Below are 144179 nucleotides of genomic sequence, written 5' to 3'. Positions count from 1 at the left end.
CATTAGAACTGTAGTGTCGGATATTACTAAATAATATCATTAATGTTATTTTCATTCCTTCAAGTATTATAGTTATAAGTTATAACTTATAAACAAGGTTGTACCCAGAATACATTAATTATTAATAGATCATGTTGTTTTATTTTGTTATTTAGACATTATCATAAAAGACAAATAATTCTTTAAATAATATGAACAAATTTCATCGGAAAAGTGAACTTTTAGAGGTACAGCCTTGTTTATTAATATTTAGATTATTGAAACCTATGGTTAGTGCCTAGAATATATTGTTAGGTAATTAAATTGTTTTTAAACATTTTATTTGCATATGTCCTATTATTATATTACATCATATATTATAATAGGGTATCATTTTGTAGTTGATTTCATAATTTAAATATACTTAAATGGATAATGATAAAACAAATACCTAAATCTTTCTCATTTTATTGATCTTATAGTTTTAATTTTACTTTTATTTTACTACTGTACCATTACTTAGTACTGTTAATTATTAATTACTATCAAGTATGAATATCTTCTTGTTGTTTAAACATTTAATATTAATTCTTTAAATTTTAATAAACCATATTTAAGAAATAAACACTTAATTTCAAAATATTATTACTAACTATAATTACTGTAATATATTATAATTATAATATTATATTAATTGTAATTATAAATAAAAACATCTTTATCACGATAAATCACATAACGCTTACAACATAAACCGACACTACAGAACATACTTTATGTTTTGCTTACGCACAAAATGTAATATCTATTTAGGTATCTAACTAACCAAAACTGTTGTTATGTTATTATGTTAAACTATTTTTATGTTAAACTATTTGTATGCTAGAATATTTAGATTTTGTTTGTGTATTGGCTTGTCTTTTTAAATCAATACACAATATTATGGAATAAAAATAAATGTTTTCTTTATTTTATAAATTACCACAATATTTGTGTTGTATCATAGTCAATATTATTGTTGAAAATATTTCCTTTTTCACGGATACAGCTTTTGATCATTTTTTCAAAGATTTTAACAACTTGACAGTAAAATCTTATAATAACATAATATGTTATCATAGCTGAATCATACTATACAATTTGAAACAAATTCAATGAATACTTTATTCATGTACCACAATCCAAAGAACAATATAAACATTATGGTATCTACATTTGGTTCATTAAGAAAAATTTTTAAATAATTCATAAATACTTGTACAATGTAATACTTGATAAATTATTAGTTAAAATAAGATGACTGTTTGAGTAATAAATTAATAATACATTTGAATAATTCTTTCAGTTAATCTCAACAGACTGAAATTACATTTCACTATTATCATTTATCAAATAAATTGAGACAGCAACATTTTTACTTATAAATTAATAGCATATAGAATTAATAATCAGTAGCATACGCAGGATTTTAGTTCGGTTAGGGTTTTACCTGAGTAAATAATTTATATTATTTTTTTCTAAACAGTTTTTATTCAACAAATTCTAGTTTGTCTACATTTACTGTATTTAACCTGATCATCTATAGTGCCTCTCCGGGCCCTAATAAACATAGTAATAATCGATGAGCGATGCGATGATACACCATCGATTGTGGCAGATGTTTAGCAATATTCTAAAACAGCAAAAAAAAAAAAACCGAAACTATGATTATTGACGTTGTTGTCATATTCAACAATTTATTTTATATTTATTAAAAATTACCAACAATTGATCTGTGTGTACTAAAATGGTGGTAAGTAATTTTTTTTTTGGGGGGGGGGGTCAGAACCCTAGAACCCAACCACTGTGTATGCCACTGAATGTATTTATATAACTGTATTTCTAATTAATATGTATGCAAGACTTATTTTATTGAATATAGATTTATTAATAAGACTCAGAACTTCTAGTTATGGCATATTTGTGATTAATAATCGTATAAAACTAAAACAACTACATGTTTCTAGTATCTTTGATTGCATAAATTATTTAATACTGTTTTGCAACTGATATATTGTATAGATGTTTAAAAAATAAACTTAAATTTCTTTCTTTCTTTGCAATTAACATAAAGTTACAGTCAACAGTTTTGTTATAGATTTGTTATCAAACAATTAATATATTTCTAGTTTATCCATTCTGTTTTTTAGTTAGATTTAACACTTCAGATCAAAAACAAAAAAACTATGCAAAAGAAAAATGAATGTATACAAATCATGAAATGTTTGCAAAGGATTTGAATTTTGCATTTATATTTTTATACATTGTATTATGGCCTACAGTCTAGATTATTGTGAAAATAGTATGCCTGATGTGAAATATCTAGAGGAGAATATTAAGTTACATACTGTTTTAAACAAGTCATGTGAATCAACATAAAGGTTTTAATGACTTTAAACTCTGAGCCTTAATTTCAATGCTTGCAAATAACATACTACCATTGATTATAAATAATAGTACTTATAACGTGTGATACTATATACAGTTAATCAATTTTAAATAACGAAGTTACAAACAATTTTTACCTTTATTGTTATTACTATCTCTTAAATTAATAGAGTACCTACTTGACCTTAATTATAATCCGACTTTAAATCACTAGCAAAACTCTTAATAAAAGTATACCTACCTAATATGCGTTATAAATTATAATACATGGAAATATGGAAATAATTAAATATGCACATTTGGGCATTAATATAAACTAAAAATAAAAAAAAGTTATTTGGGTACAGATTATTATTTATTACTTATTAGAATTAGATAAGTAGGTATACAAATATTAAATTTAAGTTTTAAATTGTTATAAAGATAAAAATTAATTAATTAATGATGTTGAAGTAAATTGATCTTTGAAGCAACACTATTCAAAATTATCTAGAGAAATAAACACTGATAAATCTTTTATCTGTTTACTTTTTTTTTACGCTACTTCAAATAAAATAAATCCCATTCTAAACACAAATAAGCATAAATTGCACCAAAACTGGAAAATTAACAGTATATAATTTTTTATTGGGAATCTATGATACAGTTAATTTGCTATTTTCATCTGTATATATAATAATTAGGTAGACAATTTTATACAATCCGAGCCCTGACGATGACTTTACATCTATGATAAACTTATAAGTCGTCATTAATTTTAATCATTATAAAAAATTAAACATTCATAATAATGACAATTGTATTTGGTACATACTATATAATATATAATATTAATGTACCTATAAAATGTCTGTTAAAATAAATAGTATTTAGAAGTTTTAAAAATAATCTATCAATACAAATTTTTTTAGGTTTTTCCTATTAAATATCAGTAATATAATAATATTTAAAAAAGGATACGTATCAAACACCTTTCCCATTTTTCTACTAAATATAATTCAGTGACCAGTAAGTAACGCATATACCAATAGGATATGAAGCTGAAAATCTTCAACATTTTAGGTGAAGCACAGGAATATTCAGTGAAAAATCTGAAACAGATCATGGTTTTTTTTTAATCACTAAAATAAAATAATTGTTTAATGGAATACCAGAGTAAAACTATAATATATTAATTTAATACATACTACAAAGACACAATAATGACTGTGTGGCATATGTTCTCGTTCCGATGTCAAACAAGGTACAAGACGAGTCAAATAATTATAATTCGTTGTTATTCATATATGCACATGTCGATTGTGCTGTTCAATGCAAAGTTATTATAATTTTGTTTGCAAGCAGAAACTATATACACATTGTCGCATATCAGTGGCTTCTTCGATTCTAAAATTTGAACAATGTATATTAGCATAACATCGACGACAAATATAAATATATTATAATGAACGTATGAGAATGAATAATAACCATTAGGTAACTATAACTATACAACTAGTACCTACCTACTAATTATGCGTAAATTCGTATGTGGGTAGTATGCAACTATGAACTATGACGTACAAAATATGTATACAACACTACAACTATAGTATGATTGTCCGTGTAGATAATGTATTAATATTATATTGTTATTATATATTTAGATGTATCCGATATTTTGTTTATTGTCATTTTGTCGGTCGTCTGATATTCAGTAGTCGGTACCGTGTAACCATATAGTGAAATGGCTAAAACGACAAATACAGTCAACAGTTGATTCACACATCACAGAATAGATTATAATATATTATAATGGGTACCTTCCTAATAATTGATAATAAAATTATATATTATTTGTATAATATTATATTGTTATGATATTAGACCGTGTAGTGTGTATGTTTGGTTGTCTAACTTGAGGCAGTTGAGGGACAAACTCGAGTTAAGCTTAATACTACCTCACTACAAGTAGTAGTATAGACGTCAGACTGTGTAGTCTACAGTAGACAGTAGTGCTAACTATAATAGCCAATAGAGATTTTACGCAAACATTTTAGATTTAAGAATAACTAATAAGTTCCCTACTTCAATACTTGCATATTATCATAAACATATTTCTACGAAACATGTATAGACTAACACAATACGTCACGTTCACAAATTGTAACTAGATTTTAAAACTGAATTATTAATATTTTACAGTGTAAAAAATCAGACGACTTCAAAATGTTATTTAAACTACAAACATGGGGAAAAAGGAGAAGTAGGTAACCACAAATTTCAAAATATTTTCATTTGTTTTGAACTGTTTACGGACACTTACAGTTTCCAATATTATTAGTTTTTTTTTTCTATGAATGTCAATACAATTTTATTTGTCGGGTAAAAAGCTTGAAAATTTAATACAAGGCTCCTACTATATTGTTACAATGACAATTGAAAAATATTAAATTATATAGATAAAATATTATTAATATATTAAAAATAATTATTTCTAGTTAGAAATTCATAAAAATTTTTCTTTTTAAATCTAAGATTTGAAAATGTAATACAAGATTCCTCATAAGTTTATTTACCTTAATCAAAAATAAAATGTATGTAAGAAAGTCAAATTAAATTTTTATGAGCGATTGAAGTTCGTATTTTTACAAGATTGGATATTCACTTGATTTTTCATGTAGCAATGTTGTTATTTTGTTGTAATCCAAAACGAAAAACCGCAGACGCTTTAAATTTATATCATATGTTTATTTTATCAATTCCTATACTCGATAAAATTTTGAAAATGTTTTAACTAGTTTTGAGCTTTTTACGGAAATTTTCAATTTTTTTAGTTTTTTTTTCTATAAATGTCAATAAAATGTTATTTGTTGGGTCTAAAAGCTTGAAAATTTAATACAAGGCGTCTGATATATTGTTACTTTAACAGTTGAAAAATATTAAAAATACATAGCAACATTTTATTTTTATAAGCATTTAAAGTTCAAATTTTGACAAAATGTATAAAATTTAAAATTGAATAATTATTTTGCAGTTAAAAATGTATAAAAATTCAACTTGTATAGGATTGAAAATTTAAATCAAAGTTACATGTAGATAAGTTATAATTTATAAATTACTTTATTCACAATTATATTATTAAATATACTTAGTAATATCATAGGCTAACTTCGCTCAGGTCTTAGCTCAGGTCTAGGTCTTCGAACAAAATGAAATATTATATCACTGAATTCAAATTGAACACCATCCATTACAGTGACTCATTTGTACTGCACAGAACAGCCACTTGCCCACCAATTTTTTTTGCTTGAATATCGTAATTTTTCCAAATTTAAAATAAAATGTTTATAAACAAAAAAATAAGCTTATAATTTTTAGATTTTTTGCTTCCTGTATGAAATAAGTACCTAGTTATAAGAAACCATGTAGGTATTAAAATTTCAAGCCTTAGTTATAAATATTGAACACTGTACATTTTTAACTACAAAATAATTGGCAAATTATTATGATGTAATTTATTTTGTCAACATTTAAACTACAAATGCTTATAAAAAAAATAGTGCGTTAGTGTCTTTAGTATTTTTAATTGGCTAGTATAAAACTTATCAGGAACCTTGTATTAAATTTTATAACTTTTTGACTAAGCGAAAATGTTTTGTCGTTACAAAAAAAAAAATAAAAGATGTTAAATGTCTATAAATAGCTTAGAAAGAGTGATTTAAAAATTATACCACGCATAGAAAATTCTAATATAAACATTCTATGAAAATTTAAAATATTTGCGGCTATTTGTTTTTGAATTTGTGGAATTATGCTCAACGTTTACGAAGAACTTTGGATATCGTTTATCAATAATTTGATGATACATAATATAATGATAAACAATAAACATACAAAATACAAATAGTGAAAAAATGAATTACAATTTACACAATATAACATTATTCAAATAAAATTAAAACACATTTAACTACATATAGGTATATTTCAGTTTTAGATTTTAAATACAATTATAGTCATAATATAAAAATTTAAAGTAGTACAATATCTAAAATAACCAATAATTTAGTTTCTTAGGATTTATAAAATATTAATTGCAATTCGATTTATCATCGATTGCCATTGGAACTATTTTTATTAGATTTACAAACTTAATTAGACTATTGCAACACCAATAGTAATTAGTTAATTATTACAACTACTAAAGTATATTATATTATTATACATATTATTATGTTAAATATGTACCTACATGAAAACAATGTAATCATAGCCTAGCGCCCTAGCCAATGACCACATTTCCGATACAAATAGTTGTTATGTGACATCATTGGACAGAAAATTATAGGTTTTTATGTTAATAACTACTAACTACCTAGGAAGTCATTTACTCAATTCATATAGGCAATAACGGCATTTTCGAGCTTCATTAGCCAATATTGATTCATACATTGGCATTTATAAATACTAGCACTGTATATTATAATGAAATAACGAAAATTTGAAAACAACAGTTCGAATGGAATATGACTACCTATACGAGAACATTTTTTTATTGCTTTATAACTTATAAGTAATAACTAATAACTAATAACAGTCTCCCCAATAAATTATATAGTGCCTGATTTCCGTCCATGCCCTATGGCAAAGTATCCCTTTGCATTACCGAACAAATACGACTTAATATAGGTATACCGAATACCGGCGTACCGCACAAAATTTATTTTCCAATACCGCATATAAATATTGCTCAGTAAATTACAGTACGCGTATTCATCAAATTTCGTAACCCGCGTACATTCAGTTTACTGCGTGCAATTCACAAATATGTATATACATTTAAAGATTATTTTGTTTAAATTATAATAAATTTAATTTATATTATGATAAATATTATTTTTTAAATCATATAGTTAATAATAGTTAGGTAGGTAAACAAAAAACAATATAATATAGTTAAATAAATTGTGTTAAGTTTTTACTTTTATACGTTTCAAGTAGACAGTTGAAAATCATCTATAATTCATAGATATTTTATACTCTGGTTTGTTGATAAGTCATAATTAGACGAGTTGTATAAATAACCGATACCTGGAGTCTAGATCAGGATTGATTATCTACAGTGTTTGGAAAAAACGATTAAAATGGAACAAATTCCTTTTTAAAAAACGGCACGTTAAACAAATTCTTTTTTATAAAAAAAAAAACTCGTTAATTTTCTCGTTCTTTTTTTTTAATGAAAAATAACTACATTTTTCGTTCCTTTCTAGTTCGTTCCAATAATTTACACAGATATGTAAATAATTAAAATTAAGATGTATTTTTTTTATAAGTATAATGTATATTGCCAATTAGTGATCGTTTTTTTTATGCGATACTGGGCGTATTCGGCCATTAAAAGTATTAAGCGGAGTTTGTAAATCCAATAACAAATATAAGTATACCTACTTGTAAAGTTGTAAAAAGTCAATCGTAATTCTAAGTGTCATTTTAATAGCTTCTATTAAACTTGCTTTTTCGTATCTCACTTATCAAGTACTTCAGCCTATCCAATATTATTTTTAAAAGTTTGTTTGAGAGTTAATGATGGTATACTTGTTTTACTGATCAGACAATAATTTATTGTAAATATATTTAAATTCAAGTCTAGTTATAATTTTCTATTCAGAGGCAACATAATTATTAATTACTTTCTATAGCTAGCCGTAATATTATGTAACATGTACCAGCTAATATACAAAAAATTCCTTTGAAATGGGCTGACTTAGTCCTGTGAATTTGAGACATTAGAAACTTAAAATAATAGTATTTTACAACATTTTTTATAGGTACAATGTTTAATAACATTATCATAAATCATAATTCATATGTAGATATAACTAAAAAAGTAAAAATAAAATAATATTTTAATAATAATTGATAACAGCACCCTTACACGGAAAAAATAAAAATATAACGTTTTAAATAATATAAAAATATATTTAATTATAATTGTGAGCTATTCAATAATAATAAAAAAAAGTTAAATATTTACGTACTGGCTAAACATAATATTATGTATAACCTAGCATATGTCTAAGCTTGTTTAAATTAACTAATAGCGTAGGTATTATAACATTTTAGCAGGTAAAATATTAAACTGTTTATTAAATCTAAATTAAATACTTGTACATTTCTTTTTAAATATAAATTTGAAGAGAAAATAATTAACAGACTTAAAAATGTCGGGCAAGCAAGGAGAAGAAAAGAAAGAAGAAAAGAAAGTTACAGAAATGGGTTTTACGTAATTATACTTAATTTTTGTTTATGCGACACCTCAATACATCATTTATCTCCTTTTAGGCCAACTCCACGACCCGGTGGTTTCTTGAAAATCAAATTAGATGTAAAAGAGAAGAAGAATAAAGTACTCCAATTCGATCAATACCAAAATATCATAAGCAGAGTAGAGGATATGGAAAAGAATAAATTTAAAACTGAAAAGTCCGTCGTTAAAAATCCAGTGGCACCAACAATAACACCGATAAGAAGTTTAAATTTGCCAAAAATTTCTCAGGAATCGCTATTTGACAAATGTCTAATTGAGAATGAAGATGGTATAAATACATATAATTTATAATAACAGACATGTATAGAATATGCGTACATATACTAATTATGAACTATTTAGGTACCTATCAAATAAGCTTGTAATGTTAAAAAATATTTTGTAATTCAAAGTTTTGTACATTGCTAATAATTTTGTATGACATGCGTGAAGTTCAAATGGGCAATTATTGTAAATTTCGCCCACAGTGAACAGGTAGTAACATAATTAGTATAGTAAATTGCACTCGGCATTTTTTGGTTTCTTAAATGATTATAGTAAATTGCGCTCTCAATTCATCGATATCTATTTTAAACACTGTTGTACATATACCTATTTATTGTTGAAAACAATTTATTTTTATTAATATTTACTGCTATATATAAAATTGAACTAAAAAATGTTACAACTTAATATTCCAACCCATGTTTTTCCATTTTTTTATTAAATTATTTATTTCAACCAAACCAAAAAAAATTTAGAAGGACAGTAATAGCCACCTTAAAGCCACCTTAGTACTAATGCTAAAAGGCTATCATACAAATAATATTACTTATTAATATTAGTCTCTGCTGGGCACAATTTACTACATAGCAATTTATGCCTGAAATGTATTGGTCGCAATTTACGGTTGTCCGTTAAAATTGAGGGTTAAGGACTATGCGATTACTCTGCAGGAACATTACTCGTTACATTTTGAGTTTTAAAAAATAAAACATCATAAACTATGAAATAATAACAAATACATATACTATTGCAGATAAATATTTCCATATTGGTTTTCAACTTATATACCTATAATGTTTTATCTAGATTTTTTTTTATATCTTATAATTGAAATTAAATTTACAAAATAGGTAAAAATTTAAATTTTATGTGCAAAATAATAAATTATTTATCAATTATCATTATTATCTTTCTATTTAACTATTTTTTTAAACTTGAAACATTTTATAATCAATATTTATATCTTGATGTAGGACAAGCGCAAAATGATTACGAAAAATGGTTGGACGAAACTGCCCCAGCTAATGACACCAATCTCATGGATAATCTTGAAGAAGCGATCAATTTTATTGTACTATTGGCATCAAAACCAGAGGCAGACTCCAGCGATTTCGATGAAATGCAAGCTATTTCAGTAGTACAATTTTTACGCACTATTAAATCACCTAATGGTCAATATGAGCCTAACAATCTACGATTGATGGAGTATATCGACAAAAAAGGAGAAGAATTTCACAAAAAATAACCTAATTGTAAATATACGACAACATTTACACAACAAAATTAAAATTTAGTATGTGAGCTTACAAATATGAGTCATGATTTGCCTGTCTCCTGACTTCCTGGGTAATAGATAGGTATAGGTATTATAATGTACATAATATAGGTACAGTAACCAGGATATTTTAAAGGAGGTGATTTAATATAATGTTTAAATAAAACTTGGAGGGATGATACGGTCAAGGGGGGATTTTTAAACACCCAAAACACCCCTTCTGGTTATTCGCTTGTACCAACAAAACTAAAATAATAACTAAATTAATTTAGACCTTTTAACGATTGCTCTATTATAATACCAAAATTGACAAATCATCATTCGTTTTACGATACTTTTTTTGGACCTTGCATGTATTCCTTTGCCCACATTTACTCATTGCGCCAATAAATACAGTCTTACAGATAGTAATTTTTTTTAAAAAATAAAAAGACCATGTATATCAATATTACCAATTACAAAATGATATAGATGATAATATTTTTAAGTGATTATTATAAATATGGGCTTTATAATTTTAAATAAATATACCTATGTATACCTTTTTTTTTCAATATTTATACAAAATAAACATATTATTTTACACTAGAATATAATATTATCCTCTATATTTTTAAATAGGTGGTTTTACAGATAAATCATAAAAAAGAATCGTAGTTTTATAATTTTATTTAAAGTGGTGATCGTATGACATAAACGTAGCACGTTACTCGATATATCCATTTCGAAGAAAATATATGAATCATAAATATGTATTAATAAGTTACTATTAATTGTATATTTGTGTATAATATGTAATACCTAGAGGGAATTAGGTAATTTTTACATTTTATTCGTTTCTATGGTGATACGCAAAGCGTTAGAAAAAATCGTTTAGAAAAAGGTGGATAAGTGGATGTCGCTCTGGTGTACAGTAGGTTACAAGTGGGTCACTGTAATGGATAGTGTTAAATTTGAATTCAATGATATAATATCATTGTATAAGAAAAACGATTCTGAGCGAAAACGGTCAGTCAGCCTATGATATTGCCAAGTATATTTGATGATATTATTGTGAATAAAGTAATTTATATATAACCTATTTACATGGAGCCTTGTTTTAAATTTTCAATCCTTAGCCATAAAAGTTAAACATTTTATACATTTTTAACTACAAAATAATTAATAAATTATAAATTTGATAAATGTTGTCAAAATTTGAACTTTAAATGCTTGTAAATAAAAACTGTGACTAAGGATTTTTAATTTTTTTCATCTGCCTTTGAAACAATAACCTAGGAGCCTTATTAAATTTTCAAGCTTTTTACTCAACAGATAAAATTTTATTGATATTTATAGAAAAAAAAACTAAAAAAATTGAAAACTGACAATGTCCGTATACAGCTCAAAAAGAGTAAACATATTTTCAAAATTTTATGGTGTATAGTAAATGCTAATATAAACATTCAGTCAAAATGTCATGTCCCTACGGTCATTTGTTTTAGAGTTACACCAAAAACCAAAATCGATTTTCTCGAAAACAGATTTTGCGTAAAAATTCCCGTTTTTCCTTAATTTTTCTTTTGTTTTTCACGTCGCTTTCGAAAACTACTTGGAAATTTGTACTTTTGACCCCCCCCCCCCCCCAAAGTACCAACTAGATTCACTTTCCTATCAGAAAAGTTACTGTTAAAGAAAATCCAAGCACTTTTACTGTCCTAAAAGGTGATGACAGACACAAAAAAAAAAAAAAAATAAAAAAAAAAAACACACATCATTGTAAAATCAATACATTTATCGCTTCGCTCAGAATCTAAAATAAAATATCTGTAACCAGCCCAAAAACATAATTATGTTAAAAATGTTATTCCGTGAATGTGTGCTGTGTGCCAGATTCAGCCAGAGAGAGAATAGAAATAGCAGTGCACCGTCATGCATTCATGCATGATCCATGGCTCTTAAATTTTCACAACCTACCTATATTCGTCGTCAGATTATACTCAGTGTCTCAGTATCAACACTCTTATTGTTTTCTACATTTTGTGTTACCTATATCATGAACTAAGATACCATACTATCTTAGTTCATGCCTATATTATGTATTACCATAATACCATTGAGCATATATTGTATAGGTACCTACATTGTAAACATTGTATACATATAGGTGCTGATATAATCAACGGTATTACATTTAAATCTATACAATACACAATTAAAGTTAAAAGCTACACGCATTCGCGATTCGAATCGAACACCCAACGCTCTCATTGGCGTAATGAAACTCAGCAATACATTAGGTAATTTACAAGATATATTTCGCCGATCATTTTTGTACCAACAGACTTTGGCGGACGTTAAAACTCATAGCAGAAAATCAGTTTGGTTAACACTTTACAACTAATAACAATGGTCACTGACTTTCAGCTGAGTTATCCGATGACAACAATATTATTTATATCGGAGCAGGAAACTAAGTTATGAATCCGCTCGTCGACCTCGACGGCCTCAATTATTATATTAAATGTATTCCTTAAGGAATTAGACCTTAATTATAGACTATACTCACCATAGTAATAATAACTTAAACTACAAGTTACAACGACCACGCAGAACGTCACGTAGGTATAGGTAATAAATAATAATAATAATAATATTAAAGTAGATAGGTACTAAGTATAGGTACATTAACATTCAACAATGCGATATACGAAAAAGAACGACAATCCACACGTCCACACTAACTTCTAAGAATTTAATATTTTTCTCAATTGCGCAAAGTGAGTAGTGACGGAAAAACATTGCCGCATTCCCCGCACGTACACATCCATCATACAATAATATGTCATCAATTATTGTAGTCGATCACTATAGTAAAGAGTAGGTTTGTATACTAACACTTTTTGCCAATTGTATAATATTTTTTTTAGATTATTTAAGGAATTACTAAGGATAAACACCAGTTTTTGACAAAATCGATTTTGTTTTTTTTTGTTGTAATTCAAAACAAATTTAGGTACTTACTTGAAATTTTAATATTTTGTTTATATTAGTATTATGTTAGTATTTTCTATAAATAATAAGTTATAATTTTAAAAATGTTTTGACGCTTTTTGAGAGATATTGCTTTTATAGGAAGTAAATATTTTACATTTTCAATCTTTTTAGTTTTTTTTTTCGATTATTATGTAAGCGTGATACAATTTTTATTCTTGGGTAAAAATCTTGAAAATCTAATACAAGGTTTCGTATCAAGGTTTAGATTGATACCAATTAAAATTATCGAAAATACGGTTACAATATTGAAGTTTGCATTTTAACAAAATTGGATATTTTTGGGTAATTACTTCACGTACCTAGATATTTCTCATCAAACGATATACGTTTTTTTGTTGGAACTTAAAAAGCTTTAATTGTAGAAACTTAAAACATTACTGTGTTATTTTAATTATCATTTTTTATAGTCATATGCTATAATATATAAATAGAATATAGTAGGTATTTTCGTGGCAGCTAGTAAAATATAAATACAATACAAACATTGTGTTTTAGGCAAAAGTTATAGCCAATCTACCGAACTATAGGTAGTAGGTAGCTGGTAGGTACTAACCTACAATAGTAAAATAAATTACTAATTTAACAATATAAATATTTCATAAAATATACTTAGTAATATACGTAGGTAGTGCATAGGTTGACAGACCATCTTCGTCCAGAATTTTTTTCCTACGTAATGATTCATTATTATATTTAAACTTAACACATCCATTACACTCATTAAGGTAACTTAAAAATGACGAGATAGTAATCATCAAGAATCAGTGTCGCTACTTGCCAGAAGTGTTATATGAAAAAAAAAAACCTAAAGCTGATATAAAAATAACCAGATAAATTTAGATTTATTAAAAAAAAAAACCCATATTTATAACTAAAGATTCTGTATGTTATTTTATGCTTTTAGATCATGTTACTTTCATGCTTTTACATCAAAATCAAAATTCTATAATATAATATTATTTATTTTGCAAATTATCAAACTAAATTTAAAACAAATTGTTATATACATACATACTAAAACCATTGTTAGGCATTTAAGAAAATATTAAATAGCACTAAACTATAACAAATAAACTTTTATACCAAAAACATAGGTACCTACTTAGTTAATTAAGAAAATATTAACTAATAAACAATTTATAAAATAGTTAAGCACTAGACTCTAACCCTAAACTTTTATACTTTTTATCACATGGGTACCTATACTTAGATAATTAAGAAAATATTAGATATCACTAGACAAACAAATTTATAAGAGTCTATCAAACTATCACTAGCACTATTTAAACTATCATCCTGAGATTTTGTATAAATACTATTATACTATTAGTTCCAATATGTCTTACAACTTTAGAGGGTAACCGAAAATGATGACAACATTTATTATGTTTTTTTAGTCCAGATCTTATTTGTAATAATGATGTTAGTAAAAAAATACCCATTTTGTTCCTTGCTTTATTTTTAATAATGTTCATTGAACTGGAACACCCTCCACTTCAGCATTAGACAAAGAACAACATAAAATGGTTAAAGCGAAATCAGATAGCTCCTTAAAAGGATTAGTACCAGAGGCATCTTGAAAGTTATTAACTTCTACCCAAAAAGAAGTGGCAGTGGTATTTGAATCATTCCAACTTAATAGGTACTAATTTTTTTTCCTTTTGGATCTATTTTTTCAATTACATTTTGTTGTTACCTAATAATTCACATAAAGGACTAATTTCATCTTTATGCTGTTTCATTTTTTTTTAAATTTCTATATTGTCAGGTAATTTTTGTTGTAGTTCTTTAATCAAGAGTATATTAAATTTAATACATCTATCTCTAAGAATATTTTCATGATCATTTGTTAATTTATTAGCTTTTATTAATTTAGATATTTTATTTTCAAAAGAGTATCCCAGGTGGGGTTTAGGATGTAAATGGTCAAAAAAATCAGATCTTGTGATGGGATTAAAACTTAAAGATAGAACAACTATAAACTTTGCTATAAATTTAGTTAATGTACATACCTCATTAGCTAATTTAGTTAGATCTATGTTATTACTTTCAAATAACTTGTTTATTCGTAGAATATCACATAAAATTGGTCTAAGAAAATTTAAGAATAAATGCTAAATTTTGTTTATTGTTATACATTCTATAGACTATAGTATAGAGCTTTTCAGCAGTATAACATTTTTCGTTGGATCTGGTAATACTAAAATGTAATTTTAATTCACTACATTGATCAATAATACAAGAAACTGCCATTTTTATAGAGAGCCACCGTGTGTTCAAGCTCTAACAATATTAAAAGGCATCTGATTGTCATTTAAAACTTTAAAAAGATTTTGGTTGTTACCAAAGCCTATTTTAAGACAATAATCTTTTATTGTCTTAAAGTAGGCTTTGAAAACCAATTATATGTTTGACTTACAAGGAAATCAAGATATCTGGGTAATGTTTCTGAACAAGCATGAAAAGTGGCTAATTGAATCGAATCAACACATCGTAAGAACCAAAATTATATATGGGTTATAATGTTTAAATAGTTTATGAACACCTTTATTTACTCCAACCATAAGACTTGCATTATCAGTTCCCAATCCCATTAAGTTTTTAATAATCAAATAATATTTCTTTAATGATAGTTGAATAGACTTATGCCATTCGGGTCTGAACTTCTGTACATATTGAGGCTTACCCAATTTATAATCTTTAAAACATAGGCGGCATTTGACAGGACATGAGAGGGTAGTTGCCTCCCCCCCACTGAAAAAATAATGAGGGAGCAAACTTATTATTTTTCCCCCATTCTAAGTTAAATATTATTTAAACTATTTTTAATTTATTAAAAAAAATGTATGTTAAAATTATATTTGTACAATTATATAAGAAAATTATTCCCCATGTTAAGTCAGATTAATATTATCAATATTATCAATATTACCATACATTAATATAAAACATATTTAAGAGTAAGTATGGATCAAGAATGCTTAAGCAATTTAGCAATGCTGTATATGCATAAAGAATATCCAATTGATTTTCATCTTATAATTGATAGATTTGATTCAGAATCAAAAATAAGGGGTCGACGTTTATCAATGAAATAACTAACTGGCTTATAAATTAGTTTCATTATAAAAGATTGATTATATACTTTTTATATACTTTAAAATTTAAATATATGTATCTGTTTTCACCAAAATATAAATATACCCTGTATCTATATTTAGTTATTTAATTTTTTTTTTTTTTTTTTTAGATATGCACAATCTGTACTATTTAGCACAATAAATGTATATGGTGACAGAACAAAAATACAAAGAAAATAGGAATAAGAAGCGACCCATTAATGGGACTTGACTGGAAAATTATTAGTAATATAAAATATAAAAGTGTGAAATGTTATCTGTTCTTATTTAGATAGTGAGTAAGTAAAAATTTAGGTGGAATGTTATATATATAAGTTGAATGTGAGAAGATTTTTAAATGGGTCAGTAAATTGTGATTAATTTTTGGTATGTTTGGTAAAAAAACACGTCTAAAAAAGTATGTCGCGCATGTGTTAGACAAAAACAGAAAATCACGGTATGGAATCCCCTTAAAATATAAATACATACCCAAAATTACATAACTTTCACATATACATTTTAACCAAATAAGTTCGTACCATGACTAAATAAATAGATAGGTATGATTACAAAAAACCAGGTTTGCGCATTTCCCCACTATTTTACACACGAAACCATTGATCGCCGTTCTCCGCATTCCATTAGTCGTCAATGTCAATAGGATATTATAGAAGCTGAGGACTACGCGATAGACGTGGCAAGGGTGGAATGCGTATCAGAAGTTGTGATCATATCTATTTATTAGTCATGCTTAAAACCAAATATGTATACATACCTAAATAATGGACGTACAGTATGGAGTACAGTAAGAAAATACTTGAAAATCCACTATATTTTTAAAGAACCAAAACAAACTGAAGCAAACAAAAAAAAAATATAAAAAACCGGAAAAAAGACCATCTACTAGATTGAAAATGTACCCAACAATGAGAAACACAAAAAAACTATACTCTGTCCAGAGAGAGAACTGGCTGATTCTGCGCATGTCTGATCCCGCGTCACCATTCTATCGAAACCGGTTCCCCTGTGGCAGGGTTTTGCGGGGGGACCAGTTTTGATCGGTGCGGGCGCGTTCTCTCGTTGGACAGACCATAGATCTAAACTTTAAGAAACTAAGTTGGCAACACTAAATTGATTTATCATGACCATGATCACCAAAAAACCAATATTTCCTATCACTGCGCATTTTCCCCAGACTTGACATTTGGCTGAAACATTAAAATTCCTATGTAGTAGTGGGAATAACATTTTTTCCCATGATATTAGTTTTTCTTCTAAGTCTGGGGAAGTATAAAAATGTATGCGTGCAGTAAATATCTAGTGACCATATGCCTGTTTATTTAGTCATGATTGTAATAAAAGTAAATGCTATTTATAATATTTGTTGATATATTATATTATTATGTATATTAATAATTATTAAATGATAAATTGCAATTTGTTATTAAATAAATTTGAATTGAAATAAATGAATATGTGATTTTAATATTTTATTAATTATTTAGTAAAATCTATCGTATACCGGTTTGCACAAAACATTTAATGAATCAATAGTGAGCTAATGGTCCTTTAAACAAGATTTAGTGGCCCGTGATTGGTTCATTAAATTTTTAGTGAACCATTCAATTTAATAAATTGTTTATGCAACCCATAATTGTATGTACGAGTTTATGTATTTTTTTTTAAAATATGGAACATAGAACTACTTAAATTCAAAATTCAAAATTATGACCATGGATGTTGATACAATCACTGAGTAAATATACTCAATGGAACAATTTAAAATTTACATGGAATATGCAGTGTCAAAATTTACTAAATTAAGTTTACTAGTCATTACTTATTCATGGAAATTTCTAGGATATAATAATCTAATATATAATATTCTAGGAAACAAATTCATAATCCATTATCCAATCATTATGTTTAACATCTGAACATTCATAAGAAAAATAAACATTTAGTTTTAATAACTAAGAACATATTAACAAATAAATAGTGTTTAAAATTTAGACATGATATAACAATTATAATTAATAAGTTATTTTACTATTCAAAATATACGATAACTATATTTATTAGTAGTCAGTAGGGTTTAGGATTTATATAACATTTATTATAATATGGGTTTATTGTTTATATAATAGTAAAAAAAAAAAGTTGCATTTTTATAAAATTGGATTAAATACAAATTGACAATAAAAATTAAAGGTGCAGAACTAAATTCTTGTATATTATAGTTTTATAAAAAATAATCTGATTGTTGTTTTTGACATTTTTAAACTTGAATAAATATGTAAAAGAAAAAAGAAAATGCACATACACTCAAAAACCTGAAGACAATCGAAAAGTAACTATCCTATAATGTTTATTATAGTATAATACAATACGTTTCATGGCAATGATAAAAATGCCAAAAATTAGAATATTTTTATTATTGCCTAGTTATAGTACCAAAAGGCTACATTTTATTTATACATGCGTGAGAGCATGTTTGTGACTACTCAATGAAGTAACCAGCAACTGAGCAATAAATACGTATATTATTTTCTTATAGTACATGATATGTATGTAATATGATTCAACATTATTCATTATTTTCTTAAACTTAAATAATTTAATTTGTGATAATTATTAATTACTAATTGGTTATCAAACTTTATTTTAATAAATACAATACATAGGTAGTAATATAATATGTAAAAATAGGTATAAATAAGCAAATTACAATTTCATATTTGAACTCACTGTAATATTTTGAAACATTTTACATTTATACTTTGCTATGTTTTGCTAAATTCAGTATAGATATGCACATTTCATAAGTTCAAAATCCTGTTTATGAGACATTTTCAACTTGACTTGCAATATCATTATGAAACTGTGGTGTAGCCACAAATTGACGTACAACCTTATCCTTAAAATAATGTAAACCTAATGATGATAGAGTCCAAGCTACAGCAAAATAGATTCTATAACGCCAAGGTTCACGTACATTATACTCAGCTTTGGGTTGGACTGCCCATAGTGCATCATCCATTTGACAATATATTTTATTAGTGCTTGGAATGGTTGTTTCTGGAGGACTAATGTATACATCAATATTACCCAAATAATTTTGATAGGCAAACATAAAAGCACCATAATAAGCTAATTGCTCCTTATTCATATTATTGCACATTTCTTTATAATCAATCATTCTTTGTTGACCATTCATAATGGAGGAATGAAGATAAAACGATCCTTAAATTAAACAATTATTGCATTAACTTTTGTTTATTTCATCATAAATTATTGTACTGTTACCTGGTGAAAATGTGATCATTTTTATGCCATGAATATCAAGTTCAACTCTTGTTCCAAGTGTCCATGCACGCACTGCTGCTTTTGTAGCACCATAAATAGATACTCCGGGAAGTGGGAGATATGCACAATGACTAATTACATTTATCACACGACCTGTAGTTTAATTTATTCATGTTTATTCTAAAAGTTGCTATTTTGATTAAAACAAGTATAGAATAAAAAATATACAATAGTCATAACATTATTAATTATTTAGAAATTTTTACTTTTATCTTTGCGAAATGTAGGCAATAACATAGCAGTTAACTTAATTGGACCTAAAATATTAACTTCAAATTGCTCTTTTATCATCTTTGAAGTTTGCCATTCATATTCCGCCATCACCATTCGTGCTGCGTTGTTGACCAATGCATGTAGTTCTAAAATTGATTTGATTATTAAATTAGTTTATTTAACCTTTTATATTTTGCACATACCATATTTTAAAACAACTGTTTCATTGTGTTGGCCAATTGTATCAACATTTTGTTGAAGTAGATCAGTAACAAAAGTGACACCAGTCTTAATAGAATCATTATCAGTTAAATTTAATTGTCTAACGAACAGTTGAATATTATTATTTTCAAGTGAAAGTTGAACTAAGCATTTAGCACCTGGGCTATTAGGATTCAAACAAAATGCAATTATTGCAATCTTATTTGGGACTAATAGTGCTTTGTTATTGGAAAATAGCATATTATATATTTTACTGTTATTTTGATTTTTATTCAAATGTTCGCCTTTTAAATACCTCGTAACAATTGAATATCCAAGACCTGTGTCACAGCCTGTTATAATAACCAATGGAATTGAAATTTTTTTTTTGTTGACACATTGTTGAGCATTGTAACTTATTTTTTTTTTTTTTTCTTAGAACTGTTGTTATCCAAATTGTTACAGTAATAAAAGATATTACCAAACAACTTTGTATTACATAATGATTTCTCACATTGATAAACTGAAATATTTTCATGATTGACATAACTGTTACAACACATTGACACTTTTTAGATCTGTCAACAAAGAAAAATGTATTTAACATATTAAATTGATACCAATACAATACACATGTTTTAAAAAATATTTTTACACAAATAGCATTCCAATACTTTACATTTTTTTTTTATAATCCCAGTTTATACATTTTCAAACATTACTAGAGTTAAGTCTAAAGTATAGTTGTATAAAAAAATATAAACATTGGTTCCATCTTTCATTAAATGACAAACAAATCATATAATGTACTAGTTATTATCACTTTTTTTCAATAAGTAAATTGATTCTTGAACAAATGGTTAAATTAGAAGATGAATTTAAAATAACAACTTTACTAGTTTAGAAATAAAACCTACAGCCATTAGGGTTAATTATAGAAGATTCTATATCAGATACTTCTTCTGATTCATTACCAAATAGAATCTACTATTTTTATTAGTAAGGATCGGATGTTGATGCCTTAAAACCTATAAAAATACATGACATCAAAAATACTGTACATGTTAATGACATTTAAACAACGCTCATAGAACTTATTAAGTTAGTAAAATTATTTATTAATTTTAAGATTAAAAATTACAATTTGTAATCATACATGATTTAAATTTAAATTTAAAACTGGTTTTAATCTAGAAAATAATTAAAAATTTGTTTTAAGTAATTTTGTATTTGGTTAAATTAAGTTGTCTGATTGGTGGAAAATATAAAAATAAAATAACACAAATAATTAACTACCTAGTATTTTTCTATCAATTGCAAAAAATGCGCTAAAATTAAAGTTAGTTATATAGATTTGTATGTTATTGAAACATAATTAAATTAGGAAAACATCATCTATGATGTTCCAAAACACATTTTATCATCAACATCCTGGGTCCTGGTAAGTTAATAGTAATGTATGTATAAAAACTATCAAACATTTTTTTTAAATTACCATATTATGTTTCATGCTTTCACTACAAAAACATGTTGTCATTAAACGTTAGTCTTACAATAAACCTTAATTATGTACATATCAAAAAATACATCAAAATCTATGTGACACCTTTTAAATACTGAGCAGAGCAATGGATTTAGAATGTATTGATATTTGATTTTATAATTATGTTTTTTTTTATATTTTCACTTTTACAATTAATATTACATTTTTTTTCATCAAGTATGACTAAAGCTAGACATAGTTATGTAGTTATAAAGTTTACCTTTTTTATTTATCATTATTATTAGTTAAACACATCCACATTTTTGACTTTGAACACAATAATATTTAATATAGAAGAAACTTTAACCCATAATTTTATAACTTACTATTTTCTCATTATTATTATTAGTTTAAACACATCCACATTTTTGACTTTGAACTATTAATTAGGTATTAAATAATTAAATAAATAATGAAATAATTAATACTATATTATCATTAATACGATTCATTATACGATTTATATATTTATAATAATTTAGTTTAACTTACAATATAATAATATGACCTATTTACCTAATTTTATTTAACCGTAAAATCATTGGTAATATGGTTATATGCTCTATTTATTATTTTGATAAAGTTGTCGACATGAATAAAAGCGTAAATGTTTATCACTGATAAGTGATAACTGATTACTGATTATGATTTGCGATCAGGGGATGCCATGACGACATGACGTAGCTGCTGGCGCTGTGCGGTTGCTGACACCTGCTGGCACGTTCACCATGGTGACCACTGTTAATGTAGTCCGTGTTGCCCGACGGAGGCACTCCCCTCGTGTTATCGAAACCTAAATATTTTCGAACCGTGCACGGTGAATTGTAAGATCTGTTGTACTTTTTACATTTATTTCGTTGTGTAATTTTTTTTTTCGTTCGTTTGTGTGCGTTATTACAAACGTTTTTGTATTATATTTTCCTGTTTCTCGCACACGGTCGCCTGCGCGCGCGCACTCACTCACACAAATACGCAAACACAAACACACGCACACACACAGACACACACACACACGCGCACACATACACAGTCTTTCTGCCCTCGCACAAACCGCCAGTTTTTCGTTTACCCGACCCGTTGGACGCGACCCTCACATGTTCGACATCAGGTCGGTGCGATACCGTCGTCGTTTCATTTCGTTGGCTACATGTAAACGGGCTTAGACTGCTTGGAGAGATGCTGGAATCGTAAGAAATGAGTAAGTAGGTAAGTACCCGCACTTGTAGAAATATCGCGATCATCACTCAAATAATGCACTTTGGTTCGTACTCGTGTCACGTGATGGACAGTGTGTTTATTTGTATTTTTACCTTTTTAGTACAGCGATAAAACTATTGTGTTGTAACAAAACTAGGTAATGTCCTTTTTTTACGTCACAGTAACGTGCCTGCTGCCTAGCGACAAAGTCCGTTGTATCATGAGAGTTATTATACTATTTATTTGATTTTTACTGTTTTTATGATAACATTTAGTTTCAATCATGATTAGGTTATTTAATGTTATTTACAATTTGTACACTCTATGTATGTACCTACAGTAAATATGAAATTGTGTTAACATTCTAATGATTAGCTAGAAAAATAATTTGCAATTAACGTTCTTATTCATAAGAAAAAATAAATAATATGTCTTACTAAACTCAATACCTGTCAAAAATACAAGACGTTCAACTGTAATCATACTTAATTAAGGGGGTACAAACAAATACATATAGATAAATGTGCAATTATCATATAAATAAATTATTTTCAGATAGATAAACATAATATGTCTATAAATTATAATGAAAATTAATTAACAATTTTTAATTAATTAAACAGTGAAACAAATAAATTATTAGGTAATGAAATTTGATAAACTGAAAATTTCTTTAAATGGAAGTTAGACTGTACAATTATTTAATAACTCAAAAGGTTAAAATGATTATTTTATCAAGTTCCTATTTTTTTTTTATATACTTTGAGCTTTGTTCAAAAATGTTTTCTGTTATGTAGATAATTATTATGTACCACTGAACTCCGGGATACAACTACACATTATTTGTTGAAGAATTGCTCTATAAATGCTATGATTATAAATCATAATTATCTTAAAAAATAGAATGTTTTTATGATCAAATGAAACAATATATAATTAAATACCATGAATATGGATAACATGCAAGATAAGCTTCAACATCCTATGAATAACGGTAAGCAAACAATTTTTTTTTTTCTATAAGTATAAAAATATCTTAAAAACTACAATTTTTTTAATTTAAATTTGTTTGTTACAAATGCTTGTAGTAAAATATTGTGTTATCAACCTAATTGTTTATTTTACAATAAGGAAATATATAATTAATTTTATTTGGTTATGATGATGTAAATACAGTTTTAGATCCACAGATGCCTACTTATATTTTTACTAGTAAATAAAATAATTCTTAACTATCAGTAAAAAAGCCGAGACTAAATCTAAGAATTTAAAACTGATTTAGCGTCACCAATAAATATAGAAATATATAAATATAATTTTTGAATGTTACTATTTGATATGTAATAAATGGCAGTAAACATTTGTTGAATAAAAAAAGACAGTTACATACCTATGAGCAGTTCACTAGGTTATATGGATTATGTTAACAAATAATGGAATATTTATTTTATTTGACTAAATATGCTTGTATAGTTTAGAAATGCAAACAAGTTGTCATTGTTTTCAGATAAGGATTTTTTGAGTATATATTATTTTTCTTTAATATCACCTAATAAAATTTAAATTGTTATGTATTTGACTAGAGTTCTACTATAATAATTGAACTGATCAGTTATATTGTCTTAACCTATTTACTGAATTGTACTGTAGTTTTTTATTTGATCATAAACAATAAATTCGCCTAACCTATTTCTTATGTTTTTATTTAAACTTGTATTTGTTTCAGAAGAATACTTAAACGGGCCTAGTACCAAAAATAATGCATATAATCATTCAAGAGACTCAACATTGTCGGATACTTTAGATTTAGGGCCACTCCCTCCAAAATGGGAAAAAGCCTATACCAAAAATGGCGAAGTTTATTTTATTGAGTGAGTATTTTTTGTATACTTAAATTAATGTTAAATGTACAACAAAGATAGATATCATGTACTTTTTTGAAATATTTTTCAATCTGGATATCATTTAAATTGTTCTTGTTTCATAAATGAATAGAGTAAGTTATTTCAACTGCTAAATACATTTTTACACAAAAATTAAAAGCTCGTAAATTTCACATTTTTATCATTAAATCATTAGTACATAGTTATACAATTATGTAAACATAGAAGTTAACAATTATAAATGATTACCTTTTAAGTATAACGTTTCAGTTAAACAACATACTTATTTAACAATAATTATATTTTATATACCTTCATTATTAATAACAAATTATCAACAAGAATAAGATTCTAGATTTTTATAAATTAAAAAATGTATATTTCTATACATGGAGTATTTTGTTTTTGTTGTATTAATAGTGGGTTTTAATATTTATTATAGTCATAATTCTAGTACATCACACTGGTTAGATCCGAGGTTATCAAAGTTTCAAAAGAAACAGTTAGAAGACTGTTCTGATGATGAACTACCCTATGGTTGGGAAAGGATTGATGATCCACTTTATGGTACATACTACATTGATCATGTGAATAGACAAACACAATATGAAAATCCTGTGCTTCAAGCTAAAAATGCTATACAGGGTAACATTTTTAATTCATTAATTTTATTAACGATCAATAATTATTTTGTATTTATTTAAGGAGATCAAATTGATGAGCAACAAGATAATATTCCAAATTATACTTCAAATAGTTTTGAAAACATTAACTCAATAAAACAAGGTTTGTTTTTTTTCTTTTTAATCTGAAGTTTTAAAGATTAATATTACGATGGTTTTTTCTATTAGATTCTGGTATCAGTAGTAATATATTTACTACCAATCCACACAAACTAGTTGGAGAACGGATTCGTTCAACTCTTGTAAAATCAATCCGTGGATTAGGATTTACTATTGTTGGAGGAGACGATTCTAAAGAAGAATTTCTTCAAATTAAATCTGTTGTGCCAAATGGACCGGCATGGTTAGAAGGAAAATTACAAACAGGTAAAGAAAAAAGTATTACAATATTATTTTATTCAATATTTGTCATTATTTTATCAAGTTTATAATCGATACACAAATATTATTTTTAAATATTAGTAAAAAAAAAATATTAAGTACCTACTAGGAAGTCAGTTTTCTACCATTATAATCAATCTTAAATTTGTTTTTTATTTGGGAATTTTTATTTAACCCTTTTTAAATTAAAAATATTTTTTCTAATCAAGACTTAATAATTATTATGCATTTTTTAAATGAAATACACCATAGTTTAAATTACAATTATTTAAGTTACTTTTTTCCAGATAAAAACTAATTATATTTTTTTTTTTAAGTTACTTTCCCAAAATCTTTTAACTATCTTATGTATTACCATATATTTTATATCATATAATTTAAAACTTTGTATTTTTAGGAGATGTGCTGGTATATGTCAATGATAAATGTGTACTTGGATACACACATCATGATATGGTTAGCGTATTTCAAGGCATCATCCCAGGTGAAACTGTATGTTTAGATGTATGTAGAGGTTATCCTTTACCATTTGATCCAAATGATCCAAATACAGAAGTTGTTACAACTGTTGCAGTTGGAAATTCGGGTAAAAAAAATAATTAAATAATTAAATATTATGATACAGAGATTTTAAAATACATTAATATTGTGATACTGTATTTTCTACATGCAACAATCTATTAAGTATTTCATTTACGTTTTCTTTGAATGTCATTGTGTTTTTTTATTTTTCAATTAACAGACCGGCAATTAGATGATCTATCATATGTTGATAGAGAACTATACATGATGAAAGTTGATAATAGATCTACATCTAATGAATTATGTAATCAGTCTGTCAAGTCTATGCCTGATTTGTATGCTTCTGAAGAAATTATGAGTATTGCCAGACCAAATAGTACAGATCTTATCTTAGAAGAGCATATGCCTGCCCCATTATACCTAACAATGGCAATAGTAAAAGGTGCAATGGGTTTTGGATTTACTATAGCAGACAGTGCTCATGGACAAAAGGTTAATTATCTATTTAAAAGTTTTTATTGCATCTAATATATTTGAATATTTATTGTATTATAGGTTAAAAAAATACTGGATAAACAAAGATGTCAAGAGTTAATGGAAGGTGATATTCTTATCGATATAAACAATATAATTGTGCGTAACATGTCTCATAATAAAGTAGTTCAAGTATTAAAAGACTGTCAAACCAATGAATCCGCTGCTATTACTATACAACGGTGCATTCTAAATTCACCAGATAAATTCCGTGTCAAAAATAAAAAAGGAGATATAAAAAATATGTATAGAAGTAAAACTCCAACGATTGATTCATATGGTGATCGAACACATGAAATCAACAGACCCAAAACGCCAATCATTGATAATAGAACACAAGTTTCTAACATTCAAAATAACATACATGAAAATGGATCATCTGATCCTTATGTAATGAATAGTATGCCACTTGATGAATATTGTCATAGAGGTGATTCATGGATGCATGTAAGTTCACCATCAACCCAAATGTTTCTTCCTCCATCAATATATAATGGAGTGATTGATCCTTCTACTGGACATTATATTAACCTACAGCCTAATCATTCTAATGGACTTTATATGAATTCACAATCTGATCATTATTCTAATCATTTATCTAAATCAATTCAAAGTATGAGCTTTGAACATTATGAGATGAATGCGTCCAAAAATGAAGTGAGGTAAATATTCATTGATAGAATTAGGATTTTATTAAAAATATCAATTATTGACTTTTTTACTCTTGTTAGGTATTTACATAACAACAATGAAATAAATGAAATTGATCAACTTAATAATGAAAATTTAAAACAAAATATCAGTTATGTTACTCTACAAAGACAAGAATCTGGTTTTGGATTTCGAATTGTCGGTGGAAAAGAAGAAGGCTCGCAGGTAGTTTTTTAAAAATTTAAATTATAAGTGATAAAAACTTGACTATAAATATTTTTGGACATTTTGAAATATCTGTAGTCTAAAGTAAATAATAAAATATAAATATCATTCAAATTATATTTTATATTAATATAATTAATGTAAAAAAAAAAATGTTTTGGAATTTTTATCTTTAAAATATAAATTAATAGTTCTTTGTTTTGAATAAAAATACAAGTTTTATTTATATACCTTATATTAAAATATATTTTTCTTATAATTAATATTTAGTACAGTATGCAGTAAAGTATAAATTAATTTAAACAATCTTTTATTGAATTGAATTTTTTTTTTTTATTTAGTTTAGTTTTTCATTTATTAATTCATGCACATGCATTTAATGCATTTAAATCTTTAAGGTATCAGTTGGTCATATTGTTCCTGAAGGATCTGCTGACTTAGACAGAAGAATAATGACTGGAGATGAAATAATAAGTATTGATGCTCAATCTACTATAAATACATCTCATGATTATGTTATTAATTTGATGGGACAAGCCGCTCGTAGTGGTCGAGTAACTTTGGGTATTCGGCATAAATCCAATTTAAAGCCCAATTGTAAGTAAAATTAATATAATTTCACTATACAGATTAGGTTGAAAAAGGTACATTCAGGCTATAATATAGATATTTCACTCAAAGAAAATGTATGTATGGAAATTTAAAAATAATAGAATTTTGACTAGCTGAAATGTAACAGTTAATAATTAAAAAACATTTTGTTTAAAATAGTTTAATTACATTACATTATTAAAATAATTGTGATTACAATTTCACTTGTTTCTTCTGCCCCCCTCCCCCCACGATTGTTTATCTTTTCCTGAATTTTTTATATTCAATAGTATAATAGTTATATAATTGTATGTATTATGTAAACTAAGTAGATAAGTCAACTTTACATTGAATTTATTTTAGAATATGTCAGATATTTTATATACATTGTATAATTATATAATAGTTCAATGGGTCATTGTTTTGTATTTTGTTCCTAATATTTATTGTAATTACTAAGTTGTTATTATAATAGTTAAAAACTAAAAATAAATGATAATTTACACATGCATTTTTCAAATTATAGATATATCAAATTCTACAAAACAACATCTTGATATTGAATATCCTTACGATGTAACATTAACTAAAAAAGATAAAGAAGGATTTGGATTTGTAGTAATTTCATCATTAAACAAAGGACCCACTATTGGTAAATGGTTATTTTTAGATCTTATTATTTAAATAGTAAACATAGTAGTAAAAACTTTGTATTTTTACATAATCTATATCATAGGTCGAATTATTGAAGGCAGTCCTGCCTTTAGAGATGGCCAAATTCATTTAGGAGATCATGTCCTTGCTGTCAACAATACGAATATAACTAACTTGTCGCATGGAGACATAGTAAACATGATTAAAGATTCTGGTTCAACAGTTACATTAACCATTGGAACGCCTAATGGTAAGCTACCAGCAAACATACAATATTATTAAAATGTTTTTATTGAAGTTAATAATTCTCATGTACATATTTTTTTTCAGATGATACTGCTAGCACAGTTTCTCTACCAATGTCAAACAAAGTATTAATATTTATTCTAATTTAAATATATATAGATATAATTAATATATTTAATTAATGTGTAGGACCAAGATTTAGAAGAAGAACAATATCATGCGGTTGAATTAACGAGAGGGCCTCAAGGATTTGGTTTCAGTATAAGAGGTGGTCGTGAATTTCAAAATATGTCTCTATTTGTGTTACAAATTGCAGAGAATGGACCTGCAGCTATCGATGGGCGTTTAAGGGTATATAGAAAATATTTATCTTTAGTGTGTACTACTGAATAATGTGAATGAAAAAAAATGATATGGTTATGTTACTTCAAAAGTTTTGGAAAATACCAATTGCCTTGTAATCTTTTATTTTATTTTTTTTGTACGCTTAACTTTTTGATTCTGGAACACTTCTGACTGTTTCATAATTGATGTGGAGTTTCTTCGCATTAAATTTAATAATCTAATAAATTTCACATTTTTTGTATCCGGCATAACAAATTAAATAAGTATAATCACAGTTGTACTAGTTTTGCGAAGTATTCGCAACTCTGGCCTGTGTCGTAGTTTTCGAATTTTGATTATTGTTATATATATGCCATGTATCTTGACTATGGCCTGTGGCCAGCTCGACTATATTCCTAATACAATTTATTTGTTATATTAATTATAGGTAGGAGATCATATTATAGAAATCAATGGAGTCAATACTAAGAACATGACACACGCTGAAGCCATAGAAATTATCCACAGTGGAGGATCGTGTGTACGACTTCTTATTCGTCGTGGAACCCGGGTGCCACAACTACCTTCTGAAGGTAATTTTTATGGCGCATTCAATATTAAGGCGCAATAAAATTCAACTTTGATGTATTTAAATTTTATAGAAGAAATGTTTACATCTGCTAATATGAATCAATCTGTGATTAATTTAGATAATAAAATGAATATGTCTCATTCTATATCCTCACTACAGTCCAATTCGAGAGCCTACTGGGATACAAAGTATATGTGCTCAAACTGATTATCAGGAACTGTTCAAATTGATAATTATATTTTTAATTGTAAAAGTTATTATAAATAACAACTATTTTTATTATTATTTATTTATTTTTATACTTTTAAAAAGTAAAATTAATATTATGTCATTATATAATTGCATTCCATAATGTTTTAGATACTATAACTTCTTATTTTAAGAAAAAAAACTGTATTAACACATGTATCTTATGTTATCAATTTTTTTAAACATGGTAACTTTCCTTAAAAATACATTTCATAATATTTTTTATTATTTAGCACCCATTTGTTAAATTTTCACCTACTATACCTAACATCACTACTTAACTCAATTATTGAATCTCATTTTTTCAACCAGTATTTTTTTCTTGAGTAGTGATGTAAAATGCCATAGAGATGAATTCAAAATTAAACATTTTTTAAACTTTATAATATTTGGTGCTAAATTTAAATATCAGTTTCACGTGCCTGAATCAAATGCCATAATTTTTTCAATATTTATTTTATAGAACAGAACTGAGTAATTTGTACATAACATCTAAAAGATCTATCAATAATTTGTTATATTTTCTAAAACCACAAAAACAATCGGATAGGTAATTATATAGTTTAATTGCGATTAATGTCCATATAATATTTACTTGTTCCGTGTTATTTATAGTTTATTAAGAAAACTACACCAAATATTTTATCATAGTAACAAAACTCATGACATGTTATGAACAATAATTATGTAATTTTTTTTTATCTTTAATGTATGTAAATCAGTATATTTTTTTTAATTTATCATTTTAATCTCAAGTATTTATTTAGCAACTATCAATTTATTATTTGATACTATTATATTACATTTTTTTTTTTTACTATAATTTTTATTGTCAAGCATGCCCTCATAGAATGTAATTTTTGCAAATAATAAAGATATGTATACTTGGTTTTTAATTTATTAAAACCAAAGTTAATTATGAATAAATTATTAATTAATTGTTTTAAAGTTAAACCTTATAGGTATAAATATAGATAGCGACTGATTAGTGAATTTAAAAAAGTTAAAACACTGATAAATGAAGAATTTTATAAACGGAATTACATTCTATTAAGTTTGTTTTAAATATGATAAGTGTCTCAGTTATAAATTGTATAAAATAGTCTCAATTATTTTATTTTATATTATGAAAGATCTATAATGAATCATTCTTAATACTAGTATTATGAATGAATTCTTTGAGACTTTAATTATTATTATGTATTTAAGATTAATTTAATTGTTGACTTATTTTTAAGTCAAAGTATTAAACTATAACTTATCTCTGGGACCAATGAAACAGCATAATTTTGTTGCTAAATGTTTACTTTAAATTATATAATATTACTTTTAGAGCAATAAGCAGAACATTTTTTTAACACCAATAAATTAATAATATAAATGTTTTATTCATAGTGTGTTTGTAATATGAAATAATAAATACAAATTTTTCATAGAATATAATTGTGTAAACTGTATATACTTAAATAAATAAGCTTATCTATTCTTGAAACAATATTAAAATACTAGGACAAAATTAAATTTTCAAATATTTATTTCCTTAATAATTTTATTTCTTCATAGTTCAAGTTTATTTTACTTTATAATAATAAATATGCTAAATAGTTTTTAGTTTCTACTACACGGTTGTAATACATAATATTTTCTAGTGCAGGATATTTTAGTTTTACATTTAATTTTTTTATTTAAATAAGAATTTAGTTATGCCCACATATATATATATCTATACATATATCCATGTTTATACATATACACTGACCCACTTGTAACCTACTATTTAGCAGAGTGGACATCCACAGATCCACTTACCCACCTTTTTTTGAATTTAATTTGTGAACTTAGAACGGGTTTTTTTTTTGTTTGGCGCGCAATCAATATTTCCTTCTAGGTATAATACGCAGTAACTAGGGAAGAGTGTGGTAAGTCAACGAGACAGGTAAGATCACGAATCGATTATATTTCTAAACAAATTATGATATCAATGGATATTAGCGTAGACCTATAAACTAAATTTTAAAAGTTCTTATTTTCCGGGATTCAAGATCAATCAAATACCTAGTGTATTATATTATTAAAATATACTACCCTAGTAGGTACGTTCATAAACCTATACGGCTATACTATACCTAAACGGACTAAACGAGTACCTACCTATACTATAATGATTAATTAATTTGAAATTCTATTTGTAGCCTTGGAAAAATGTAAAGATTACCAAATTATTGAATATAAAATTAATTTAAATTTTTTAGAAATTGTAGGAAGTTTTGTCTAAAATTGTGTTCCATACCCGTACTTTCCTGAATCCACTGTGTGGTCCATAACATAATAAAAAACATCTTAATTCAAATATCTCAAAATAATTGCTTAAGTTACTATAGTACTATACAACAGTTGAACACTTGAACGGCAACAGCCAGCAAGTCCAACAGTCCTATCGAGTTACTACCCGCCATAGCCCATAGACCTTTAAACTAAACCTTAGTTTATAGGTCATGCCACCGTCCTGCGACCTGCCCACTTTAAAAGTTGCAGTCACCCCCATGGCCTCATCCGATGTCTGAATAACCACCAGTCACCACCAACCTAAACCTAATAAATGACGCCACTAACTGACGTTCGATTATACTCCACTAACAAATCGATTTTCTCGACGTTAATATATTTTAACCTTCGTAAATAATTGTTGATGATCAGTTAAACCAAAATTAGAAAATTTTTATGGTCGTGTACTTGTGTTTGAGACGTTTGAGTAGTCATTATTTGTGTCTTGTTGTATTCGACAAAATAATAACAGTGACAAACCAGGATATAACTATCGAATAATTCGATTGTACTGACCACAACCAACCAATCACGTCATCATATTTATTTGATACAAGCTTATCAGCGTCCAGCGATCACTTAAAAAATATCATTACGATCGTGTGTACCGTCGCTGTCGGCTGCCGGCTTCTCAATTTCGCCTCGTGTTCAATATAATATTAAATATTTTACACTTTCAAAATTAACTTTTGCAATAATTGTTATTTGTTTGTGGTACGATTTCACGAAAATTATGTCACAGAACGGTGCTCCAGTTTTAGTGTTAAACACCAACACCAAAAGAAGATTTGGACGTAAAGTTCAAAAAGAAAATATAGCTGCAGGTAAAAATGTATTTTATGTCTTGTCTTTTACATATTACATTATTTTATCATCGGTTTTTAGCGTTCAAATTTAATAATAAAATTAATAAGTATTTAAATATCTAATATTCATATTAATTCTGTAGAAGTGTGAATAATGTACGTTTACTTATATTTATATTAATAATCAATATATCAATGCCCAACGATATTAGATTTTTTCGTTGATAATTTTAAATGTATTAAGTAATTATTGTATTAAATATTAACTGCTATTGGTATCATAGTGAGCGACACTCAACTGTTATTACCTATATTGATTTATGAGATTCATTGGCTTAAATATTATATGATTCTTGTAAAGTAAGGAATCAATTAACTTAGACAAGTACCCAAATATAATTTTGTAAATAAAAGAATTTTATAAATATTTCTTGATAACTTTTTAAGTTCCAAAATCGTTAGTATTCTTAAGATGTGTGTCACTTCATATACATGCATATTGTGTAGCAATGAGCAAAAAATACAAGACCGGTCAAACCAAGATGAATGATTTTGTAACATGTCCCAGACAGCATTTTGTAATGATAATAATTACAATAACGTTATACTAATATTATTCGTTATTACTGTAACGAACCCAATAATATACATACCATATTATTGTGATCGTTTCGCCTTAAGGGATAGCATATAGTAATTTAGATATATAAATCAATGTCATACATTCTTTTTAAATACACTGTAGGAAAATAATGAGAGGGCGTTGGGATCTTGGAAACCGCATTCCAATAGGTCCTACAATCTCACCTGAACAGGTTAAAGAAATTGTAACCACAGGGCGAAATACTCAGAGTTAATATTTAAATACAGTAATCAAAACGTAATACATATTTCTGATTTTCGAACAACCATAAAAAAAAGCCTACAGAAGAAATATAATCGTAATTATATGAATATGATATGATATATGGTTATTACTTATAACATATGTATATACATAAATAATGCACGGTATCTAAATATTAACGGGTGGCTTATAGCATATATTGAAAATATGATAATGGGATGCAATTCTTGGAATAACCAGGCATGGGAATGTATCGATAATAAATTAAACAACATCCTGTGAAGTCCGCGGATATATCGATAGACTAGGGGGAAGTAGGAGAGCAGGAGGCCCTATAAAACCAGACCCGAAACGGCCTGTAGATTGGACGTGTTTCACCAGAGTACATACGAGCACCTTCACAATAGACAAAAACAATTTTGTCAATTTGGACTTAGAGTATTTTATGAAGAAGATTTTTAATATACAACTTAACTTTTCAACAAAGTATTATTATTTTGTCAAACCTACCTAAGAAATCCTTTACCAACGGTCTTGCTACCTGCAAACTATAAGCTAAGCAGTTAACCCAATTGCTAGTTTATAACATTACAATGTTATAATAATATTATTAATCAAACAATTGCTGTCTGGGGTATACCTATACTCGGGGACCTAATAATCAAAGTTAAAGTAAAGCAGGAAAAAAATGAAAAACTATAGAAAATAATATTTTATTTGTATTTTAGTAGATAAACCTTTTTATGATGTGGTTTTTAATTTGTATAATTTAAATGTATTATTTTTTAAAAAATTATAATTTCTTTTGTAAGATGTTAAAAAATAAATATTTTGGTATGGGTTTAAATATTATAGGTTTATGAGTAGTTAATAACCATGAAAAAATAATGAGTCAAGGGCGACTCTCACTTAATACCAATGGTGGAATATAGCGATACCAACACGGGTTAAATACATTTGAATTTAAATTGTTCACAAAAATATATAAAAGTGGAAATCTTTTCAATGTGTACCTAATTCATTTTTATTTTTTACCTAAAATTATTTTTGTATATAATATATAAGATTTAAATTTAAGGTAATAATTATGAGTAATTAAATGTTTTAGATTTTATTGTTATTAGAAATTTTTTAAGTATCTGAATAGATTTTAGATTCTTAGCGAATGCTTGTATTATAATTACAATGATGTGTGTTTTTTTTCTGTCATCAACATTTAGGGTAAAAAAAAATTTACCGGACAGCATCATTTTTTATGACTGATTTTAAATGTTTTATGACATGTTTTTAAATATTAAATTTGATTATTTGTACAATATACATGTATGCTAAGCGGACACACCTTCTCCATTCAGAATTATTTTTTTTATGCAATAATTTATCATTGAATTCAAATCTAACACATCCATTACAATAACATACTTGACAACTACTGTACAGGATAGCAGTACCCACTTACCCACCTTTTTAAGAACTACATTTGTAATAAACAACATAATTTTACAAAATACAAGAAAATAATTAAATCACATTTTAGCTTTATTTCTTTATTTTTGGATAATATTTATTTATGCATTCTTTTAGGTAAAGCAATTGCAGATGTGGTGCGTACCTGTATCGGACCCAGAGCTATGCTTAAAATGTTAATGGATCCAATGGGTGGAATTGTAATGACAAATGATGGAAATGCAATTCTAAGAGAAATCACTGTCCAACATCCAGCAGCCAAATCATTTATTGAGATTGCTCGTACACAGGATGAAGAAGTTGGTGATGGTACTACTTCAGTAGTAGTACTTGCAGGTGAAATTTTGGGTGTTGCTGAACAATTTTTGGATCAAAAAATTCATCCAACTGTTATCATTAAGGCATACCGCCAAGTTCTTGAAGACATGTTAAATATTTTAGATAAAGAATTTAGTATCCCTTTACCTATGGATGATGAAAATAAACTGATAGAAGTAATTCAATCATGTATAGGTACCAAATTTATTGGGACTTGGTCAGACTTAGCATGCGGCATTGCTTTGAATGCTGTCAAAACAGTGAAAATTAAAGAGGAAGGCCGTACTGAAATAGATATAAAAAGGTATGCCAAGGTAGAGAAAGTGCCAGGCGGTGCAATTGAAGATTCTGAATTATTAAATGGCATTATGTTAAATAAAGATATCACACATCCTAAAATGAGAAGATTAATCAAAAACCCTAGAATTATTCTTTTAGATTGTTCCTTGGAGTTCAAAAAAGGTGAAAGTCAAACAGATGTGGAAATTGTTAAAGAAACTGATTTCACTAGGCTATTACAGATTGAAGAAGAGTTTATAGAACAAATTTGCAATGATATTATTGCATTGAAACCAGATTTAGTATGTACTGAAAAAGGAGTATCTGACTTGGCACAACATTACTTAATGAAAGCAAATATATCCGTGCTTAGACGTTTAAGAAAATCTGATAACAATCGTATTGCAAGAGCTTGTAATGCTACAATAGTGACACGAACAGATGAACTTCGTGAAATCCATGTTGGTACTGAAGCTGGTCGTTTTGAAATTAAAAAAATTGGTGACGAATATTTCACATTTATTACTGAATGCATCAACCCAAAAGCCTGTACAATATTACTTAGGGGACCAAGCAAAGATATATTGAATGAGGTTGAGAGAAATTTACAAGATGCTTTGCATGTGGCTAAAAACATTATGTTGAACCCAAGATTGGTTACAGGTGGTGGTTCCATTGAAATGGCCATATCGCAGGCATTGGTGAAAAAAAGCTCAAATATAGCAGGTGTTGTCCAGTGGCCATATAAAGCTGTTGCACAAGCATTAGAAGTGATACCACGTACTCTTTTGCAAAATTGTGGAGTTAGCACTATAAGGACAATGACATCATTAAGAGCCAAACATGCAATCAGAGGCAATGAGTATTGGGGTATTAATGGTGAAACTGGAGAAATGTCCAACATGAAGGATCTAAAGGTATGGGAACCAATTGTAGTTAAATCTCAAGTATATAAAACTGCAATTGAGACTGCCATATTATTGGTGCGAATTGATGATATTGTATCGGGAACTAAGAAGATTGGTGGAGATGATGGACAGCCAAAACCATCTGCACAGCCAACTGAAGAATCTATGAAAGAATAGTTCATGTTTCTATTGATCACTTAATTAATTATAAAAACATTTCTATACTTGCTCATTTATACTAAATTCTTTGTCTAATGCTTGATCTTGTTATGAAAATAAGTTTTTTGTGCCTTAACATTAATATTAAGAGGATATCAATGCAGTATTTGTTTTCTCTCAGACCCACGCGCAACATGGATAAAACACTTTCACTTAAAAATTGTTTTTTATGATTTTCAAAATAAACAAAAAAATTTTTCAGATAAATTGATGTCACCATCAAAAATATTGTTCTCTATCGTTTTTTTAATGGGTGATTTTACTCTTAAGATTACTTGATAACATAAAAGCAATGATTTTGCGTAAATGTGTTTTGTTTATGTTGTGCATGGAACAGAAAGAGAAAACAAATTGACATCCCCTTAAAAAAAAAATCATCTCTATCAAATTAAATTAATTTTGATAATTATTTAAATAAATGTCTTAGCGTTTTAATTTAATGAAATTTATTAAAAAATATATTTTAACTGCTTAAAATTTGAAAAATTGTGAAAACCATTATTTATTTTTTCTTTACTACAAAATAATTTACTAATTGATTATTTTAACTATAATATGAAAAAACATCTTAATAATACAATTGGGAACATAACTATCAGATCAGTTTAATACAGCTTTTAATTTTCAATACAAGTAGTTATAACCCTAGGTCAAGGGCTGAAAGCATTAACACACACAATTACAGGTAACATGCTTGCATGAGACAAGTTCCAACCCTCCCCCCTTGTAGATCATTGTTAACCAAGATACTTAAGTCTTTCAATCAGTCAAAGATTACATAGCACATAAATATTGCAGTTGCCAAAATGAAAAATCAATATTTGAAATTAAATATTATTTATTATTTATATGATATATTAAATTGCTAGAATCACGTTTAGCAAACTTTTCTGTTATTTTTATAAATACATTTTCATATTACCACAGAATAGATTAAATTCTGTGATATTACTTTGTAATAAAATACAGTATTCACGTGTGGTAACCAAATTGTGACAAACGATGAGTCCACTGCATAGTAAGGATATCCAAAAAGTACCTATATAAATATTTTTGGGGATTTTCCTTGATGCAGATATGACACGGTTTATTTATGATACTTATTAATTGTGTATTTATTTAAGATACACTATCTTGAGCATATTCAATGTGTGCATACATTATGATGCCGGCACTTAAAATAAATTATCTTATCATTGTCAAAAGAAATAATTAATGATTATTAATTATCATAAAAAAAGTACATAAGTAGTTAAATACATAAAATGAAGCGTTTACCATGCTTTTTTATTTTTCATAAATAATATAATACAAATTGTTCACACTTAAATCATAAGGTGATTACACTCACATAAAAAAAAAAACAATTTTGATATAAAAAATATGCGCTACATAATAACTTGATTATGTAAGAAATAGTTTAAATTAAGTAGCTATAAATGAGTTAAGTCATAAATAGGTTTACAATAATATTATCTATGAGTGTACCTAAATCATATAACAGTAATAAAATGAGATTCAGTTCGAAAATGTCCACTTAATAGAAAAAAGAACAAGCATCGAATCAATATAAAATTGTAAATGAATATTAGTAATTTGATACTTGTTTGATAGATTGTTGTTGTTCACTTATCTTTTGCTAATTTCTGATTTTACGCCTGAAAATTAGATAAATCGTAAAATTAGAAAAATTATTACAATTGTCCGAGTGTTCACTCGGGTAAAAATATTTCATTAGGATTCATGCAAACAGTGCCATTCATTCTTAGAATAACAGCACTGGATTTAAACCATGAAATATAATGAGCAAAAATATAATAAATAAATAAAGATGTATGTACTTTCAATGATATCCAATTTCATTAGGTTCAATTCTTTGCGTATTTCACGTAGTATATCTTGTCTTAATGTCTGTAACTCTAATGATATATTTGATATACAATTTTCTCCAAATGACTTAGATGCTATCAAGTCTTCAGTGGAAGTGGCAGACAATTGTTTTCGGCCAAGTTTAGGACTTTCACAACCATTTAATGAGCTTTTTTGACTATCGTTACGATTCCAATTTTTTTTGTCGCCAGGTGATACACTTTCATCCTTTAGAGAAAAATAAAAATAATTATGGTACGGAAAAAGTTTTTTAATATTTATGCACAATGCATTGAAAATTAATTGAGCATTGATGTATTTTAACAGGACATCATATTTTGACACACTACAACAATTTGGAAGCTAAGAACATCATTTTGGGTAGTTAATTAGTCGTGCTTTTAAAAATATAGACCCATGTAAAATAATATTATTTAAACTTTTATAAGGGAAAGTACCAAACCCAACACTTACTTGAGGACAATCAATTGGTTCTTTCTTTTCAACAGCAGCTCGACGTCTTGCTAATGTACGTGCCATTTCATCCATCATTGATGCCATACCAGTTTGGCCACCATTAGCATTTCTACCAAGGGTCCCGTAATTTCCACTTCCACCACTGCTAGCACTACTCGTAGACGAGCCACTATTTTCAGCTGGATGCTGCTTTAGTGTTGATAAAATTAAAGGACATAAAATTAAATCTCAGACAGGGTTTTATAATTATAATAACATACCTTATTGGTACGTTTTAAACGAGCTGCCTGTAACTGTATAGCTAAAGATGATGTCTGGTCAGCAACTGATTCGCTGTGATCAGCTTCTCCATTACTACTAGGTCTTGGTAGACTGCCAGGCATTGGAGGTGGTTGAGGAGGCAATGGGCTGGACATGCCTGGTGGAGGAGGGGGAGGAACTGGTGCTGGCGGAGCCGACGATGTGCGATGGTGACCTGAAGAAGGCAACTGAGGAGGTGCAGGTGGAATGGTTGGTAAACCGTTAGTTGTACTAACGACTAAAATTATACAAAATTATTTTTTTTTAAATATAATAATATAGTCTGATTATAAATATAATTAACAATACTATTTTCAAAAAAAAATATTAAATTCATAACTTCAACTTACTTTGATTTTGCTGAGACATTCTCCTCTCTTGGATAATTGCAGCATCATCTTTCGTCATGCTTCTGAAATGATTAGGTACATTATTTGTACACCAATCTCTGAGTTAAATAAGCAATTAGATAACAGTAATTTATTTGATGTATAAAATACATTTATGATAATAATACCTGTATCCCATATCCTCATCATACTGTCCATTTGCTTGTTGATATATAGGAGGCGCTGGAGGTGGTATATGGTTATGAGGATTATTAATATTATTTCTGGATACAGAATCTAGCACCTAAATTTAAAAAATGCTCAGTAAACCTTAATTTAACTTTTATCCAATAAATAAACACAGTTATACGTAAATTACAATAACTTAATGTTAAATACCTCAAGAGCATACACCATAGCTCGTGCAAAAGAATCAGCATCTTCTTTGCTACTAAAATTCAAACCATATACATGTTTATTATCCCTCCATTGGTGGAATGTTGTTGTTGCTTGATTATATTTTAGAGTCTTTAAAATGACACAGTTAATAACAACCTGTACAAAACATTTTAACACAGATATATAGTATTAAAACATTGAACATAAGAAAATCGGTTATAACTTATAACGAAGGAGCAAACTTTAGGAAATTTAATTTGATGCATAGTAAAAGAGAAATTCTAATAAGTAATTTTAATAAAAGTTTGTAATATAAGGAAAAAATATCAAAAATGGAATTGTAAAAAAACTAAACCTAAAATGAGTATAAGCCATAGGCGCAATTAGTGTGAGATTTGGGATGGGGAGCTCAGATGACGCTTTAAAGGTACCACAAACCCCCTAAAAATGTTTTTAATGTGTAAAAATCTTTGTTTTTTTTTTTTTTGGCAGGGGTGGCTATATTTAACTGTTAGGTAGCCTCCTTCTATTTGCGCCTATGGTGTTCACATATTATACCAAAGAAAAAGTAACTTTTGTATTTTAAATAATAACCATAACATTTTTAATTAAAAAAAATACCTCATGGTCTTGTAGTTTTCTTCCAACTACACGGAATGTATTATTGATCACATGTTTAAAAATGTGTACTTTACTAAGGCCTGACGATGTTCCACTTGGAACCCATTTTTTGCTGTTATCATCATAAATCATCACAGATGCTCTGGCTGATGTAATACTTGTTTCACTAAAATAATTAATAAAAAAAAATAATTTAAATAGTAGGTAGAAATGTTTACCTATATTGGTTATCAGTGGTCAAAGTGGATCAAAAAAGTGGTGGGATGGGGATTGGGGAGGGAGAGGAATTTTAACTCCTTACCTATACCTATTTTTATAATACAATTTTATTCATAGTACCTACCTATATATTTTTGTTATTAGTTTGGTGTCTTATTTTTGCATATACTATAAAAGTACCTACAATTTTTTTATTATATTTGTTAACTTTTGTAAAATTATTCAAAAAATATTTAACTCAGAAATCTAAAATCAAAAAATTAATATTATATAGGACTTAGGACCTTAAAAAATGCATATAATATGGCTTATGCGTGTATCCTAAATATTTACCATGTGTGCTCAATTAATATGTAAAAATGCTGAAATAGGTATGCTTTTAAAAATATTTTATTTCGTCATTAAAAAACAAAAAATTAAAATTAACATGTATTTATCTTTTTTTCTTAATATTTCTAATTTCTAGAAGTTTGCCTTTGAATGAAATAAAAATGTCAATTATAAATGCATACTATGTCTATGATTTCTAATAATTACCTATTAAACTGTTGCTCAAATAAGCAATACATTGTGTGACTAAAATGTTTAGAATATTTTTGAAGCTAAATGAATGATGATTATTAATACCATACATTTTGTGATAAATTATCAAACAATATTTAATCATTTTACATGATTTTTTTTTCCAATTTATTGAAAATTCATATTCAATATTGTACAGGTAATATGTGAAAAATGCACTTTAAATAAAAATATAACAAAATATACACTTTTATGGAATAATAGAGCTACATAAAGCAAAGTAAAAATATTACCTTAAACTCACTCCTATACTCGTATTATTATATGAAATAAATTTATATATTATTTATCTATCGTTGTTGACACAATAAAACTGCACATATGTACCAAAAACACAATTTTTCATGAGATGAAAAAACGTTTTAAATAAAAAAATCACATAGAAGTTATATCATATACAATTTATAGTTGGTAGGACATAGGATTTTTCTATGATGGAAATAGCACATTATTCTATTCCGTGGAAATAGCACAGATTATATCCATAAATAGCCATTTTTTTTTTTTTTAATCCAGAAATAACAAAACCTCAAAATTATTAATTTGGCACAAAAGAGGTTTTTCATGTCAACGATGTTTTGAATGATTATTTTAAATATGCAAATTCCTAATATTCCTAGATCTAAACTAATATAATATTATCTTATAAACTTAAAATTATAAGAAATTATATTTAGATTTATTAGATCTAGTTTTTACATTAGGGCCCAATTTAAACGAGCAAACAAATAGGTACCTGGTACTTGTTTCTTATCAAAAAAGTAATAATACTCAGGGCAGGATTGGCCCGGCGAGTTACCGAGAAAAACTCGGAGGGCCGCGACAATTTTGAGCCATTCAATTCATGAGAGGCCGCTTACTGAAGATATGTTAAGAGTCAAAAGTTGAAGAAATGGAGACTATAAAAAAACTATGCACGGAATAAGAACATACCCAAGGGCCGCTAGTTTGTAAGGGGGCCAATTTTGTCTATTCTGGCCCTGAAAATACTTATTTATGATATTAATAAAAATCATTATTTATTGTATTATAGTTAAACTAATAGTGTAATTTGTATTCAAATTTAAACTTCACTAGCTGATTTAACCCTTTTTTAATTAGCCTAAATTCTTCCCAAAGGTCTAATCTGCACACAAACATTCATTTTTATATATATATACTAGCTGATTCAGTGCACTTTGTTGCCCGTTAAATGTACTAACTCTATATGACTCAAACCTTGTTCAATTCGTTATTTAATATTCAGTGTATGGTGTTCAAAATTAATTTTAACTTTTCTGTTGCCTGGAATAAAAATTCTGATTTGCAGCAGTATATTATCAAGTAAGCAATCTACCTGCGGTAGATCGCGGACCCAGTGCTGTTTGTACGTAAGTGTATGATTTAACTCTAAAGTATCAAAGTTATTTTGATATAATACGGTGGATTTATATAATAAATTAATAAATAATCCTAACCTAACCTAACCGTACTAAAATCCTATGAATAAAATACCAAATTTAACCCTTTTTAAATTAGCCCATCTTCTTCCCTGATATCTTCACACAAACATTCAATTATTTAATTTATATATAAAATGGCTAATCCTGCACACTTCGTGGCCCATAAAAAATGACAAAAAAATTGTGATTGTTTAACTCCTTCTTGGTGTAACTCATTGCAGTAAGTGCAACTCAGCCACCCTGGTAATGTGCAAAAATTTGATTTGATGCATGCTTGTACCTGATCTGCCCGATTAACCAATAGCAACCAATAATAAATAAATACTATTTCTATTAATTATTTCTCCCATAACCAATAGCAACCATTTATAAACAAATATTTCAATCGTAAATCTCAAAATCCCTGTTTGAGCACTTCTATTAATTGGTCGTAGCATGATGTTATATAGCCTATAGCCTTCCTCGATGAATGGACTATCCAACAAAAAAATATTTTCAATTCGAACCAGTAGTTCCTAAGATTAGCGTGTTCAAATACACAAACTCTACAGCTTTATATATTAGTATAGATTGTTAATTATATTTTATCTATTATATTTATGAAAATAAAAAATGTTTATATATTTTATATTTTATTTAAAAAAAAAAATAATATTGTATTATTAAATTCAATATTATTATTAGTCAATAATGAACTTAAAAAAATTGGAGGGGAGAAATGTCCTTTTAGACGGAAAACAGTCGAGAGAAAATGTACATTTACCCATTCCACTATATCCCACTCCCCTTACTTCAACCACTGTTGATAGTATAATTTATGTTACATAGCATAACCTTATAAGTCGATCTTATAAACTTTTACAACTGCAATATTATGAATCAATATTTTTTATTTATAAATCCGTGGTCCTTTTCTCCAACCACAGTTCGTATAGACCATTGGGTCTATTAATTTTTTATTATTATTAGTCATTAATTTGCTGCATTCGCTCGAACAATTTAAGTTGAATACATCCCACGACTTATATGTTCAACCATCTTGGATAATTCTTGAGGTAAGGTTAGATTAAGTTAGGTTACTCTGAGACCTACTCAAGGTGGTTTTACATCATACCAAATCAAGGGATGCTTTTAAATGGTCCGAGCGTACACAGTGGGCGAGTGATGCAACCGAGTCTAAAATGTACCTATTATGGTTGGGAGTCGCGATAACAGAAAAGTACCCATTTATTTTTCTTTTAAATATATAACACACAAGGAACCACTTGATTACTTTATTTAATATAAAGTGGCCTAACCATTAGGTAGATGATAATCAAAAAATTTCAAATTTTGACTTAACAAGACTTTGCTACATGTATTAATATTTTAATATTAACCGGGATATTAACAATGAGACATGTACTTGAATTTAATCATGTAATACAAGACCTTCCACAAATAACAAAAGATTAAAAAAACATATATGTACCCACCAATATAAATTGCCAAGTTAGATGTAAGTTAGACCTTCCAAGTTACAATTTAATCTGCTATTTAATATATTTTTTACTACCTAAGCATACAGATTTTCTGAAAAAAAATATAATTACGAGATAATTATGATAGAGATGTATAAGAATATAAGAGTAATAAATATGATAACAAAAATAAAAGAATACTATAAACACAGTGAAAAATGTGTTAACATCATATAAACATTTTTTTGTTGGACAATAATATTAAGAGATAGTGTAGTATAGTTATGTTATTATGTTTTATGTACCTAATAAAAAAACAAAAATATTTCTCATAATAAGTGAACAACATTTTAAAACAATAAAGTTTGTATCAAAAACCTACATAAATTACATTTTTTTTCATTAATTATTTTAACAAAATTATTTAATTCAAAATATTATGTTAGGTAGCTTATAATAGGCATAAGCTGAAATTAATATGTTCATAGTATAAAAACTAAACATTCATAAAATAGACTTGAATGAAACATTATCTACTAATTATTATAATATGTGGGTGGAAACTTTTTATAAAGATAACAAACATAAAAAATTATATTGGCTGTCAATTTTTTTTATGTGACATTTTATTTTGATTTGTGAATTCTATTATCAACTTCCTGTTTTAATTGTTGGGTTTGACTTAAATGTTTACAGTTATATGTTTTAGGTTCAATTAAATAGCCTACATAAATAACAATAAACAAAAAACAAATGACACAGTAGATGATACTCGGTAAATATTTTATAGGTGAAATGTGTTATGTACTCAATGAGCATGAAATATTCTTGGAAGTAAATTTTTGTGTAATAAATAGGTAATGTTTAATAATTTTATTACGGGCACAACTGGTTAACTGGTAGGTACAAATAGGTACGTTAAGTATTGGAAAATAAAAGATAATATAGTATTTTACAATCAATAATTAAAATTCGTAAATTACTTGACATTAGAACATAAAATAATTAAATATATTATATTGTACTGAATTATTGTCATTAGTCATTATTATTATATTAGTTAATCGCCAAGATAACAAATGCTTTAGACATTTGTCAGCTAATTGGAATTCGAAGTTTTCGAAATGACTCATAGATAAATTTGTAATTTCATTAATCGGTTTGGAAATGGTAAAACTGTCATGTTATTCCGCGAACGCCTAACACTATAATGACACAGACGGTCATTAGAGGCTATCTACGTAATTGTCTACTATTTCGTTAAAAATAATCACGGAAAAAAGTAAAGAAAAGAACGAACGCATTTAATAATGATCTGAAAAAAAAAAAGAACATTATTTTCGCATTAATATATCTGACATTCTTGTTCAGTAGTATAGATAAGATAAAAGTGACGTGTTTTTTCTTTTTGGGCCGAGTACAAATAAGGGAACCGTTCCCGGTTGATGGCGGTGTCGGGGGGAGGTCAGGGGATCGTGAGTAAAACACCGAGTAAAAGTCCGTAGATACCTAGGTACGCTTACCTGGTTACCTAAGACTGGTGTCTTTTGAAAATAAAACCAGAAAAGACAAGAAGGAAAACGACGCTTACCGAATGTCGGCCGAAGTCGGAGACGCGACAGACATCATGTTGTCGGGATGTTTGACCACCGTCGTCGCAACTGTCGTAACACACCAACGACTACCTGGGGGACAGGACCTGGTCGACTGCGGACAGATTTTACGGGGCGGCTACCGGACACGAACACGTCTCGAAATCGAATTAAGAACACGTCTGTGATTCCGGGTGGTCGCGGCGACGGGTTAGGAATGGACGACGACGACGAATCGCCGTACGAAAAAAAGGGTAATCGCACCGGAGCCGCGACTCTACCCAGAGATTGTACGAACACGTCGTCGCCGTACCCGCACAATACGGCACTGATATCCACCCGCGGGGGTGGGAGGGGTGTGCGAGCTAGCCGCCAGTCGTGGTGGCGGCGAGACGTGGTTCGGATACGCGCGGGGCGGGAAAAACATGTAATCAAGAGGAAAACATTCCGCGATTAAAGTAATACATAGAGGTAGGTGGTACCTGCAGCCTACCGAACGCGGTACACGCCGGTCGGAGAAAACGGGGCGGGTAGGATGACTACGCGACCGACGTCGTATCGTAATAACAATAACATCTTAACACAATACCACCCAAGTGTCGGTAGGTAGGTACCTACCCATAACAATAACAATACAAACACAACGAGACTCACCTCATGATTGATAAGGCGGCGGCGGTGGTGGTCGCGTCCAAAGATTCCGCCGCCGTCGTGGTCGCGGTCGTGGCCGTGGCCGTGGTTCAGGAGTAGAAGAGACAGTCGTCGTCGGCGGCGGCGGACGGACAACCGCTCGGCATCACCGACGTCGTCGTCTTGTGTCGTGACTCGTGAACGAGTGCAACGGCCGGCGGCGACGCAAAAAACGGGGCGCACACGCAGTACACTTAACCGGACTGACGGCCGTACGTCGGTGGTTCGTCTGCCGATGAGCTACGAACACAACTGCTGATGTTCATCACACACGATACACACGGTGTGAATTTACCTAGTGTTATTATAATATATATATATATAGACGAGCGACGCACACACGCACACACAAACACTCGGGACGTGCTCAACGCCACCCGTTCGCGATGAATGCGTTTTGTTACTGACACTGTCGTCGACCGTCGTCTGCTTGCGCGTGTGTGTGCGCCGAATGGATTGGGTACTGCCACCGCCGACGCTACCGTGCCCACCGTACAGTGGTATAGGTACACGTACGGCGCGCGCACGAACGGCAGTCGGTGGGTCGGCAGTGTGGAGAGGTGTCCGTGGTGCGCCGTGTAGCGGTGGGTGCTGCCGTCCGGCGGTGGGGTGGGCGGACGAGAGCGGACGAAAAAAAAATACTTTTTTTTTTATAACAACAATAATAATAATAAAAACACGGGCCGACGGTCTACGACGACGTGTTCGGCAATCGCGGTCCGCACCGCAACGCTACGCACCGCCCGAGGTGCGTTACCCCAGCACCCGTACTGGCCGCGCCGTACTTCAAAAATCATAAATTATAATCAATCAGTATATTATATATACTTTATTTTGTACAATTTTGTGCAACCAAAATTAAATTTTGTACATCCCAGATATTACCAAGTATATTAGATGATATTATTGTGAATAAAGTAATTTATATATTATAAGCTATTTACGTGGAGCATTGTTTTCAATTTTCAATCCTTAGCTATAAAAGATGAACATTTTTAACATTTTTAACTACAAAAAAATTATTAAATTATATAAATTTGATAAATTTTGTCAAAATTTAACTTTAAATGCTTATAAAAAAAAATTGTGCCTATGTATTTTTAATACTTTTCAAATGCTATTGTAACAATATATCAGGAGCCTTCTATTCAATTTCCAAGATTTTTTACCCAACAAATAAAATTTTATTGATATTAAAAGAAAAAAAAACTAAAAAAAATGGACCGTAAAATGTCCGTTAACAGCTCAAAATAAGTCAAAATGTTATGGTGTATAGAAAATGCTAATATAAACATTCAGTCAAAATTGCGTGTACCTACGGTCATTTGTTTTAGAGTTGCACCAAAAACCAAAATCGATTTTCTCAAAAACAGATTTTGCGTACAAATTCCCGTTTTTCCTTAATTTTTCTTTTGTTTTTCACGTCGCGTTTGAAAACTACTAGGAAATTTTTACTTTTGACCCCCCAAAGTACCAACTAGATTCACTTTCCTATCAGAAAAGTTACTGTTGAAGAAAATCCAAGCACTTTTACTGTCCTAAAAAGTGATGACAGACACAAAAAAAAATTTAAAATTATAAAACAACACACATCATTGTAAAATCAATACATTCATCGCTTCGCTCAAAATTTTATGAATTCTCAACTCAAAATAATTTGCTAATTTTCGTGATTTATCCGTATTTTGTCAAATAGAACTTTAAATGCTTATAAAGAAAAACTGTGACTAAGGATTTTTATTATTTTTCAAATATCATTGTAAAAATATAGTAGGAGCCTTGTATTAAACTGTCGAGCTTTTTTACCCAACAAATAAAGTGTTATTGATATTCGTAGAAAAAAAAACTAATAAAATTGGAAACAGAAAATGTTCCTAAACTGTTAAAAACAAATCAGAATATTTTGAAAATTGTATTGTGTATAGAAAATGCAAATATAAACGACCAATGAAAATGTCATGAATATACATTAGTTCATTTGTTTTAGAGTTACACCTGCAAAAACCAAAATCGATTTTGTGGAAAACCAATTTTGCGTAAAAATTCCCGTTTTTCCTTAATTTTTATGTTGTTTTCCCCGGTGCTTATGAAAACTTTTGGGAATTTTAAATTTTGACCTTCTATATCTTGACATACTGAAGTTGAAAATCGAAGGATTATTTCGACTACTTATTGTGTGCACAGAAACAAAAAAAATTAAAAAATTAAAAAAACACACACATCATTGTAAAATCAATACATTCATCGTTCCACTCAGAATCTAAAAAATATGAAAAGAAACTAAAAGATTTTCTAATTAATGATTAATAATAAAAAAATTGGCTGAATATTCCGACATAAAAAATGCTTTTTAACATAACCTATTGTTTATTAATAGTAATTTTTATTGTTTAAATAAGTTCAACTTTCAAAAATATAGGTGGTAAAAATATATGGGAGGAATTGACCTACACAGAAAATATTCTGGAGGGTATTTGTGGGGTCACGTCCGAAGCGGAAATTCTACCTGATCCGATTTATTGTACCTAGTACGGGTACCCGTATTTTTCTTTTTCCATTTTAAACCGACAACAACGGAAGAGCTGATGGGATATCTGTATTTTTTCCATACTCGGCATACTCTACTCTGACATACATACTCGCTACAACGAGTAGTACCTTGTACCATTGATTTTATGTTATAAAATCAATGCTTGTAGTGCCTCGCAGTACAACGTACTACTTATGTGCGCAAAAAAATATGACGATGACGGTCCCCCCTCTGCGTGTGGCTCTGTGATAATAACCCACGCCAGGATTACGCTTACGGTTTCTTTATTTACAAAAAGTAACGGAATTATAAAAAAACAAAATAACATTCGTCACTCGGATGTCTGAATGACCAATAGTATGGAAAAAACTGTTTCAACAATAAAGACCTATAACGTTTTCGGTTTGACAAAAATAATAAAACATTTTATAACTCAAGAAATATAATATTATAATATAATATTCTTAAATTTTGACTAGAGCTAGACCTAGACAGACGATTATAATCTATTATAGTCTATTGCTTATATACTTTTACAATTTTAAAAACTACCTACTGGTTATTACCTATAGCCTTAAGTATAAATAATTGGTACCTCATATAATCATATTTATCCCAACTATATCACAAGATGCACTCATGAAGAGGAAGTATATTGAACATAATCTGTTAGATTATTGCAAAAATATTAGCCAACATAGACTCGCATCACCATAGGCGCAAATCAAAGGTGTTTTGGGGCTTAAAAAATGCAATAACCACCTAAACATTTCCTATATTTTTTTAAGCTTATTCAATATTATAGTAATTATTAGGGCCCAAGCTCCCCCCAAATGTCAAAGGCTATTTCAGCCTATTCCCTATATCACTCATATAATAGCCATACAGATTACAGACACGTAATTTCAATATTATTCAGTTATTGGTGTCAACATATTTGTGAGATATTTTTAAATTATTACCCAGACGGCTAGACCTGTTACCTACCTATATAGTTATAAGTTATACCTAACTAATAGTCTATAGATGTCATATACATTATGTCCCAGAAGTCCCGTATCATCCTTAGTATCTCTATGGAAAATCAATATATTTAAATGCAGTTTTTTTACAGTAACAAGTATGGAAATTTTGATTTAATATCATAATATTCGAGTTTTTTTCAAAAATTTAAAAATTATCAATCATTTTTTTAAGCAAATCCCTACCTAAGTTTTTTAAATTTCCAAGTAAGCCATTTTGTTTATCATATTTTTTAAAACAGTTAAAAAAAAAATAAAATATTAAAATTTAATGAAAATTGCCCAAGTTGGAGCTAATTATTATTTTGAATTTCTAAAAATAATAATTTTGTTACTTATGCATACGGTATTAGCAAAATACGATTTGCATGATTTAATCAGAAATTGGACCGCTGATATTTTTCATGACAATCTTATCTAATTATTAATGAAAGCTTTCAGTTATAAGATGAAAAACTTAAATTTTTAATAACTGATATTTTGTATACCAAAATTCATAAAAATTCCAAAAAAATATAATTGTTTTTTTTTCATTTTAATAATAAAATATCTAAGATAAAATCATAGACCATTTGTAATTTTAGGTTCACTTCATGATAATTAAAATACTTAAAAATAGATAACCAGTTTCACTATTCACTGTTCAGTAAATGATAAGACACAACTATTGATATTTTATTATTAAAATTAAAATTAAAACTTTAATTAGGTATGTATTAGTTTTGTTAGATTTAAATAGATATTTTATTATTAAAATGAAAAAAACCATTATTTTTTTGAATTATTATGAATTTTGACATACAAAATATCAGTTATTAAATTTAAGTTTTAGATTGAGTGGAACGATGAATGGATTGATTTTACAATAATATGTGTTTTTTATTTTTTGTTTATTTTTTTTTTGTGTCTGTCATCACGGTTCGGGGCAGTAAAACTGCTTCGATTTTCAACTTCAGTATCTTGTTTGATGGGAAAGTGAATATCGTTGGTGCATTGCGGAGATCAAAATTCCCAATAGTTTTCATAAGCGCCGGGAAAAACAACATAAAAATATAGGAAAAACGGGAATTTTTACGCAAAATTGGTTTTCCACAAAATCGATTTTGGTTTTTGGTGTAACTCTAAAACAAATGAACTTTCATTACATTTTCATTGGTCGTATAAACTTGCATTTTCTATACACAATACAATTTAAAAAAGCTTGAAAATTTTATGCAATGACATCAATTTATGTAAAATTGTAAAACAATATTAAAAAAAGATAAAAGTTTTAAAATTCATGAGGCTACAGTCCACATACTTAAATGAATTACCTTGTATAATGGATGAATTTCAATCATCTATGCATGAAAGTCTATACATATATTTTTTAAGAATAAAAAATTTAACACTTCATTTAGGTAATTTTAATTTTTTTGATTCTATATAAGTATCTACATAGAACAAATATTTGTTATATATGAATTATATGTATATAATTTTAACAAAATAATCTATGAATTTATTTCTAGTGTTGTAATTTAAATATAATTATAACTGTTAATAGTTCCAATATATGATTATTTGTATCTACTAATTTTTCTTCGGTATTAGGTTGTGTTTGTGCAGAAATGGAAAACATCAGACAATTTATACACAACTTTCAAATTTAATAGGTAAAGCTAGACAATTTAATACATGGTTTCTCAAAAGTTGAAAGTACATATTTATAGCACAATTTTTTTTGTATACATTTCAAGTTAAAATTTTTTCAACGTTAATTATTCAATCAAAGTAATTTTAGGTATAATTATATAATAAAATATCCTTAGAAATGATATAATATATATTGACAGGCAGTATCAGCTTAGAATCGTTATTCGTATATATGAATATATACAATGATCTATCGGATTCAAATTTAACTCTTCCATTACACTATTACAGTGACTTACTCAATAACGAGTAGATACACTTGACAACTGATGTACAGCCAATGCCGGATCTATGTTATTTGTCACCGAAAAACACAATTTTAGCATCCCTTAACAAAAACCCGAATTTAATACTCAATAAATTTAATTTATACTTTTGTGTGTAATTTTATAAAATTTTATTAGTTGGGTAAAAAAGCTTGAAAATTTAATACAAGGCTCCTACTATATTGTTACAATGAAATTTGAAAAATATCAAAAATCCTTAGTCACAGTTTTTATTTAGGTATAAGCATTTAAAATTCAAATCTTGACAAAATACGAAAAAATCACGAAAACTAGTAAATTATTTTGAGTTGAGAATTCATAAAAATTTTTCTTTTTAATCTAAGATTTGAAAATATTATACAAGATTATCCATAATTTTATCTACCTTTATCAAAAAAAAAATTATCTACAAGAAAGTCAAATTAAATTTTTATGAGCGTTTGAAATTCATATTTTTACAACATTTGATATTCACTCGATTTCTTGTGTAACGATTTTCTTATTTTGTCGTAATTAAAAAACGTATGACTGTAGATACTTGAAAATTGCACTGAATGTTTATATTAGCATTTTCTATACACGATAAAATTTTGAAAATAATTTGACTCTTTATGAGCAGTTTACGGACATTGTCAGTTCTCAATTTTTTAGTGTTTTTTTTTATAAATATCAATAAAATTTTATTTGTTTGGTAGAAAAGCGTGAAAATTTTATGCAAGGCTCCTGATATACTGTTACAATAGCAGTTGAAAAATATTGAAAATACATAGGCACAATTTTTTTATATAAGCATTTAAAGTTCAAATGTTGACAAAATGTATCAAATTTAAAATGTAATAATTATTTTGTAGTTAAAAATTTATAAAATATTCAACTTTTGTAGCTAAGGAATGAAAATTTAAAACAAGGTTTATAGGTTATATAAATTACTTTATTCAAAATAATATCATCAAATATACTTGCTAATATCATATAGGCTATAATTAAATCATTCTAACCTTATGTAACTACTTTTGTTTATTAATTTTAAAAAATACAATCAACCCTTCTCGGCACAACTTAAAAAAATGTTGATCTCTTTTAAAATTAATGTAAGGTCCTTTTAATTTTAAATACTTAAATAATATACATTTATTCGGTATAGAGTAATAATGCAACAATGACCTGGTTTAATTTTTTTATTCATCTCATCATGAACCTAGAACAATAAATTTTACATTTTTTGAATTCAATCCATTTATCATATTTTTGCAAGATTTTTGTTAAATATTTGAAATCTCAATGTTCGGCAGTTGATAGTAAAACGTATCAAAGGATTAATGATAAACATAATATAATAAAATGTGAAAATGGATGTGTGAAGTGCTTAAAGAGGACTGATGAATAAGAAATCAATTAATTTTGGGTAGTGCAGTAGTGTATCTACGGTCATTTGTTTAAGAGTTACACCAAAAACTAAAATTGATTTCGTCGAAAACTTGTTTTACATACAAATACCTGAAGAATGAAGAATGGGTTGTAATAGCTTTGTAAAGTTATGAGGAGAAATATTTTTTGTATTGTCCGAAGTAATTGTTGAAGTGAATGAATTTTGTAAGCTATGTTTTAAAGTATCAATTATTTATTAACTGACTTCCCAATATATATTGCTTCAGAAATGTGTGTAACATATAAAAGTATCAGGATACTCTGATGAGCATATTGAATAATTTTTCATTGGTATCAGACTATTAATAACTTTATTACATATTTGTTTACCTACCAAATCAGTCAAAAATCATGTATTTGTTAGTCCATTATAACCCTATTGGCCATTAAACACATTGTTTGAAAAGAAGTATATTTTGGTAAATATGTTTTAATTAATTATTAATTATTGTTAATGGTTATATAGTTGTGTCGGAAAAACTTTTCTATTTAAAAAATAGTTATTTTTGCAAATATTACACAAGTGTCTAAAATCATATTGGTTCCATACTTCTATAATCCTACTTTCTATAATGGGTACCTAGGTGTAAATTTTGATTATACTTACCTTAATATTAATAATGAATATTAAATACTAAATAGCTTAATTGAAATATAACTTACCTTTAAATACTTCAAGTGAATTATATCAAAATATCGAATTTAATTAAATTGTCAAAATAACTGTTGAGTAGTGTTGACACCATCATAGATCGGATCTGAATTAGTACACTACAACAAATTCATGAGACGGACACACGACACAAAAACAAAATATCATAACACTGATAAAAATAGAAAATTAAATGATATTTTTAGTTGATTGACTGAATTAATAAAATAACGATATTAATATATTATTGATATGTTTTTTTTTTTTTTTTGATTATATCGCACATTGTAAGCTGCCATCATAATTCATACTCTAGCATCTAGCATCGAAGCTACCAACTTATTACAAATTAGGTAGTAGAAACTAATTTATGATACCAAGAAAACGACAGTCTTCCTAAACACAAGGAAAAATTAGGATCAATTGGTTTGCGCATAGGCGCAATTTGAGGGGAACTTGGGGGTACTTAGCACCCCCAAATTTTTAATAGTATTATTAAATTTTTATTGGTTATAAACTTATAACGTATTATGTCATAGGCATTAATAAATTTATTTCTAAGATTTTTCACTTTCAAAATAATAATATAAATAATGTTATATAATGCTTTTATTGTTTATTTTATAACACAAGAAGATTTTATTGAACGATAGTCGATAACGATTATGGCATTACGCCGAAATGTCTATCGACTATTTGCGTACCCGTAGCCTGTTACAGCTTATCAATTTCACTAATCAGTAATCTGGTAAATAGAAAAAACCGTCTAAAAATAGAACTTGTGTAATCAATTTTCGATCCGATGTGGCCATTCCGATTGCATTTTTTCTGCGAAAATACACAGGTCGCACCATATGCGCTGAATTAAGAATTGTTGAAAAACGGCGATGAAAATTAGTGCTTTTGACGATCCCGCCAAGTTGAAAATCGGCGATGGCGATAACTCTGGTTTGGATGAAGCACTAATTTTAATTTTTGTACGTCCGTAAAGTACTAATTGAGCACTAAAAATTGGTGGTATAGCGGGAATTAGTGCTTTTGACGATACCGCTACGTGAAGTTGGCGGGAGGTTTTTAGAATTGTGGATAATCGATGATAGGATGAAGCACTAATTTTAATTTTTGTACGTCCGTAAAGCACTAATTGAGCACTAAAAATTGGCGGTATAGCGGGAATTAGTGCTGTTCATGATCCCGCTAACTTCACGGACCTACTTATTTAGTCGTTGTAATTAGTTAATAGTATAATATTATTTTGTACACATATCAATATATCATATACCTACTTTGGTAATGTAATTCATACATTTGTACATGGATTATATTTTGAAAAAAATCGAACGAAAAGTCAGTCTCCTTTAAGATAGTTATAGGTATAACTATCTACTATACTGTACTATACTATCTACCTACTATACCCGCGTGTTCATTATTCACAATTCAAAGTAGAGTTTTAACTAACTATATCTACATATAATTCATAAATATTTTTACATTCCTTGTCTATATGAAAGAAAATATGTCACAAAAATACTAATAGAAAAGTGAGACAAAAAAGGAAAATATTTTGCCCTCCCCTTGACAAATTCCTGCGGACGCCTTTGCAGGTATAGGTATATATTTATAAAATGTATTAATCAAAATAATAGGTTATATTTAGGGTTCGGGACTTCTTGCATTTGCATGTTTTTTTGTAGTGGTCATAGATTCTAGGTAAGTTATAAATTTGTTTTATGAAATTGTGAAATTAATTATAAAGTTTGAATTTGCATATTTTGCATTTTTTCTACCTTAATGTTCTTACAATTATCGGAAAAATTCATATATGAATAAAATTAATGATACCTTAAAAAATATTACGTTTAGGTAAGTCGTAAGTACCATATAGGCGCGAATAGCGTTTAAGATTTGGGGAGGCTGAAGCCTGCAGAAACCCTACTATATTATAAATTATAATATTGAATAAGATTAAAAAACAATTTAGAAAATCTTAGGGAAGGCTGTTAAAGTTGTTGGTTGGGGCTAGGCCCCTAAATCCCCCCCATATTTTTGCATATAGTACGTCCCTACGTAAGATTTTATGAATCTCTTTGTGACAAAACTGTGTTTAAAACTTAAAACTAATTGACATCTAAATTATAGATTGTACAAAGAAATGAAAATCAGTAGATACATCTTCGATTATCACAGTGTCCGCATATCACGTTATTCTTTATTTATTAACCCATTATAGGTACCTATAAATATGCCAGTATTTTAAAAATTATGTTGTTTTATTTCACGATAGTTTAAAAATGCCCAAAACATGCAATAGTGTCTACTGTCCATCATATATTAATCAATATAAATTTGAATTAGTAATCCCGTGTATAAATTATTTGTATTATCTTTATGTAGGTATCATATTTTATGCATTTTTTAAAAATAATATAAACATTTAGCTTTATATATTTAAGCATATTTTGACAATTTTTACTGCATATTTCGATAATTTAAAGTGGAACCATTCCCGAACCCTAGTTACATAAAAACAATTTCTGTCTCATACACAGATTTATATAGTAGTATATACCTATATAATATATTATATTGTACATTAGTACAAGATATAGCGATATCAGTTGAAGCCTGCAGGTTGTCTGGTTGGCATTGTATGGTATTTTTAATTTTATATGGTAAATATTAATTATGTTTTATTGTATTTTATTTCTATACACGTTTTTAAAGTAAAAATAATGTGTTACATTTATTTTTTATTTTACTATTAAAAAGGATGTTATTCCTAATACATTTTGTATAATGAAATATATGTAGGTACGTCGTACAGAAATCTGTGGTATATCATATTATGATTCTAATAAGTGCATTTCAGTTACGAATGACGATGATACACCATATTGCATATACCTACTACCAAGCCTGGATTAAGGGGGAGGGGCATGGTCCCGGGGCCCATCTTTATCCCCAAAATATTTTTTTTAAACGCACCCGATACAGTTTTCAAAAAAAAAATAATTATTTAAGTAGGTAGGTATAGAAGGTAAATTATTATTAATAATTATAATTTTAATTTTATTAAATTGTTCTCAATTTTATATCACCAAAAATTAGTATAAATAATGAACTATGTTTGTCAACAATTTTATTTATGGTTTTTTTTTTTTTTGAGCATTTTAGATTACTGATTTGGCGATTTAACTAACTAGGTATATAAAAAGGTGGTTATAAGAATAAATTATTTAGCTCTTGTAAATTAGGTAGGTATTTCAGTTCATAGTATTAATGCATATTATACTAAACTTTACAGAGGACCATAGTTAACCTAGCGAACCTAAATTGATCATTTAACTGTCAAAATATTCAGAAAAAAAGCTTTACCAGAATCCATAAAAAATATAGTGGTTACCATTTGAAAAAATAAAATCGATTTTATTATTGGTACAACTGCGTGTTTAAAAATTTTGAAAATGTTATAAAAAAATTGCTTGTTAAAAATTAAGAAACACGTCATTTTTGTTTTAATGAAATTCCATATCATCGATCCATAATTGTTAAAAAAAAAAAACCCGCGTACAATGACATAAGATACATCCTGTATATTTTTTGTATAGTAAAAAATTATACAATAATATTAAGTCGTTAATATGTAATTAATGATATAATTATTTTGAAGTTGAAAGGGGGCCCACGAAGTGTATGGTGTCCCGGGGCCCAATAGATCCTTAATCTGGGCTTGCCTATTACTAGTGTTCAAAAACGAATAAAATTTCAATAAATTAAAAAGATTAATATAATTGATAATAAAGTTTTGTTTAAAATAATAGTTTAAGCAGTAATCAGAGTTGCAATGCATAACCGATATAAAATTTTAGTTTTATACGAGTTAGGTTAGGTTACTTACCTACACCATACAATTTTCAAAATATTTGACTCAGGTTGAGCTATTTATACGCATGGGTATGAAATTTTCGATTGTCATTGGTATTTTTATAAATTAGAGCCGATAAAACAATTTTCCATCTTTCAAAAAACTTGAAAATGTAATACAAAATTCTCCAATCTGAGCGGAGACGGATTGTCAGCCTAGGATATTTTATATTATATTTACATAGCTATTATTAAAACGACTTATGTGAAACATTGTTTTAAATTTTCAGTCCTTAGTTATAGTAATTGAATATTTTATAAATTTTTAACAGCAATATAATTTATAAAATTTCAATAACCATTTCATAATCCTGGCAACCTGGCTACGCCACTGATTATAACATATAGTATATTATTGAATATTCATGTGAAATTTTTAACTAAATTAAAACTTTTCTCGTGTTTGTGATTTGTATTATAGTTATTCTGAAATAGCTCTGTTGTAAAAGTATTTAATAGGTACCTACCCAAAACATTATTTATTGTCATTTTAAAATATTTTTTTTTAGTAATATAATATATAATTGAGTATTTCGGGCAAATGTAGTTTAATAATTATAATTATTATATGTATAAAACAATGCTTAGATAAAATGCGAGAACATTACAAATGAGTCAAGAACGATGCATAAAAGATAACTGATACATTTTAACGAATCATTTGTAGTTTCCAAGACATAATATAGAAGTATGGTTATTAGTTATTATAATCAATATTATAAATTATATCATCTAGTAACTACTATACGATATTGTTGTAGATAATATAAATATCAGAATAAAATTAAACATTAAAGCAGAAAATTAGTTCATTAATTAAACAATTAAAATAATATAAAGTGGGGCAATCAATAATAATGTAATTTATAGACGGACATATAATCATGCGATAACAAAATGTATGCTAAATGCTAATATATAGTTTCCTTCTAAATGCTAGATATAATTATACAATAACACGTTTGAAAAACATTATAATCAAATAATCAAAAGTAATAATATGTAAATTGACTATTGAGAAATAATATATAATTACTATAGTGAAATTAAATCCAGATTCCAGTTATCATTATATTTCGAATTAAAATATCCTCAATATCGTTCATTCATAAAATTTTAATATATTAATTAATTATAAGTTTGAACTGCTGTTTTCTTTAGCTGTAGATCTGGTCATAGTATTTTAACAAATTGTTGTATACCTAGTTGTGTTCTAAATTTAGTTATATATGATTACTTATATATTTATATTTATGTTTAGACTTATAGAGCACACAGACTGTTGGAAACTTAGAAATGATTAATGTTTCATTAACTATGCTTGCAACTAGGGGATCAGAGCAGGGTGTGTATTCACACCTTTTTTTTCGTAAGAACGCCTTATTTGGTCTACCAAAAATAAAATTAAAGAGCCGATATGTGTTTTAAATCTGATTTTGAGATAGTATTTCGTATTTTGTATTATTCAAATAAATTTTGCTGTGGTCCGACAATTATTAAGATTAGCCAACTACCTATAATTACTAAAAGTAAATTGATAGTTAATTAATAAATTGTTTATATATTAAATTTTATCGCTTGCAGCTTACATATTAAACTGGTGTTTTTTAATTACGGACAAAGTAATAAAAACCACATGAGATGCGGACGAAACTTAAAAAATTGACTTACGAATTGTGGACACAATCAATATAACATAAGTATGGTAAAAGTTTCCAATAATTATTTTTATACAAAGATTGTGCTGGATATCGATGATTAATATATATATTATATACCTACCTAATATGATTGTAGGACTGATTATTTATTAGCATTAAGATTGTTAGTTACGCTTTTGAAATGTAAAGCTTAAAATATTGTCGAAAAGAAGGCATTTATCCTGCAGTATTCAAGTACCTAGTGAAATTCATAAATTAACATTTATACAGGCTGTATAAAAAAAAAAAAAATTGCCACAAAAACTATAATGACAATATATTTATAAAAAAAAACATTCATAGTATACATGATAAGAATGTATGTTTTATAGAAAAAACATTTAATTTAAGAGTAATTTAGATTTCTTTTTTTCAAGACACCAATTTTTTTTGGAAGCTTGTCCTAAGTTTTGGAAAGGTGGTGAAGGGATATATATTAATAGTGTCTGCACTCGCATCGCAAGCCGCAAGGTTGACCTAACTTGATATCCGCAATTAGTATTTTGATAACGAAACCCGTGTTCGCAATCGTTATATTATAATATTGACCTCAACAATTTTATTCGTCCGCAACTATAGTATGCAGCCTATACTAAACAGTAAAGTATTTGTATAAATGTATAATGTATATAATATACAGTATACTACAGCCTAATACAGGTATATAACACAAAACTACTTTAATCAACCTATATTATACGGTGTGTCCCAGAAGTCCCGTATCACACTTAGTATCTCCGTGGGAAATCAATATATTTAAATGCAGTTTTATATACAGTAACAAGTATGGAAATTCTGATTGAATAGCATAATATTTGATTTTTTTTTCAAAAATTTTTTTTAGTCAAATAAGTTTTGTTACCTACCTATGCATGCGGCATTAGCAAAATACGATTCGCATGCTTTAATCAGAAATTGGAACGCTGATATTTTTTATGACATTCTTATTTAATTGTTGGTGAAAACTTTCAGTTATAAGATTAAAAAGGTGGGCAAGTGGGTGTCACTCTGCTGTATATTAGGTCATGATAAGCTCATAATGGATGGTGTTAAATTTGAATTCAATGATATAATATCATTGCATAAGAAAAACGATTGTGAGCGAAGACGGTTAGTCAGCCTATGATATTACTAAGTATATTTGATGATATTATTGTGAATAAAGTAATTTATGTATATCCAATTTAAGTTAAATTTGATACCTTTTAGTAAATTTAGTAAATTTAGAGAAAATTCAAAATTTAAATGCTTAAAAAACAAACCAGTAAGATCATCAAAACAGGTCATGGTTGCATTATTACTCTAAACCGAATAAATGTATATTATAGAAGTATTAAAAAATTAAAAGGACCATACATTCATTTTATAAGAGATCAACATTTTTTTAAGTTGTGCCGAGAAGGGTTGATTGTATTTTTTTAAATTAATAAACAAAAGTAGTTACATAAGGTTAGAATGATTTAGTTTATTGATATACATTTCTTTTGAGCTCTGTTTTGTAATAATGTACATATAAATGGTTATGCTCCAGCAAAGTTGAAACGGCGATGGCGATAACTCTGGTTTGGCAGAAGCAGTAATTTTAATTTTTGTACGTCCGTAAAGCACTAATTGAGCACTAAAAATTGGCTGTATAGCGGGAATTAGTACTCTTCATGATCCCGCCAAGTTGAAAAACAGCGATGACGATAACTCTGGTTTGGAGGGTGCACTAATTTTAATTTTTGTACGTTCCTAAAGCACTAATTGAGCACTAAAAATTGGCAGTATAGCGGGAATTAGTGCTCTTCATGATCCCGCTAACTTCACGGACCTTAAATAAGTAATAACTAACAATAATGAAATTACTGACGAATAATAGAAAATGTGTCACAATAAGATATGTACAGCCGTATATTTAGAATTTGAACCAATCCATTTTGTATCGTCATATAAAAAAGGTGGGTATAAGTAGATGTCGCTCTGCTGTACAGTAGGTTACAAGTGGGTCACTGTAATGTATGGTGTGAAATTTGAATTTAATGATATAATATCATTGTATAAGAAAATCGATTCTGAGCGAAAACGGTCAGTCAGCCTATATGATATTACCAAGTATATTTGATGATATTATTGTGAATAAAGTAATTTATATAACCTATGAACCTTGTTTTAAATTTTCAATCCTTAGCTACAAAAGTTGAATATTTTATAAATTTTTAACTACAAAATAATTATTACATTTTAAATTAAATACATTTTGTCAACATTTGAACTTTAAATGCTTATAAAAAAAATTGTGCCTATGTATTTTCAATATTTTTCAACTGCTATTGTAACAATATATCAGGAGCCTAGCATAAAATGTTCACGCTTTTCTACCAAACAAATAAAATTTTATTGATATTTATAGAAAAAAACACTAAAAAAATTGAGAACTGACAATGTCCGTAAACTGCTCATAAAGAGTCAAATTATTTTCAAAATTTTATCGTGTATAGAAAATGCTAATATAAACATTCAGTGAAATTTTCAAGTATCTACAGTCATACGTTTTTTAATTACGACAGAATAAGAAAATCGAGTGAATATCAAATGTTGTAAAAATATGAATTTCAAACGCTCATAAAAATTAAATTTGACTTTCTTGTAGATAATTTTTTTTTTGATAAAGGTAGATAAAATTATGGATAATCTTGTATAATATTTTCAAATCTTAGATTAAAAAAAAAAATTTTTATGAATTCTCAACTCAAAATAATTTACTAATTTTCGTGATTTTTTCGTATTTTGTCAAGATTTGAATTTTAAATGCTTATAAATAAAAACTGTGACTAAGGATTTTTAATATTTTTCAAATGTCATTGTAACAATTTAGTAGAAGCCTTGTATTAAATTTTCAAGCTTTTTTACCCAACAAATAAAATTTTATAAAATTACACACAAAAGTATAAATTAAATTGAGTATTAAATTCGGGTTTTTGTTAAGGGATGCTAAAATTGTGTTTTTGGGTGACAAATAACATAGATCCGGCATTGGCTGTACATCAGTTGTCAAGTGTATCTACTCGTTATTGAGTAAGTCACTGTAATAGTGTAATGGAAGAGTTAAATTTGAATCCGATAGATCATTGTATATATTCATATACAAATAACGATTCTAAGCTGATACTGTCTGTCAATATATATTATATCATTTCTAAGGATATTTTATTATATAATTATACCTAAAATTACTTTGATTGAATAATTAACGTTGAAAAAATTTTAACTTGAAATGTATACAAAAAAAATTGTGCTATAAATATGTACTTTCAACTTTTGAGAAACCATGTATTAAATTGTCTAGCTTTACCTATTAAATTTGAAAGTTGTGTATAAATTGTCTGATGTTTTCCATTTCTGCACAAACACAACCTAATACCGAAGAAAAATTAGTAGATACAAATAATCATATATTGGAACTATTAACAGTTATAATTATATTTAAATTACAAAACTAGAAATAAATTCATAGATTATTTTGTTAAAATTATATACATATAATTTATATATAACAAATATTTGTTCTATGTAGATACTTATATAGAATCAAAAAAATTAAAATTACCTAAATGAAGTGTTAAATTTTTTATTCTTAAAAAATATATGTATAGACTTTCATGCATAGATGATTGAAATTCATCCATTATACAAGGTAATCCATTTAAGTATGTGGACTGTAGCCTCATGAATTTTAAAACTTTCATCTTTTTTTAATATTGTTTTACAATTTTACATAAATTGATGTCATTGCATAAAATGAAGATAATAAATATTGTAAACAAAGAGGTTCATATTTATTTTTGGAATATTTTTAATGATAATTCATATTAATTAACAATAGTAACGAAATAATAATAATTTATACAATACGTAATATTTTATATTTTTTTTTAGTTCTATGGTGCTTACTAATTGTAAACAGTGTTTATCATAAATTGTGTTAATAATGCTTTAAATTTAAAAAATTTAATATTAAATGGGCATTAAGTGTTAAAGGCATTAAATGTTCAAAACAAACAGATACAAATTGTATGGATTAACAGAATCGTTATATATTTAACATACTCACCAAATACACTTTAATAAATATTATAATTTTATTTGAGTATAATATACACATTAAATAGAAAACGTAAAGGAAATTACTACACAATTCTCCATAGCATAATCTTATACATTGTAATACAAATATTAACCATAAGAACTTAAATCAATTATAAAATATATATATAACAAATAACAAATTTGTGTCATTTTAGTCCAATAATACTTTTTTTTTCACAAAAATTACTTAACTTAATCAAATCTTTGCTTAAAAATGTTATTTCTTTCAAATCTTTATCTTCAATTAATTCTTCTGAAAAAAAAAAAAAAAAATACTAATCTATTATTGTGTTTATACAAAGAAATATGAGTAATTCAGATTTTATACTGTAACCACAGAGTAGTATATTCAATATTTTAAATATAATAAAATTAATTTAAAAAAGTTTTGTTTGTTTTTAAAATCCATCCTGAAATTAAAGAGACAAACTATAAATAGTTTGTATTTATAAAATTTTAAAAAATAAAGTATAAAATTTAATTTAATTTTAATAAACTTTATAATTATTATTAAACAAATTTTAATAATGAAAATAAATTTGAAATATAAGATTACAAAAGATGTTTAATGTGATGAAATAAAAACCCCAATCATATGTATAATAAAATCTTATGAGTCACAGTATTGGGTTCAGAGCAGTTACTTATCACAAAAATAGTTTAGTATACCAAAACTTTTATTTGCTTATCCATTAAACTTTTAAGTTTAATCTGTAATTTTTCATAAATTAGGTATAATTAGATATTTTGTTGAGTGTATGGAACGAGTATGTTTGAAATAAGTTAAATTATACAGAGTAATTCATCAACACATTGACTTCCATGTGACCACCTCACTCATCGATACGCCAAGCATATTTTTCAATGTCATTGCAAATTTGTATATACTTTTGTATTTGGAAAAAAATATTTAAAAATATTTAAAATAAAAATAATAAAAAGGGGGTGAGTGAGTGCCTCTCTGCTGTACAGTAGATTACAAGTCACTATAATAGGTTGTGTTAAATTTGAATTCAATGATATCATATCATTATATACAAAAAACAATTCTAAGCGGGGATGGTATGGCAGCCTACAATATTTTATATTATATTTATCATTTATATTGTTATTATTAATACAGTAGCCGGTAAGTTGAATTGATACTAATAATATAGTATCATATTTGTATATAATGATATACTTTAGAAGTTTCAAGTACGCATAAAAAAGATTTTTAAACTATAACACAAAACTAAAATTGTTCTTCTTCGTTTAAATTTCTAATTTCGTCCAAACTTGAACTTGAATTAACTATAAAAAAACTGTTTTTATATCTTCTTTAGATTTTATGGTCACAGTATGAACTACTTATTCAGAACCTTGTTTTACATTTTTAATCCTTAGCTTTAAAAATTGAACATTTTATACATTTGTAAATGCTAAATAGTTTGTAAATTTTCAATTTGATAAATTTTGTTAAATTTTAACTTTAAATACTTTAAAAAAAATCTTGCCTATGTATTTTTAATATTTTTAGATTGATATTATAACAATGTGTGAAGAGCCTTGTATTAATATTTCATACGTTTTAATTTTCTTAATTTCTTACGATCAAAAAAAGTCAAAATATTTTAAAAATATTATTGAGTATTGAAAATTATAAAATAAACTTATGGTGTAAATTTAATGTATCTACAATTATTGGTTTTTGAGTTATAAGAAAATAAGAAAATTGATCCATGAGAAAACAAGTAGAAAAAACTTCAAATGCTCATAAAAATTTAATTTGACTTTCTGATAGAATTTTTTTTTTGATAAAAGTAGACAAACTTACAAAGAATCTTGTATTCAATTTTCAAATTATAGAAATAAAAAGAAATTTTTTTATAAATTTATAAGTTCTCTCTAACTCAAAATAGTTTGCAAATTTTAGTGAATTTTACCAATTATGTCAAAATTTGTACTTCAGGCGCTCATACAAAATCAATGTGGATTTATGATAAACTTTTTTTTAAATTTATATTAACAACACCTTACGAGAAACCTTATATTACATTTTAAAGTTTTTTGAGAGCAAACAATTTTTTATTGGCATTAATTTAAACAAAACTAATAATAATCCAACATTTTATATGCCTAAAAATAGCTCAACATGAGTCAAAATATTTTAAAAAATGAATGATGTATAGAAAATGCTAATATAAACATTCAGTGAAAATTACATTTATCTATGGTAATTTTTATTGTAGTTACACCAAAAGCAAAAATCAATTTTGTCAAAAATCAATTTCGCGAAAAAATTCCTTATTTTCCTTAGTTTTTGTTTTGTTTTTCCAGACATTTGAAAATTACTGGGTATTTTTAATTTTGACCTCTCGGATGCACTAACTAGATTTGCCTTATCATTGGAAATGATACTAAAGTTGAAAATCAATGCATTATTTCGACTACTTATGTATAAACAAAAAAAAAAAATTATTGTAAATTCAATACATCCAAATGAATATTACATACATTTTTTTTAATGATTTTCGCTACGCCACTGCTCCTTTTTAAGTGCATTACGTAGTACCAAGAAAAAGTTAATAATATAAAACCATATTCATTTAAGTTCGCTGGCGGTCATGTGGCGTGATAATAATGATCAACTATGACCGCCGGCAGTCACATAGCAGTCCGTATGATAATATGTCTTGCATTTAATATTTTCTTTATATGGTTTTTATACCTCTCTATAGTCTATACCTATTCCACTATCATTGGACATGTTTACAATATTTTTAACTTAAAACAAACAAAATAACACAAACAAATATATTAAATAAGTTATGAATAAATTGAATTTATACATACTAATTTCTAACATTGAATGTGATGACATAACATTTTCTTTGTCTAGTGCTTGTAATGTTAGACTTTGCGTTCTCATAATTTTCCTTAATAAATCACAAATGGCATGTAACCTATTCAGTATGATAACTTGAGTTTGAACTTTAACGAATAAATCCACGATTTTACACTTGAGTAGTTCAATTGATGATTGCAAGTTCTAAAAAAATACAATAAACTATATTTTACTTCCTTTATAATACCTGCATATTAATTAACAAAATAAATCATACTTGTTTAGGACGAAATAGTGGCTTTGGTAGAATCTATTAACACTAATTCTAAAATTAAGAATATGTTTTTCAATTTAACGATTATTGGTGTAGTTTTTTTAAGCCAGACCACTTACCAACACTGAAATTATGAAATAGAAAATACCACTCACTAATCTGAAGTTAAGGATTTTTCTCAAAAAGAAATTGATTGGCAGTGGATGGCCTTTAAAATGATAAGGGTTATAACTTATAAATTATAAAAATTAGAGTTATAAATGTGGTTTTTGAAAAGGCGAAGCAACCATTGTCCACCAAAAACCTCCTAGTGTTAACACCAGTTATGAAGAAATATTATGAATTTGGTGTTGAGCTACATTTAATATTTATTGACTGCAAACAAGAATATGACAGTATAAACAAAAATGTTTTAGAAAGGATTAGAAATACTGAGAGTACAAAGGAAGAATATAAACCTAAAAAATGTTAGAAGAAAATTTGCAAAAAATGATTGGGAACAAAATCAGATAAATTCAAAATTGTATAGATAATTTATGATATAAAATATATATTGTTAAAAAGATGTCTTTTCTGTCTGGTCCATGCGAAACATAGATAAACCCACTCAAATAAAATTGTTTTTTTTTATGATTTTTAAGTAATCTTAGAGTAAAATCACCTAATTCAAAAATTATAAAGAATATTTTTTGAGAGTTTGGCATAACGAATTAATATTTAACTTTAAAAAAAAAAAATAGATTTTAGGCAATAATTAGATAAATTTATATCATTTTAAACCTTCAAAAATATTATCCACTATAAATTGTAATGGGTGATTTTACTCTAAAATAATTTAGTATGATTTTTCATGAATGTGTTTTGTTTATATTGAGAGTGGCCTAGAGAAAGACAGCAAATAATGCAATGACATCCTCTTAATATATTATATACTATTAGCTGTACAAACCAACTTCGCCTGAGAAAAAATTAACAAAATATTTAAATACAGCGCTAAGTAAGGTGTTCACGGGCAAATCAGCGCCAATGAACCTCACTTTGTAAAATAATTTGACCTAGGTGGGTATCCTGTCCCAAATTGCATTTAGTACTTGGTATATTTTTTAATGTGGTTCAAACTACACTCTAAACTTTTCTGATATTTCTAGAGATTTTTGTTAAAATCAGTAAGTCGTTTTAGAGATAATAAGCTACAAATATACATTTAGTTTTAAAATATAATTTCTTTCATTGAGAAGCCATAAATGCGCAGAACCTCATCTGGTCAAGTAACCAAGGGCCAACATTTATAAACCAAATCTATGGGGTAGATCTCAAAATACTTGTGTGGGTACCTTTTTAAAATGCAAATTTCTTAGTGCACAACACATGGTGGTATGAAGGTACTGTCAAAATGTCAAGTCTCTAGCTATTATAGTTTATATTCTACATTTATCAGTCAGTCAGTTAAGAAACGTTTGATTATATATTATACAGATTTAACTAAATTCTTTTGAAAAATTATATTACATTTTAATCATTTTAATGAAAAAGTAATTATATATTTACCTGGATTTGGGATGATATTTCATTTATAATAGATTCTAAATTTTCAGTCCAAGTCACTTGATTAAATAATTCTTCATGGTTATCATAAGTCTGATCACATATAAGTTGGTCTACATATTCTAATCCTAAAATGTAATTTAATTGATTATACAATTGTACCTAATACCATTGATTATGAATACTAACAAAAAATCTATATCGTGTACAAGTTAATTTTTTTTTACCTTTATTCAATTTTTTTAACTGCTCTTCTGCAGTAAGCTGTACAACACTGTTCTTACATTTATTTTCAGTATTAATTGTTATAAATTGAGAGAGATAATCTAGAAAATAAATCACATGTTATTTAAATATTTTTTAAATGTTAATAACTATAAGTATTGGTTTATTAATTATAGATATACAATTATAAATCTAATTATTAACTCATAAGAAAATAAAAAGTTATGTATTATATATAAAACTCAATAAACATTTTGTGACCAGAAAGTGATTGCTTATTTACAATTAAATATTTTTAAGTCTTCAAAAAATTGTATAATTATTGTTCTAAAATTAGTGTATCCAATCATTATTTTTGAAGCTGATTGATTTCTATACAATTCTAAAAAAAATACAAATTATACTAAAAATCCAATAAGAAATTTCAAAGAAAGCAAGTACAATTTAACTTTATTATGGTTCTATTGAATAAGTGATATACTGCCTTCATATAGAACGTCCCGTGTAACATTTAATAAATAAATATGAAATATTTATAATATAAATTTGTTTTAACTCACCATCTTCTAATATTGTTAGTGTATGGGACACATCAGAAATATTTGGTACAGCCATTTCATAGATAGGTCAATTCATCAATTGTAAATCATATGACCGTTCGAAAATTAATTAATGCGTTTTTTAGCTAAAAAAATAACAAAAAAACGTAATAATTTGACGAGTTAAGAGTTCCGAATACGACGTGTCGAAGTCATATCCAGATATTCTTCTACAGTTTACAGCCCACCAGGCATAGATAACCACAGTGACACCGTGACAGCAGTTATCATTTTATCAATATTATCGCTTATCGTTAGATACCAGATTCACCCATGGATAATAAGATTCTGGTCGGTCACTATCTTTACAAATTACAACAAATAGGTTATGGCGCATAAAAGAGCGGGAATTTTACCGATAAGAGTACAAAAGATGCGGATTAGACCAATTAGTTACTATATAATTGATGAATAATATAAGAATTTATTTATGACATTTCGAGTTTCGACTCATTAACGTTATCGACTTTGAGAACGGTTCAACGGTGTTCATTGTCCAAATATTGACTGTGGAAGATCGTCTATTACTTGTAGTTGTTTCTAATTAGTAGTATCATTATGTAGCAGCTTCAAGAACAACCGTGTCAGTTGTTGCTACTCGTGTATGTTTAATGTTTAACATTACTGCCAAAGTATCGAATAATCATATTTAATGCTGGTCATTGTTTCCTGGTTTTAATCAGTCCAGGATTCATTTTACACTCGTGGAATTATGGACTCATTTAATGTACTCAAATATATGGAGAAAAGACAACTTGGCTATACCGGTAAGTCTTATTATTAAAGTTTGTAACTCATTTTTTGTTTTTTTGCGTAATTGATCTCCATGTAGAAATACTGTTCAATCATTAACAGAATACCTATACTCTAGAATTATTTTTCTTTTTTAAGCCTCAATTATTTAATTGTAATAATTTTTAATTACTTGTATCAACAACCTTTGAATAATAACACTGATAATCCTGATAGACTGTTAGAGTATAGACATGACCGGATAGGCCTACCGGGAAGCCAGGACTTTCTTGGTTGTCCCACGTTCCTATTTGGGCAATGAGGCCCTTTTTTATTGTTGGATGCAATCTCCCAGATGGCTTTTTTTCATTTAGCAGCCCTTTTTAAAATTTCCTGGTAGGCCAAAAATGGCCTATCCGCTCATGAAGTACACGTCATGATAGTTTGGCTGCCTTTAAACTTTAAAATAATGATAAATCATTGCATTTAAAAACAATTTTGATTAAATGATTTTACTAAAAATATTGATTTTTTTAATGTTTAATATTATGTTAGTTTTTATTTCTTCATGATTTTCTTACTATTATGAAATTTATAAAAGTAACTTTTATAAGCACAGTTTTATTAAATTTATAGTTGGTTAACATAGATTAAAAAATAAGTACCTCAAATCCTAAAACCTCAATGATAAAATCCTATTGTAAAATCAACAACTCCTTTCAGTATATTAGACTCTTACTTAAATTTAAATATTGTTGCTTTTAACAATTCATTATTCTATTATTTATTTATTTAAAGGGTTCAAAAGTAAATTAAGTGACATGTTTATTGGACAAATGGGTTATATACCTCCAACAAATCTTAACTTGCACAGTACATATATTCATGTTGGAAATACTTTTGCTTGTAAGTTCAGTAGGAATAAAAACAATTTACACATAGTTGGTGTTTCATCTGAACACGGAGAAATAATTGTTCAAAATACTATAGGTCATGACAATGACCAAAACAAACTGTTTAAAAGAAGTAAGTTCAATATTCAATTACCTACTTAGCTTTTCTAAACCTTTTTAATTTTTTCAAGGTTTCAATTATATTGAAATCTAAACTTCAAATTATTTTTATTTATTATCATGTAGTGATTTTTGGAACAAATGCAAGCAAATTATGATCATTTTTCAATTTTTTTTTTAACTGTATTTTGAGGTGTTGGATTTAAAAGTGTGAAAATTATTGTAATATATTTTTATCGGCATATAAAATATAGGTACTAATTAAAATTCATGAAAAAATTTTAATTAAGTTAACACATTTTTTTTTCTTGTCATAACTTCCAATGTAAATAAGACCAACACTTTCAGATTCACTCATTAAAAAAAAAAAAAAGTTAAAAACAAACATGGATACTAAACCACATTGATGCTTATTTAATATTAATATTTATTTGTATATTAACTGTACTCAAAAAACGTTGTACCTACTAATTATTATAGGTATAATATCAAGTTTATTACTGTACAATATCATGCTCATAATACAATAACATTGTAATGTCTTATACAATTCTATTTATTGTAATTAATTGTAATTCTCTTAAAAATAGATTCTATACATGACAATGCTATTTTTAACTTTGCATGGGCTGAGCCACAAATGAAATTAATAACGGCCTGTGGAGATCAATCCTCAAAGTTGTGTAATTTAAACCCATCAGGGGCACTCGATGAAGAAAGAGAATTTATTCATAATTCTTCTGTTAAAAGTGTAATGTTTTGCCCTGGATCTTCAGGTATGTATAATGGAGAAAATAAATTGTATTAATATTACTAGCCAAGATACATTTTTATAATTTTTGAAAATTTTATAAATTTCAAAAATGTTTTGTCTCGTAACGTACCTAGGCGTCATTTTTATTCACTTTAAATAATAAAAGGTGATTATTTTGAAAAATGATCGCCATCCAAAAAAATATACTCTACTTGAGTTTAAAAAAACATAATGATTATAATAAATTAATAATAAAATTGAAAATTGTAATTTATTTATGTTATCTATAGATGTATTTTGTGGTGGATGCCAAGATGGTTCAATAAAAATCTGGGATGCACGTTTAAATAATGCTCAAAGAGTTTTGGAGTTTGAACATAATATACCTAATACACATGGTAAATATAGTAAATAGTTATACTGTTTTTTGGTTTTAAATGTTATTTAACAATAATCTTATAATTATTACTTTTATCATATTATCTTAATTGTTTACTAATACAATGATTATCAAAAGTTGAAAAGTTAATTTTATTTATATTCAACATGTCTTTTTAACTATGCTACTGATCTAAATTTAAAGATATAAATTACAAACTACAAACAAAATGTCAAAAGTATTAAATAATTTATTTTTTCTTATTATATTTTAGGCATTTATGGAGCAATATTAAAAAAAAATAAATCGAAAAAAATGTTTGGAGTATCTTCTGTAATATTTAAAACTGATCAAACTGTTATATCTTGTTCTTCCATGGACCAGTTAGTATTATTTATTATATTTCAATGAAATAACAAGTATAAATATAAAGCAAATACCATAGAGATATATAAGAATACTAGAATGCATACTAGACACCAAAAACGGTCAGCCGTTTAATATGTTCTTGTCTTATAGTAGTAGGGATAGAATCAATTGTCAGACGTAGTAATTGTCAAATGCGTACACCAACGACCGACTGTTTTTTTTCTTTGTGGATATAAGGGATGTAATATAAGTGGATATAGTGGATATAGTGGACACTCCAGTAATTTTATCTATCTCTATGGTATTTACATAATCTACTTAACAAAATATTTATATATATTTGATTTTTTTAGTGATATCAAATTATGGGATTTACGTAAAAGTTACCGCCAAGTAAAAGGTAATAGAGAACCTCTACCACTCATGAAATATTTTAATGAAATGAAAATTTCACCGCTAAATAATGGTTATGTAGATATAATAACAAATCCTCAATCTACTTTAATGTATGCGAGTTGTATAAATAATGTTATTTACTGTTATTCATTGGATTCTACAGAAACAAGTATTTTATTTATATCCTTTATTTAATTTAATATTATTAGTGCTTATAAGTTATTATTATTAATACTAATAATAATATGTTTGTTTTATCTGTCTGACATACATACGAACTATGCAAAATTAAAATATATTATAATTAACAATGATGATTCTTTTATACACTAAATATATCTTATGCTTTTATTAAAAGACATTTGTAATATTCATTTTTGTTTATCTTAAACTCTGTAAACTTAATTATGTTTAATAGCTTAGTATATTATTTTATATTTTTTTTATTAGTCGCTTTTAATTGAGAGGATATCAGTGCCACCATTTATTTTCTCTTTGACCCATGTGCAACATAGCAAATTTATGTTTGGCTAAACCAACCTTGTGTTGTTACTTTTAGTTTTAGAGTGAATTCACCTACTATACAAGATAAGCATTGTTAAATAGTTATAATTTACACGCTCATAACTTACAAAAAATTAAAATATCATAAAATAGCCAAGGTAGATACACAGGTTATGTTCTTAACTTAAAAGTTTGATAATAGGTGAATTCACTCTAATATTAGAAGTAAAAACACAGGGTTGGTTCTGCTAAATGTAAATTTGCTATGTTGCGCGTGGACCAGAGAGAGAAAACAATTAGTGTGTTGACATTATCCTCTAAGTTATAAATATTATCCAAGTATAATATATTTGTACCATCATTTTTTAGAGCCAATATGCCAATACTCTGGTCATTTCCATGAAACTGGGTACTCCAAAATTAGTATTAGTCATGACGGCCGTTATCTATTTAGTGGTTGTATGAAAAATATTGGCGTTATATGGTTGACAGATTTTCCATATAATGAAAATCCAATGTTTAAAATAGACAAAATTGATGAGAAATTTTGTAAAACAGAATTGAGTACTTCAGACTGGTGTGCAGATTCAACAAGTACTAAAGTGAGCTTTCTGTTATTTATTTTTATATATTTCATTCATTGGTACTTATAAATGTATTGTTTAGGCTGAAGCAATATCTACCTATTTTGGTGTAATTTTTATTTTTGGTATGTGGTCTAATATACTTTATAGCAGTTATAAATTACTTATAAATACATACTGAATAAGTATGACTAACAATATTATCAAATAAAATGTTTTTATCATATGGTCCCACATTATTATGACAGTTGTCACTTACTGTTGAATTCCTCTTATATTTTTTCACCATTTATATATTAGGGCTTAGTGTCTTAATTTATTAATAAATATATTAAAGAATAAATATAACAAAATTAAATAATTGTACAATTAAATACAAGTGAACAATTTGAATATATATTAAATTGACTAAAGCCGATATTTTTCATACCTTTCTAATATTTATAATTATGGTATATTTGTTTTAATAAGATAAAGTATGAATAATATTTTTATAGTATTGAAGAAATTTAAGATACATTTTATGGTGGTTTTATAAAACCGTATGATAGTTTTAATTTAAATTAAATGTTATTGGTGTAGATTTATTTCAGTTATATAATATATCTGTATTTATGTTTCAAGTTGGTAACAAGTAGTGATTCAATGCCAATGGTGTGGTCAATACTTACCCATGAACAACAATTATCTAAAGAATCTTCAATTTGCCCAACTTCAATGTATAAATCAAAAAAATCTTCAGTGAAAATGTGTACAGTTCCTATCAAATTTGACACTGAACTCAAAGAAAAATATAAAAAAGAAACAGGTTTGTATATTTTAAAACAAAATTAATTTCTTATATAATTTAGTTACTTTATAACAAACATTTATATTTAAGTGTTATTATTAATATTCAATTTTGTTCTACATTTTAGAAGAAACCATGGAAAATTGGGATATCCAAAATCAAAACTTTGTTCCAAATGCAGAATATTTAAATGTGACTCCTAAAAAACCATGGGATGTTATTTTTTGTACAAAAACAACATCTTCATTGTCTACTCAGATATCACCTCAGTCAGAAACAACATCCACAAATTCTACGCCCATGGTTTCTAATCAAATCCCTGAAGTAGTTACACCTACTTCAAGTAAAAAACGAAAAAAAAGTATTGTATCCCCTAAAAGTTTAATTGACCAATATTTGGTGCCAAGGAGCAAACGTGAAAAATTGGATACTGTACATGAAATATAGTTGTTAATTAAAATAATAAAATAAAATAAATCCAAAGATTATTTTATGTCGACTGACTATTTTTGTATAGGGACAGATATTTGTGTTAAAAAAATTATACTTTTTATTTATATATCATTATTTCTGATCATAATGTTTATATATTATATACACTTTATGAATAAGTTAAAAATATGTTATTTCTTAAGTTGCCATATTCCTTATATTATATTCTACTTTGGAAATATTAAGCTAATAAATATTAGATGTTTTAAGTTTATTTTTTTATTATTTTAAGACAGTTATGTGCTAAGTGCATTGAATCGATACGCTTGTGTGGGCCTCAATTTGTTATTATAATATGGGAACAATTCTGTGTACATTTTCTGATTTAAAAGAAAGTTAATTAGGACGAGTTTTAGCTTAAAAACTACAATTCAGAACATCAAAGCTCATAAAGTTATAAAGATAACATATTTTATAAATGAAAATGTATAAATTCAAAAAATAAACACTCATTGACTTTGTTAATACAATAAGATAAATTGATGTTCAAATAAATAAAATATTTGGTAATAATTAATCATGCTTTCTGATTAATATAATTCAGTCTATGATTTATTTTGTTTAACTTTTTTTACTTGTTATCATATTATGTATTGACAAATTAAATTGTTTAATGAAATTTAAATTATTTATTATCTTTATGATCTTTAATCATTGGTTAATCATAGTTCTTTTCCTAGTACTGATTATAACTCAAATGCATGTTATTATGGTAATTTGTAAAGATTTATGATTACAAATTTAAGTATATAAATAATCAATAAAAAGGATGAGTCTCTTTACCAAACATTTGAAAAGATATTTATATGAGCTGTTGCATATAAAATACTTCCACGTGCAAAATTGCACATCAAAGAGATGGAGAGTTGATAACTAGCAATTATCTTAATTCATGGTCCAGGCCAACCCTACTTGACCAGCTGCTCATTACCGTGGTGTGCAATGTTTCAGCAACTACGCAATACTGCCTGTACGTATCTAAGAGTGCGAAACATATACTTTATTCGTATAATTTATTATTCTTTATTTGTGTTATTGTATATCAATACTTGATCTTGTTGTTTTATTTTATTTATTAATATTAGAATGAATTATTTAAACCTAATCATTATCATACCTGACAACCTATTAAGTAGCTAATAATACATAAACTTTCACATACCAGGTGCTATAACTTCATTTTTAATTAAATCTTATAATTTTAATTTCAAATGAATACCTAGATACCAAAATCTACAGTTCATGTTAAGAGTATGTCACACCAACAATGTTGTCTCAGTCTTACTTAAGCATAACATGGATAATGTAATATTCAAAAGAATTCACAATTTCAAAATGTTCATTACGTTTCAAAAAAAAAAAATCTTTTAATGTCCTAAATAATAAGTTTTAAATTTGATATTAAACTAATTCACTGTAATATATAAAATAACAAGAGTAAAATGGATTCTTCTCGATGTAAAATTTGTTATATAATGCGTAAGTGAGATGGAGACAACACAATAGGCAGGTACAATGTCTTCTTATGCTTTACATAATACAATAAAATTGTTATGCATTTACAATGTACTTATGGCTAACAAGACTATTTATTTTAATAACATAATATGATTATTTTATTCATGTTTATAATGAAATGAAATTAAACATATCCTATTTATTTTTGTAAAATGTTTATTAAAATAAAAGTTATTGCTTGAATTATAATTTGTAATTATAACAAAAAATATTTGCCTAACACAATATCGACAAATACATATTATTGTTTTTGTTTATTCTGATTTTTCACTTTGTATTAATTCTTCTTTAACCTGAACTTCTGGAACTTCATCTGAAACATTAAATAATTCAATTTAATCCAATACTGATAATATTAGAATTCTGTATTGTACTTATTGTTTAAAGCTGTTGAAAGCAGGTTGTTCGTTCGTGTATTTATATCAATAGGAAAAAAATATATATACTTTTAGAATTTTAATTTTGAAAAATTACTGAAATTTATTTGCTCCTTGTCTGTGTTTTGTTGGAAATAATATTTATTTTAGTAACGCTACAATATAGTAGATGAAAAAAAAAATTAATTTGATACTATACTAATTAAATAATACAGCAAATCAAAAATCCATTTACTACAAAACCAAGAAAAGAGAATAAGAAATTCAAATGTGATTTCAAAATTAAAATCGGTCTTTTGGAATTGGGGAAGTTTTTTTTCACTTTTTGTGACTTTCATAGCCACATGAGTTGAAACCTTTTTTTGTTCGTAAAATATAGTGATGTATGACTGAGCATATGTACACTACGGATTTCAAAGAATCTTAGTCATAGTTTATCTTTAATTACATAAATTGTTCAGGAAACTCGCGCACATTAATGATCAATCACTACAGTCACTTAGCACTTCAGATGGGTATAGAATATTGCCTAAATTTAACCCCTTAAAAATGGTCCGCTTTCAACAGTCTTAAGTCAAACAGATAATTGTTTTAAGAGCTGTATAATCATTTAACACTCGAACACCTATATTTAATATACAAAAATTAAAACAATTTAACTTAAAACCATAACAAAATTAACTTTACCTAAACAAATTCCACTTTTGTCTTCTGGCCCATCCTCATTATTTTCTTTCTTAAATTTATTCACATCTAAAATAGTACAATAATTTAGTTTAATAATTACTAATATTATTTAATAAGTTGCTCTCATAACATTTTAGCCAAAATATATTTTAGTCACTTGAACGGCACAAGATGATGTATTTATTAGAATTTGATACATAAAATTGTCTACAATACTTTATTTATAGATACTAAATGGTAGTGCAACACAATTGCACATTAAAAAAAGTTTTTGTACAAAAATACAATGGTAAAAATAGTTTAGTTTTTTTATTTTATAAGTATATATTATTTTTAATTACAATTTTTATACATTCATACTATAATACATTAATATAGCCAATACACTATTTTAAAATATAATTAAATTAAATCAAATAAAAAATTAGTGTTTACACGTAATAATCATTATATTTATTATGAATTAATAAACTGTAATATACCTGTTGACTTAAAACTTAATTATTTTGTCAAGTCTGTATATGACATAAAAATAATTTAGAAATTATATATTAAACAATTTTGTACAACTTTTTTTGGTGCGCAATCATGTAGCATATTTTCAGGTAAACAGGTAAACAGTACGCAATTGTGCTGCACCGCTAAGTAGTTAAATGTCAGGTATATCAATTTTAATCATTGTTAGAGAGTCTGAATACAAATTTATAATATTCTAATAACAACAGATACACTAAATCACTAACCATAGAACAAACAAAATGTATAACACTTAAAATCTCAAATATAAATTAAAAAGAGAGTATATGAGCACATTTTTAGTAATAGCAACAATTGAAATACCCTTAGAACTTTTTATGTAATTTTACTGATAAATTTTACTCAAAATAAATGAGAGTTCAACTAATGTAGTAACATTATTACTTTCTGACACAACAATACTTATAATGAAAGTAAAATATTACTATTTTGTTTTTAAATTTAACTAAATTCTAAAACCGAAAACTCCTAACGAAAATATACCTAATATAATTACATCAGTAGCTAATATATTAAACATTGGTATTAAAAACGAAGATATTGTAGATACTTACAGATTGAAACCGTACAAGAATACTGATGGTAAAATTATAGGTAAATTCAATTCCACGATTTTAAAAGACAGTATTGTTAAATCAATAAAATTACGTTATAAGAATAAAAATCCGGTAACTGCAAATAATTTATGTACTAACTTTCCCGAAGTTAAATTATTTATCAACGATCAACTCACTAAGGAAAACAAAAGATTATTCTGGTTGGCAAAAGAATTCTCAAAAACATATGGTTACAGATTTGTCTGGTCAAATTCTGGTGGTGTCTACTTAAAAAAAGAAGGGGAACAAGTTATCAAAATACCAACTACACAAATTCTTCAAAATCTTGATACAGACAAAAAAGTTAGTGCACTTTGGGAGTAGTATAATATTTTTGGTTGTTTAATTTAAGTTACTAATTTATTCATTTATCTTTTATTTTTGTTGTAATATTAAATTTTTTATTGTAAGTTAATGATATATATTAATAGTTATAATAATTCACGTTAAAAACTTTGATTTTAAATTTCTATCTAATGAAAAAAATACTGATTATAAAACGTTTGTTATTAACGACTGTAACAAATTTAGTGTACATAATAATGATCTTACTGTCTTTTCACTGAACATTAGAAGTATCAGAAAACATTTTAATGAATTATTAGTGGTTTTAAGTTTAGCTAATATTAAATTTGATATTATTATGTTATCTGAGACATGGTTAGATAATAATATTGGTAACTTCGATATAAAAGGTTATAATTGTTATAATCACTATAGCTCATTAAATATATCTGATGGAATAAGTGTTTATATTAAAGACTCTATTATAGTAAATAATGTAATAATTGGAAGTATAAACCACTGTGGCTCATTAGATTTCACAATTTCCTATAATAATATATTAATTAAATTAACATGCATTTACAGATCACCCAGTTTGAATAAAATTGATTTTATTGATAATCTAGAAGACTTTTTAAACAATTATTCCAAATTCCAATCACATATTATTTGTGGAGACATAAATTTAAATATTAAGATCAATGACATCATTTGTATTAAATACCTTAATGTACTTAGTACCTATGGATTTAAATCATGTATTAATGGCACTACACATAGCTTTGGCAATAGTAACACATGTATTGATCATATATTCATTAAAAACAAACAGGCGTTTAATCATATTTGTGGATATATATCAAAGTGCTATTACGGATCATTACAGTACTATTCCTGTGCTATCTACCCCACGAAACGATAATAATATAAATACAGTTGATAACAATACCGAAAATCATAATTACAATTTTACTAATATAGACAATTTAAATAATATCTTAAAAAACATAAACTGGACAGAAGTTTTAAAATCAACTGATGTAAATGTAGCTATTGACTTATTCACAACTATTATTGAAAACAGTATAAAAAAATCACAAGAAACTAAAATAAAAAAGATACCAAAAAATAAAAAACGATTAAAAAACTGGATAACACTAGGAATTATTAATTCTATGAAACATCGGGATAGATTATATGCGAAATTAAAAAATCAACCATTTAACATTAAATTGCAAGAGATAAATAAAAAGTATAGGAATCTACTAAATGTAACCATGAAAATAGAAAAAGACGTTTATTTTTATAAACAAATTTCTAATGCTAAAGGTAATACTAAAAAAATATGGGAATTTATAAATGAAGCCTTAGATAATAAATCTAATAAAACTAACTTTATACCAACAATCCTAAATCGTCAAAATCAAATTGTAACTGATAATATTAGTATTGCAAATGAGTTCAACTCTTTTTTCATGTCTATAGGTACAAATATTTTGAATAAATTGAAATCACATCTAAACATAAGAAAATTTACGTTTTTAAATGATATTCCAGTAAATGATAAAAGTATATTCCTAAACCCTATTTCAACTGATGAAATTAAAAAATATATATTAAATATTAAACCAGCATGTTCATTCACTAGGTGGGAATTAACAAACACGCTTTTAAAAGCTATTATTTTTAATATTCTTACACCATTACAAAATATTTTTAATCTAGTTCTTACTACTGGTGTTTTTCCACAGTCATTCAAAAATACTATCATTATCCCGTTACATAAGAAGTTAAATAAAAGTGATTGTACAAATTATTGACCAATAGCACTTACAATTACACTATCCAAAGTCTTAGAAAAGTGCATCAAAGATAGGCTTTATAACTTCTTAGAAACATGCTCGATATTTTCCTGTAACCAATTTGGTTTCAGGAGAAACAAAGGTACCGATAAAGCTTAAATGGCTGTAATTAGTTACATTTATAACAAACTAGATATGAATAGAGCAGTAATAGGACTTTTTCTAGATGTTAAAAAAGCTTTTGATTCTGTTGACCATTCAATATTGCTAGCCAAAATTAGAAAAATACGATATCAGGGGCAATGCAAATAACCTTATATGTAATTTTCTAGAAAATCGTATTCAACAAGTAAGAGTAAATGACAGTTTAAGCGATTATCGGATTTAAAATCATGGAATACCACAAGGTACTGTATTGGGTCCTCTTCTTTTTATTGTTTATATTAATGACTTATTGAATATTAAGTGTAACGGATCAATTTTCAGTTTTGCTGATGACACCTCAATTATTATAGTTGACATAAATAAAAATCATATTCATAGTAAATCGACGCATGTATTAAGTATCGTCAAAACATGGTTTGATAATAACCTCCTAGAACTTAATTTAACAAAAACTTGCTTTATGAACTTTAGTATAAATAAATTGCCACCCACTGGAAATTATCTTAAGGCACACCTCATAAATTGTAACGAATTTAATATAAATACAATGTCTACTATTAGTAATGACAGTAAGTGTAATTGCACTTATATTTCTTCAGTACAACAAGTAAAATATCTAGGTATTACTATAGATGCTAACCTTAAATGGCAAAATCATATTATTAATACAACTAGAAAGCTCAGACTGTTGTTCTATAAATTTAAAACTATTAGCAACATACTATCACCAATCACAATGAGAATGGTATTCGTAGCTATGGCTCAGTCAATTTATTCATACGGTATTGGGAGTTGGGGTGGTGCCTACAATATACATCTAAATTCACTTAAAACCACTATAAAGTCTCTTATTAAAATATCTTTTAAAAAACCATATAGGATGAGCACTGTATTGTTATATAAAGAATGTAATCTTTTAAATTTAAATCAATTATATGCACGGCATATATTATCGAATATGTTTTTCCTTGATATTCAAAAATTTAAATTTAAACATAACCACTGTACAAGAGCTAAGCAAACCAATATGTATTTAATTCCTAAGTGTAGAACGGAATTTGGAAAAAGAAACCTCTTAAATGCTGGAATTAAGATGGCTATGGAATTAAATATTGACGTTGGTTTGTTTAGAATCTTTAGATTTTATAAGAAAATGGTAAATGAAAAAATTAAATTACTAACATAGATAATTTTTCTGTATTCCTGTCAATTTGTTATATTTATTATGTTATTCTAAAATATTTAAAAATTTATATTCATGATAGCTTATTTTCACATAATCAACTATGATCGACTTATAATGTGTTAATTTAATTATTTAGTAAATGTACGAGATATTTTTTAAGAACCTTGTCTCTACAACAAGCCTAGCTTACGGAGACAATCATTTATATATAATGCCAAATTATAATATGTATAAATATTTGTAATTTTACATGTATGTATACATTTCTGTTTTAAATGAAAATAAATAAATAAATAAATAAATAAACTAATAAAAATGATTTGCCATTACCTACAGAAAAAACAATATAATTCCATTTAATATCTATCTCAATTAATAATGTTATTTCTTTAATATGACTACTATACTAAGACTAACCTTAATATTATTAATATTAGATTATAGCTCCAATGATTATATTTAATACTTAAGGTTATAAAAAGAAAATGTATTATACTCAATTATATATTAATACCAATTCTGTAGCCCATGTTACAATAATGATAATCAACATAACATCCATGCAAATGAGAAATATTATTAACCTCTAATTAAATTTTATGTCATTCACAAAGTGTATTAAGATAATTTATTAAGTAATAAGTATTACCAAATTCTGAGACATCAACTCCAAGTAATCTCAAATAGTGTAATCTACATTCACCATTTACATAAGCTTTGAGAGTTGAAAATCCTTTCCAACCAACTAGCTCAATTGGAAAATCTTTGTCCACCATGTTCAGAATACAACTACCAACACCTATTTAAAATAGTGTTATCATTAAATGAAGTAAAATACAACTAACAATAAAATATTCGTAAAATAATTTATTACCAAAATTGTCTAGTATATCTTTTGTGGCCTGGTCTAAAGAAGTAACTGGAATTGTTGGATTTTTCAGTACAGTTATCAACTCAGTACGTGTTAATTGTAATCGCCTTTTTTGTCCAATAAAGGAAGATATTCCAGCCAAACCCTTAAAAATTATGGTATTTGAATAATAAATAAAATTAATCTACGTATATATAGAAAGTATTTTAACACAAATTACCAGGTATAAATAAAATAATTAAGTTAGACGAACAAGTTAAGTAAAAAAAGAAAATATTAAATTTGATTGATTACCTCTTGAGCAAGCCTAAAGTTACATTCCATTGATTTATTATCACAGCGGACAAATGTTTTAACACCAGTATTGATAATCTACAAAATAAAAATATAATTGTACTCCCATACAATAGTAAATTCACATATTTATTAAAAAATATTTATACACAAAAATTATAAACATAGCAGCAGCAAAAAATTGTTCAAGTTTAGATATTATTATATTAGTATATTATTAACAGGGCTTGAAACTTTATGTACAAAAAAACAATGAAATAAGTGCATATGTATACATAATAAAAAAACTCAAATAATATACAGTATAATATGCAATTTTTTTTTTATCTTATATGTATTTATATGAATATAAACTTGGAAAAAGCATTTATTCAAAAAAAATTTTTAATTACAAATTGTTTGTATATTTTTGGTTTATTGATTTTAAAGCATTATTCCCAGGGTTCTAAATTGAAAGAAAGTTTAATAAATCAAAAAAGCCAGTATTAAATCATGCTATTATAAATATATAAAAATAATATCTTATTATTAAAAAATATTAAATAAAACTGGATTATCATAACAAATATTTACAATTAATACTCGGTATATAATATAATTCAAAATATAGATAAGGTGATGGTGTACGGTTCTATATTTTATAATATAATGTAATTATGTAAAATTATGTAATACAAAATGTCTTGTATGTTTAACACGATGTTTTAAAAACAAATAAATAAATATATATTATATTGCAAATAAATTTATGAATATAGTTATTTACTACATCAATAATCAAAGGGGTGGGGGTAGAGAGGATGAGAGCCTGGCATGTTAATGATTAATTATGCCAAACCTACATACAAAAGGGAATTTGTTCCATATGCGTGTCATGCAACACGTTCAGGTTTTTTTTAACTAAATAGGTAATAAAATAATTAATTTGCTTACCTTTACACGGTCTTGATTATTCTTTACAATATCTTTTACAGATGTCGACGTATAGTAGATATTTTTTTTTTTACCCACAGAGCATCTTGTAAGTAAACATTCAATGGGGAAATTATTGAGTTCGTAAAAGTCTCTGTTAAAAAAAATTTATAATTAAATAAGGGTATTTAAGAAAAGGTTGCCTAAAATGTATACAAAATACTCGCTTGCCACTTAACAATTAAAATCCCATCTAAAGTTTTTATAGTTCTAAACAGCACTTAAGAAAAGTTAAAATAGTTTTCTTTGAATTTTAAATTTAAATAAGAATAGGTAAATTAAGAATGAGTAGTATTTAAAAAACTCAAAACATCTACAAAAGAACTATAAACACAATGTGTTCAAATATTTAGTGCTAGTAAAAATATATTTTTTATAAGCAGAATTAAAAAAATTTTTAATCAGAACTTTTATTTTAATAATATAACAAATAAGACTTTAAAAAAAGTTTTCTTCCCAGTAGTCTCATATGATTCAAATATACGAGTGTAAAAAAAAATATTAATTTAATTACCTAATTTCTGGCCAAACAGGATCATCAACAGTTAAAAATATAAATGGATCTTCTTTATATCCTTGATATCTCCTTTTTTTTGGTTTCCTCTTATAATTATTAACTTTTACTTCATCAACAACTTCATCAGTTTGTTTTATACATGTTTCCCATGGCAATGGCTTAATTTTTTCCATAAGAGTTACGAAAAACCCTCCAGTGTCTTGATGATGAGGTAGTATACGAATACTAAAAATAAGTAACAAGGATACAATTGATAATTTTTGTAAATGTATTATAAAAACAGAAATCAATTTTATTTATTTTACCATTTATCCAGATTATATAAATCTTCCTTAGGAGGAAACATTTGAGGCCTAATTTGGGTGTTCCATTTTTCAGGAACTTCTTCAAAAGTTTTATATACATCCAAATCCTTTGATACAACAATCCACTTAGAAAGACCATTAACTATTTTTAAGCCTGGGAGTTTATCATGAGCATTTATAATAACAACACTACCTAATAACAACATACAATAATTTTGAATAAAGTTTTGTTATGCAATATTTAGATAATTATAATGATGTACTTTTGATGTATTGTTGATAATAGATAAATTATTAACAGTTGCATTTTTAATGTTTTACAAAGATGTTATATGAAATAAAAACTTATTTAAAACACATAAAATAATTGAACAATATATATGTTGATACTACTTTGTTGTGTGTAACAACTAGTGTAAGTTTGAAACATCTATATTGTCACATTAAATACAAAAGCAATCATTAATATCGAAATATAAAAATAACCTTATAATATAATTATATTATAAGCAGTTTTTCAATATTTAGAGAAAGTAATGAACAATTTAAAACTAAATATATATTAGTCTTGACTCTAAATGTAATGCTACAAAAAATTACAATAAAATGTAAAATTTATTTTACACTAAATAATAAAAATATTAAATAAAAATACCCTGAGCTTCAGTCATCATACGCTGAACCACTGCTTCATTTTCAACAGGATTAAATGAACAAGTTGAATAAACTAAACGCCCGCCAACATTTAACAGTTCTAATCCACGCTTAAGTATACGAAACTGTATTCTAATAAAATAAAATACATATTTAACAAATAAATTCTTTTTCTTTTTGTGATTTCAAATAAAATAAAACTAACCCATGCAAGTTGTTTGCATTTCCAGGACTCCACTTAGTCCAAATATCTGCATTCTTTCTTAATGTACCATCGCCAGAACATGGTGCATCACATAATATTTTATCAAACTTTAGCATAGAATCTCCTAGAAAAAAATTATCTGTATATCATAGCAATTATATCATTCTAATTCAATTTTGTTTATTTTTTATCGTGATTAAAATTAAATTGTTTTCCTAATATGCAAATTATGTTTCATAGAATCATAGGTAATAACTAATAATAAATAATAATCAAAATTAAATCTTTATCAAACTTTGAATAAACAGATTATAACTTATACTAATAAGATTAAATTTAAATTTTTAAACTTTTTTAACTGTTAAGTTATAAAAACAAACCAACCATTTTCATCCAAATTCATAACAGGTAAAACTGTAGCATCGTGATTTGTAATAACAACATTTGCACTATTTAATCTTTTAGCTTGATGAACTAACATATAACACCTTGCATTATGAACATCATTGGCCATAATTAATCCATCTACATTAAAAAAAAATGTTAGTAAATAAAGTCAACATTTTTAAATTAATCTTAACCTGGAACAGAAGAAGTAGAACCTGAATACAAAGCTTCAATAAGTTGTGCAGTTTTAGAACCAGGAGCCGCACACATATCTAATACCTAAAATAAATTTCAATTGTTTTAATCCTAAAAAATGTAAATATTCAATGCAATGATTATAGATAAAATAATTATAACCTTATCACTGGGTTGTATATCCAATAGCAAAGGTGGAATCATGCTGACTGTTTCTTGTCTAGAAATATTACCATTTCCAGTTTCAGAAATTAGAAAATTATGTAAACGGTAGTATGCTTCTGAACCACGAATATCTTTACGAGTGATTTTCAATTGCCATCCCAATCGTTGTGGGTACCTGAATACATTTTACTAGGCATAATATTATGTTCAGTCTATTATTGGTATAGGATTATTAACACTTATTGGTTATAAATATAGCGTGGATTTGTATGCAATATAAACCAACCAAATATGCAATAAAATGTTCAAAAATTAGCATTAATGACATTTATTTTCAGAATGTTTAACTAAAATAATAAATTTAAAATTATAGAACACTACTAAAAATACTTTTCTTTAAAATATCTGAGTTTTGTAGGTAGTTTTAACCTTTAATAAAAAATATATTTGAGAAAACAATTTATACCTACAAGTATACTTACCTATTAATTTATTTCAATATTAATCGAAATTATCAAAATCTAATTTTTACAATAATAATTAACATGCACTAAAAGATGAAATATGTAACTAAAATCATAAAACAGGCTCTTAAAATCAAAAAAATGGGAAAATGTCGAAATTTGCACCATAAAAATGTAATAGTTTAAATTGTTGTCATGAAACAAATTCAGTGATCACTTGTCATACTATAACATACAATCAACCAGAATAAATATGCAAATGGGGAAACAAATCCAATTTGTATGGATGCCTGGGCATAGTGGCATACCGGGAAACGAAATAGCTGATCAAGAAGCCCAAAACGCAATAGACTCAACATCAACCACAAATATAAATTCCATCACATTCGCTGACACAAAAATCGAAATCAACACTCACATAAACAATAAATGCCACTCCCACTGGCGACAACTAAACACCAAATTCAACCAAATTAAAAATAATACCAACCTATGGAAAAATCCCGAACTTAATAGAAAAGAAGAAACCATAATCAACAGACTTCAAATAGGACATACACACCTAACGCACAGCTACTTGATGAGCAATGAAGAACCTCCATTATGCGACACATGCAGAGTCCTCCTAACGGTAAAACACATCATCACCAAATGCTACAAATACAACCAGTACTGCGATCAATTCCACATCTCCAAACAAATCTGCCAAGCACTTGGACCAAACCCACAGGACACAAACAACTTAATTTTATTCCTAAAAAAATCAGAATTGTATAACCTAATTTAAAAAAATTATGTAACATATTGTAAATACCACCTAACTTAACACCTTGTACTAATGACCTAGATGTCGATGTATTTAAGATCAATAAAAAAAAAAATATGCAAATGCATACAAATCCACGTTCTAATAATAATTAAAGATAAATGTTACACTGAATTTATATTTTTGTGAAATTTAAATTAAACAAACCATGGTAAACAAAAAGGTTTACTATTATTTTGTTCATCATTTAGCTCTCCTTTGAGCAAATCTGTAAAAAAAACACCTTCAACTAATTTCAACAGTATTTTTGCTTCTACGTCACAGCTAGCAGTAATGCGAAATGAAGTAGGTAAGTCAGTTTTTAATACTTCTAAAAATGTGTTCCATTCATCTTCTGAACAAATATTTTGCATCTTAAATAAATTAAATAACATTTATTAAAATATAAAAAAATACAATAAAACATATATAAGTAGGTACTTGTTCTCTTAAAATTTTTTTATAATATAATACCTTATAATATTGTACGAATTTTTCATTGTCTCGTATTGTTGTTTCGTAAGAACTACGATTATCTTCATTAGGATTTTTAGTATCTAACTGAAATCAAATATATTAAAACAAAACTAAGTATAAGATTTGGTGACGAAAAACGTAAGTATAATTAATCGAAAAAAATGAATTTTTATATTATATCATCTTGATCGTATAAAAATAAAAATTTACTCCTTCTTTCATTTTTCGTCTCCTTTTTGCAAAGCTTGCATTTGAACCGGCATGTCTCCTGTTACCCATTGTATTAAAATACGAGGAAAATTGTTTTTATGAATACAAACAATAAGGATTAATGAATTGACATTAAATCACTAAAAAAACACGTGTAAGTGTGGAATTCAAAACAAAACTAAACCAGTATCACAGAATACAGTATCAACATTATTATCAAATATCAATGGAATAATGACAACATATTCACACACACACATCAGCTCAATACGACCGTTACACATCGGCACATCGCTTACTAATAGTTACTATTATAATTGCCACCTACCAAGAGGAAAGCACTATATTATAGAATATAGGTACTCATTACGGATCGTCGTGAAAATAAATATTTTAAATTTACTTGCGCCTGTTTCAATGGTAATTGATAAAAAACAACAAGGAAAGAGCGGTAGGTAAAAACGTCTAAATTATCATTTTAAAGGTAGGTAGACCTTATACAACAATTGGTACTATACAATTTTAATTCATTTCAACATATAATATTCGATTGCCAAAATGCCAAATATTATTTCAATTTTGAAAAATATATCATTATTATTGTGAAAAAAAATTATATTTTTGATTCGAGACATATAGTTACCAATTTGTTTTTAAAAGAACGTGATATCCGCATGTGTTGTCCCCGTCTTACAATAAGTGCGTAACATAGCAAATTTTACGCTCAGAAGAACACGTGTATCTCCGTTAATTTAAAAATTAGAGCGAATTGACCTCTTATAAAATCTAAAGGTAAGATTATTATCTAGGTAACCTCAAGGGCTTTTTATTATATTTTAATTTTAACGCGAGTTATGAATATTTAAAAATTTTAAATTGTTTGAACATCTTATATTATCATCTTATCATCATATCTAGGTAACCTCATGGGCTTTTTATTATATTTTAATTTTAAAGCAAGTTATGTGTATTTTAAGATGTTCAAACAATTTAAAATTTTAAAATACTCACTTGTATGACGGACACAACACATGCGGGTATAACGTTCTCTTAACAGCTATATAGAACAATTAGTCATATAGGTACCTATTATTAGTTTACTATATTTCACAGATAATTTTCTCAACTATATTACATATAAATTTTAAGTCTTAACTGTAACTACAGCCTGAGTCAGTGGTGTATCTACAGGGAGGGGGGAGGGGTCATATCCAAATTTTGTACACAATACAACATGTATAATATGATAATATAAATATAATATATGTAAACTAACTGAATGTCTATTAAAAATTGTACATCCTCCCCTTTTTTTAACTGTTTTAGATATGTTGTCTCCGAGACTCCGACTTACAAAATATGTACAACACAATAAAAATAATCAGTTTAGAACATAAAGGTTTTTATATTTTTTTCATTAGATATTAAAAACTATTGGTTAGTTCTATCAAAATAATGAAAACACGACACACATAAAATTATTTCCTATGATTTGTGGAATTTTGGTAATTCTACTATAAATACAGAGGGAGTAAAATTGTCCCGCGTAAAACAGTTTTTGTACATATTTTGTAAGACCGAGACAACCACGTCCTACATCGAGTGTGACACTGTGACGTGCTCTTAAGAGAACTTCACACCCGTATACACACGGAGGACATAACAAATCGTTCGCCAGTTTCAATAGTGTGCTATTAGTTTTAATATTAGAGTCAATCAAACTATTTTAAAATAAATAGAAAAATAAATTTTCAAATATTTATGTTTTACATACTCATAACTTACTTAAAAATTAAAATATCATAAAACACCAACAAAAGAACACAGATAATGATGTTGCTTAAAAGTTTAATTATATAGGTCAATTAACTCTAATATAAAAACTGACATATTTGATAAATGCTCAAAGTCGTACGTGTGTAAGAGTGTAAGACGGAGTCAACCAATGCAGGTGCGACGTCCTCTTAAAAGTTTATTTAGCCACGTATAATAGTGCGTATTATTATTGTATTATCTATTTATTTATATTTTTGATATTTGAATAATTGACTTAAAACTGATATATGTAATTTTTAAATAAAAGATTATTTTAGTGGGGAAAGATTGAAAGAGACATACCGAATTTTTGAACGGTTAAATAGCATTTAGGTAGGTATACCTACCTTTTAGTTATTAATTATTACTATAGGGGCGAGGGCTCGGATTAAAAATTACAATGCATTAGCATATTTTTTTTTGAATGTCTTACACGATGCTTTCCAAGCTACAAATGTGAAATATGTGCCAAGTTTCCCAATCTCCATGTTATAACCACAACACTGGTTTTTAATGCATTTTTTACTTATTTCCCGACTTCCCGTTATATGACTAAAAAATTTGACTTCATTGAAATATAAACAAAGTAGGTACTACGTAAAATAAATCATTTTTATTTTGAACTAGGTATATAACACTAGGTAATCACTAATCTGGTTTTAAATTAGGCAAGGCTGAAATTTATCTATATATTTCACACTAACAAATTAGCCGATTTAATTGCATACAATTTTTATTGGAGTACAGAGTGTAGTACTGTTGTAGTGCAGTAGTACTAGTAAAGTGCAGTAATACAAATACAATTTGTCAAATTTAATTTTTTTATAATTATAAACGTACTTACACAGTTTTATATGTTAAATGCATTTTTTGAAAGTGCAATTTTGATTTTTTGATCGCATATTTTCGAGTTTAAAAGGTCATAAATGTATTTTTTATATTTTTAGAGCATTTTATTCGAGCTTTAGTTATATTATTACCTACGGGCATCAGTCGTTATGCGCAGAAGCAGTATGTTGTTTTTTTAAACAGAGTATATATGTAATATGTATTTATACTTTAGGTATTTTGATGATTGCCTCAAGTTGATATTTGTAATTTTTATGTAAAATACATATATACATTTGACGTTTTTTATCGTGTGGTTTTTTACTTGACGTTTTATTTCTTGTAGTTTTTTTTCTAGAAAGTAAATAGGTATTTATTTAAAAATTTTCTTAATAATTATAATTTATTACTAACTTCTTTAAATAAAAATAAATAAATATACCTAATAAGTAATAGGTAAATAGGTATAATACTATAATACAATATACAATATAAATTAATACCTATAAGCTATAATGAATTATAATTTTTTTTTTTCTACTAAGTAGCTTGATTTACTTACGGTATTTACCTTCGGTACCTACTGAATTATAATTTAGACAACTTTTAATTAAATATTTACTTTCTACAAAAAAACATCACAGAGCCATGGAGTTAAATCTAAAAAGTTAGATAAACATGTTATTCTTAATATTAACAAATTATAGATATTATGTAATTATAAATTTATAGTAATTTTATACATTAGATATTTAGATCTAAGAATTGTACTTATCTGTATTGAGGATGGAGATATTAATATAATATGTAGGTAATCTGTAAAAATAAATAAAATTGAATTGTCTGTCTTTTTGTCCAGCTAATTTTCGAAACGGCTGAACCAATATTGATGGGTGTTACACTGTTACTGTGTTTTACAAAAACTTTTGGTAATTAGAAATAATTACTCGTTCCCTTAAAAATCTCACAGTACCTAATTCGAATAAAAACCATGCATTTAACTATTTACGTACACTTGGTAATTTGTTTTAAAATTGTAGGGAAAACAGCTGTAAACACACGACACTTCAAAGTTTAACGCTCGGCAATTCGAAGTAGGTATACTCACCAAAATATATTTCTTATAATCTTATCGATAAAAATTTACGGCATAATTCTATTTAGCTCCCGAGTGATTTTTTGAAATTTTACGTTTATACCAATGCGCGGAACACTATACTTTGTAATGCCGCGCGGGGGACTCGACTCTCAGGTTTGGCCGAGGAGCCAACGACGAGTACCGCAAACTGTGTAATCATTGCCTTATTTGAAGTGTCATAAATTCGAAACTTAAAACTTGAAAATCGAGTATTTTGATGTTTTTTGAACATAACTTCCATTAGAAGTTTGAGCGACATTTTTAAAGTACCACAAAAACACATTTCACAAAAAAAAATTTCAAAAAATGGCTTGGGAGCTAAACTAGAATTGTTCCAAATTTACCTTACAATTGTTTATACATTTAGCTTATAATACCTATACGATAACTATCGAATTATTATCGTAGGTACGAATACTTTTTTCATAATTCAATAATTCTAAATTTCAATGTTTTTATGCTCTCTTGATATTTGAACCACTCGGCAATTCGAGCTCTCTGTAATTTGAAATGTTTCATAAGTCCCACCAACTTTGAATTATCGAAAGTCGATTGTATAACCTATGTCCAATAGGGCAGGGATGGAAAACTGGCGGCTCACGTACCATTTTTAACTGACCCGTGCTACATTTAAAATTACTTTATAAAAATGTAAAATGTTAGGATTTTTCTCTATTTAATTTTATTATATTTTAAAATTATTGAAATCGATGTACTTAATGTTTATTGTAAAACGAAGATATGAATTCTTATCTTATATTGAACGATTAAATGTCTTAATATTATATTATTTATTATAGGGACAGATTTAACATATAGTTTCTTCTTCTTTTTTTGTTTTTTTTTGCTTTCGATGTTCTCTGGCCCACTAGATTGTCGAACTGTTTCACTGTAATAATATAATTAAGAAATCTCAAGTACTCAAGTACCCGCAAATAATATTTTTTAACTACAATAAAATAACTAAAATCGTTATTCCTGGTTATTTAATATATAATGTTGTCCTAATTTTAACAAACAATAATTTTAGATTTTTTGGTTACAGAATAACCTACTAACGTGGAATCTTGTTTTAAATTGTCCATCCTTAGCTATAAAAGTTGAAAATGTTATAAATATTCAGCTACAAATTAATGTTGATAAATATTATCAAAAATCGAACTTTAAATGAATATAAAAATATTGTGTCCATTTATTTTTAATATTTTTCAACTGCTATTTGTAACAATATATTGCAGGAGCTTTGTAATAAATTCACACTTTTTGACTCAACAAATAACATTTTTATAGACATTTATAGAAAAGAAAACTAAAAAGGTGGGTAAGTGGATGTCGCTTTGCTGTACAGTAGGTTACAAATGGGTCACTGTAATGGATGGTGTTAAATTTTAATTCAATGATATAATATCATTGCATAAGAAAAACGATTCTGAGTGAAAACGGTCAGTCAGCATATGGTATTACTAATATATTTGATGATATTATTGTGAATAAAGTAATTTATAAATAACCTATTTACATGGAACCTTGTTTTAAATTTTCAATCCTTAGCTATAAATTTTTGAACATTTTATAAATTTTTAACTACAAAATAATTATTAAATTTTAAATTTGTTACGTTTTGTCAAAATTCGAACTTTAAATCCTTATAAAAAAAAATTATGCCTATGTATTTTTAATATTTTTCAACTGATAATGTAAGAATATATCAGGAGCCTGGCATTAAGTTTTCACGCTTTTTTACCCAACAAATAAAATGTTATTGATATTTATAGGAAAAAAAACCAAAAAAATTGAAAACGGACAATGCCCATATACAGCTCAAAAAAAGTCAAAATATTTTTAAAATTTTATGGTGCATAGCAAATGAAAATATAAACATTCAATAACATTTTCATGTATCTACAGTTGTTCGTTTTTGAATAACAAAAAAATAACAAAACCACTACATGAGAAATCGAGTGAATATCCAATATTGTGAAAATATGAACTTCAAACGCTCGTAAAAATTTAATTTGAGTTTCTTATAGACATTTTTTTGTTGATAAAGATAGATAATCTTATAAGAAATCTTGTATTACATTTTAAAATCATAGATTTAAAAAGAAAAATTTTTATGAATTCTTAACTCAAAATAATTTGGTAATTTTCATGATTTTTCCATATTTTGTCTATTTTTGAACTTTAAATGCTTATAAAAAAAACTGTGACTAAGGATTTTTAATATTTTTCAAATGTCATTATAACAATATAGTAGGAGCCTTGTATTAAATTTTCAAACTTTTTTACCCAATAAATAAAGTTTTATTGACATCCTTAGAAAAAAAGACTAATAAAATTGGAAACTGAAAATGTTCCTAATTAGTTCAAAACAAATAAAAATATTTTGAAAATTATATCGTGTACAGAAAATGCTTATATAAATGACCAGTGAAAATTTCATATGTACGTTCATTTGTTGTTGAGTTACACCAAAAACCAAAATCGATTTTGTGGAAAACCAATTTTGCGTAAAAATTCCCATTTTTCCTTAATTTTTATGTTGTTTTTCCCGGCGCTTTTGTAAACTATTGGAAATTTTAAATTTTGACCTCCCCAATGCACCAACGATATTCACTTTCCCATCGAATAAGATACTAAAGTTGAAAATCAAATCATTATTTCGACTACTTATCGTGTACACACACACAAAAAAAAAAAACACACATTATTGTTAAATTAATACATTTATCGTTTCACTCAGAATGTTAAAAATGTGGGTAAGTGGATGTAGTTCTGCTGTACAGTAGGTAACAAGTGGGTCACTTATTAATGGATGGTGTTAAATGTGAATTAAATGATATAACATAATTGTATAAGAAAAACGATTCTGATTGAAAACAGTCAGTCAGAACATGATATTACTAATTATATTTGATGATATTAAGGTGAATAAAGTAATTTATATATAACCTATTTACGTGGAATCTTGTTTTAAATTTTCAATCTTCAAGTTGAACATTTTATAAATTTTTAACTAGAAAATAATTATTAAATTTTAAATGTGATAAATTTTGTCTAAATTTAAACTTTAAATGCTTATAAAAAAAATGTGTGCATATATATTTTGAATATTTTTCAACTGCTATTGTAACAATATATCAGGAGTCTTGCATAAAATGTTCACGCTTTTTTAACCAACAAATACAATTTTATTGATAGTTATAGAAAAAAAACTAAAAAAACTGAAAATTTCCGTTTATAGCTCAAAATATTTGGAAAATGTTATGGTGTATAAAAAATGCTTATATAAACATTCAGTCAACATTTCATGTACCTACGGTCTTTTGTTTTAGAGTAGCACCGAAAACCAAAATCGATTTTATCGAAAACAGATTTTGCGCAAAAATTACCGTTTTTCCTTAATTTTTTTTTTTCACGTCACTTTTGAAAACTCCTAGGAAATTTTTACTTTTTATCCCCCGTGTACCAACTAGATTCACTTTCCTATCAGAAAAGTTACTGTTGAAGAAAATCCAACCATTTTTACTCTCCTAAAAGATGACAGACACAAAAAAAAAACACACACATTGTAAAATCAATACTTTCATGGTTCCGCTCAGAATCTAAAATTTTTAATGCCTGTCAACTGCTCAAAACGAGTCAAAATATTTTGAAAATTGTATGGTGTAAAGAAAATGCTAATATAAACGTTCTGTGAAATATCTAAGGTTATTTGTTGTAGGGTTACACCAAAAGACAAAATCGATTTAGTCGAAATCCGATTTTGCTTAACAATTCTTGTTTTTTTCAGGCGTTTTTGAAAACAACTGGAAATTTTGACCTCTTGAATAAACGAACTAGATTCCCTTTCCCATCAAATAAGGTACTGTTGAAGAAAATCGAAGCATTTTTACTGCCCCAAAAGGTGATGACAGACAAAAATAAAAAAAAACACTAATCATTGTAAAATCGATAGGTACATTCATCTCTCCGCTCAGAATCTAAAATATTAATTAGGTTTTTTGATTTTTTCAAGGCATTCAAATTGGGAGAGTTTACAATCACCCAAATTAAACTAGGTAAATAATACAATAATACTTTTTTAGTCCAGTAGATACAATTTAGGTACCAGAGTATATATGGCTTTTGCTCATGAATTGTATCCAATACACAATGAAGACAATTTACTAAACATGATGGTTGATTTATTTCAGCCTTTGAAAGGACAAATAATGAAAATAATATATTCTTACTACCTACTTACATAGGTAACCTACAAATCATACACGTCAGTTTTAGGAAATACTGATGATATACGTGTGCATTACTGAAGAAAAATGGTACCTATGTATTATTTAAGATTATTTTTAACTAAACACTTTTTCATAAAATATATAAGCCCCTCACCCACAGCTAGTGTCATAAATTAAATTACTTTTAAAAACATATTTGTTTATTATTATGCATTTTAATCAACAGTTTATAAAAAGTTTGTTGCAATTAAAATTACTAGTCAAAATAATAAACGTAATCTATTGTTTTACAAAAAATGTCTATTGATATATTTTTTTTCAAGTATTTACCTGTGTTTTAGTCCCAAGACTATGATTTTATTTTAGTAATTTGTAAATATGTGGGGGGTTTGGATCCAAAAGGCTCTATGTAAATATTTTATAATTTTTTGATTACCAAATTTCTTCTCAATTAACTTATGAGATAATACAAATTCTGATTTAATTTAAAAGGTTTTGATAACTCATACGTCCAAATCAAATAATTATAAGCTGAAAAATATTTAAACACATTTAAATTGGCTTTTCTGAAAAATTTCAAATTTACTCGTACTATATTATAGTTTTTTGTACAATTATAAAGTTTTTTTTATTCCATTTAAAAAAAATAGTTCAGTCAATACTTATGATTGATTTAATGAACAAATCAATAATGAATAAGAGCAACTAAAAACAAGTCACTGGCAAGTAACTCTTCAATCATTCAAAAATGCAATCTGCAAATACTAAGCTCATATAAAGGGGAATTATGTGAAAACAGCTACCCTCACATCCAGCAGCTCCACAAAATAAAAATTCCTAAAAACATTTTTACTGTATATTTTGAATTGTACAAATACAATATTTTATTTTTTTACCTTTTAAACAAAATATATAATATAATAAATATTACATAGTACTGGTGTTTGAGGATACATGGTATAAGGCATTACAATTTATAACATGATTATGAAAAAATACAAAATAAATATGGTGAACATTATGGCATAAAGTAAATTGTTTTATTTATAAGTCTAGTGGAATAATAATAATAATAATTTCAAAATACACGGATATAAGTTTAATTGTTTTAATTTTTACAAAATAAAACTTATTTATATACATAAATTTTGTATTATTATTAAAGGTAGGTAAAAAAACAAGAAAAAACAATTTTATTGGTACATATTTTCAATTTGTCTTATATACACCTATAGGCTATAGTGAATAATAAAGAAAAATGTAAACAGTTAAATATTAATAAGTATTAGTAAAAAAATTATTATTATATTGAATACATAAAAAAAGTACTAACACAAAAATATCCAAATATTATTTCAGTCAATCATATAAAATATAAAATAAAACTAAGGCTAGAAAAATAATAATTATAACAAGTATGTAGGAAACAAAGTAAAAATTACACAAATACAAAGTGCAGTATTATTTTCTATTAGCCATATAGATAATACATAAAAACGCTATAGTCCACAACTTGTATTAATTTGAATGATATTACTATATTAGTATTATGTTGAATTATGAAAGTTTTGATTTATTTATTGTTACAATGGTTCTAAATATAAATTTTTTTACAACTTAAAAATTTAAAAAAACTATTATTTACCCTTGACGCACTTATTAAATAAAATCATAATATCAAACATTATATTTATTTAATAATGTAGAGCTTAAATAATAGCAATTGTGTAAATTGTATTATATACCTTAATTAAATTATTTTTACTATTAGCACTGTGGTAATAATTTTAATTCAGTCTATTATCAGTACAGAAGGCACATTTAAAAACTTGCACCTATTATCATAATATCTAGTTCATTCATTTAATAATAAACTATTCTTGTAAAATTAATGAAGTTCATTGACATAAAAATAATCCGGTTGGACTATAGTAAAGCTAAATGTATTCAACAATTGAATAAAATTTAAAAAAGATAATTCTGTTACACCAAATACTAACAGAAAGTTAATCATATTAATGTAAAATAAATGTACAGCCTTTAATAATTCACTTGCCAATACAGTAAAGTTTTATTATCAATTTAAATTAATTTGAGAAATAATCATCCCTTCACGTTTAGGCATAAAAATATTTGATAAATAATAATACCTAATTGTCTTATTTCTTTTTCTTTTTTTTATCTGGTTCTGAATAATTATCTATAGAATTTTTATTAGTACACAATACCGCTAAAAGTTTTCTATGGAGTTTTCTTTTAGCCAAATCCAAATCACTCATGTTCGATTCATTTTTAGGTGAATTAGATTCCAATAACTTAATTATGTCATCAATGTTTGCTTGACCATCTGAACACTGATGACGTAAGCTTCTTGATATAGCACGTCTTTGGTGATCCAACTGTGGAAAAAGATCTTTAGATACTTCTAACGCACTATTGGCAGCATTCATTTCAGCTCGTTGTATACTATGGCCAGTTGCCTGTGATAACCTCACACTTTTAAAGTAGACAGCTACTGTATATTTTCGACCATTGGTTGGTCCCATACATTCTATCACTTTATATACTGGTATATCTGGTTCCCCACCGTCTACTGATCGTAATGTTAAACAACACTGTTGTAGTTTAGATTTTGGATCATTCCAGTCTTGTTTCAGAATGAAATCATGTAAACGAGGAAAGAAACATACATTACAGAATGCTTGACAGAATGTAAGTCCTTTGTCAATATATAAAGCTCCAAGAAATGCTTCTAACAAATCAGCTCTATCTTTTGTTTTTAATTCGGCTTTTGGATTTGCATAAAGTGCATAACTAACCATACCTAAATCGTCACATACTACAGATTGAGTTCGATTGTTTACCAAAGAACTACGAAGGAGAGATAGGTGACCTTCGTGATGTTCTGGAAAAAATTTGTACAAATAGTCTGAAGCTATTAATTGCAGAACAGTATCCCCCAAAAACTCAAGTCGTTGATTTGAACCTAGTGTTAAATTTGTGAAACCCACACTTCTGTCAGTAAATGCTCTGGCTAATAATCTTATATGGGTAAATTTTATACCTATAGAGTCTTCAAAGTTTGTTAGTTTTTGAAGTAATGGTAATTTTTTAATCCATTTACGATCGCCTTCAGGTTCTTGTTGTTGTAAAGGATGTTTGGGGTAGTTAACCCAAATATCGAGATATTCTGGTGAATTCCTATAAAATGTTTTGCCAAACACACGATCAGCTACATCAATACCTCCATCTAAAAACAATGCACCCATCAAAGCTTCAAAACAATTAGCCATTGCATGCTTGAGCTCAGAATCATGACATAAATCTGAGCCATGAGCATATAGCATAAAATCATCTAGCTTTAAAGTCTTTGCCAAAACAGCCAGATGTTGATTTTGAACAATAGCCGCTCGAAATGTGGCTAATCCTCCTTCTTCAATGTCTGGAAACATATTAAATAAATGAATAGATGACACAAATTCAACAACAGCATCTCCCAAAAATTCTAAACGCTCATTGTGCATTATATTTGATTCCATTTCTGATTTCTTACCAAACCGTGACATTATATTAATTAATGTATTTATACCTCTTTTTCTTGTGTTCATATAATGAATACGCCTATCTCCATACTCAGGTTGTCTTATACCACAATTGGTAAGAGTATTTCTTGCATGATCAGGATTAGTACCAAAATTTTCTCTGTATGAAGGATGAGTTAGTGCCAGCTGAAGTAAATATTTGTTCTTAAATTTATATTCTATAGTATCTTCTAAGTATTCTAAAGATTTGTGGAATCTAAAATGGCATACAAGTACTGGTAAAAGCATGGCATGCTGAACAATATCACACATGAGTCCAGTTTTAAAAAATCCTTTACTAGAAACTGCAGCAGTCACTCCACGTTTCATTTTATTATGGGATCTCATTTCTTGTAAAGCTCTTTCTTTGATTTCCAGTTTTCTTTTATCTTCAAATGATGGTTTGGGCATATTTGCTAGAAGATGTCTAAATTTTACATAATCACGCCAGCCCTTTTGATAATCTGGATTACCAGCATAACTAAGTTGAGGTGGTCGAATACCAAAATGTACTAAAACTGGATAGCCATTGTTTACTTTTTTTTCAGTAGCTTCATTTACAGTATCTCTATCTAGCTGATCAACACGTATTGAATAAGGTTTAGTTCCAGGGTTTGTAACTATCATGCCTTTATATTCGTCTACTATATTTTGCCATTCATTCATAGGCATATTTTTTAAATCAGACAAAGAGCTCTCTTCAAAAAGTGATTTGTTGCTCTTTAAAAGATATTTGAGAACTTCATTCATAGAAAGCACTTCTTTGCCGTTATCAGACAAATCTTTTACAAAGCGAGGCATGAAATGAAATTGAGGACATCCATTTTTATTACCTACACCATGCAAGTCTAAATCAACCAATTCCAAAATGTCTTTAAACAAATAATCATAAAATAATTGCAACTCCTTCACTATAAAGTTATCTGGAATCTTTTCTTCAACATATAATATTGCATAATTAGTGTTGAAACGAATAACTTTACATGTAGGTAAAATTGGAATAGGATAGTGTGATAGTAATGAGAAACCTTCAAAAGTATATTTATTTTCGTTACATTCAATAACTGTAGGACACTTCAGTAAAAAATTTGTTGGCGGAGTTATAGTAATTCTATAATGAAATAACTTGTCACTATTATTTGAATCTGGTAAACAAGGTTCAAAGGGACCTTCTCCAACATATATATTATGCCGTATACCAGATCTCTGTGATTTAACACTACATTTACACATTGGACCATCATTCATTTCTCCAAACTCATTATACCATAATTCCGAGTGAAGTCTGTCTGGATGTGAACATTTTCTATCCAGCTCTTTAAGTGTGGAATTTTCTTTTTCATCATCTTCATCCTCATCAGATGTACTAGAACCATTACCTGAACATACATGTTTACGAACATTAACATTAACCTTACGAGGTTTACAAAGAACTGGTTTATTTTCATTCATTTTAGAAACACGTTTTCCTAAGGTGTTTTCAAATTCATCACATATATCTAGTGCGATCTTATTTCCAAATGTAACTTCTGAATTGTGATCAGGTTTCTTATAATAAACATCTGATGGTGCTGATCTGCTCCACTTTTTCTTTTCATAGTCAATTATTTGTTGAATGGACATATTAGATAATTTTTTCATTTCAGACATTTCACTTGACATTTCTTCATTTGTTTTCATACCTCTAAAATTTCTATCTTTACTAATATTACGAGATTTTGGAGATGAAGAACGGTGAGAACGTTTTGATACACTTTGAGTATGGTTTGATGTTGATGAATGTTTTCTACTAGTATTTTTTACACCATTATTCAAAAACTTAGATGTTAAATCAAACCATTCATCTTTTTTTTTTGTTTCTTTTTCATCATTACATGCTTGGATACATGGATATTGTTCGTTATTTACTGCTGATTTATAAGTGTCAGGTTGGTTAACATGTAAGGGCATGTTAGATGTATATTTATCATTATAGTTCAAGATATTTGATGAAGATTGTATATATCCATTAGTAAATGTTTTTTTTGTTACCCCGGGTAATGATTCGTTATTGAAATATCCAGTTATCTGTGGTTGTTGAGGTTGAGGTATGTTACTATATGAGTACAATATTGAAGGTACATAATTACCATTGCTATAATTTGTAGTTAAGGAGCTTGTTGATGGAATCAAAGATCCATTAACATACGGCATATTTGTAGGCATCACATTGTATCCCATATTGAAATGTTCATTAACATTGCTATAAGGAAATGAAGTAGTTACATGTGTGCTATTATAGTAATTGTTTGTATCGATGTTTTTTACTTGCTGCATATTATATCCATTATTATTATAGAGACTTTGAGTGTAAGCCATTGCTTGGTTTTGTTGGTAATCAAATGAAGGCTGATACGAACCCTCCATTGTTATAAGATGATTATATGATGATGGTGTAATTCTATGCAAAGTATACTAATAATTTACCGCAGTCCTTTATAACAATTGAGCCTGAAAAAAATTTTTATAATAATAGATTAAAATTATTTGTAAAGGTATAGGCATTAAAATTAGTGTTTAATTGACATTTTTCATTCAATGCTGATATGAAATTATTTGACAGTAAAAAATGCCATAACTAATGACTCATTATTATTTCTTATTGCAATAACAAAAAATATATTTGATAATTTATATTCATTTTTTATAGATAGGTAGGTAGTTCTTAATTTTTTATAAAAATATACATAGTAAATTATGATTAATTTTTTTCGTAAATATGAGATAAAGATTAGTGAAATAATATACACATTTCAGTGACGTTTTAAACCTGTATGACTTCAATATTTTTAGTTACCAAAAATGCTAAAAAATGTTCCAAATAGTTTTTCTATTTACTATAAAAGTGTAATACTAGGTATTAAAAACTCATAATTTTTGAACGGTAACCTCTATTTTGAGTTGTAAATTCAGAAAATAAGTAAAAAAAACATTAACTTTAAATCATTATATTCTAATGACTTCAAAATTGTTTCTAAAGCCTATCTTAATGTTACTTGGATTCATATAAAATTCTATAAATGTTATAATACTTAAAAAAACATTTACAATTTAATTTTAAATGAAAACCGTCTCTTAATAATGTTTTTTAAAATTTTTTTGTACATGGAGAATGTTTAACTAACATAGTGAAATAATGGGCAAAAAAGGTGCTTTTTTATACTATGTAAATAGAATTAATGGGACGTAGAAAGATTTTTATACTTCAAGCTATAATAACGGCTTGATCAATGTGGGTAATATGAGCAATAAATAAATACAAATAAAAATGTATTAGTATTCTTCAACCCTTTATCATCCTACTAACAAGTACAAATGTTTTTCTTTTTTACAAAAAACTGTTGTTCTAAGTAAATTATAAAATAAGCCCTTTGATTACAGAATACAAAATTTTACAAATAAATGTATTTTCAATAAAATTAATTATTAAGAGGACATAAATTAGAGTGATTCGACCTCTGATGAAACTTGATAGTAAGAACATTATTTGTGTTTGTATGTGGTTTTTTACGATTATACTCAGTTTTTAAGTGAGTTATGAGCATTTTTAATTTACGTTACATTATAAACGATTAACTTGTTTAAAAATTAACCTATCATAAAAAAAACTAACATACTAACACAGATTATGTTCTGACCATAAGATTAAGTTTCATAATTCGAATCACTCTGACGCGGCGTATCAATGCATCAACATGCAACGCCTGACTTACAGTCTATTTTTAAATAGGTAGAAAATAAATAATAATATTAAAATTAGATTATTACATTAGATAATCCTATGATTGTATATTTGTTATATGCAACCGATTATAATTATGTTTTATTTTTAAAGCATTCGGGACATTTTATTAGATTATTACATGACGTAATTTTAGAATTATTTATTAAGTTTATATTCGATACATATAGCTTACACACTACACAGTGTATACTGAATAAGACATCAGTGTATTTGAGTGTTGTGTACTCGTGTGCGTCAACGTTAATTCGTCGTTTGCTTTTTAAAAAAATTGTTCTTGTTTGATTTATATTACTTAATTCTAATTCTAATAATTTCAATATTATAAGATTTTCAATCATTTACTGTATGGTGCATAAACAGATATTGTATAAAAAATCAATCTTTAGCTTATTTAATATATTTGTCACAACTAAAAAAATTGAGGAATAAATTCAATTTATTATTTGTCTAATGAGGAAAAAATTTACTACATTTTCAATAAAATGAGTTTTGAAATTTGTATAATAAGAAAAAAATTTTTATTTATTTATTATTACCTTTATTGAGTACTAATTACTTGATGAAAATAAACAAATAAACGTATCCCAAATCATTGCATTAAAGATGATTGAAACAAATTCATCTGTTCATTACTAAACACATCCTTTAATTTATATTTATGAAATGTAGGTAAGTAAAAGAAACATGATTATTCATTCACAAAGGTATGTAATATTAAAGTCATAAAGAAATTATTATGTTATCATTATAAATATAGTTGTTGAAGGTCTGTGATTAAACGTTTTCTTACATATTACATAAGGTACAAAAAAAATATTTGACATTATTCTTAAAACATTTTTAACTATTCAAAAGTTTGTATATATTATCTGTTTAGACGTTTAGAGCATACAATATAAAACGTATGTACGCGTATGTATTATATAGCTAATAGCTATATTATGTTATATGATACGAAAATATTTATATTTCATTTAAATAACCTCAGCATTTGTTGAAACAATTTTAGCCCATGTAAAAAAAATATTTGCCCCACTCTGCCCCCTGGAAAAAAATTCTAGTACCGTGCCTGTGAATAATATAATCACTAATTATTAATTAACATTAAAATTAATAAATACCTACATGTAATAATATACATTTAAGAGATCTATGACAATGCCTAATATAAAATAATTAAATGTTGATAAAAATATGAAATACTTCATACCTACTGTAAATTTTTTAAATCATTACTAACAATTTATCAGAATTTTGGAATTGAATTTCTTATTTGATAATATTTACCTACTGGTACCTAAAATATATAGCCCGGTGCCGATGCCATTTTTTCCTGAAAAATACGCTCTGCGGGAATAACGATACCGCCTTGTAAAATCAACCGAATTTCATAATTGTTTTTTTAATTGTTTGAGGGAAATATTCTACATCCTGCATCAATCTCTGTTTTTTAATATTTTATTCTCAAACTTTATAACATGTCTAAAAAAATACAAGATAAAAAGCATGTATTACAATTATTTGAAATAAAATACAAACTCAGAGATCGATGCGAGCTGTAGGAAGTCTCCTTCTGTCAGATAAAAAAATAGTCATCAAAATCTGACAATTCTACAAAGCTTGAGAGTTATTCCCGTAAAATCAATTTTTTCGATATAAAACACCCTATCAACCTCCCCCCCCCCTAAATAGGTATCGAGGTATCGGGTAGTAGATTAGTAGAAAAGTCTTAAAACTGAGGTGGCAACTAAAATATAAAATTTGATTTTCAAATTTTAAAGAATTGTGGAAAATTTGAAAAATTGGCACCGGGACCCTTAACATAATGTATATTATAATAATATAATATCTAACGTTAATTGAAACTAATCATATTAAGAGTTAGTAAATATACACTGTACATCATGGAGAATTACCAATTTAAAACGGTGGAGTATTGGAATATGTATTACCCTATACACCAGTTGAAATTGGTAAATCCTCATGGATAACTCTGTACACGCAAATCATTGTTTGTGAAAATACTTACACTCGCCATCTTCTTCCGATATTGGTGTAATCTGTACATTAGAAACGTAATTGAATCCATCCCGTAGGTTGTAGACAATTCTCAATGACAAAAACTTATTGACGAACAATATTAATGTTGAAATCAAATGTCGAGAAATGACAATGACAATAGTAATTGTACTTGCTAAACATGAGTTCGTAAATCGGTTAATCGCCACACCGAGTGATGATATCAGATATTCAGATGCGAGCTTCCACCAGCAGCTAGAGGCAGGTGCACTCGAATACTCGATAGCAGCAATAAATTAATATAAAGATAATTAATGCATAAATAAACAAATTACGTTAATTGTATTTCCGGAGGTCAGGACGTACCCAGCCGCGGGCCTCGATACATTAATATTTGATAATATTTTGTGGTACCATAGATTAATACAAAAAATGAAAATGTATACCAAATCGTTACAATCTGATCTTGATCTCGCTTCTAACATACGATTGTACAGTGTGATTCAACACAACAGCGCATTATTATTGTACACGGGCTGTGTTATCGCATTAGTTAGATTATTACGATTATTAATATTTAATAATAATAAAATTGATATCTCTATAAGGACCTATTTACTATTCGATGGTAATTTGATTTTGTTTTCTAAAAACAATTTTAAAATCCGATCATTAGTCATTACACTCATTACTCTCTGCCCTCTGGGTCATTTCAGAATAATATTTATGACTTTTGTTAAAGTCATAATTGAATATTATAATACGAGGTTTAAAAATTGAATACGTCCTAATAAATAAATTGGTACGATAAAGTAAAAAATATGTCAATATGAGCATGGTAAATTAAATTAATAAATTCATTAATTAATTTATTTATTATGAATATGAGTATATGACTTTAAATAGGTACTGAAAAATTTCATTATCAATTTGTAAATTAATAATGAAAATGTTTAAATTATGTATAATTCAGAACTATACATTTTCAATTGAAACGCATTATTATATTGTCTTATTTTATTTTAAATTGGTTAAAGGACTACCTATCTTACTTGCCAAATTAATTGTTCATGATTTGTTTTTTTTACCCAAAAATTTCACTTAGATTACACTAATTTATAATTGGTTTTACAAATTATTACAGTAATTTATAAATAAATATAATGGGTGAATTGTATAACTTAATTTTAAGGCTGTTTCAGTTGTTTAGTAGTTTACGATAAAATTATGAGTAACGATAGACATATTATAGGTATATAAGGTATGGAGGTACTAGAACTATATAGGTACAGGCTAAATTGAATAAATATCAACATTATATTCTTCAGCTAGGTACACTTAGTTTTCTAAAACAACATTTTGGAAAATAAATTGCTAAATGTAGATTACTAATTGAGTATAGGTACTATACTCTATAAAGATAGGCGTATATTGCAAATTATTATTTTTAAATTTCAAACAAACTCGTGTTATTTCATGAAAATTCAATAAAATGTGCTATATTTATTTGAATAGCATCTACTACTATGTAGGACGTAGGTATTGAGAAAATAAAGAAATATTGTAGATGTATGATCATAGATGGACTGGGTCATTTTGCTACTGTGAAATTGCATGGTGGTCGGGTGTCCTATTATTATATCTCCTACAAAATAATATAATAATATAATATAATATTATTATTGTTGACAATTTTTTTAGGACATTTTTTATTTAGAACATCTTGGGAGCTAGGGAACCAACGTGATTCACTCCGCTAAACTAAACCAAAAATATTTATTAGTCTAGAGCCTCAATTTTAAATTTTAAAGCACAGCGCATTATTTTTTGGTAATGCTTTTCAAGTACAAAATCCGTTTCATAAATCAGAGAACTGAAAACTCAAACTTTTCTTTTGCATTTCTTTAAAAAAAAATCAGTTTTGCTGTATGTTGAGCATTTAATTTAATTTTTAGGTAATTTTGTTAATTTGTAGTATGTATTTATATATTATAAACATTTTAAAATTAAACTTAATTGATAATTAAAAAAATGTAGTTCCTACCATATATCATATTTTGTTGTTTTGTCGATCGTACTATTTATAATTTCGATTCATCGCCACGTTGGTAACGTCTTTATATATTGTCTACATTGAGTCCGGGAGTCTTGTTAATCTTCAAAAATAAAAAATAAATTCTATTTAGTTCCGATATAATTTATTATAATCAAAAATTTGTTTATTGCATTTTAAAAACATGATTCGTTCAATAATCAAAATGCTAATCAGTCATGTTAAGTCTTTTTTAGTAATAGTTGCACCACAACAATGAACTTTTCTCTACAGAGAGTTACATAATAATTTAAAACTATATGTCGACGATAAACGATAATGATAATTCATAACAATTTTTTTGGTAAATACTAAATAGGTAGTACTAATAATTAGTAACAATTGACTTACTAAGCTAATACTGGTACCGAAACACCGTTTCGATCGTCGTAAACGATAAAATGTTTCCCTAAGAAAAAAACATTTAATTAAGCTATTAATTAACGAAAACCGACATCGAATTGTTCATAAATGATAAATATATAATATTTGTATAACGTTGAAGCCACGGCCTCGACGCATGGTAGTTTTATTAAACAAGAATTATAAATAGAAACAAATTAAGAATTTACTAAAAGAATAAAAAAAAGTATTTAAAATACCATTCAAATACATCAAAATAAAAAGTATTTGAATACATTTACTTAAATAATTTACGATACTGCAGGGTACTGCTTTAGAATACAAAACCAAAACTGTATGTTGTCATTCAAAATAATATGAAAAACTTAAAAATAATAAGGATAAAAAATACTAAACATTTTTAATTTGCCATAAACTGTTTCCATATGACCTACAACAATGATGATTAAGATTTAAGAGGACTCCAAATCCGCATGCGTTGTCTCCACGACTCCAACTTGCAAGTGCGTGATAGAAAATGTACGCTCAGTAGATCACGTTTAGCTCCGTTAGTTTAAAAATAGAATGAATCATCATCTGTGTTCGTATGATAGTTTCTTACGATAGTTCATACCTCAATTTATTAGCAATTTACGCGTATATATAATATAGCGTAAATGAAAAATGCTCATAACTCACTTAAAAACTGATCGTAAAAAACCATTATACGAACACAGATAATGTTCTTACCATCAAAATTTCATAATAGGTCGATTCACTCTAATCTTTAAGCTAACAGAACTGCTGAGCGTAAATTTGCTCTGATACGCACTTGTAAGACAGAGACAACACATGCGGGTGTGGCGTCCTCTCAAGAGTTAAGATCGCTTCAAGTACAACCAATTCCATATAGCTACGAATAAATAAAGCACAGCCAATGAAATAGTTGTAAATAGGTCTAATATCAGTTATCTACTTATTAAGCAATTCATTGTTCTTTAAATTATTGTGTAGCCGTGTAGGTCCCTATACAACTTACCTACCTAAGTGAAATGATAGATAGATAATCTGACTAATTATACTAAAAATGTTAAGTATGATCTAAGTACAGTATAAATAACAAAAGATTAATATTACATAAATTAAATTAGAAACTTAAAAATATTTATCTCCTACCTACCTATTTTCTATAATTAATAACCAAAAGTCAACAATTAATTTCAAAAAATCGAGGTTGTAGTAATAGGTATATAGGGCCGATTTTTTAAATTATAATGGGTCAAATGGGCTTCAGTTCGCCCTGGGTATAACTATCATAAAAATCATGAAATCATAAATGGTATACTCAGTATGTTCATACTTCCCAAGTTCCAATTGATATTCTTTTTAGAATTTTGATCCAGAGCGTCCGAAATTATTTTTATTATTATTGGTTTATTGCGATTTGCAAATGATCTTTTCGAATGATTTACTGTCATGCCGGCACAGTCCACGCAGCACGGGAATAATTCGATACGATCTGAGTTATTCAGAGACGCAGAAAGTCAGTTATTATATGACAAACGCCATAGGTAGGTAAATTAATACTTAAGGAATTTTTTTTTAGTAATTGTAGACTGGTGGGTTCTTTAGTTTTGAAAATAATTAAGTAAATCATACAACTGTCATAGGCGTTTCAAGACTTCGGTGACACTGGATACGAGTACGGTTTCGGAGAATGGAAACGGACTAATAATATACGTGTTATTGTGATTAACAATGTATTTTTATGAACGATAAATGTGATTGTGGACGAACAAATCCTCGCCCGGAAAATCATTAAGTTCGACACTGCCACTGGTTTCTCTAATAAGTAATAACACAGTCCAATAAAACGTTAACCGCGACGTATGGAACGAACCGAGTGACCGACGAGCGAGCTTTAGAGCTAACGCGATCAGTCAACGGATACGGATACGGGTACGGGAGACCGTGTTTGGTCGACCCAAAGAGTAGCCGTGTTCCGCCGGTGTCTGCACTGCGTCATTTTGTCGTCGCAGAGGGGGCTGTCGACGCGAGAGGGGGAAACCGCCCCCTTCCTCTTCGCCCCGCGACCGCTTCCCGGCGCACGGCCGCCACCGGTCGCGCCGAGTTGGCCAACGGCAGATGGTAGCGGAGAGTGGGGAGTAGGGACAGCGCCGCCGCCGCCGCCGAGGGTTTTTCGGTTTTGTGTTTTTTGCACCGTGGTTACGGATAGTATGATACGATCTGACATCTGACGCTTTCCGCGTACACGGGCACCATGTCGCACGGCAATGTTGTTCTCGCAGTGCCGTTCGCATGTTTATGATCCGTGAAAGTTCGTCGTGTTATGTTTTCAATCCGATGGGCTTGTAATATCGAAGAAATCACAAAATGGCGACAAGCGACGACGAACCGATGCACTTGTACGAGGTGTTCCAGAACTGCTTCAACAAGATCGCGAATAAACAACCAGGTTGGTGTCGTTACTTTATTGCCGCTGGGGCTAGAGGTGTTAAGCCGTACGGACTCGCTCGTCGTGTACCGGGCCGTTTTTTACTATTCATTTTTTGCTTTTTTTATCACCATTACATCGCCCCCCGACTTACTTTTCGTCGACCGACGCGATTTTGCACGTCCGCGCGTCGTCGTCGTCGACGAGTCCCGAAATAATTCCCGTATGCGGCCGCGTTTTGCGGCAACACGACTACGCTCGGTCCACGGCACGTCCAGCCTGGACGTGCCCCGAAATACTTTAACCCGATCATTTATCATTTACTAAGACTGTAAACGCTGGTCGAACGACGTATGTTGTGATGAGAATATTCGATTCGTCCGTTTCGTATTCACATGTTGGTTATGATTACAACACGCTCCTATTTTATAATATTGTACTCATATTGTCATTATTTTATTTCCGCGATTAACTCTATATACGATTGTGATGGTGAAAACGTATACCCAATATTAGGTTTGTATCGCACATCACTGTAATTATCATCTAATTATTGTTCTTGAAGTCCATACTTTTTAATTATGAAAGCAGTTCACAAACCTTTGTCGATTATATAATTTATATTCATTCCCATCGCTTAATATATTTAACCATGTTCATACCTAGGTTCATAACCATATTTATTATTGATTGTGACTTATAGCTACATTCATGTTACCTATCCATACAAATAATATTAGGTAACCCATTTATATTATTAATATTTAATTGTCAGATAAGTAGGTAGGTACATAATATTATTGAAATGCTTAGAAAAAAATTGATTAACAACATCATTAGGTGTTTAAATTTTTGTTACGTTCTTACTATTTTTTATTGTTTACCTATATTTAATTTAAATTAGGTATGTTGTAGGTATCTATTGTTAAAGAGTTTGCAAAATTCATCAGCATTTAGGTTTTGTGTTTCAAAATACATTTAATGTTACTGCAGTGTTATAATAATTTTACTAACAGTACAATATTGGCATGGTTAATTTTTTAAATTTTTTTAATACATATTTCTCTTCTTTTAAAAAAATTAAAAAACTACTTAAAATCAGTTATAATTTTAGATTTATTTTGGTAATTTATTGAAATATGTTTATTGGTAGGTGATCAAATAATTTATAAGTTTGGTTGAGTAAACTTAACCTTAAATATTTTGAATGTAACTTACGATATCCGGTTTCATGAAACAATATCTAATTACCTTATTAAATTATTAATTCCATAGATAAATATATACAATGTACCTAATGAGTTGGATAATGGATTCACCAATGTTTAATAGCCAATTCAGCTGTTACTACACAATCTTTAAAATCTTACTATTTATTATAACAATTAATTTAAAACTGGATTATTTGTTAATTGACCTATTATCAAGTTTAAATATAAAATCATTATTTTAATGATTTAAATATTTAATTGTAGGTACCTATGTTTATCATTAGAATGTATAATTTGTATCTAGTTAATTAAAATTGCTTATTAATTATTCCTTGTGTTTTTATTTCTGTTACAGAAAAATCTGGATTTCAGCCACCATATAATATAGAAAATGGAATGGTATGTTGATTTGTCACTTGTTACTTTGTACAACCTTTTTTGAATATTCTAGTAAAAACTTTTCAGTGACCCCCTTCATGTACTCCTCTTTCATGATTTTACCTTTTTTCCATTAATTATAATTACAAATTAATATTATTTGCAAGTTATTTCTAATTTATTTCAAATCTGAAATACTAAATAATATTTTCTTTAACTATTGGTTGGGGTACTTAACTATTTAGTTTTAATTGACAAATAAATAAAATACAAGAAGATCTGAAGATATAACAATTTTTTTTATTAAATATTGTTTTAGGCATATGGTAATAATTTTGCATCTGGCCCTGAAACTTTCAGCCCAGATTCTCCATATTTTCCATTTGGTAATACTCCACGTAAGCCTCTTCCAACAACTACTGCTGGTACTGCAGTTAAAAGAAAAAGAGAGGTAATAAATTGTTACATAAAATGTTAATATTTTTTTACCTAAGGAGTAGGTATTTTTAATTATAGGTACATATAAGTATACATTTTTATACCTACATCTTACTATTATTTCTAACTATTAATAGAAGCTATTAATCTGCTTATATACCAGTTAAAACTATTTATATTTTATATCTATTTGCATGAATATCCATAGTATATTTTGTTAATCTCATTTATCTGCATTACATTTATTTGTAAGTTTTAATTTTATATTTCATTTATGCTTTTTAGTCTTATTGTTTCAAAGTTTTTACGAAATAAAAATAAAAATACCTATTAATTTTCCTTTTATGCAAACTTTTTATATTTAGTCAATTTTATTTTATTGTTAGGTAATGTGGTCATAATATTAATTTTTTTTTAATTAAACTACAAAATATAGATAGTAAGTTTAGTAGTAATTGTAAAATTTGTAAATTATTTTTGTTGAAACAAAAACCTAATTTATTATATTTAAGAAGAATTAAGATATGTGTATTCATATTGAACTTGCTTTTTAGATCTAGTGGTTGTTTAGCTGGTTTATTTTTTATTAGTTTATATAATAATTATTATTGCATGTTATAAATAAGTAGATTTGTTTTTGAAATAATTTATTCATATCGATCGGTCTTATGTTACGAAGTTAACTATGAAAGATTAACCAATTTACACTTAATATTATAACGTTTGGTAGCCTAAAGGGGAAGCACACTGTTGTTCTGTAAATTAGAAACAATAAATAATAAGTTAAAAATACTTAAAATTCAGATTTGAGATAGAGCTGAATATTTAAGATTGCGAAAATTGTATGAATCACCCCACCCTACTTCTTAGAGCTTAGATGATACTACAGTACTTATGTGGTAATAAATAAGAATGAACAGTTAAACGGAAATAGTTTTAAAAAATAATTAACAAATTACATTCATTTTGCGTTTTTTTGCCGATATACGATTTGTCTGAAGTGTGAACATTTAGTAAAGGAAAATGTTCGTAAAAAATGTTAACGTTAAAAACTTTGTTTCCATAGGTAGGTAATAAATTTCTAACACTACATTTAAATTTTAAATAATTTTTAAAAGTACCTAAAACATATTTTTAATTCAATACACATTCATGGGTTACATAATTACTGATCACCATTTGTTACACCTCGTGATATAAATGATAATATTAGATTCAATTTTACCAAATTATAACTTATACAATATGGAGTTTTCTTAAAAATTAAAATTTTTATATAAATTATATAAATTATTAAATTATTAATTTCGTTTTGATAAAAAGTATTCAAAGCATTTAAAAATTCGAGTGAATGATATTAAATTGTTTATACATTCATTATCGAAGTATTTACATCAATGACATATGAATGTTTAAAATTGTCTTAGACGAAATGTTGTCTCGTCTAACGTACAACAGGAAATTCACGTTCAGTTTTTACTAATCAGATTCAATTTTGTTTTGTTAATTTTAATATTAGAGTTAATTGGACCAACTAAAATATAAGATTAACCGTGTTTACACGTAATTTTTTTACCATATTTTAATTTTTAATCGATTTATGAGCATTTAAAAATATATAATATATTACACCATTATAACTTAAAAATTGAAGGGTTGACTCGTAAAAAACACAGATAATGTTCTTATTTTTAACTTGTAAGTTTGATAGTATAGGTCAATTTACTCTTTATATTTAAGCCATCAACCCAAAATTGGTTCTGCTGAACGCAAATTTGGTATATTGTTCGTTTGTTTGCTAGATGGCAACAACAAATGCGGGTTTCACATCCTTCTTAGGCAATTTAAAGTAGGTACTAAAATATTTGAGATTGTAAGTTTCAACTATAAAGAAATGAAAATGTTAATTTACGTTTTTTGAAATATACCTAATTTAAATTTATTACAACATTTTTGTATCAAAAAAAATACTTAAAATTAAAATTCAATTTCCTAACAAAAATGTTAAAGTTTTAAAATCTTAAACTTCCTCTATAATTGATATTTTCAAAATTTAAATCCTGACTGCGGCGAAGACAAAACCTCTGTTCCGTAATGCCGAAACCATTCTGATCAATTTTTACTAATTTTAGTTTGTCTAAAATCAATCAACATAATGTAATAGTATTGGTATTTAACCATTTACATTGTTTGTTTAATTGTGTAACAATGTGACATAATTCAATTATCTTAATTATCTTTATTTCGTATTTTTTTTTTTAAACTAATAAGTAATAACCTTAGTAGTTGATGTTGTATCAAGAATAATAATCAAAAATTGTATACACCTACTTCCGATATATTTTTTCAAAGTCATTGCACGTCGATAAAATCATAAATTATATACAGATTACCGAGTACAAATTTAAAAAATGTTCAGTGCACTATTTGTTGCCTATATTTTATGTCCATGCGCACCATAGAAAATTTTGGTTCAGTAGAATCAACTCTGTGTTATTAGTTTAAGTATTAGAGTGAATTCTCTTATTATCAAACTTCAAGTTAAAAACATTATCTGTGTTTGTGCTTGTGTTAGCTTTTTTTTTGATATTTACATTTTAAAGCGAGATATAAGCATTTTTAAATTGTAATAATTTACATACTCATATAACTTGTAAAAAAGTGTATAAACAAACCCACATTTAAACACAGATAATGTTCTGAATTTTAAGTTTGTAATAATAGGTAAATTTACTCTTAATACCAATGCTATTGCAAAATATATAACAAAACATTCTTCTTTAGTTGTTTGTAATTTTTCTAAAAACAGAGGTATTCGCGCTCCGCTGTATAGTAGGTGTCGAAGTACCTACCTTGTAATTAAGTAGACCACTGTAACTAATAGAAATATTAAATTTGAATGAATTCAATGACAAAAAATTGTATATGATTAATAACGATTTCGATTGAAAACGGTATTTCAGCCTATAATTATGTTTACAAAATAATTCGCAATTTTGACAATATTTTAAATTAAAACGCCTTTAAAAAAAATTGTGACTAAGTATTTTCCATAATTTTAATTTATGTACGAAAAACGTATGAGAAACCTTGTCTTAAATTTCCATTAATTATAACACAAATTTTATCATATATCTACCTAAGTCGAACATTTAAATTGTCCATAAATATTTCAATCAGAATAAAATATTTTGAAAATGTGATCATGTCTTAAAAATGCATAGATATATAAACATTTGTGAACATTTTAAATCTACGGTTATTATTTATTAAAATTACAACAAAAAAACGAAATCGATTTTGCCTAAAACAGGTTTTGCGTAATTTTTTTTTTCACGATTATTTTGAACAATACTGAGAAATTTTACTTTTAACCCAAACTATAGCTTCAGTTTTCTACCAGAAACTGTAGAAACATCTCTCAAAATCGAAGATCAGAGTTGTTCCGCTCAGAATTTAAAATATAAACTTTACCATTGAATAGCATCATAATTCGTTACTATACATATTTTACCGCATCCATCGAGCATCGTCTATTTGATAGACTAATATTTATAGCTAGCGCTGTTCTGATCTGTATCTACCTTTATAAATTAGGTTTTGTAGGAAACAATATGAAAAAATTCATGGCTAAACATTTGGCAATATTATTTGTTTGACGTCTTTAAATTTTACTTGAATTTTATAGGATACAAAAATATTTACTAAACATTTAAATTATAAATTATAATAATAATTTATATTGAAAAGTAGGTAATAGTTTAATATTGAAAATATTGTATCATATCACTCAGTTTAATATTTAATTTTATTATTTACAGAGTATAGACTCGCCACCAGCAGAGCCATCCGAAGTTGAAGTCCCCCATCATTGGGTAAGATTTTTACTATTTTAGTTCATATTGTTAATTATTTGTAATTTGTGTTTCTATACAAAAACTAAAACAATCGAAAATAGTAGAACAAAAATACACGCATATCTTATTATTTTTTATATGATAGATAATAATACAATATAATATGCTTCTTTGTATCCCAATATACATTTTTGATATACCTGGTCTTGCACCTTTCATTTTAGATACCTTTTGAGGTTTAAGATTATTTTTTAGTGGTTTAAACAATATTATACTCCGCGCGCATGTATGTAGTGTGCTGTTGTGTGTTATTGTGTAGAATTGATCACGATTTTTTCTAGTGTTATTCTTAAACCTTGCGAAATTATCGGATTTGTTATAAATTATAATTATTATTATAACTTAATATGTTGGCATAAATAAATGTATATATATTTTATATTTTGTTTTTTGATATTAAATAATAAATATATTTCATTTTTTGAAATTAAAAGTAATATATTTTAGACATTTAAAAGTATTATACATTTCTAATATCTAAAAAAATATACAAAAAGCATATTTTTTGCTTAAATTATTTGATCCATTGCCCATTGGTAAGTAATGTTTACAATGTATGGTTCTTCATATTTAACCCTAACAAAAGAAACTGAAAACACTTGTTTTTATTTATACAGCTTAACAAGCACGTACTCTTAGCAATTCCTTTGTTCTAGTTTTTAACATGTAAATAAATTAAATATCCGCAATAATGTGTAATTTAAATGTATATTGGTACAATAGGTAGCTTAGAAAATAAATGTTTCTAATACCAACGTTTTTAGTAAAAAAAATTTAATCATTCTTTAATTTTCGTAGAACATTTTGGTAAATTTCTTAAAACTTAAATAAAATAAAATTTGTTTCATTACAATTTTTCTAAGATATCATATGTACGTAAAATTAGTATTAATTAGTATTAGAAACAGATCAATTTGTGTATGTATTTATAAAACATAACCTATAGCATTATAAATAAAGTACGAATACAAAATAATATTTACTAAGTTCGAGAATCGAAAAATATTTTGGCCGAATCTCGGATTTATCCATTATATTTTTATTTTATAATGTATTCTGTACATTTATTATTATTTTTATCTAATGACCCATCCCAAATCGTTATATATTTAAAACTCAATATAACAATTACACGTGATTAGTAATCATTACCTAATATAATATATTGATCGAAATTGGTGCAAGATTTGGTATACGAAAATTATAAACGAAGCCTAGACATATTTGTTGTGTGTTTCTGGTTATGAATAAGCACTTTGGCTTATTATTTATTTAGTATGAGACATGAGTTATGGATAATTTTTGTTAAAAGTTGTTTAATACGTTATTAATTTGAAATGCCTATAGAAATTTAAATATGATAATGCTCTGTTCACTATTTATTACTTGTGAATACAATTTTCATCGATATAGAAATTGATTAAACTTTAATTTGATGTGTTTAGACTTTAGACACCCTATTTACTATCTCTTTGATAAAATAATAATCACTATTCTTTCATTTATAAATTACATCTTTTAAAATAGATATTTAGATTTCCAGCATTCTTAGCAAAACTATTTACAACTCTATATTAATAAAATATATATTATATAATTTATAACCAATAAATATTTGTATTTTACACTAGGCACCTATATTATAATACATGTATGATGATTTTTAAACACATGTGCTGGTTGAGATTCGGGTTCATAGAAACCAACGCCGGACTGTGTATTATTAATGGAATTTATATGATGCTGCGTAACAAATGTTGATTTTAATGTAATTTGTTAACCTTTTTTTTCATAAATATATTGTATAGAATTTGGTCCCCTATTTCTTTTTGTGCACGAGTTTACCAAAACGTTCCATTTTTTTGTCCGTCTTTGAAGCGTGCTCTCACGTATGTTCGCTTTTCGGCCTCCGCGGCGATAGGGTAGTGCGATATTATTATTATATACGTGTGTTGCAGTAATATAATTTTTGTAGCGGAGCAAGAAAGGACCAGTAGTTCAATAGTTTGAAACATCTGGCAAAGTGGCATCCGATGTAGGTAGGATACACCGTGGCAGCATACAGTGTTCGGTTGTAACTATTCAGACAACACCGCCGTCATGGTGCGTCTACCACTTCCCTCCAGCTCATGCTGGCCCATGACCAATGCCTTGAACGGCAAGGGCTCTTTAGTTTTAATGAATGAAATCTTAATTTTTAACGGCACACCCATTTCATAATGACTTGATGAAATAAGTTTTTGTATAATAATTTCGTAAATCTTAGAAGAAAAGTATGGTTCCTAAGTAATTAGTAGGAAATTAATGAAAAGAGTCCTTTGTTTTGCGAATTATTAGTAATTTTTATTAAAAATACTGTTTTTAATAGAAAAATCATTGGCTTTTAAAAACATTGCATCAATTGTGATAAAACAGACATTACGCATGTACGCACGTAATCGTACATAATATAATATACTTGGTGAGGTTTGATATATTATATATACATATATAGGTATATCTAATATATTTTTTTGATTATAGAATGTGAATAAAATAACAATAATTGTTATTAAAAATAAATTGAAAGTTATATATTTTTAGTAACTTAGTATTTATTTATTTGGAAAAGCGTTTGGTTATGTAAAGTAATTTTAAATATTTAAAAAAAAAATGTCATACAATTTACTGAAAGTATTTATTTTAATATATTATATATTATGGTAGAACGTTAAATAAAATAGATATAAAAAGCTTTTATCAGTGAAATCTAGTTTTTGTTTAATAGGGTAAGGAACCCTTGTAAAATTATGTAAGATGAACCTTCATATTATGATGCAGGATATGAGGATCTTGAATATCTGATTTCCATATTAACCATACCATATACCATCGAGGGGATAGTGTTATAGTTCCTATACTTGCTTGCCAATGTCGCCTATTAAATTTCATCCCCGTTGTCTGTTCATAAAATACGTATGGCTTTAAAATTGATACCATATAATAGCATCATGCAGATTTGTATATTATTTTAAAATAGTTCATCATGCTGATATTTTAAATGTAGGTATAGCTTAATTTTCATTGCGAGTGAGCATCGTTTCAGTAATACTGAAATGAAATACACTATTGAAATTATACCATTGAAAAAATAAAATATATTTTACGTAAGACGCAGGTGTATACTTATTATATAATTAATTGATATGCAATAACAAAATATCGAAATGTAATAGCTTTAAGTAAACCTAGTTTTTGTACTAATAATATTTTTTGGTCCGTACTCCGTTTGGTATTTTAAACTTATAATATTATAGTTTACTGACGAGTATGGTGGTATTAGTCGAAGTTATGACATTTTAAGAAATATTTCATCTCAATAAGGTTGACCAACAATAGATACTAATGCATAAAATATATAAATACAATTCCGTGATAGATGTGCAGTATATTTTCATACTATATAGGTACGTAATATTATTTTATCTGTTGCTATCGTTTGCGTGCGTATAACGCGGTCCGGCAAAACGAGTGATAGTGCGACTGTACCTCTGAAATATTCTTTTATAATTTATAGGACGACGATCATCTGTAGGGCGATGTATTCGTTTTTGACTTGTGACTTACGGTGCCGAGTGTGTGTGTGATATAATCGAAACATTTATTACGGTGTTTGAAATATAAAAAAAACGTATTCATTAAACTCGTTATTGTTTGGGAGAAAAAAAAAATTTGTTAGGTACTACGATGATTGTGTAGTGTCGTGTGTATTGTTCCGGTGAGACCCGCGCGTACATACTACATAAAATACATTATGTATTATTATATCTATCGTGTATTTTTTTTTATCCCGCGGCAGTTCTGCTGCAGCAGCAGAGGCGGCAAGCGCAGAGCTAAGAGGAGAAGCGTCGTCGATGGTTGGCAGCAGTGTTGCGCGAGGGGTCTGTACACACGATCGTCGTATTACTACAGTGCATATCCTCCGCGTTTTATTGTGCCGTATTACTATATACACGCACGTCGCATGGTTATATATATATATATATATATACACTCGCCATATACATTATACATTTATATGCGCCACATACATTATGTTATATATAATATTATATATACACACGCGTATATACGTACATAGTAGTATAGTTTAAGCGGCGGCGATGGCATGGGCAGGTGGTAGTGCGGCGGCGGCTACACAGTGTACGGCAGCGGCTTGGAGGTGGTGGCGTATACATGTATATGTATATAATATATATCATATTATACGAAGCATACGCACACGCACACGGTTGCGTGCGCGCTCGTATCGCATCGTGTGTTCGTACGTAGAGCCTGTTGCTCCTTCGCCGTAACAGCGCGGCCCGCGTTTCAGTGTAACGGCGGCTTTCCGTGACAATGGACACGATGCCGAAGCCGTCCTCCTAGTCTCCGCCCAGTAGTGCGTGGCTTCGTGCGGTGAGTGAGAGCGAGTGAGAGATTCATAGAGACGCAGACGGGGAGACTTCTCGTACGTCGTCGTCACGTGCTGCGTGCGTTGTTTCCGTCGTCGTCGTGCCGCCGCCGTGTCCGTGTGTCGTTTCGCGCGCGCGTGCGTGTGTGTGTATGTGAGAGAGTATATCTGACGTGTGCGTGCGCGTGTGTACCTCACAGCGACCATCTGTGCGCGCCCCGTCGACATCATCGTCGTCGCGTATTTCGCGTGTGACGGGGGAACAGAAAATATTCGGGCAAAGAGGGTGGTGTGTATATACGCAGGCGGCGTAGGAGGAGTAGGGTGACCATCGTATACGATTTTCGTAGTACTATTATAATATAATAATATTATATAGTACGATAACCACCACGACCGCCGGGGTGACGATCATCGCCAGCCGCCGGCATGCACCACTACCGTACCAGAGAAGACGAGACGCCCTGCGGGGGCGACCCGTATTTCTATCTCAGGCTATCGGCCGGCGCGGCCCCTTACAGCCCCATCAAGCTCGAAGTCGACGTGAAACCCGAACCCCATATGACGCCCGTCGACTGCTTGCAACACGTTTCTCCGCCGGCCGACTCAGGTTCCGCGGTCATGGATACTGTCGGCGGTTGCGGTAATGCCGCCGTCGTGGCGGACATCGGTGGTTGTGGCGGCGTTATCGTGGGCGGTGGTGCCGGTGTCCGTTGCAAAGACGAAGGGGGCGCAACCGGAATCGGTCTGCTGGCCCTCACGCAGCTCGACGGTTACGGCGGCTACAACAATAAGTCGTACTGTCAGGCCGACGGCGGCGCGGTCGACTTGCAGCTGCAGCATGACCGCGTCGGCGACGACGACGTCGACAAAGAGCACTGCAAATATTCGTACGGTCGACTGATATACTCATCGCCTGATGATGATAATGTTATAAAACATCAGGTATATTCGAAATTATCTTCACTTCTTTATATTTATATCATTTTTATGTGGAGGTACACGGAATGATGTCGTCGTGTATAAGATTATAATAATAATAATTACATTATTATATTCTCGTCCTAACCGCTGTATCCAAGCTGCATTATAATAATTATATTTTATATTGTATCTATATGAACCTTATGCTTTTCCGAATGTCTTTATCATCTGTGGTACAAAATATCAGTTTTATTTAATACATCAGCTCCTAATATGTAAAAAAGACAGTTCATACCTCACTCTTTTTCTGCATACTATATATTAAATTTATAAAAAAAAGAAATAGTCTAGCTTATAGTTTGTGGATGGGTGAAGTTGTATAAACAGTTCTTGGAAAATTTTAACGCATTTCAATAAGCTATATTACCTATATTTTTTATAGTGTAACTATAATATTAATACACTACATTTGCTATTTTGTACTGCACACAAGACACAACAATAGAGTCTTAAAATTATCGTATGGTATAATAGCAGAGTTCAAAGCGTGTTTGTAAAAATAGAGCTTATAACATCACGACTATAATTATCTCGACTTCATAATACATCGACTGCCGTTTGCATTGGTTTCGTCTGAATAAAAGTTTATATTATATATTGGTTATTGTATATTTGTATATTTAGCTAAAGTTGTATACTTTGGAGATTATCTCCAGAATAATGCAATGTAAATATAAAAAAAGTTAAATCATTTGTTGTATATAGTTTAAATTACTAATCCTTAAGATAAAATCACATTTAAAAAATATGTATGCTCTAATAAATTTCCTACTGCAGTTTTACATGTACAACATTTTATAGGCCTTACGTTTTACCCTATCATTTTTTTCATCATTGCTTCACTATAATATTTATTTATTATATTATGACATTATGTATAGATTTTATTTAAATTAGGTTGATGACTATTTGAACTTGTTTGCCATTTATTAATAAAATATTATAAACACAAATGTCATAATTTCTATATACTGACGTACATGACCCCTATCATCCGATGTAACTGGTAAAGGATTTGGAACGTCTTGGAATGACTGGGTGTCTGTGATATTATTTTACATGTTAATAAGAATGTGGTTACATTTTTTTAAATTCGAACAAAACAACCATATTTAGTCCGTACATATTGGAAATTCACATAGTAAAGGTTTCTTTGATTACATTAAATCTTTTTTGTACGTAGAATATAATTTATTGAAATTAAAAATGTTTGGCCTGGTTCGAAAAGTTTAGTAACGTTCTATCGAATTTACACTAGGCAGCAGCAGTTACACTGTATGAAGTAGCTATAAGTAGGTCTTTATTGTTGATTATATTATTTTGTAAGGTGAACCAAACCAGTTGGCAGATGTTATAAAACACACCTGCCTGCATCCTCACAACAATGGTCTCCTACTCACCGCACCTCTAAAGTATAGCTTGATTCTTTTTTTTCTCCCGTTTTGTCTGTCTAAGCTAACTTAAAATTTAATAAATTTCACATTTTCGTTTTACGCTCATATCATGATTATGATGTATATGTAGTATGTACACTGCATATTCCATTAATTTGTTAAACAAATTTGATTAGATTATTGCAATTTTCAATGTATTACGAGCTTAAACTAAAAACTTGTTTGAATAGTTACCTAACGGAATATTATATACCTAGTTTAAATTCAGTAATTCTATAAACGATTTGATTTTTAGATTATTAATCATTGTTTTAATAGTTGTATTTCATAGTAAAAATGTAATTCGACTTTTAATACTCACGATTTATTTGTTGTTCGAATAATCAGGCGCGAGTATGTACAGGGGCCATAATCTCCCTTCAAATCCATAATAATTATTAATTATATTATTTTGACACTATTTATTTTTCTTTGTTGGTTAATTACGTTATATTATTATATATATAATATACGTCATAATATGCACTCCTGAATACCTTCCAACAAATTGAAATTCTGAATCTATACGTCTGCGTAAAAAGACTGATCACTTTGTTAAATTGCCAAAACAAATTTTATTTATTAATGTAGGACACGATAATGCTCTGACTATCTCATATCTCACTATGATCATACATTAACTATTTAAAAAAAACTGGAAAAGTCGCTCTGCTGTATACTAGATTTTGAGTGTACCTCGTGATTGGGTAGGTCACGTAACGTAATCAATGTAATCAATTTGAATTCAACGATAAATTATTGCATAGGTACGAAAAATGATCCTGAGCGGAGGTGGTGTGTCAGACTCTATTTCTCAGGATATTATATTATTAATTATTATAACGTTATAGGGAACATATTGTATTATCGTTATTATAATTTATAAGTCAATATAGTAGACCAGTGTGTGTAGGTTTATAGAATAAGTTGCTTAAAATAATAATAATATATTATGTAATGCCGAAAAATGTTCCCACGCTTATTAATATATGTTTTATTATTAATAATTAAAACAACAAAAGAAGAAAAATAGTAATTGTTCGGAAAAATATCCAATTTTGTCATTATTCGAACTTAAAAAGTATATAAAAAAATGTAACCTTTGTATTTTTAATATTTTTAAATAGCTGTAATTACTATTTACAACTTATGATAAATCTTATCATAAATTTTCTAGGATTTTGAATGTGCAAAACAATTTTTCAACATTTATAGAAAAAAACTAAAAATAATACGAATATTTAAAATACTTATAAATATCTTAAAACTAGTCTAAATATTTTGGTTATTTAAAAAATAGAGGAATGTTTTATGTTTTTACGATTTGAAAATTAAGGAATCCGAATAACAAAATAACAAAAACCTTTTGAAGGTAAATCGTTATTACCTGTACGTTTTGCATAAATATATATATAGGTATGCTGCAATGTCAATATTTGAATTGCAAACCTTTCTAAAAAAAACTATTTGACTGTATTTTTGATATTATTTTATTGCTGTAACAAAAATTTACGAGGAACCTAGTATTCAATTTTCGAGCTTTTTTACCCAAAACAATTTATTTATCTATAGGTATAGATAGTTTCGACTAGGAACACTTTATTGTAAAAAATAAAAAAACCAAAACAATAATTATAAAAAATTTAAATTTCTGAATTAATGCATTAAAAACTAAAATATTTTAACAAAAACACATAATCGATTTTTATATATTTCGTAATGATTGAATTTACTTGTTATACACTTATTTATAAAATTCAATTTCATTAAACCAAAATAATTTAATTTTATAACTTAACTATATAAAATTAATTCCTTAAAATTACAAAAAGTTGTTCTTCTTGATAATATGATTGGTTTTATTTTTAATTTTGTCGTGTTTCGTACAGTGTTGCGCGTCTATTTGGTTTCAGCCTCTAGGCCATGAACCTCAGGTCGTAGCCCTTTTAAGTCAATGATTTGGAGACCCCTATTGCTCATGGAAATAAATGTTTGCAGTGTAAATCTATAGTATAATAATTTGTTTATATATTGAAGGCAGTGAAGTGAATCATATACCAATACATTACTTATCGGTTTCGCGAGTGAAAGACAAAGATAATATTGGTGTCATATTTTTAAATGTGTATTTAATTAATATAATATCTAATAACGCCTTCAGATATGATATATTTTGTTTATTTAACTTGGTTTTAATATATATTTTATATTAATACATTTATTCGGCAATAAATACTTGTTTTAAAAATCTCACAATACTCATCATAATATTATCATCTCAACGTCACATTAAATATTTTCTTATGTAGTTGTATACTTGTATCACGATTCACGATAGTCGTATATACAATCTATTAAAGTAGTTTTTTATTTTGGCAATGAACAAGTCAAAAATATTACATTTATAGCTATTAATTTTGTGCAAAAATATTTATGGATTATGGTGTTGGAGGGTTCTTGGCTCTGGAATATACATATATTTAACGTAATTTATTAAATATATACGCTCAACGGCGTGAAGTAAATTATATTAAATGGATCAATCTGTGAATTTTCTTACTTCTAGTAATCTAAATATTTTTGATATAATTTTTAAGGGTTTTAAATATTTCTATTTCTATTTATAAAAAATATAACAGATAATTACAAAATTAGACGTACAATATACCTGAATATTTTATTAATTGAAAACATATATTTGAATGTATTATATAACTATTGGTCGATTTGAGTAACGTTATCTTACTATATTAATAACTATAATAACATCCTTTTATGCCTTCACTGTTCATATAAAGAGTTTGGTAATAGTTAAGGTAATCTGGAAAAAAAACTTTTCATGTTCTAACAAAATTGTATTTTTGTATTAACGTAAAAGTTGTTGAATTTATTTTAAAATTTGAATACTCATATAATCATGATTTAACTTAGCATAATCTTAAAAATGTAAAATTATAGGTATATCAAAAAATATATTTTTTATGTACTTAATACTTATACAAATATAAAATTGTATCAGAATATGCAAAATAGTAAAGACATAATAAATTTAAATTTAAACATATAGTTTGTTGAATTCATTTAGAATTTGAATTAACATCTCTTATAATGAACGGGCTTACAGATCTTCTCCTTTAAACTTTCTATAATACGAATGATTCCAAACGAACTTAGTGAGTTCCACTACACATATAATACGGCATATGATGTATGTTTAGGTATGTTATAATTTATAATTTTCATTTTATTTAAATAACTATTTAATTAATTCATAATTATGAAGAGTATACAAATTTTAAAAATTTTTATTATTAAAAAATATAAAATAAATTGTGTTTTAAGATTAAAAGTATAATTTACCAGTCTCTAAATAATATATTTCATTTTAAAATAGTGTAATATTTATTACCCTAATTAAAATTTGGTTTTTCTGTTTTGATTCAGTTATATAGGTACCTACATGTGCAGATACAAAATTACTGCTTAACTACCTTTAATTTATTAAATTGTATATATTATACATATTATTTCTTATAATTTAATTAGTTAAATTTGTTTAAAAACTATTTTAATATATTAATTAATAATTAATCGTTTTAATTAAATTGGACATGTTTTTTTTTTCAAAAAAGAATAACAGATTTTTTGTTGATATTCATAACAATTCATAACAAAAAATGTTATACTTTTGGTTAATACCTACCTATCTTACTTTTATCTTTAATTTATGTTTATTTTACGAGTTTCTAATAATAAAGTGTGTATATTCGGGGTAGAAATTCAATATAAAATCACACACATATTATCTACAGATATTGTTAACGCCTTCTAGCTCAAAAATAATTAAATCGTTGTTAAAAAAATTATCACCCATTTATTATAGAATCCATTTGTATGTTATGTGTTTAGTAAATATATTTTTTTTAAATATGTTCGTTACAATAAATTGCCGTTGAGCAAAGTACCGGTCTTGGGTAATAAAGTTTAAATATAATATATTATATAGTATGCACTATCGTCCTGATTAGTTCAGTTAGATATAATTCTACGTTATTATAGTGTACTATCATTTTTATTTTTCCACATACCTTTTTTATAATTGTTTTATCAAATAGGTAACTAAAAACTTAATGACAAATTAGGATTTATTGCCTACTTATTTATCAATTACATACCGTCAACAATTTTAATTAATTGTATTCCAAATTATGGAAATTAAAAAAAAAATCAATAACATTTGTTTCTAAAACAGTTTTTGGCACATTAGCGATCAGTATACATGTGAAACGTAGTTTTTAAATCACAAAACACGTCCATTTTGTATTTATTAGAATATGTACACTGTAATTTATAATTCGGTACCATCGAATTTTATTTCGATTTTGTTCATTAAATTGACCGGAACAAGTTTTGAGGATCGTGTAACTCATAGATAATATTATATTATGTTAGCCTTAAATAATGACTCTTCCAAGCTTATATTATATTTGTTATGTTATTCTTATTTACCATTTTTAATCGTATATACATATAATCGCATAGGGTAATGAACCAAAACGTTGTATATAATATAATATTGTATATACGTTTCTAAAAGCCTTTCATTGTTATTGGAAAAAAAAATTGAAACGTAGAGTTTTTTTTACAAGTTTAAACAAAATATATATATAATACTCAATATAATTAAGTTCATTAATTTGTTGCGTGACACAATATTCATTGTTTGTTACCATTTGAATGCAATCTGTTAATATTTTGGTATTGTGACAGTGAAAAAAAGAAGGAATTAAACGAGTAGAAAACAAGTTTCCATAAAAGAGCTGTGTAGTGTGTACATACGTACGTACGACAATATAATATATTATATCGTTCAATATGTCTTTATTATACTAGTTCTTTATGTTCTTGTTTTCATCATTCATTAGAAAAAGAAATAATCCATTCACGTAAGTCTCCTTGAAGATGCATCTGCCATTGTGGTTATTTTTAACGCATTCAGGGATTCCGTTTCTGTGTATTGTATATAATATATTATACTCTTAAGTATGTTATAAGGTCAATCAATGTGAAGAATTGCATTGCAAAATAATTTTCCATTGTCCGAATGAAAATTTTTTAAATTTTTTCTCGTCACCATCAACCTTGTATATTTTATTGTATTACTACTTATTATATTATAGATGTTTTCGCGGCGTTAGCAAAATTATAAACATACTAGTATCTTATGTTATGTGTGCGTGTTTTAAAAGATGAAATATCTTCAATTAGGAGTCTTAAATTATAGATTATCTTATCATAGTCAATGTTTTTAATCGTGTTGGTAATAACTAATTTTATTTTTGGTGTTTGAAAATGAAAATTGTATTTTAAATTATGATAGGTAGTATTATTTTATAGACATTATAATTTATTTTTGTGGTTAATACGTTAACATAATATTGTGCTATCGTCCAATCGTAGGTATACGATACAATTTAATTCTATACACTAATGGTTAATTTCTTCAAGAAAGTTATTATATTATACATATTGTTTAACTGCATTTATTTATATATGTTTTAATTCAATAATTAATTCAGATGGAACCCACATAAATTGTTCTTTGATAGGTACAGTTTTGTTTTAAGCACTCCCTTCCTTCTAATCCACGACACGGTGCAATGTTCCTCTTTTAGATTATTATTTAATAATTTCTTTTTCTTATCTTATGCCTAAAACTAATAAGTACTTAGTTTTAAAGTTAATGGTTGTTAAAATTAAAAACCTTATTTTATCATACAACCATGCAATGATCACTAGATAATCAAACTACTATGTTATGTTATGTTTTACCATTACTATATTTAAATTAAATAATATTTAGTGAATACAATAGTATACGCACAACCCATAAAGTCGTATTATTCATAGGTATACTATAACACTATAATAGCTGTAATGTCATAATATTTTTATTTTATTTTTAATATTAATTTCTAAAGTTATTTGGTAAATATAATTTTTTTAATTGAACTTTAAAAATTTAGAAATGTTGCCTGGGGTTATTTCGATATGATTGTATGAATGAAGTGAAAAGATATAAGAGAAGCCTAAGGCTTAAAAGCCTTTAACATAATATTTTTAACGTTTTTTTTCTTAAGTCCCATGACGTAAAAATATAAAATTGTACCTATACGTTTTTTTTATCTCAAATTAGTACTATTTAAAATTTAATAACTTAACTTTATTAGGTACTATATTCTACTTAGATAATGTAGATTAATTATGAACAATGGGTTTATTAGAACTTATTTCTGTTGATCATATAAACATGACTATTATTTAATAATCATAATTTTTAGCATTTAGCAATAATAATTTACATAGACCATTAACATTAATTTTCAATTTCTGTACAATAATCAAAATATTAAAACTTTATTTGTTTTTTCCTAACAATAGATGTTTTTAATTATTTTATTTATAAAATTATATATTTTTTGAATAGGTATATGAGATATTATGCAATCTTGTTATTGCAATAAGTCAATATAATAATATGTTTTGTTTCATACGATACAAATAGATATTATCCAAGTGTGAATACACCAAGATACATTTATTACCATCACAAATTAATTATATTGTCATTATCTAAGTGGCAATGCTGTTGTCAGCATTTGTCTATAGTGATAGACTAGGAAATTGAAATCCTTTAATGTTTTATTACTGTTACCTATACTAGGTATTCGTATGTATGCAAGTGCATTCACAAATAAAAGTGAAATGTTTTTTTACTTGAAAGGTTTACTACTACCCGTTAAGCTTTTAATCTTCCTGATATCTATTTAAACGTCATTGTGACGAAATTATAACATTTCAACACTTTTTTATACGAGGTTTGACACGTAATGTAGGATACTGGGATTGGGCAAGAAGGAATAAAGACAAACACAATATTATAGATAGAGCCATAAAGCCAAAGTTCACATGTCATATTATGATTTACATTTATCTGTTTCGCTTAAAGTAGGTACCTATAGTTATACGCTTCGCTTTTTTATTTGGTATAAACTGTGTAACAGTTCCGCAACGGTGCTATTATAGTAAACACGTTAATATAGGATATCCCTAATACATACATCGGCTGTACAATTTACGTAAGAGTCTTCAAAATTCAAATATGTATAATACTATATAAACGAGGTGATTTATTTGACGTAAGACGCTCACAGTGTAAATTACACAATGACGCTAAATTAATCATGTTTAAATATATACATTATACTCATACATTTCAAATTTAGTTTTAAGAGGATACATTAATATTTATTTTTATTGGTTTCGAACGAGTGTCACATAGAAAAATCGGTCTTCACAAATGTCCAATGTAATGTGCGAGTATACTAAGTTTAAATTGATTAGAACATAAAACGGACAATGGACATATATTATAATTCGTAGAATACAACTGAGACAAAATATAATGTTGTCGCGCACTGTATTTTAGGCATTTTAAACGGGGTGATTTAATCCAGTTGGATTAAGTCATGAGTTTAACCCCTATAATTTGAAGATAAAAAACTGTACTGCTGTACTCTTTCTTTGTGTCAGCCAAACTCGTGGGCAGCGAAGTTACAAACAATTTTAACGCATTCATGGCTGCACACTTAAAATACGTACCGCACACAAAAATAGGGACGGGTAATCACACCCACGAGAACCAATACTAATGTTTTTTATTTTTAACATGTTAGGCGGTAGAAAATAGAAATTCTTAAAGAAAAACAAAGCTTATCAAATTATATTATAAGACAATGCTGAAGAGCAAGAAAAATTTTTTTTGGGAGGGGTCTCTGGATTTGGAAATGCTAGATAGGTACAGTAGGTACACCTTAATACACTTATACTATTTACATATTGGATATTAGGTACTTTATGATCCTCATATTGTTCATAGACAATAGACATGTACTCTTTTTATCAAACAATGGACATTTGAAGAAAAAAAATCATTTTGTAAAAAGTATGAAATGTGAGATAGCACTGAGCTGGTTAACATGGATATTTTATTATCTATGCCGATTGCCGAGAAACTATCGTGAAAAGGTTATAGGTAATTAAGCTATTTGCTAAAGCCCTATAGGCCACTGCTTTATGTTAAACATAGCCGTGTGATCCACAGTAAAAATATTCTGGTAGATTCTGCAATACCTATCACCCACAATAATAGTTAATAGTATATAACACCATACAAAATTTAAAAACTTTAACACACAGTTGCCTTATCTTACACCGGTGCTAGAATCTATATTTACTATCTGCAATACATTTTATGCTTAGGTTAATACACAAAATACACCTTTTATAAATACAAATTAATTGTCATAGTATTATCATTATATTAATAATATTTGTTACCTATTTCTGTATACTAAACTACGGTCTAGACTAATATAAGGGGGAAATGTGCCCTTATTGCCTCCACCCCCTGGCTATAACACTGGAACACAAAAACGAAACAAATTTCGAATTTTTGAATGACTGCAATTAAAAGCGTACTGGTTTGTGTCGACTTTGATGTTTCTAAGCCCACTATGGAGTCGCTAAAAGCAAAATTTTATAAATAACACGAAACGACACAATATTATTATTAATGATAACTCTCACGACAAGACAGCGGATGGCACAGAACAAAACAACATCGATATTCGATACCACCGTATATACCTATATAATAATATTATAATATGTGTTATGTGTAGGTACTTATATACGTTATTTTTACTGTTCTGCAGTGAACAATTGGGTGGTTTAACGAAATAGATACCCGTGGTCTAGAGTCCTGGTCCGATTCAAAAGTGTTGTCACGCGGTTTTGTTGGGTTTTTTTTAAAGAAGTAACGATTTTGTATCCCTATTAAAATTGAATTAAAAAACAAAAGTTTAACGCGATTATATTGTTATTTTGTTCGTATAATATCATATATATTATACAGGTATAGGTTTCCTCGAGGCCGCTGAGAATAATCCTATAAATAGTCATGTGGTAAAATGCCGATAACGATAATGCTCTCAAGTCTCGACTGTATATAGGTACGTACTTAGAAGTATCGTACCTATTACGGGTGCACTGCAGTTTCACTTCAACAAAGCAAATTTATGTGTGCTGGACGATGTGTGTGGTGGCGAGAAAACGTACCCCTCGTCGTGTGGGCAGTAGTGTGTACGCACGAGACAAGTCTCATTAAAAGTTTACCCGTATATTATCACCGTCAACATACATATTACATATTATTGTATAAATACCACTGTATAGTATTCGTATTATATAAGCAGTATTTTTTCTCCTTAGGTATTATTATTATTGTGTATGCATACAGGAAATCGGACTGCTGGGGATTATGTAGTTTTTTTTGTTCATGGCTACGCAATAATGGTTATATCGCGAAACGCAGTTTTATAATTCAAATTGGAAAATTCATATTATTTGGCTGAGCGAAATTAACTTTTTTCTTCCAAAACGTTCGGTGATTTTCCATCCGACACAATAAGTGATTGCAAACCATGCAGGTTTTTTACCGCTAAACTACCCACGGCTAATGCGGCCGGTTAATCGAATCGCTCGAGCTTACTCCGCCGTCCGCGCTTTTATCCGCATCATAATAATTGTTTCCGAAATTGCGCATACGTTTTACGATGACTTACTGCTGACGTTTTTGGATTTCAGCCTTGTGTATTTTTCAAGGCTGTGTTCGGTACTGTTTCGTTTTCCCGTGTATACCATATAATGTTTGCTATGCCTATATTTTTCTCAATCGGTCTAGTAGTCGGTGTATATTATCGAGCTGGTAATATGTGAAACTTTAAAACCACAGCCTTGAAAATAGAACATAATATGTATAATATAGCCTGCGTCTGAACCTAGTGACCAAGTCACAGACAGACCCGCGAATAACTGTGGAGTCCCGTGTAATTACACGATTATAACTGTTGATAATAGTGTTAGGTATACATTTATAATATACATTATTGGTATTATAACATTAGTGTATGGTACAAACAATATACATTTTGGATCTCTATTTCCTATTGGCGGCAATCAGATCGATTCATCTTGACTTTTGCAAACATATTATGTTTATGGTCAGTTTCAAAATCATCATTTTAATATTCTTAATAATATATTATAAGTTATCTATACTATAATAACACTAACTATTTTCGTGAAAATAGTCTATACTTCTGTATTAATAATTTTCCTAGTCAAATATTAATAATTATATTGTATACTTATCATTATTTCTTACTAAATCTCGACTTGAATATTTATGTTTCAGTATGGTGGTGATGAATTTACACCAGACCCAGCTAGATTTGCTGCTCAAAAACCTGGTTCATCTGTGTATAATGCTGATTCTTATTACTTGGGTAATTGGTGTAATTTATATTAATGAAAAATTAAAAAATAAAAATGTTAATTTCATTGAGTAACAATTTTTTTCTGTATGGATATCTACAATTTGTAGACGGCACTGGAAATAATAGCGATGTTTGGACAACTAGTGCTACTGCTCAACTTCAGTCTCCTACAACATATACAACATATACCAACCCACCCAATTCGTTGCTGACCACGTCTCCAAACATGACGCCAAACAATTTTCCGCCAACAAATACTATGCTAACACCAGAAAATTTGGTAAGAATATATTATTTATTTTTAGTCACTTATAAGGGCTGAAGCTAACAATAAAACATTAAATTTGAAATAATTCTAATTTAACGGGAGGTCATTTGAGCTTTATTAATGTTTATATTGCTGCGAACTACACTGTACAAACAAATTCCCCTTCAATGGTAACATCAAATTAATACATAAAAAAAAAAAACATGAAAACAACGTAAACAATATTCAGATCTCACTGTAGCCATTCTTATTTAAATATGTTTTATGTTGTAAAATAATTTTAAATTGTTAACTTTTGTTTTTAAAAATTTTCTTTTAGCTTAATTTAAATTTTTAGTACATTTATCTTTGATAAAGAATAATTAGATAATAGTTGGTGTAACTTTTTAGTGTTATAAAAATTTATTTTAAATTGAAACATTTATAGATATAGAAATAGTAAATCATTTACCTAATACAATATGTTTATTAAGACATTTTCTGATGAATATTCTTAGTTAAATCACTTAAATGTATTCTAATTTTTACTAAGATATATAATTTATTTACATTTTAAAAACCCAATACTTACAGAGATGTAAATTATTTTGTTATTTCTTAATATGTTTGGTAAACATAAAAACTTTTTGTGTAACAAAGTATAATAACATTTTTTTTTTGCATTATTTGATATTTGTACTATTTTATTTTGATCATAATTTTAACACTTAAAAAGCTGGTAATACTTAATTAAAATTTTAAATTCAATATTATTTTAGATAATTATATAATATAATAATAGTCTTCCAAAAACGTAAATAATTTGGAAATAGGTAAAACAATTTTATTACATAAATGATTGAATTATATTTTTATAATACAAATATATTATCTAACTTGTACTTTTAAATTGTGACATTTATTTATCAATTTCATATTTTAGTTCTTAAGGTTACCTATAATAATTTATTTTTGTGTTTGAACTTCACAAAAGCATATTATGCAGATTTAAATGTTTAAATACCAACTTTAAATTAGCATTAGCACAAAATATTACAAGGTTTTAAAATGTAGTGTTATGAAACAAAAAAAAAGACAATTTAGTTTATAATAATGCATGACTAAAATAGTTGGTTTTAAAAACTAATGGAACTGTTGTAATTTCAATATGGCATTTAAAATATATATATTAAATTGTATAATTGTGCTATAAACAATTTCTGTATTTATTAAAAATAAATCTCTACACATATCCCATCAAAAGCTCTCTCGCCTTTCCTAACAATTTATTTTAAAAAATTCAATATTATACTTTTAATACTTGAATATAGGACTTTATATAAGATTTTAAATGATACATTAATATTTTCGTATTTATTAAAAAAATCAAGCTTTTATAAAAATGTATTATTTAATTTAATAGTTTTTAAGTCACATAATATAAGTAATATGTGACAAATATGCATTTATTTGTTAGGATTCAATATTTAAGAAAATACTTATATATTATCATGCCATTTTTATTCTATTACATAGCTTTCATATAAAATTAAGAGACAATTTAATTTAATTATTTTTTAAAAATAACTTAAGTATTTGCATTTTTAATAGGATTTATTAAAAATATATTAACCTGTTTTATCTAATCATTTTTATACACTTTTAAGTTAAAATTACATTTTATCTTAAACAATTATTATCATTTATTTCAATATACTTATAATTTTTATAACTTTTAATTATATATAAATTGCTCAACCTCATTAGTATTAGAGAATAAATTATATTTTAATTTTACTACTTATCACAATAATATATCATTTTTAAACAAAGATAACTACATTTCAATAATTTTTTTGTATTAAATGTACATGAGCTACCTATATTTTATATTTTCTTTAATTTTAATTTTATTTTTTTATACATCTGAGTCATAAGTTTGGTGATAATAAATGTTTATTTTTCACAGGGCTATAATACTATTGGTCCAAATGCTAGTATACCTCCTAGTGGTGTTTCACCTGCTACAGATGGCCTAGGCACTTCCCCTCTACCACCTATGTCAAGTTTGCGTGGAGCTCCTCCTTCTGCACCAAGTCCAATTGCAGTTACCCCTAGCTCAATGATGTACCCAGGACATAACAGTCCCACTATTCAATCTCCCGGGGATACACTTGGCAAAACTTTAGCATCAGTACGATAAATTTATTTACTTATTTGCTTTATTTTAATATACATAATTAACCTACATATTATATATATATAAATACGCTGGGATATTAATAAGGTATGCTTAAATAGTTACCATTGAAGGCTTTGTTGCTTTTATTAACAAATAACACTTAACAAGAATCGTTGCGATTCATTATACATTTCTTATAATTGTTAGGTTTAGTAGGGACTATGTTTTTTCTTCAATGTGAAAAATACCTGAATCCTATCCTTGAAATTTTATACACCCCTCTGTGGTACCATTGCAGTGTTCTGGACCTACGTCAGTGGTTAATAATTATTTCAAAATGAATTTGTTGAATAAAAAAAAAAAAACAATTTCTTAAGATACAACAATGTGTTGTAGATATATCCCACTGACCAGAGTGTCAGCAGTTACAGTTCAAATCCATCTACACCTGTAAGTTCACCACCACCTTTGGCACCTTTAGCGCCTGCAAACAGTGCCGGATCTTGGACCCCTGGCGTAGTACCACCTCATCCTGGATCTCCCCATTTTCCTACTGACCATCGCACTATTCATTTGGTATGTAATATTCTAACATTTCTAACTTTTAAATATAATAGCTACAATTAGTACTAACATTAATTGCTTGAATGTGGGTTGGTGTAAATTCTTAAATTATTTATTTTTCTGTAGTTTGTTTTCATAAGTACATTTTTTATTTTTATTATAGGGTAGTCGTATGGAAGAAAGACTGGACGATGCCATAAATGTTCTAAGAAATCATGCTGAAAGTCAGGCTTTAAGTTTAGCTGGTGTTCAACATTCCGCTTCAGGCATTGTACCATTGTATCATCAACATTTAGTAAGTTACAATATTTTTAAGTTTTTTTTGTTTTTCTAAGGCTTTTACTTGTTTAACTTTATTTTTATAATTTATTGATTTGTTTTTAGGGAAGTCCCCATTCAGCAACTGCTACAGTTGGAGGTGTTCCAAATACTTACCAAACACTTTCAACATGTCAAGACAGTGATGGGCCAATCAAAATTGAAAGACTAAGCAATATCAGTATGTATTCATTGATTAAAATATTTTTTTACGAATACCTATATTTTAATTTTTCTAACATTATTTAATCTAATTGTTATTTTTTTTTATTGTAGAAAAACGGAAAGAACCTCCAGACAGTTCAGATACCAAGCCTACTAGCAGTGATCACTTGTTAGTAAATAACATCGTTAATGCCAATTCACCCCCAAACAATTCGCCTATAAATAAAAATTCAAAACGACCCCGTCGATAGTAAGTTTAATGTGCAATTTTTCCCCTTTTTGTTCTTAAAGACACATTAACTTAACTTAACTTCAGATTTTGTTTCGTAGAGGTGTCTCAAGTGTTTGATTATCAGAGCCTCAAACGAACAAATATCCATCTAAATTAAATCTAATATGTAAATTCCCTCCTAAATATTTAACATTTCGCGAGTTAATTTTTATGAATTTGTCATTTAGTTATTTAGTTTATGTAAACTTGCACAAGTCTATTTTTCTAGTAATCCGTGATTATAACATAAATTAAATTTAAATTATCCAGTGAAGCGGGAGTGTCGCGAAGCTACGTAAAAAAAAAAAATATGCGTAGCGTGAGTATGAATGTACAAACTTGTGTACTGATTCAAATGAAAATAGAAATCATATATATTTGTACTGTTATTTTTGTGTTCAGTTGACATTAAATACTGGCACACCTCTATTGGACCTCACCTACACGCTTGATTCATATAGACTATTAAATAAGATTGACTTATTTTGTGACTGTTATTTTAGTTGTTCTAGTGCTGATGAAGATAATGAAGATCCATCAACTAAAGCACACAGAGAAAAAGAACGCAGACAAGCCAATAATGTCCGTGAAAGGTAAGCTTCTAAATAATTATATTTTATAAAATATAATTAAATAGTCTTTGACTATAAAGTAAAATATCGCAATTGTTTAAATTTTTTGATTCAATGTCTACTGATATTGTTAATTTTAAATTTTAAAACTTATAATTATGTTTATATAATGTTGGGGAAAATATACACTTTTTTTGCATTACTCTATATATATTAAATTAAAATTCTTGGAACATAAAAGTATGAATCATTAACTTTTAAGTCTTAACATAAGTTTGAAACTAATGTTAACTGTGATATTTCGTATTGCTGTTGTACAAGTGTGGACGACGAGAGTGAAGATCCTGAATTAAAAGTTCAACGAGAAAAGGAGCGCCGCCAAGCAAATAACGCTCGAGAAAGGTGAGCTTTTTAGCCTGCAACTTAATGTGCGGCTCTTGGCTCCATTTTTATATTATGTTAATATCATGGTTTAATTTTAAATTTATTGATAACTATTTGTGGTTATTTAGATTTAATATTGAATACTGAAATTAAAAATTATAAAATATTGTTCACATAAACCAGTGATCAAACCTTCATTTGAGCTCAGTCTATACCCCTTGTACACAGCTATCATTACCTGACAAATGCAAAATGAGTTCCAAAGAACTTATCTAAAATCCAAGTGTTTTATTTTTTATTAATGATTTGTTCAAAATGTATTTTTTAATAGTCGTTATAAAAATAATATTATATTCATTTTCCTAATTCTTTATGTTTATTAACAAAAATAATAATAATTTTATAATTAATAATATTTACTTCAACTAAACTTGTAAGGAACAAGTTATTTAAATAATTCATGTGATACCTTTTGCATTGATAATTTATTTTATATTTTCAATGTTTTATTTTCAGAATTCGAATTCGTGACATTAACGAAGCATTAAAAGAACTTGGCAGGATGTGTATGACACACCTAAAAACCGATAAACCTCAAACTAAACTGGGTATTCTCAACATGGCTGTTGAAGTCATCATGTCATTAGAACAACAAGTTCGAGGTAAATAAATGATTCTTAATAGTAATTAATGATTATAATAGTTGTAATTATTTTAAAAATGTTAAGTTAGATATATATATTTATTTATTAAACGTAAATTATTAAATTCATTTTTTTTCAGAGAGAAATCTTAATCCTAAAGCTGCTTGTCTTAAGAGGAGGGAAGAAGAAAAGGCCGAAGACAATGTTGGACCAAAATTGGGACATCATTTATCGGTAGCACAACACATGGTTGTCCAAGCACCACATTTTCCACCCATGACTTTGGTAAGTTTATTTCTTATAAGAGTTGGTTATTTATTCAATTGAATTTAAATTTAATCAAAAAAAATTCATTTATAGCCAAATAATCAAGCAGGCTTGCCTCATAATGGACCCCAGTAGCGATGAAGTACAACTTCACCTCAAATATTATGCTCCTAAGTGAGGTGATGGCATTAGTTTGCCCTTACATTAAATCTCCGTTGAAATATTGCCAAGTATATTATATTAGTGATATTTTTTTTTCGTATGACATTGTTTTTTTTTATATACTTGCAACATAAATGATTTTTTTTTGCCCTCTGTGAATAATACAAGCTAAGCCCGAAGTTTTTATAGACATTTAGATTATATATTTTAAATGTAAGACTGAATTCAGAGTATTTGTCAGAGTATAATCGTACATTATTCAAATATTTTTGCTCTTGTTAAAAAAAAATATATAAATATGTATTATCGCACATACATTTTAATTTTTATCCTGAATTCAGTCTAAAATCCATACTTAATTTATACACTGAAACGTCTTAAATTTCCCAATCCCTTTTCCAATATTAGATTTGATAATTTAAAACCAGTAAATAAATCACAATCATGCCCAACAAATAATTGCAGTAAGTACAAATTTAAACTCAAAACAAGTACCCACATTTTTTTGCAACTATCATCTTTTATGTTGTTTTTAATTACATTTTATTATTGTTTTTACAATTGTTATCATTGGCGCAACTAATTCAATAAATTAACATAATAAGCTCTTTTTCTAGGTTAAATCCTTTTTTACATTCCTAAAATATTCTACCGAATAATTATATACATATATATTATTTTTTATAACTATGAACTGCTCTTATCTGTTTAAAAATAATGACTTGTTTATGTATATAATATATAAATACATTATAATTTGACCATGTGATCTTGACATAAATCAAAAAAACATGGTAAAAAATAGTAATGTGGGAGGGTTAAATGTCCCACATTGAACATAAATACTTCATAAATTTGAAACATATTAATATTCTTGACTTTCCAAATTAAAAAATTAGATTGCCTGTATAATATATTATGTTAGTTGACCATTATCTTAAAGAGCTACATAAGTGGTGAATATTACATAATGTTGAGCATTGGAAAATAACCCTACCAAGTTGTGCTAATGATTATTATAAAATAATATTCAAGTTACCGGTTACTTCTTAAGTTTGAGGGTTACAAAATATATATTCTTAATTAGTTAGTTGCATCTTAAATTAATCTTAAAATATTAACTTCTTTGCTTAGACTCACTCTGTCTTCACTGTCATTACTAACGGTATGATTATGTATGATTTATTGAAAGTTGATTTATACATTTATTAAGTAATGTATTTAATAAAAGTTTTTTTTTAATACACATGATTTTAATTCATGTAATAAATACCAAATTAATTTTTGTTAGTATATATTAGAAGAAAAACGTATGTGTTGAAGCTTTAATTTTTTTTCTTATCATTGTTTATTAAATATATTTTTTTTCTTGACAGATTAATATTTTTTTTAATATAACTATATATATAAATTTGCATTTTTTAGAGAAAAACAATTAATTTCATTACGTTTGCGCCAGTATTAATTTTACAATCAAAAGTATTATTACATTTTGAAAAACATATTTCTACAAATATATTTTGTAAATTTATTGTAAAAACCGTTTCCTAATAAGAAAAATCTCCATAGTAATAATTTTTTAATTTTAATTTTAATTTTAGGTTATTTTTATTTTTACATTTAAAAAACTTAAGTTTATATCATTTTTTTAAGTGCTAAAATGTACCTTTAGATTATTCATTCGTTACTTGCTGCAATTTTAATGTTTGTTCAGAATATAACAATAATGGTACCAATATAATTATAAAAATATCAAAATATCAATTATCAATCAAATTCAGTTTACAGTTAATTATTCAAGTATATTTAACATATTATGAGTGTAAATAAACATATAGTATGAACAATTACTAGTGGTCAAAGTTATATAATACTGAAATAACAAGATTATTATTCAATTGTCAAAAATATAACCCATTAAAGTGAAAAGATGAGTTAATAATATAAATAATATAAATTCAAAGAAGATTAGGTGATAATAAATATTAAATTAATAGTGGCTTATCTTTTAGAAAGATAAAAAGTTTTGGGATAAGTTCCTCTCACCTTCCTCTACTTTGACCACTTGTTATTATTTAATACTGTTACACATTTTATGTTTGATGGTTTTAGTTACAGACAAAAGATAAATATAATACGCTTTTCTTACAACTAAATATATGGTGCCTACTATAATTGCAAGCCGTTATTTTCCAATAATTTCAATCTATGGCTCAAAAGTTGATCCTGATTTATTTTAAATTTATAAACATATTTACATTGATAAAGATATTCTTCACATAAACATTTATCTACCAAGGTTTTTTTATTCTACATTCTTAAAAATTGATTTTCAGTAGTCACTGTCCACCAGTGGCATGGCAAAATTTATATTTTTCAGATGCTAGTCATGGTTGAAATATACAGATATTGCATATCGACTCTGATTGTTATCATAAGAAACAAAATGGATGCATAAAGAAATATCACAAATATACATTTTTCTTATCACCAAAAATGACAATAGCTAACAAATTCAAAATCCCCGCGCATATATACTTGATTATTATTGTCTCCTTTTATGCTGCTATTTTTATTTTTATCATCAAATATTTGATTGAGAAAGGGTATATATGCAATACCTTGTAAATTTCAACCACGATGCTAGTCTAATATGTCACCCATCCAGAAGCACCAATAACCCAATAAAGACATTCAATGTCATACTAATTGTAACTACTTGTCATAGTTATTACTAAAATACTATAGTTTATCACCAATTGGCCATTACGCACCCACCACCCATTAAAACTTTAAATTAC

The 144179-nt window shown here is 27.3% G+C and overlaps 11 protein-coding genes across 26 annotated transcripts in view; 6 read left to right on the top strand and 5 right to left on the bottom strand.

Moving 5' to 3' along the window:
- Positions 1-970, top strand: part of LOC132935512 (schwannomin-interacting protein 1) — a 5008-nt gene extending 4038 nt beyond the window's left edge. The window contains exon 6 of the mRNA XM_061002090.1: positions 1-970. This exon is cut by the window's left edge and continues 179 nt beyond it. The gene's annotated coding sequence lies outside the window, so the exon portion shown is untranslated.
- A 7639-nt stretch (positions 971-8609) lies between these two features.
- LOC132933934 (uncharacterized) lies at positions 8610-10226 on the top strand. The gene is made up of 3 exons (XM_061000216.1): positions 8610-8671; positions 8731-8984; positions 9955-10226. The coding sequence occupies exons 1-3, from the start codon at positions 8610-8612 to the stop codon at positions 10224-10226; spliced, it is 588 nt and encodes a 195-aa protein (XP_060856199.1).
- An 8709-nt stretch (positions 10227-18935) lies between these two features.
- LOC132934500 (estradiol 17-beta-dehydrogenase 2-like) lies at positions 18936-22499 on the bottom strand. The gene is given in 6 exon segments (XM_061000809.1): positions 18936-19654; positions 19718-19870; positions 19984-20136; positions 20194-20602; positions 20604-20769; positions 22251-22499. Coding segments are annotated over 6 exon segments (1311 nt in total). The 5' UTR covers positions 22277-22499; the 3' UTR covers positions 18936-19250.
- A 2-nt stretch (positions 22500-22501) lies between these two features.
- On the top strand, positions 22502-31393 carry LOC132934499 (membrane-associated guanylate kinase, WW and PDZ domain-containing protein 1-like). Of its 3 annotated transcripts, none has more exons than XM_061000807.1 (17): positions 22502-22940; positions 23729-23925; positions 24658-24802; positions 25269-25459; positions 25520-25600; positions 25666-25863; positions 26276-26464; positions 26621-26892; positions 26956-27596; positions 27666-27810; positions 28209-28407; positions 28928-29053; positions 29138-29305; positions 29386-29426; positions 29491-29652; positions 30074-30218; positions 30288-31393. In XM_061000807.1, the coding sequence occupies exons 2-17, from the start codon at positions 23877-23879 to the stop codon at positions 30422-30424; spliced, it is 2889 nt and encodes a 962-aa protein (XP_060856790.1). In that variant the 5' UTR covers positions 22502-22940; positions 23729-23876; the 3' UTR covers positions 30425-31393. The 3 variants fall into 3 exon arrangements, with proteins under 3 accessions (XP_060856790.1, XP_060856789.1, XP_060856791.1); XM_061000806.1 differs by having other exon boundaries at positions 25257-25459; XM_061000808.1 differs by having other exon boundaries at positions 22504-22940; positions 25257-25459; positions 30336-31393.
- A 1981-nt stretch (positions 31394-33374) lies between these two features.
- On the top strand, positions 33375-38121 carry LOC132934168 (T-complex protein 1 subunit gamma-like). The gene is made up of 2 exons (XM_061000442.1): positions 33375-33615; positions 36029-38121. Exons 1-2 carry the CDS (start codon positions 33525-33527, stop codon positions 37591-37593), a joined length of 1656 nt encoding a protein of 551 aa, XP_060856425.1. The 5' UTR covers positions 33375-33524; the 3' UTR covers positions 37594-38121.
- A 780-nt stretch (positions 38122-38901) lies between these two features.
- On the bottom strand, positions 38902-48105 carry LOC132934169 (protein enabled). Of its 4 annotated transcripts, none has more exons than XM_061000445.1 (9): positions 47580-48105; positions 41631-41796; positions 41010-41165; positions 40799-40914; positions 40632-40729; positions 40242-40519; positions 39979-40170; positions 39477-39732; positions 38902-39293 (listed from the first exon to the last, which is right to left on the bottom strand). In XM_061000445.1, exons 1-9 carry the CDS (start codon positions 47582-47584, stop codon positions 39265-39267), a joined length of 1296 nt encoding a protein of 431 aa, XP_060856428.1. In that variant the 5' UTR covers positions 47585-48105; the 3' UTR covers positions 38902-39264. The 4 variants fall into 4 exon arrangements, with proteins under 4 accessions (XP_060856428.1, XP_060856429.1, XP_060856426.1 ...); XM_061000446.1 differs by lacking the exon at positions 47580-48105 and adding an exon at positions 46925-47476 and having other exon boundaries at positions 40632-40693; XM_061000443.1 differs by lacking the exon at positions 47580-48105 and adding an exon at positions 46925-47473.
- Positions 48106-64932: 16827 nt separating this feature from the next.
- Positions 64933-70634, bottom strand: LOC132934654 (uncharacterized). The gene is made up of 5 exons (XM_061000981.1): positions 70395-70634; positions 69837-69935; positions 69613-69737; positions 67799-67994; positions 64933-65216 (listed from the first exon to the last, which is right to left on the bottom strand). Exons 1-5 carry the CDS (start codon positions 70447-70449, stop codon positions 65110-65112), a joined length of 582 nt encoding a protein of 193 aa, XP_060856964.1. The 5' UTR covers positions 70450-70634; the 3' UTR covers positions 64933-65109.
- A 171-nt stretch (positions 70635-70805) lies between these two features.
- Positions 70806-76997, top strand: LOC132934256 (denticleless protein homolog). Of its 2 annotated transcripts, none has more exons than XM_061000544.1 (9): positions 70806-71200; positions 71964-72191; positions 72769-72954; positions 73223-73330; positions 73586-73694; positions 74034-74080; positions 74950-75182; positions 75789-75972; positions 76082-76997. In XM_061000544.1, the coding sequence occupies exons 1-9, from the start codon at positions 71146-71148 to the stop codon at positions 76399-76401; spliced, it is 1470 nt and encodes a 489-aa protein (XP_060856527.1). In that variant the 5' UTR covers positions 70806-71145; the 3' UTR covers positions 76402-76997. The 2 variants fall into 2 exon arrangements, with proteins under 2 accessions (XP_060856527.1, XP_060856526.1); XM_061000543.1 differs by having other exon boundaries at positions 70807-71200; positions 74034-74245.
- Positions 76998-78102: 1105 nt separating this feature from the next.
- Positions 78103-90327, bottom strand: LOC132934255 (tRNA (cytosine(34)-C(5))-methyltransferase). Its single transcript, XM_061000541.1, has 16 exons — positions 90121-90327; positions 89908-89994; positions 89602-89807; positions 88162-88339; positions 87999-88083; positions 87802-87942; positions 87418-87541; positions 87214-87344; positions 86559-86751; positions 86251-86478; positions 85698-85830; positions 84765-84842; positions 84474-84615; positions 84249-84398; positions 79029-79094; positions 78103-78277 (listed from the first exon to the last, which is right to left on the bottom strand). The coding sequence occupies exons 1-16, from the start codon at positions 90187-90189 to the stop codon at positions 78219-78221; spliced, it is 2070 nt and encodes a 689-aa protein (XP_060856524.1). The 5' UTR covers positions 90190-90327; the 3' UTR covers positions 78103-78218.
- Positions 90328-98789: 8462 nt separating this feature from the next.
- Positions 98790-111856, bottom strand: LOC132936588 (ribonuclease 3). Of its 3 annotated transcripts, XM_061003329.1 has the most exons (3): positions 111614-111856; positions 109565-109676; positions 98791-104207 (listed from the first exon to the last, which is right to left on the bottom strand). In XM_061003329.1, the coding sequence occupies exon 3, from the start codon at positions 104121-104123 to the stop codon at positions 100296-100298; it is 3828 nt and encodes a 1275-aa protein (XP_060859312.1). In that variant the 5' UTR covers positions 104124-104207; positions 109565-109676; positions 111614-111856; the 3' UTR covers positions 98791-100295. The 3 variants fall into 3 exon arrangements, with proteins under 3 accessions (XP_060859313.1, XP_060859312.1, XP_060859311.1); XM_061003330.1 differs by lacking the exons at positions 109565-109676; positions 111614-111856 and having other exon boundaries at positions 98790-103959; positions 104025-104188; XM_061003328.1 differs by lacking the exons at positions 109565-109676; positions 111614-111856 and adding an exon at positions 107531-108310 and having other exon boundaries at positions 98792-104207.
- Positions 111857-112110: 254 nt separating this feature from the next.
- LOC132936589 (transcription factor 12) lies at positions 112111-143795 on the top strand. Of its 8 annotated transcripts, XM_061003337.1 has the most exons (16): positions 112111-112430; positions 113976-114019; positions 114318-114449; positions 118258-118311; positions 135521-135611; positions 135710-135882; positions 137819-138043; positions 138428-138607; positions 138759-138890; positions 138980-139094; positions 139190-139328; positions 139853-139942; positions 140243-140323; positions 140822-140967; positions 141089-141234; positions 141310-143795. In XM_061003337.1, the coding sequence occupies exons 1-16, from the start codon at positions 112349-112351 to the stop codon at positions 141349-141351; spliced, it is 1872 nt and encodes a 623-aa protein (XP_060859320.1). In that variant the 5' UTR covers positions 112111-112348; the 3' UTR covers positions 141352-143795. The 8 variants fall into 8 exon arrangements, with proteins under 8 accessions (XP_060859320.1, XP_060859321.1, XP_060859314.1 ...); XM_061003331.1 differs by lacking the exons at positions 112111-112430; positions 113976-114019; positions 114318-114449; positions 118258-118311 and adding an exon at positions 122595-123730; XM_061003333.1 differs by lacking the exons at positions 112111-112430; positions 113976-114019; positions 114318-114449; positions 118258-118311 and adding an exon at positions 122597-123730 and having other exon boundaries at positions 139190-139247.
- The last annotated feature ends 384 nt before the right edge of the window (positions 143796-144179 follow it).

Source organism: Metopolophium dirhodum, chromosome 1 (genome assembly GCF_019925205.1).
Source record: "Metopolophium dirhodum isolate CAU chromosome 1, ASM1992520v1, whole genome shotgun sequence".
Classification (NCBI taxonomy): Eukaryota; Metazoa; Arthropoda; class Insecta; order Hemiptera; family Aphididae; genus Metopolophium; species Metopolophium dirhodum.
This window is presented reverse-complemented; position numbering and strand designations above follow the sequence as displayed.

Bases quoted from the DNA above. Each gene is read 5' to 3' on its own strand.
- LOC132934499 (XM_061000806.1), top strand. From the start codon at position 23,877: ATGAATATGGATAACATGCAAGATAAGCTTCAACATCCTATGAATAAC. The intron at 23,926-24,657 runs GTAAGCAAACAA...TATTTGTTTCAG, and splicing joins TCAACATCCTATGAATAACG to AAGAATACTTAAACGGGCCT. The intron at 26,893-26,955 runs GTTAATTATCTA...ATTGTATTATAG, and splicing joins ACAGTGCTCATGGACAAAAG to GTTAAAAAAATACTGGATAA.
- LOC132934169 (XM_061000443.1), bottom strand. From the start codon at position 46,962: ATGATGTCTGTCGCGTCTCCGACTTCGGCCGACATTCG. The intron at 41,166-41,630 runs GTATTTTTTTTA...TGTTTTGTACAG, and splicing joins GAAAACTACAAGACCATGAG to GTTGTTATTAACTGTGTCAT. The intron at 40,730-40,798 runs GTATTATTATCA...TATTTAACTCAG, and splicing joins GATGAGGATATGGGATACAG to AGATTGGTGTACAAATAATG.
- LOC132936589 (XM_061003331.1), top strand. From the start codon at position 123,215: ATGCACCACTACCGTACCAGAGAAGACGAGACGCCCTGCGGGGGCGAC. The intron at 138,044-138,427 runs GTACGATAAATT...AATGTGTTGTAG, and splicing joins TTGGCAAAACTTTAGCATCA to ATATATCCCACTGACCAGAG. The intron at 141,235-141,309 runs GTAAGTTTATTT...ATTCATTTATAG, and splicing joins ATTTTCCACCCATGACTTTG to CCAAATAATCAAGCAGGCTT.
- LOC132934256 (XM_061000543.1), top strand. From the start codon at position 71,146: ATGGACTCATTTAATGTACTCAAATATATGGAGAAAAGACAACTTGGC. The intron at 74,246-74,949 runs GTATTTTATTTA...ATCATTTTTTAG, and splicing joins ATTGGATTCTACAGAAACAA to AGCCAATATGCCAATACTCT. The intron at 75,183-75,788 runs GTGAGCTTTCTG...TTATGTTTCAAG, and splicing joins CAGATTCAACAAGTACTAAA to TTGGTAACAAGTAGTGATTC.
- LOC132934654 (XM_061000981.1), bottom strand. From the start codon at position 70,449: ATGGCTGTACCAAATATTTCTGATGTGTCCCATACACTAACAATATTA. The intron at 69,738-69,836 runs GTAAAAAAAAAT...ATTACATTTTAG, and splicing joins GTTAAAAAAATTGAATAAAG to GATTAGAATATGTAGACCAA. The intron at 65,217-67,798 runs GTATGTATAAAT...TTTTTTTTTCAG, and splicing joins ACATTCAATGTTAGAAATTA to AAGAATTAATTGAAGATAAA.
- LOC132934255 (XM_061000541.1), bottom strand. From the start codon at position 90,189: ATGGGTAACAGGAGACATGCCGGTTCAAATGCAAGCTTTGCAAAAAGG. The intron at 87,943-87,998 runs GTTAAGATTAAT...TTTTTAATGTAG, and splicing joins TTCTACTTCTTCTGTTCCAG to ATGGATTAATTATGGCCAAT. The intron at 85,831-86,250 runs GTAATTAAATTA...TTTTTTTAACAG, and splicing joins CCTGTTTGGCCAGAAATTAG to AGACTTTTACGAACTCAATA.
- LOC132934168 (XM_061000442.1), top strand. From the start codon at position 33,525: ATGTCACAGAACGGTGCTCCAGTTTTAGTGTTAAACACCAACACCAAA. The intron at 33,616-36,028 runs GTAAAAATGTAT...GCATTCTTTTAG, and splicing joins AAAAGAAAATATAGCTGCAG to GTAAAGCAATTGCAGATGTG.
- LOC132936588 (XM_061003329.1), bottom strand. From the start codon at position 104,123: ATGGAGGGTTCGTATCAGCCTTCATTTGATTACCAACAAAACCAAGCA.
- LOC132933934 (XM_061000216.1), top strand. From the start codon at position 8,610: ATGTCGGGCAAGCAAGGAGAAGAAAAGAAAGAAGAAAAGAAAGTTACA. The intron at 8,672-8,730 runs GTAATTATACTT...ATCTCCTTTTAG, and splicing joins GTTACAGAAATGGGTTTTAC to GCCAACTCCACGACCCGGTG. The intron at 8,985-9,954 runs GTATAAATACAT...ATCTTGATGTAG, and splicing joins TCTAATTGAGAATGAAGATG to GACAAGCGCAAAATGATTAC.